General features: G+C 45.1%; 4 protein-coding genes across 5 annotated transcripts; 2 read left to right on the top strand and 2 right to left on the bottom strand.

Annotated features, from left to right (window-relative positions):
- The first annotated feature begins 2782 nt into the window (after window positions 1-2782).
- On the top strand, window positions 2783-54574 carry XDH (xanthine dehydrogenase). 2 transcript variants are annotated; one of them, XM_071421527.1, is made up of 37 exons: window positions 2783-2943; window positions 9944-10001; window positions 12314-12410; window positions 13542-13650; window positions 15118-15244; window positions 16020-16081; window positions 17833-17901; window positions 18706-18774; window positions 19234-19320; window positions 21983-22124; window positions 22707-22799; window positions 23779-23930; window positions 24745-24838; window positions 25646-25755; window positions 28475-28659; window positions 29437-29605; window positions 30051-30140; window positions 30829-30998; window positions 33398-33521; window positions 33911-34030; window positions 35596-35692; window positions 36698-36822; window positions 37242-37375; window positions 38800-38887; window positions 39497-39583; window positions 41416-41607; window positions 42081-42226; window positions 42814-42895; window positions 43466-43561; window positions 44280-44408; window positions 45407-45481; window positions 46328-46380; window positions 47471-47585; window positions 48179-48244; window positions 49806-49994; window positions 50435-50602; window positions 51329-54574. In XM_071421527.1, the coding sequence occupies exons 1-37, from the start codon at window positions 2890-2892 to the stop codon at window positions 51377-51379; spliced, it is 4074 nt and encodes a 1357-aa protein (XP_071277628.1). In that variant the 5' UTR covers window positions 2783-2889; the 3' UTR covers window positions 51380-54574. The 2 variants fall into 2 exon arrangements, with proteins under 2 accessions (XP_071277628.1, XP_071277618.1); XM_071421517.1 differs by lacking the exons at window positions 2783-2943; window positions 9944-10001 and having other exon boundaries at window positions 12331-12410.
- Window positions 54575-55723: 1149 nt separating this feature from the next.
- Window positions 55724-58070, bottom strand: LOC139600214 (carbohydrate sulfotransferase 8-like). The gene is made up of 2 exons (XM_071448248.1): window positions 57971-58070; window positions 55724-56532 (listed from the first exon to the last, which is right to left on the bottom strand). The coding sequence occupies exons 1-2, from the start codon at window positions 58068-58070 to the stop codon at window positions 55724-55726; spliced, it is 909 nt and encodes a 302-aa protein (XP_071304349.1).
- A 22213-nt stretch (window positions 58071-80283) lies between these two features.
- Window positions 80284-110242, bottom strand: EHD3 (EH domain containing 3). Its single transcript, XM_071421502.1, has 6 exons — window positions 109704-110242; window positions 102831-103007; window positions 98047-98144; window positions 84780-85192; window positions 83622-83786; window positions 80284-82300 (listed from the first exon to the last, which is right to left on the bottom strand). Exons 1-6 carry the CDS (start codon window positions 109928-109930, stop codon window positions 81773-81775), a joined length of 1608 nt encoding a protein of 535 aa, XP_071277603.1. The 5' UTR covers window positions 109931-110242; the 3' UTR covers window positions 80284-81772.
- An 8058-nt stretch (window positions 110243-118300) lies between these two features.
- CAPN14 (calpain 14) lies at window positions 118301-139964 on the top strand. Its single transcript, XM_071423174.1, has 20 exons — window positions 118301-118531; window positions 120696-120765; window positions 121703-121821; window positions 122430-122566; window positions 123688-123862; window positions 124551-124616; window positions 125924-126009; window positions 127257-127331; window positions 127964-128127; window positions 128821-128992; window positions 131949-132158; window positions 132694-132730; window positions 133574-133636; window positions 135167-135224; window positions 136916-136980; window positions 137441-137509; window positions 137626-137704; window positions 138813-138929; window positions 139606-139661; window positions 139938-139964. The coding sequence occupies exons 1-20, from the start codon at window positions 118301-118303 to the stop codon at window positions 139962-139964; spliced, it is 2076 nt and encodes a 691-aa protein (XP_071279275.1).
- Window positions 139965-141383: the final 1419 nt, after the last annotated feature.

Here is a 141383-nt window from a genome sequence, read left to right as displayed (position 1 = left end):
TCTCACTTCTGTTTGTTTAAATCTCCTCCTTTATTACCCCTGGCATTGTTTCCTTGTTGTACTTTATCCATTTACCTAATTCTGGCAGTTAACTCCTGGCAGGAATAGTGTTTCCATAAATTTCACTGTATTTATTGAGCTACACATATGATCATCTGCAGAACAGATGATTATTATTATGATTGCAACAGCCAGGTCTGCAGGATTAACCAGTCAGAATGAGCAAAGTCAGCTGCTTTAAAAAAAAATACATATTCTTGACTAATATCAACTGCTTTCTGAGCTCTTCAGTGGGTGAAGGAGACTGCAAGGAATTTTGAACTTCTAAAACATTCCTATCTCAGAGTTATCAATGGGCAAAGGGATGATTTCTAAAATGGGGAAACTGGCTAGACTTTATCTGACTGGTAAGCCAGAATACTTTGTCTAATAACTAATTTTTGTTTGATTGAGGAAACTTTCCTATTTTAGCTCACTTAAGGAAGTTCTGTGTTGAGAGTTGAGGATTTTGTCAGTTGGCTTTTTTTAGCTTTCACTTTCTTTTCTCTGATTTCTTGTAATCATTTGTTCTGTTTCAGAGCATGTGGGATTTCAAGAAATGGACAAGAGATTTCAACAGCACGCACTCTCATGCTCCAGAGTTTAGAACACTAGGAAAATTCCTGTTCTGTATGGCTTGGTTTGCTGCCTTTGAAATGGGTTTAGTAATAGACTATCCCATCAGGGTGATGAGAGAATTTGGTGCTGTGTGATCAGTCACTCTGAGATGAGGTCTGAAGTTTTAAATTACCATGTAATCTATAAATAGAGATCATGATCATGGTTGTACTTATTTTTAGTTTTGTCTTGGGTATATAGTAGGTTGATGGATCAAATCCCTGTGATGGAATATCATAAGGTGCTGTTTACTGATTTAGCAGAAATCAATAGTTTACCTATAATGTTATCACCAAGGTTAGGCAGAAATTTGAGTATGGGCTTCCTTTAAAAAGTGATGGAATGATTGGAAATGTTCTTTAAACCTAAGAACTGCATCATGCATTATGGAACACACAGATTAGGAAACTAAACAAGTTTGATTTTGGTGTTAATGCTGTAATGGCTAGTTGCTTTAAGATTGCTGTAATAACACGTTACTTGTGGTTATGAGTAACAATTGTTATTTGAAATGTTACAAAACTATTAATGAGTAGTAACCTTGTGTACACTAATTTTGAGATTGAAGCTTGCTACGTGAGGGTAGTGCTTGTGTAAATTTTGCACAGAAATCCCAAGCAACAGAGTTTAAGATTACCTGGAAAAAAGGGTTTTTTCTAGTACTCTGATATTGCAAAGTGGGAGGTGCCAGACAATAGGTGTCAGCACTGGCTCAGCTATGCACAACTTCACTGAAAACATAGATTAAGGCAGCTGGTTTTAAGCACAAATTTGCTCTGAACTCTACTTTCAGCAAACTGAAATGCCTATAAAGAAGGCTGAAATGGTGTTTGACACTAGTTATGAAATAGCTTTTCTAGGGTGTAGACTGGGAAACAGAATAGATGAAACAGAAGATAAAAGCTGGTAAAAATAATGTATGTATTGTGTTCACTGTGAAATGTTTCTGTAATACTGAAGGACTATTTTTGAAAATTGTAACTTAATTAGGCTTTGTTATTTTATTAATTATTCAGAGAGGTTCCTGAGAAGAAGACTTTGATATAGTACTTTCCTAGGTATTTAAAAGAAATAATTAAAAAACCTAATAAAAAATAACTGAAACTGAAGAAGGAAAGCAAAATCACAAGAATCAGAATGGAGCAGGCAGGATAAGGTACAGTGCTAGGAAACTTGCATGAGACTTTGGAACTGTGCTGCTTTGTGGTGGAATTTTAAACTGGAAGAAATTGTTTAGATATCTTGTTCATTGAACCAATGCCTGTCACATGGATTCTGCCATCACGTGCATGATTCTGCCAACAGCTTTGGAAGAAATAAACAGGAAGGCTTCATGAAAAATATGTGGTTGTGTAATGGAGAAACCAGAAGAAACCACCACCAGGGAAATGGAAGACAAAAAATCCTTGGTTTTCCACTGTATTTCACTGGCAACATGCACCTAGGAGCCAGGATGTAAGGATTAAGCCAAAACGGGTAAGACTAAAATGCTTTAAGGGCCCAGTGTAAACATTATGGTTTTAGCCCAGCACCTTGAAAGAGGTACTGGATCAGAGTGCCAGCTCTCTAGAACTGCTTTTATGTGGACAAACACATACCTGTTTAAATTATGTCCTCCCAGGCAGAGGGTACTGCAGCTTTAAAACTGCGAGGAAAAGTAGTGAAAGCCTAGCAGCGGATGTGCACATATCAAGGAGTTTTTTAAATAAGCAGGTGCTGTCATTGGGGACCTCTGAGTGGTGAATGCCAGGTGGATGGCTGTGCACAGAACAAGGGAAACAGCTTTTTCTTGTCAATATTTGGTGAGGGATAGCTGGGAGAACGCCCCCTCCCTCCCCTGAAGTTTGCATTGCATTGCAAAACCCGGTGAATTCCCTGCTAGTGGCACCAGCAGTGCCCCAAGCCTGGCAGGATCATCTGAAGGGAATGCAGCTGAATTGTGATCCTCTGCTATATAAAAGGGGGCGGGTCACTCTGCTGCTTCCAGCTCCTCTGCTGTCATCAGGGCTGCAGGAGCACCAACCACAGGCAGCTGGCACGCCTCTCCATTGCCTCTTATATAATATGGGCTCTCACAGGGCACCGGTGTAAAAATCAAGTCAAACATTGTGGAGGCACACTCGGGTCACCTGTGTGTGGTGTGGCTGGTGCTCACTCTGCTCTGGGGAGTAGGGCTGCTCTCACAAGGCTGGTCTGTGGCCCTGTCAGAGTGAAGCTGGGAAGGTGTGCAGGATGGCTCCCAACCAGGCAGGGGATGAACTTGTTTTCTTTGTGAATGGTAAAAAGGTAAGGGAGATTCCAGCTTCCTGTTCAGCTTGCTCCTGGATTGTGGCTTGATCACTTACTTTTCTAGCCATCTTTTTCCTCCTCTTAAGTTTTCTGATGAGAATACATGACTTTTAAGTCATGTATTAAAAGTCATTCCATGACTTTTAAGTATTAAATGGTGACGATTACATGTTGCTTTGCTAAATGACTTTTTCTCTTCTTTGAGTTTACCTTGTGACTTATTCAAAGGGTAACACGATTACATAATATTCCTTTTACATTTTTGATTTGCTGGCAATAATTTATTACAATTGTGATGTAACTACTTTTAAATAAGTGTGCACTGCTGAATACAGGCATTTCTACTAGAAATAATTTCAGTATTTAAAACAGATCTGGAAAATTCAACTCAAATGGAAGCATCCATATATAATTCATCAGTAAGTAATTCTAACATCTGGTTTTTGAAAGGGATTTAGAAAAATGTTTATTCCATTTCCATTTAAGAAGCTAGAAAACTCTTCAGAATGAAAGCCCATTAACTGATACTGATTCCTGGCAATAACCTGAGAAGTGACTGTGTCTCACAGGAGGCTGGGCTGCTCATTGCACGTGATGGACACATTTGAACAGCTTGTCCTAGATCTCCCTTTCCTCAGTTTGGGCTTTGCCTGGCTAGCAATGCCTCTTCAAAGGCTTGTTACAAAAGTCAAAGCTGACTCTTGGACCAACTACCAAGTTAATTCTGTTTCTGAGCTCAGCTCAGTGCTGCCTTCCCCACCTTCCCCTTGCCCTGACACTTGGGCAAGGGAGCTTGTGCCAAAGCACCTTCCTGGGAAGGGAAGGGGCCAGGGTTGCTTATCCATTGGTGTGGAGCCAAGAGTTTGCAAACCTTCCCTGAGCACTGCTTATGGGTGTAAATCAGGTGTTACATTGGGTTTGGGCTGGACAATTAATTTTTAATCCCTTAAGGGGTCACACAATACTCTCAGTTGGTTAAAAAGCTCTGTGCCCTGCCTTACAGACTAGCACAGGATTACTATCCATTTTGCTTTTTTTCCTTTTTCATGGTTGTTTAATGTGGATGACAGTGTAGCTACAATTAGGGGTTTTAGTTATGACTTTGTACCCCAAACTGGATTGGAATTAGAACCTTCTGAGGTACTAGTGGATTTGATGTGGATGCTTTGTTTTATTGATATATTAACAGTTCACTGAAGAACAAATTTTATCTAGTGTGCAGTAAAAGTTAGTCATAGAGTTGTTAAATATAATGCTGATGTAGAGCCCAGGCTTGGTTCTGAGGTTTTATAGAGAAGGATGACAACTAAAGCTTTGCTCACACAGATTAGTAGTGGTTCATATGTGTTAATTGACATATCCGCCATTCATTGTTTCTAGAAAGAGATGAAAACTTGAAGCTCCAAGTTAATTGTAACTAGCTAATTGAGGCTGGTAATTGAAATTGTGGCATAGGATGGTCTGTGAATTTTATCTGAAATTCTGCTATGGTGGGAACAGGTGGCACACCATTAACTTGTTGTCTTCTTGCTCTGTGAGGTTTTTGTAAGATGCTTCCTTCGTGAACCTCAGTTTGTAGAGGGTGAACTTGGAGCTCTCTAGTTCTTGCATTAGGAGGTTGCCACAAATGTGTTGGGCAATCCAGACCCTGATACAAGCCAAGTGCCCTGTCTTATTTGATTTTTTTTTATTTTTTTTTTTCTGTTATACCCTAATCAGAGAGAATTGTAATTCTGTGCCAGATCAGCTGAGGTTCAAAACCAATAGGCCTCTCATGGTAGGTATGAAGAGTTTGTAAACAAATTCCTGCATGCAGTTAACAAGTGGTGTTTCAGCACTGGCTGGTGCTCAGTTATTACAAGAGCACTGCTCAGTGTAAATTGTTAGAAAAGTTCTTCTTCCTGGAGAAAAGTTTTTGCTAACACATGAAAATGTCTATTAGTCAAAGTCCAGAGCTGGCCTTGTGGGACTTTCTTTTATGCACATGGGGTGAGGCAGAGAAGGGGAGAAATGGCAGTCTAGGCCCTGAAGGCCATCAGCAGAAACAACCTGTTTATTTTGGATCTTCTGCTTGTCCTTGCTGTGTCCTGCAGGTAATAAACCTCCTGTGAGTGTGACACTGGCCTTGTTGCATTTCAGCAATTTTTATGGAACTGCTGTTCTTGTTTGCAAAAGCCTGACTGCGTGCATGTGTAAAGGGGTTTATCACAGTGTGATCTTGGCAGCTTGGCTGAAAAAAAAAAAACCACAAAAAAAAAAAACAAACACCAAGGGATGATTAATATTACCAATGGTACCAACTTCTTTGAATGTCAAAGCTCTCTTAGCATCCTTTCCCACTGCCCCATGGAGCAGACAGTTCTAGTAAAGGAACAGGTTTCACTTGCTATGCCCAGAGCCTCCAGTGGCTTTTTCTTTTTTTTTTCTATTCCTTTCTTTGTGTGTCTTGCTAAAGTGGCTCAAGTTACAGCCCTACCAAATGCACATTTAAGAGAGAGAATTGGACTCATGGGGCACTCTGATCTGTGGCAGTGTAGGTGGAGTTTGTTGGGACATTGCTGCACATGAAAGGTGATGTGATGGAAGGAGTGCCAAGGAAGTGCCTGGAAGTGCAATTCTGCTGGAACAGCAGCTAGCAAGAGGGCAAGTGGAAAGGCAGGCATTAATATCTTCTCAATGGTGACCAGTGGCAGGACCTGAGGAAACATCATCCATCAGGGGAGGTTATGGAAAGGTTTTTCACCCAGAGGGTGGTTGGGCACTGGAACAGGCTCCCCAAGGCAGTGGCCACAGCACCAAGTCTGACAGACTTCAGGAAATATTTGGACAATGCTCTCAGGCACTTGTTGGGATTCTTGGAGTGTCCTGTGCAGGCCCAGGAGTTGAGCTTTGATGGTTTTAGTGTGTCTCTTCCAAGTCAGTATATTCTGTGATTCCAAGTTAGAATATGGCTCTATCCATCTGTGATCTTGATTAAATATTCCAGCTGATTCACTGCCAAGAGTGTGGTAACATGGCCAGTGGGAAAGGTTCCTGTTGTGTGAATTCATGACAGCTTGACACTGCAAATGGGCTGCTGACATTCTGTCACTGTACAAAACCACAATGCCAAGAGGTGGTTTGTGAGACAGGGACATGGATTGCAGCAATTTCTCTCTCACCTTAGCCCAGCCTTCACTGGTGTCAAGGAAAAGTCTCCTTGGAGCAGCTGAGCACACTTTCCATTCAGGAGTGTTTATTTCACTGGGCATATAGCTTGGCACACTACTAACTCAAAGTTCTCTTAATAGTCTGCCTAGACTAGAATGCAAATCAGCCTGTTCAATTTAAAGCTAATAGGGGCAATTTTTTTCTCTTGGCTGACAAGTCTGTCTCATGCATATGTAGCATGTAATTTTAGTTTAAACACGTGGAGTCAATATTTCTATTTCTCTTCTGAATGCTAAGGGAGGATCTACGCTGGAAGTGGAAGCCACATTAGACCTCTTACCACTTCCAAAGTCTGTATTTGATTGCTGATGGGACCAGCTAAAATACAGGATTTTTCTGAGCTTTGTGAACCTCTGGGTTCTACATAAACGGAGACTTAGGAGCTTTCAGTTTGCTGGTTTAAAGCAGAACAAAGTGTTTTCATGACCAGTAGCAAATTTATGTTATGTGGTTATATTCAGTTTGTTCGTCTGTGGTCTAATCCTTTTTGCTAATAAATGAATTTGAAATTTATCATTGTCTTCAGGAATAACACATTCCCAAATTTCAAGGTCCTAGGGGACCTTTGCATGTGACTGGTCTGACTTGCTGTGTGGCAATCTGGTTAAAACCTTTCACTTTCTCTTCTTGCAACTTAATCAGTGACCAGGGATTAGTGATTGAATGGGATCTTGTCCTTCAGGAAAGCACCTGCTTCTCATTTATAGACCCCAACTGATGGAAATTTTAGCACATTGTTTGGTAAAATGGGAAAGTTTTTCACTTCCTCTGTCTACCTTGTTCGACTACAGTTCCCTTAAACTGAAAAACCTCTAACTTTCTGGGAATAATGATTTAAATATGATGCTTTGTGTTGTAAAGGCAAAGTTATCTGAATGAGTGAGAGGCAGGTAGGGAATTTGAAAAACAAAATATTTATTGAGATTGAAGCTTTGTACATAAAATTCTGGGGAAGTGACCTCAACATTTTTCTGGACTAGTCCATGCACTCTAAAGGTGTGAAGAACTGCTTCAGAACCTGCTCTGGTGTGGTACTTAAAAGCACAAAGAACTTCAGGGCCAGGCTAGGCTCCCTGCTGAGGTGGATCTGAGTATTTAAAATTCCCAGAATCAGTAGGCAAACAGACGTGTAGTACAAACACAGCAGTACAGAGTAAATTTGTTGAGAGTCATTTGACTGTCTGTGCCATCCTAACATTTTCAACAATGTTTCTTTCTGCATTTGATTAATAATTAAGCTGCCAAATGCAGTAAATCCAGTTCAAAATTTTCAAAATATGGCTGTCAATCTGATACACCTGCCATATGACATTTGATTTAAAAAACCAAAATAAAACAAATTGCCAAACACTAAAAACTTACCAAAAGGGAACTATTTCTTTAACTGCAGTATCTAAGTTGTCTGATCCTACCACCACAGAAGGCAATGGATGGAATTCAGTTTCTTTCTGTACAAGGACACTGGGGGAGGTGAGCAGGAGCTGTGGTACTGAGCTGTGAATTATATTGTACTGGGCATCAGACAAGATGTGTTATCCCCACCCACAGGGCTTTAAAGTATTTTAAGAACAAATCACTGCAGGAGATTGCAACAAACCACTGGAGGAATGATAGGCTGGAGGACAGGCCAGCATCAACAACAGTGAGCAAAAGGCAAGAACAGCAAAAAATTCTTACTCTGTGCCCAGCAAGACTCATCAGCAAGCATCCTCCCACCAGGAATCTGAAGTGAAGAGAAATGATTCCTTGATCTCTGATGTGTGAGATTGGTGTTAATCCAGAATGTTCTCCAAACTCTTACCCATATTCTCTCTCAGATCCTTAGTCTCTGCCAGAATTGCAGATATGCAGCTCCACTGGGGTAGTTTGAAATGGCTGAAGTAGCAATCCAGGGCTGCTGGCTGGAACAGAGTAAGGGATTGTCTGGGACATGGTGGGAGACACTTTCTGATAAAGTTGAGTAAAGCATTGCCTGTGGGGCTTCACATATTCTTACATCACTAAAAGTACATGGAGATATGAGTGGTTAAACAAAAAATGAAGGACTAGGCCTGTCTTCTAGTTCCTGCTTCCTGAAAAGAGGCCAGTGGGCCAAACTTTTAATTGTTTGGTTTGAGTACATGACTGAGCACTTCTTAGGCTCTTTCAAGAAAACCTCTTGAGATGTTTTCTTTGATATGAGCACAGAATAGTCTTTAGCTGTTCTAAAGTTTCTTCTCTGTGTCTGGATATCTTAGAAGCTGCTTTGGAAGGGTTTGCAATGGCCATTGGCACAGACACGAGGAAGAAGCTTAGTGTGACGGTGGGAGTTGCTGGGGCTGGCTCTTTGCCTGTGGAATGGCTCTGAAAGGCCATTTGTCCTCTCACAAGGATGTTTGGAATTTCCTTCTCAAGTCTGTCTGAGAAGGTGCAGCAGAGGGGAGGTATGGGCTTACTCTGAACCAGATGGTCATGGAAGAGCCACTGCATGCTTTTATTTGTTTCTCTGCATCCGGGAGGTGAGGGGACAGGGACACTCTGCTCTGAATAGCAGCAATGGGTGCTGCATGGTCTGCAATATGACATTCCCAAACTAGAATGGACTCTCTTTTTCCTGTAGATCATCCCCAGTGAAGGAGTGAGATGTGCAAAAAGTGACCAGTTGTGTTTTGTAGCAGCAATTTTATCAGTTAATTCTAAAACAGTGAACTCAAACAGGAAGTAGTATGAACCTTGTCTCTTTAGGATAACCACATCATATGTCAAAGGCATAAAACTGGAGCAGGACAGAGGTTGTGAAGGTTTCTTATCAGTGAGAAAAGAAAGTTAAAAAAAATACTTGAACAAATGACCCCTGTTTCAATTTGCCCTTCAAACTGGGAGTGATTAATTTAAATAAATTGTAACCATTGTACTTAGGACTTGCATAAAATAAGAGCCAAGAACATGATTATATTCTGGCACACAGTGAATTTGGAAAAGTTTCTTGACACTGTATTAATAACAGAAAAAGAGGAAGACAAGCCCTGTGGCAGGGGCAGAACTTTGGTTTCTGACCACTAGCAGAGAGTAAAGTAAAATGTTTTATGTCTAATGGATAACATCTAATAGTATGGATTATTAATAGGATGGAGGTGGCTCAAAATATGCAGCAAAAATGTTTCCTTTCTTTGAATTTTGTATTCTCACATTTAGGATGGCTACTACTGTAATACTGATTGATTTAATGTCACAAGGGAGGAAGGAGAAACTTCAGAGAATTTGTACTTCTGGCCATCCTGCTGCACCTGTGTTGTCACATTACAGTTTCCACTGTTAGGGTTTTTTCTCTGCAAAACCTATTACTGATGCTCTTTCTGTCATTCTGTTTATCTGCTCATTTTCTCTCTCTTCCAACAGTAAAAGAAAGGACAGAGTTCAGTTATTCAGGGTCAATAAAGATGAGGCACGTCCTTGGGATGTGTCAGGAACCCAAGATTTTAGTACAAAACATGGGTCTTTCTTTTCTCACTAAGTCTTTCTCTTCTCACTACTAAGTCTGTTTGCCATTTTGGATGAAGGGTTTTTTAGATTTGCCTCAGTGTGCCATGACTGAAAAACTCATGTATGTAATGCATATACTTCCTTCTGACACAATAAATTCAAGGAAACATTGTGTCTGGACACATGACCAACATTGCTGAAATAATCTGTGATTTTTGCTTCCTGCTTTGGAAAAGAAGTTGCAGAAAGACCAAACTTTCCCCTTGCAGCTAACTTATCTGTGTTGTAAAACATTTTGTGTTTATCTATCTTTCCCTTTTTGCAGGTGGTGGAAAAAAATGTGGATCCAGAAACAACCCTGCTGACTTATCTACGGAGAAAATGTATCCAGTGCCAGAAAAAAAACTGCAGAAAGCTTTAAATGCCTACAGCATTTCATAATTGTTTACTGTTCACTTCAGTACTGGGCAGAGCTTTTGCACAGAGTATAAGAGGGAGTGCTTTGCACTGTTTGGTATTTCTTGCTAGCAAAGATTACAGCTGCTATTCCAAACTTAATAACAAATTTTAAATTATATACTTTAAATGATTTATTAATACTTTAAGGAAAAACTTGTAATTTCACAGAATTATAATATGATGGAAAGGAAGCAATAATGAGATGAAAATAAAATTGAAGGAAATGTAAGCTTGTTCCACACAAAGAATAAAAAATTTTCTGGCCAAAACATTGTATTGGCTAGCTAATATCCCATAAATTGATAACCCTGTGCTGTTTATCAGATGGCTCAGGGAGGCAGGCTCGGAGGCAGGGGTTCCCCCCATGTACCATGGGTGTGTTTACATGAGCAGATGCAAGCAGTCACGTTTCACCCCTGCTTGAAACTGGTCACCATGTGAGTCAGAGCAGCTGCAGGAGCTGAGTAGCTATTACTGTCATGATCAGGCTGGCTGCTGCCAGACCAGGCCTGCTTCCATAGGTGGTGTCATTCCATGTTCTCTGAGTTTTGGTCTGGCCAAACTGTTCACAGTTGTGTTGGTGTATCCATACCGTGCTGCTGTGTTCCACTTGTCTGGGAGCTGAAGGAAGGAAGTACAGGGACATGAATCACACTCTTGGAGGTTTCCAGCAGAGCTATCAGCAGCTCTCCTTATCTGAGTATACCTTAGATGGATAAAGGTCAGGAGGAAATGTAAGTGGTGTTACTCTTGTGCCTAGGTGTGCCTGTCTTACTGCCAGAACTTTTATTTCTAAACTGGTAGATAACTAATGTAAATAGCTTTGTAAAGAGAGAATCTGAGCCCTTCAAAGCCTGCTGATCTTCTACATGAGCATTCGTGTTAGGGTCAGACAAATACTTTGAGAAACATATTTTACTGAGGCAGGTTAGCACTGTTGTCAAGAGAAACATTGGATGGCACGGGAAAGCTGTATTTCTGCTCAAGCAGGCACATGATTCTGTGCAAAGCAATGGTGGCTTTAAGGACATGGTTTCATTGTAGACTTGGCAGCCTTAGGTTTGCATCAAAGACGTGGTTTACTGGTGGACTTAGCAGCATTATGTTTATGGTTGGACTTGGTGATCTTAAAGATCTTTTCCAACCTAAATGATTCTATGATTCTCTAGAAACAGTCAGTGCCATACTGCAGTGAAGTCAAGATTGAGTTTCCTCTATCACAGTGTCTATTGCTTTTCCAAAAGCTCTGTGATACAGGGAAAGGCACTGATTATCTCAACTCAGTGTCCATTGCCAATGAAATCAGCTGATTTTTACCCCACCAAAAGTTTCCCAACATTAGCCAATTCTCTTTGCAATAAATAAGTGTCTAATTACCTTCTAATAAGTGAAGGAACCTAAGCAGAAGTGACCCAAGGAATTTTCTCCTGAACTCCCTTTGCAGAACATTTGCTGTAATTCCTGATTTTAAAGCACAGCCATGATCCCAGTAGTCTGTGGAGGAATCTCCTTAGGCTGGACCATACACTCTGTGAGCTCCCAGGTGTCTGGGCAGGGGTTCTGTGCATCTCCATGAGTTTTGGCTCTCAGTGTCTCTCTCCTGTGATTTTATGGGACCCAGGCTCCTGGGCAGTGTGCTTGGCTGGTTTTGTCCCTGTCAACTGTCCAGACATCAGAAATGGGGTAGCCAGACCATGACTTTTGAGCTGCAGGTAGTTTGTGAGCAGTTCAAATGCAGCTCCCAGCCAGTGCTAAACTGTGTAACTTGTAGCCCTGAGTGGCTGCCCTTCCTGGGAGCCTTCTGGGTGGTAGGAGTCACCAGGTGCAGGAAGAAGTCCAGCCCCACCACTGAGAGGTGCTGAAGGAGGATGTCACTGTGTGGCTCAGGGATGTGGCTGCATGCCTGAACAGCTCCTGCTCAGCAATTACCAGTGCTTTATCTCCCTTGTGTCATTTCCTTTTCTGAGTCATGGAGAGTGGGAACTGTTGCAGTTGAGGATATTTTTTTGTTTGTTTCTGAGAGTGTGTTGGAGTGTGGGCTGTGTCTTTATGAGGGGTTTGGGTGTTGATCTCAATAGTCACATGCCGGCTTTTGAAACTTTGCTTGTGTTAAATAATTTAGCAGAAGAAAGGAGTGATTTGCTTCCAGCAGGATCTTGTTGCTCAGCCTTGATTGATGACTTAAGCAAGTTTGTGCCAACTCTTTTTGTGTTTTCCTTAATTCCTGTTCTCTCAGTGGGCCTGTGTGGAACCAAACTAGGCTGTGGAGAAGGTGGATGTGGTGCTTGCACTGTTATGATATCCAAATATGATCCCTTCCGCAAGAAAATCCTGTATCCTTTGCAATCTGAACTCTGCAACAGAGAAATAAAATGGGGACAGATCCAGGTTCCTGACATACCAGATATGGTACTACTTTAAAAAAAAAAGTTATATAATGAATGTTTCTGCCAAAACATAATTTTTCACTTTCAGAATATAAGCTCAGAAGGCTGAGATAAGAAAGTATTTTTCTTCAAGCATTGCACAGTGTTTATAAGGAACTATTTCTTTGTGCCCTGCAATATCTGCACTGACTCTCATATAACTTTTTCCTGTGACAAACCATATAATGATTATTGTGATAAAATCTTTATTGTTATTGTATTATGACAATAATCTCATTTCTGTATGCCAGCAGATATTAACGTTTTTCTCTACTTGTACTGTAACTTTCAGAATTATTTCCTGAGACAAAATTTCCTTCTCTTCTCACTTTAATTGAAAGGGGAAACAATGGACTAGAAACAAAGGGGATGCAAAGAGAGGATGAGACAGTGAGACAGGCCTCAGTTTAGTTTTACTGTGGGGAACAGAAAGCACTGAAATCTTTAGTATATTTGGAATAATGCTTGGAGATACTATAACTTGGATCCTCTCTTAAGAGCATAGCCATAAGCAAGATATCTTTAGGGTCCTCATTCTGTCTTGATAGAAATGATATAAAATAGCTAATTCTTATATGAGTTTTGACAACATTAATCTCTTTTACCTTCAGTCTAGACTTTTCCCTCATGTTTACCATCTACAAACAGCTTTCTAGCTAAAAGACTGAGAACTCCAGGCTCTGGAGTAACTTTGTCAGTGTTCAGCTGCACAACATCTTGGTATTTGTAGTCTGCCCGTGTAAATTGCTTATATGGGTTCTGTATCTTAATGTGCAACAAGGATGTTTAAAGTTGCTATATCTAGGTGATATCCTATGGTGTATGCCTGGATCAAACTGCAAAGGAAATTGATTAGAGTTTTGGATTACTGGGTGCTGCTGTAGGACTTGATTTGTAATTAATTCTTGTATCACATCTACTTAAGTGCTCTTATTGTGTTCACTGCTGTAGCTTCTGAGTACTCTTCACTGCTCCTGTTCCCTTTTTCCTTTGCCGAGCAGCAGTGTCAAATGAAATGACCTTAATGTAGTGTTTTAGCCACCATACTGCCAATGCTTGTCTCTTCCCTGTCTGTGCCCTGCATCACGTGGCTGTAACTACTGTTGAAGGCATAGGAAACACCAAATCCAGGCTGCACCCAGCCCAGGTAAGCTATTAATACTGGTAACTTTAAAACCCTCTATGCGTGTTTTCTTGTGCTAATTAAACTTGTTCCAGAACACTGGGACCTCCACTAAAGCCATGAGGCTGACCCTCCACATGAGCAATCCATACTTGTAGGAATGGCTGAGTGACAGAACCGAACTCCTGAGGCAACGCTAGGGTTCTGTTCTGCCCCTAACAGGTTAACTCATGCTATCCTGGCTGAATTGCCACTGCTTTTGTCCTTGGGCTGCATTTGCATGGCTGTATTTGGTCCACATCCTGGTCTGGGAAGACTGATGTTGCGAGGAAAGCCAATCTAATGACCTGGAGTCAGGAAATCTGGGATAGGTTTGGGCTCTCCTGTGGCCTTCCACAAATGACTTTGGTTTCTGATCTTGCATACTTAGGGACCTTCCCTGCAGTAGTGAAGTAAGTTTTGGTTCAGTGATGTTTCTGGAGTCTGAAAATATTCTTGGTGAGGAGGAGTGACTGGGATGTGCATCCTTGCTCTTCTAGCAAGGTGTTACAGTGCAGCCTTGCCTCTCTTTGTCAGAGACCTGCTGCCTTAAGGTAAACTGTGATTCATCTCAGCTTGCACAGTGGGTTGGACTTGTGCCAGTATCTGAGGGAGTGAACAACGAAGTGAAAAATAAGTTTAATATACATGAATGATGGCAGCCTTTGTATTCTTTTCTCCCCTCCCACCTGAAGATTCTGACAGCTAAATTTTGAAATTCAAAGTCAGGTCTCGGCAGGTAACCCAAAGCTTGCTAGCATGGTAAATCTGAAGAATTCCTGATCTCCTTGGAATCTTCTAGTGGCCCTCAGTCACATTTTGAGTTCAAAGCCAGTGGCAGTCATGTTTTCTGGAAAAATCCCTTTGCCCAGGATTCTTCTCCTGGGAAGCCGAGAAGCCTCACAGAAAAAGGAAAACAATTCTTATCTCGTTTGCTTCTCCTGTGTTTTGCCACTTTGGAATGTGGTTGGAGATTTCTTATCCAACAGGTGATTGTTTCCTTAGTTTTTGATGTGAGTATTTTCACTCACTGGCCAATCACAGCCAAGCTGTGTCAAGACTCTGGAGAGAGTCACAAGTTTTCATTATTATCTTTTACCCTTCTGTAAGTATCCTTTCTGTATTCTTTAGTATAGTATAGTGTAGCATTCTTTACTACAATACAGTATCATAAAATAATAAATTAGCCTTCTATGAACATGGAGTCAAATTCACCATTCCTTCCTGCCCCAGGGCACCCCACAAATACAGTAGAAGCCTAGGTGCAAACTTTTCAAGCTGCTCTCCTCTTTGAAGGCTGTCCATAGATTAATTGACCAGAGAACATCTGATGATAATCTTAACTCCTCTGTGATACTGGGTTTTGCTTTTAACACGAGTGTAATAGAAACAAGCACAACAATGAACTCACCTTGATATTATGGGCTAATTGTGGTTTTTACTTTATCTCAGGAGAGAATTGCAAAGAGCCATGGGTCCCAATGTGGCTTTTGCACTCCAGGCATTGTCATGTCCATGTACACGTTGCTTCGGAACAACCCCGAGCCCCACATGGAGGACATTGAAGATGCTTTCCAAGGTAATATTCACAGCCCTGCAGGGGTGCAACCTGTTTTGCTTTATTTACATTTGCTTCACCCACTTGCATGGAGGTGCACCATTATTTAATGTATTTTGTTAAAAGGAGCTGGTGGTTGTGAGGTTAAGAGTAGCTTTTTCACTTGGAGGCCAGCCAGGTGCTACGAAATGAACGTCATAGTTCATAAGCATGGGCAAGTGGCCTCAGTCTGGGTTAGGAGCCCAAAAGGTGACCTGTCCTTGAGGGGCATGAAAGTGTCCTTGTTTATTCATTGCTGTCATAACAGCCTGCAGAAGTGACAGAGAACATGTCCTCAAGTCAAGGACCGAGACAGCAATGTGCAGTGATAGAGTGGGGCAGAACCCAACTGTGTAAATCCTGTGAGAGTCTACTGTTATTGCTGAGGTTAGAGTCATCACTGTTTCCAGCAGTGATCTGAGAGGAATGATGATGCAGGAGAAAGCAATCTCTGTGTAATTCTTGTAGGAATGGAGACAGACTAGGTGGTATACTGATAAGACTCACACAATTGAGATAAATGAATACTGAATAAAACAGATTGAATTTGTTCTAAATGAATTTCAGTTTAAATTTCAACAAAAAGGAATTGTAGGGTTGTTGCAAGGTTCCTAATGAAATTTCCCCCCTCCCATTTTTTTCATTAGCTGTATCAAGATTTGATAAGCTTTTGTGAGAAACAATAGAATGTTTTAAAAGAAGATAAATTTTTAGCTAAATGACACTAAATCCTTATCCTTTTGCTCTGGCAATGCAGGGAACTTGTGTCGGTGTACAGGCTACAGACCCATTCTGGAAGGATACAGGACATTTGCTAAAGTAAGTGGCTTTAGATGATGTTTTAAAAAAACCTGGAAAGTTGGTAGTCTTTCTCTCTGTTATTGAAACATGCCATGAACTCAAAAGGGGAGGAAGGAAATAAATATGCTCCAACAACCCAGCTCCAACTCTTGACCTCTGTTCATGTGATTCATGTGTTAATAATTCAGATAGAGTAAACCCTTTACTCTCTCCACTTGCTGGGGACACCTAAATAAGATCCACCTCATGGTCCCTTTTTGGATCACAAGAAATCAGACTCTGTAACTCTTTTCTGTCAGTCTCAGAAAAATTCACCCTCTCTGCACAATACAGCTTGCAGCTGATCCTGGTGTGGACAACCTATGAAGGTATGGTGCACTGGCAGGGACATGCTGTGGAGGAATTTGCATTTTTGAGCAGGAAAAGCTCTGGAAAGAAGTTGAAATCACTATTTTATAGCTCTTGCCCAGAATTATTCTGCTGGTTTGGGTGCAGTTTGAAGCTTTGCCATGAGTTTTCTCTAGTCCCTTTGTGCCTGAATGAGTGCTGGAGGCTGTGAAGAGGAGTAGATCATTATGTACTTCAGTGATTGCCAGCCACTCATGGGTCTACACTGATACTGAATATCAAAAGGAAAGAATTTACAGTGATGCCCATTAATTTAATTTTATTATCCAGAACTGCAGTTAACAAATGAGAATACAAGCAGGAGTGAGGTCCAATGCAAATGGTTGATAAACCCAGTTGATAAAAGCCTACTTGGATTTCCAACAGGCTTTCCACAGTGTCTCACCAAAGGATTTTAAAGACATTAGGGGTTAAGAAGGAAGATCTCTGTAGGTATGAAAGATTGGTTAAAAGGCAGTAGAGGAAAAATGGCATATTCTTGCAGTGGAGGGAGGTCACTGTTGTGGAGTTGTGTTGGGACTTGAGGTGGGAAGCAAGGCTGTTGCACCTATCCCTAAATGTGGTTTAAAAGAGTGTAAGTAAGGATATGAGAAAGTAAACTAACAGATATGAAGTTTGGGTAGTTAAGGCAGGAACTGGCTTTGAGGAATTTCTGAAGGATTTTATGAACCTGAGAGACTGGAGAATAGAATGGGATGCAAAACAGAAAACACTGCCATGGCTCTTCCTACACTTGAGTTCTCTGTGCAGTTCTGCTCCTCTCATCTCTAACAGGGTATTGCAGAACAGAAGAGGATTCAGAGAACTGGAACAAGGATCACATCTGTGGCAATCTGATTTCCATACCGAGAAGCACTGAGTGCACTTCAACATGAAAAGGAGATTCCAGGGAAGGGAAGGGACTCTACATAGCACAAACACTGGTTTCTGTTGACCTCTGATAGAGATCAACAGAATTGTGATTAGAGGTGGAATGTGAACAGGCATCTGCTATTTCCTGCCTCTCCCAGTAAAAGATCATTTCAAGAAATGAAATTAATAGGAGTCAGATCAAAAACAAAGGCAGATGGTCTCTGTGGAGTATTGGCTTTGTATTGTATGTGCTTTCAGCCTTCTCTGGGTGTCTCCTCACGGCTCCAGAGCTAACTGTTGAATGGTCAGAGTAGTTCCAAACCAGAACAAGAGGTTTATCAGCACAGTAGGCATGACGCTGCAGGATATTGCCTTCCATTGGCAAGAGAAACACCTCTGTGGTTGGCACCTTCCTTCTGCTTTGGATATTTCTCTCAAAATGGGATCAAACCTACTTAATTTCCTTGGAATCTGCATATTTTTTCTCAGAACGGTTTTTGTTCCCACAGGACATGAATTGCTGTGGCAAAGTTGTCAATGGCACTGGATGCTGCCGTAGTGGGAAGGAAAATACCATGGTAAGCTGAATGTTAAGACTCATAACCTCAATTTTCAATATAGCATTGGAGCTTTGATGTGTTAGTCACCTCTCTGGCTCTGCTGTGGTGCAGATACTCAGAGCTTCTCTGAGCTGTTTTTGTTGTCTATCTCTTGGAAAATGCTGGGAATGTATGTCCCAATGAGCATGAATGGCCATCATGATGTGGGTTTTAAAACAGTGATGTTCCTTCTGAGTCTGCAAGGAGCAGCCCTTCTGTCAAATAGCATGGTGACAACTGTAAGCAGTCTGTTACCAGCTTCTGGTGCACTGAAGTGATACATTTTCTGTGAAAACAGGTCTAAATTCCCCACTCTGAACTTTCCCAAATTTTGCCATCCAGTGATGAATGAAGCAATTTCCTCTCTGTTCCAAAACTGCACAATCGGAATCTTTTGGAATATCTGGAGGGGAAAAAAGTTAATCACGTTGTATGTATCAGTCTAGGTACAAAACAAATGAAGGAATAGAAAGAAGAAATTGGTGCTTAAGGTAGTGTGAGTATAAAATAAACTTAGGAAGCAGAGAATACAATGAAATTCATTACCAGAAATTTCCAGGGTACTTCTGTGGATTGGTTCTTAGGAAACATCCAGTGTTGCATGGAATAGTCCAACAATTAAGACTGCTTGGAGTCCTTTCTTTCAAGGAGTTTATTAATTAAAAATGTGACTGCAAATTTCTAAAATCTGGGGATTGATAAAAGAAGAGGGCCATATTCTGTAAAAGTCGCAATGTTCTGACTATGTTTAAAATAGCTGGAGTGTGCTTTTTTCTTCTTCAGAATGGGGGCTGCTGTGGAGGAAAAGCCAATGGTCCAGGCTGCTGCATGAATGGGAAAGAGGAGAGTGTGGTAAGGTGCCTCTCAACTAGTACTTTTTCCTTTATTTCTGGTGTTTGAAAGTCTTAGATCTGGCTCATTGCATGCCCAATCCTGATGCTTTTATTTTGTCAATATCTATGCAAAGCGATTTAGACTAATTTATATTTTATGGTCAGAAGACCATACCTCAGAAAAGGTGTATTTGACATGATTCAACATGCCAGTGTGAAAGGGATGTCACTTTTGATTGACTAAAACATATTAGTGTGTTCAGGGTTGAGGGTTCTGACAAGACATGCAGGGGAATCAGAAAAATATAACTGGAGGACCTTAAATGCTGAATCAGGTGGCATAATTTTGCTGTGTTTGCCATGTTTTGCTCTATGAAAACGTAACAGGGATTTGAGTTGAAAGAGGAATAATGAGTTATGGTTATATGTGGAGAGCTTTCTCCTCAGTCATTAGCCATTTGCATTTTCTCTGTCACAGACAATGACCTCCTCCAGCCTGTTCAATTCTTCTGAGTTCCAGCCACTGGATCCCACACAGGAGCCAATCTTCCCACCAGAATTAATGGTAAGTTGATTCAGAAAGAAATAGCAGTGATTTGTTGGCTTAGTTGTTCTGCACAAGGTTTGAGTGACTCTGTCCTGAGGAAATGGCAGGGCAAAAATGGCTGCTAATGAATGAAAATGCATGGGCATGAATCCTTCCCTGTTTTATAAAACACAAGGTGTTTGAGCCAGGGTGGCTTAGAAGAAATATGCAGGCCAGGTGCCAGCTGCAGCAGTCTGGCTTTCTTTCTGCTTCTCACCATATGTCTCTCTGCTCTTGGGTTGCCTTCCTTCCCAGTCACTGCCTGTCCGGGGGTGGAACAGTAGCTAAAATCCAAATATCAATTGACTAGGTCAGATGTGAACTTCTGCATCAAATACAGATATATCTGAGCTTGTCTCCCTGTGTTCCCTTTAGAGTGTAGGAAGAGAAGTAGGAACTTGTGGTGGTTTTGTGTGAGAGGCATTCATGGAAGTGATGTAAAGTTTTTAGCTACTGGAAAGTTTGTGTTTTTGTAAAAAAAACATGTTAAAGATGAAAGAAACTCAGGATTTTTTTCTTTCTTTTCTGGTTGATAGAGGTAACAAGGGTTGGGTGGTTTTTGCTACAGGCCTGGACCCTTTTCCCAGGGTGTCTTCCCCCAGTTGGTTTTTGGGTAGGGCAGGAGAGGCCGCAGGGCCAATGTTGGGCCTGGCTGCCATTTCTGACATCTGAGCAGGACCAAGCTGGACCTGCCAGCCCCTAGAGCTGCCCTGGGCCAGGCTGGCTCGGCCAAGATTCCACCACCAATAAATATTCACCCACAACCACCGGGCAGGACAGAGGAGAGGCCATCAGCCCCCCTGGCTGCAGTTCCCACCACAAACTACCAAGCCTGGCCTGGGTCAGGTAATCATCTGCAAGCCCCAAACAAAATATTAAATCTTGCAATGCTTCAGTCCTCCCCTGAGTGAGAGAAGGAACAAAAATGCAGACAATGTAAAGGAATTCACAGAATGACCAGGTTGAAAGAGACCTTAAAGATCATGGAGTCCAACCCAACAGCATGAAGATGCCAAAGTCAATGAAGAAGCAATCCCAGATAGGAGAAATGAGGAGATACCTTTGGTTCTAGGGTAAAATTCCCTTGTAAAGATATGAAAAAACTCTTTTTACCTAAAACACATAAAGGTATAGAGATGAAAGTATTTAAATTGTAGATATTGAGCAAAGGCCTTCATACTAAAGCAAATGTTAAAGTAACTGTAATCCTATGAAAAGTTTAAACAGAGAAAGAGAAAAAAGTAATAAAGATCTTGTGCCCTTAAGAAGAAAATAATTTCAGAAGTAAATAATGAGAACTTTTGCCTTTAAACAACTCATCTTCAAAACAGTACCCCATAAGTTGACATGGCCCATAAACACAACTGTGAGAAAAACTTGTAGAAAATGAGAGGAATTTCATGATTTCAGATTTCTCCAGACAGTTGCTATTTGTAGAGAGAAGCACAAGGAAACTGTTTTCTTGTAGAGAAGTCTCCATAACATTAAAAAAAAAGACAATTTTAGAAGTAGTAAACTGACTGAAATTTTAGTTTTTGTTTCTTTATATTGTCATTGGGAAAGAAAAGATTGTGGGGGGAAGAGAAGTGTCCTAAAGGTATTTTATTCTAATTCCTATTACTCTTTTAGTTACTATTAATAAACTTTCCTTTATACCCTTTTGGTGTTTCAAACCTACTTTACCTTTCTCCTAATCCTATCTCACAACAAAAAATAAATGAGTACACTAATAATTAACAACACTGAACCCATCACTCTCATTAATACATTAACCATAAAATCTCAAATTAAGAAAGCAAAACCACTACAGAATTACAAGGTGTAGCTGAATACATATCTCAAATAGTTGTCTTTTCAAAAAACTCCCCTCACCACAGCAGAGTACAAGTTGGTTGGCTCACCATGACATTAAAAGTTAGGTGAGATGAGTTCCTCTCCATGTTTCATTCCTGTCTTTTTCAGGGATCCTCCCCCTAAGCAATGTGTCCCAGCCAGGAATCTAATCCAGCACATGACACATTTACAGCTTCCTTCACATTTAACAACTGAAATTCAATCATTAATTCTGCTGCTGTGTCATGAACTAGAGCATGAGTGGGTTCTCTTAGACCATAGCTTGAGATAGATTCAGCTTGAGATGGGGCTCCTCTGTTTCTTCTCCAAGATGTTCTCCTGCCCAAGGAGATTTCATGTTGATTTCATGTTTTCTTTAGTCACTGGGTAAAGTAGTTAAAAGGGGAATCAGAACCTGGCCTAGCAGGTTAATTGCACTTCATCTGTGCTAAAGACTGACATTTTTGGATTGAGATGAGAATGGAAAACCCATTGAAGCAACTGGAGCCACGGGCATGTGCCAGAGCCTTGGAGCTTGCTGGCACAGATCTTGCTAGGGAGGTGTGGCAGCAGGATGCACCTGGCAGTAACAGGAAGGGAGAACTTTTGTCAGCAAGAAGAAGACTTCCATCACATCCAGCAGAAGGATGGGGAATGGCAAACTGCCAACCACAGTGGGGATATCCCAGCCCCTTGTCAGTAACTTGGCTGAGATGGAGCCCAGCGTGGCACAGGCATGGGGCAGCATGTGAGCAGGGATTCTTGGCTTGATGTAGGGGCTGAGCTCTGTCTGAATTCCCTTCTGCAGACTCAGAGTAAGAAACAGCAGAAGCAGATGTGTTTCAAAGGCGAGCGTGTGATGTGGATCCAGCCCACAACTCTCGATGAACTGGTGGCTCTCAAATCCCAGTACCCCAATGCCAAACTCGTTGTGGGGAACACAGAAGTGGGTAAGAGAAAGAGCTGATGCTTATTATGAACAGTTGGAAAACCTTCCATTAAGTAATTTGTGAGAACAGTGTAAATGGAAGCCTCTTTCATGTCATTGCTTTTAAAAAGCTATTTATTTTCAGGTTGTATGTAGGAACAGGTTTTCTTCTCAGGTAGATTAATCTCACTGTGAATGTTTTTCTCCATTCTTTTCTGTGTCAGGTGAAAAAAATGCTATTCCAGATCTCTGAGCCTCTGTGCTATTTTGTGGAATTTTGAGAAGAGGGAAGTGACACAGCATGAAATGTCCCCATAATCAAATTAATTCAGTTGTGAAAGCTGCATTTTGAAGGACTTTTCAGTGAGAAAATTCTCAAGACTTGAAATCTTACTGCCTTCTCACACCAAATAGATACTTTTGCAAATATAAGTGCTGAGGAGGATAATTCAGACATATTTAGTAATTCTGTTGTCTTGAGCAATTGGTTCATGAAAGAATTACTAAATGTTATAGGGTTTATTGCATTAATTTTCCTTTCTTGAAGGATTATGTGCAGCAGTTGCCATGTCACACAAGTACCAAACAGTGTCTTTTCCTTAAGGTATTGAGATGAGGTTAAAGAACCTGCTGTATCCAGTGATAATAGCACCAGCATGGATCCCTGAAATGAATGCTGTTCAGCACACTGAAACAGGTGAGCAAAAAAGAGGCAGAGCACCTGTGAGGTGAGTGGGGACTCCATGGAGGAATAAGGAGGGTGTGAAGGAACATCCCCAGATTAAAGATTGTTTTCATTATACCTTTCATAAAAAGTATATGTTACACCTTTCCCATTTTCCCACAGGAAATCAAGTGAGTGATATGTAGAAAAGTGAGCTGGGGACATCCCAGAGAAAAGGAGGTTCAGGGGTGACCTTAACACTTTCTAGAACTCCCTGAAAGGAGGGTGTAGCAAGGTGGGGGTCAGTCTCTTCCCCCAGGTAACAAGTGACAGGACAAGAGGAAACTGCCTCAGGCTCTGCCAGGAGATATTCAGATTGACATCAGGAAGAATTTCTTCACTTGAAAGCGTGGTCTAGCACTGGGCTGGGCTGCCCATGGAGGTAGTGGAGTCACCACCCCTGGAAGTGTTCAAGAAATGACAGGACATGACTTTTGCTCCTGTGGTTTAGCTGATGTGGTGGTATTTAGGCAGAGGCTGGACTCAGTGATCTCTAGAGGTCTTTTCCAACCTTAACAATTCTGTAATTCCATTGCCTTTAGCTTTGTGATGGAAATGGGTCAACCTTACAAATAGAAGTACCTAGGACAATTTAGTGCATGTGGCCCAGTGTCTGGTAGGATATTTAAAGTGTGGAAACTGGAAAGGACTTGGAGTTCACTTCTCAAAGGACAGACTAATACCTAAAGGAGGCCAATATTGTTAATAATACGCTGATGCAAAAGGGTGGTGTGTTACTGTCATGTGGGAGACAGCACCAGCATGAGCTGTGGTTTAAAGGTGAATTTTATTCTGAGGATGTGATGTTTACATGCAGTGCATTCTAAATAGTCTGGTGTTACTGAAGGTCTAATTGAACTCAGTGGCATCTGAGCTTTGCAGACACAGTAACTGTCCTTGTGTACCTCAAAATTTTGGAAACCAACGTTTCTTTTCCTTTGTTTGTGTACAGGGGTCACCATTGGTGCTGCCTGTACCCTGAAGTCAGTCGAGGAGGTGATGAGGAAAGCAGTGGCAGACCTTCCTCCCTACAAAACAGAGATTTTCCAGGCTGTCCTGGAGCAGCTGCGCTGGTTTGCAGGGCCTCAGATCAGGAATGTTGCTGTAAGTGACTCAGGAGCACCAGGGGCTGGAGTTGAAGGCTCAGTCTGAGGAGCTGCCCTGCCTCAAGCAGCGTTGGTGTGCCCTGTGCATCTCACAGGAGAGCATTTGCAAACCTTGGGAAAGAAACCAGCACACAAAAATCAACCCCAGAAAGTGCTGGGGTCTCAGCTGGTGTCTGTGCTGCACTAATGTCACACATGGAAACATGGTAGTTCTTCAGCTTTTCCACTGCTGTTATCACCAACTGGGGGGAACTGCAGTGAGATTTGACTAATTGAACGAAAAAAAGGTATTTAGAGTGCTGGACAAGCTTCAAAGAAGCAGGTGTGTATATATTGCCATGACAACTAGGGCAATCATAGAGTTAATGTATCAGAGCTGGCAAATTTTCCTCAAGTTTTAAAGGGGAAGGTGTGTTCAAACTCCATGTGCTCTAAGAAAAAAATACCAAGCAAGCAGTTAAACCAACCTACCAAACAAGAACTTTTGTTCCACAAGACACTGTGCCATGCATTTGTTTTGCAGCCAAAACCCTTGGGTCCTGGCTGTTACTGAAAATACCCTTTTTAGTTTCATGGATCCTCCCTTAATAGCAGGTACAGTGATTGCACAACAATGCCATAATTCATATGAGGTTTAAGCATGAGGTAGTCTTGATGCATTACCAAAACACTGTTCTAAATCTGTTTCAGGCAAATGTTAATATTGTCTGAGACAGCATCTGATTTTGTGGGGCTTAGGTTTTCCCAATTAATTAAAGACCAAAAAATGCTTAGATTTTGAATAGTTATCTGATGCATCATTTTCACTCTAGGCTATTGGTGGGAATATAATGACAGCAAGCCCAATTTCTGACCTAAATCCTGTGTTAATGGCAAGTGGAAGCAAACTGACTTTGGTATCAAAAGGTAAGTCAGTTACATTTCCCTGTGGCACTGAGGGGACTGGGATAGTCAGCAGCCCTCTGCCATGGGTTGATAGGTCAGGCCACAACTTGAAAGTGGAAATTAACATTATTGGTCTGAATCCTCTGTGTTTTCACACTTTTTGAGGCTAAAGTCCTAAAGCTAGAGCTAAGGTTGGCTTCCTAAAGAATTTTGAACTTCTGTGCCAGATGGAATCTCTGGTACTGTGTATATATTTACAGACACATCCTTGTGAAGAGCTGGTTGAAGATGTGTACTAATGAAAAATAATAGGCATTAAATAGTTTCTGCCACTATCATACTTTAATCCTTCTGGTTTATTCAGATAAAGACTGAAACTTGGGTTGTTTTCGTTTTTTTTTTTTCTAAGAAGAAAGCCAAGTATTTCAGTTTTTATTTGTTCTTAGGAAATTTTTTTTAAATTGTATCCTTGAAGTAAGTGGACTGCCCAGTCAGTGGACTGGGTTTGTGTGCAGGCTAGGGAAAGGAGAAAGAGGGGGATTTAATTAGTATTGGAAACTGGCTCACCTGGAGGCTAAGCTTTAATTAGATAAAGAAGGAGATCTATTTTTATCAGTTCATGTACAAAGAAAACTTAATGTGTAGGCAGAAGCTGTTATAGATTCCGTAAATACCAAAATAAATCTGAGAAAGATTTTCCTGATTTGGTGAAAGAGAGTGGAAAGATGAAATCAGATACCGAGAGTGATTTGTGTGGTTTGAAGGCTTTTCCACACATACTACTGTCATTCTTCATTTTTTCACCACTGATGTCCCTTTGCTCTACAGAGGGCAAAAGGACTGTCACCATGGATGAGAAGTTTTTCACTGGCTACAGGAAGACAATAGTTAAGCCTGAAGAAATACTTCTCTCTGTTGAAATACCCTACAGCAAAAAGGTAAGTTTGTAAGAAAAAACTTCATTGTCTGTGGAGCTAAAATGCTGTTATTTTAGTGTTGTTTTCAAAGTTAGGCATCTTTTTCCACTCCCAAATGCTTATGTAGTCCCAAGTGGACCAGGAAACGAGAATTATTTGGAGAAAATTGAGCAGCACACTTTTCTTCACAAGCAAGAGGAAGCAGGGCTCTATGATAAAGTATGGTAAGCTCAAGAATTTTTCTAGTGCAAGGAAGAGTAATTTCACTTTATTATCTGAAGCTTTTTGAGTGCATTTGGTAATGATGAGAAGTGTCAAAATGATGTTCCCAGAGGCAGAAGTTCTGCTTGAAAAGCAGAACAGAAAAGGTTTTAGCAATTTCTGATGCAGACTGAAGTTAATGTGCCAAAGATTCCTGCTTAATTTCTGTGAGCTTATATGGGAAATGAAATGGGGAAGAGTCAGTATGGATAAAAGGGAAGTTCAGTTTCTGCATTCTTGCAAGATGTCAACCACAAGGACTGGCTATTAGGGCATTTTGGCTATGTAGGCTTCCTATGAGGCTGTAGCAGCATAAACCACAACTGATTCAGTGTCTAAGAAGTAAAACTCTGCTCTTTCCTTTAGGGCTGAGAACATCAGACTGTAATTTTATGCTTGTGAAGGTGTTTACCTTCTTAGGGCTTGTGGCTCCTAGTCAGAAGATGCAAGGACTTGCAGTATGGTGATGCATTTTCTTTATAAATGGAAAACACTGATTTACTTGAAGTGCCATTGTATTATGGGAGAGAACAAGTAAATCCTTTGTCTATCCTCTCAATTTTTTCTATTTAACTACTAAAGGAACAAATTATTTTATTTATGGTGCGTTTTCCATCTATTTCTGGGCAATCCCTCTTTGGTCTTGTGATAAAGGCATCATTTTTTGCCAAAATGAGAAACGTGTTTGAGGTTGCCAATGGAAAGCACTGTATTCCTCCATCCATATGGCAATCTCCTGGCAATTTCACAAAACAAACAAATGTTTACAAGCAGGGGCAGTGGCTTCAGCCCTCTGCAGCTCATTGATCTGAAAAACTAAAATGACTTTTTAACTCTCAACTGCATGGTTTCTTAGCTGATCTTTGCTCACAAAGAAGGAGGCTGAGGTTCTTCAGGGCATGTCTGAAGGTGCTGGCATGTAGCAGGCACAGTTTTCTGCAACTGTGATTTCCTCATGAATGAAAGCAGGGCTGTTGCAGCACACAGCTAGATAGAATTTTTTGGTTTATTTTTGTTTGAAGCTGATGTTATGCCTTGCATTCATGTAACTTGTCACACCAAAGGGAAGACTGGCCAAACAACAGAAAGAATTAACATACTCTGTTGTTTGCCAAGCGACCCAGGCAGACATGTTGATGTGATGGTTCACTTACCTACACTTCAAGGTGATGAGTGCCTTTCCTCCCACAGGACTCTGAATGAAGAAAATTAAGGTGTCCTGTGAGGAGAGAAGGCAATATTGCCCTCTTTTTGCAATCATGTTATTGGAAATCTCGTGATTATGCAGTAAGAGAGGAGGCTGCTTTTTCTCCTCTTTGAAAGCTAATTGTTTTAACAAGCAGAGTGGCAGAATGTCCTCACTGGAAGGATGCTATTGATGCTCCTCTGCTATTATCTGCTGGCTGCTGAGTAATTATTTGGATTCAGGAAATGAAGCACACCCTTCAGTTATATCTCCAGTAACAAGTGCTTGATGCACAAAAGGGGCCTCTTGTGAAACTGTTGTCATTGTCAAGAGGAGAGAAATTTTTCTGTCTGAGAATGAAAGAATTGCTGTCCACTTCAGATTAGAGGTAATTAATGAAGCAGACTGCTGTGCTGTGTGGAGTCACTTGGAGAGAAGAAATTTGTCAGAAGGCTCTCCAGAAGGGCAGTGCAAAGACATCAGATCTGATTCCTCTCTTAGCCTGCAGGGTGCCTGAACAGCAATTTGTCCTCACCTGCAGTACAGGCAGGTACTGAGAGGACTGACCATGCTGTGACTCCAGGGTGTCATTGCATGGTGCATCCTGGTAAAGTGTTAATCTCATATTTACAGCCCCTCTTTATAAGGGAGCTGCTGAGTTTTGGGCACTGCAGTTGCTGGTGCATTTACAAGAATTTCCTCGCTCTGTGGAGACCAGGATGGTAACTGAGAATTCTATTTCCTGTAGCAGATTAAATTTTCTTTTATTCATTATTCTGGTCTACTGAATAGACTGAATTATTAATACTGAATTATTCTGGTCTACTCTAGAACTGAGAGACATTTGTGATTACTGATTTCAGCTCTTGCAGATTTCAAAGGCTTCTGAAGGGAAGGGGTTTAGGATATGGGTTTTACTGATTAGACTTCCAGCTTAGCAGCCTGGGAGGAAGAAAAACTTGTTGAGAAACTGTAATTTTGTTTATGCACAAACAATCTGTCTTGGAAAAATGTGACAGGCACGAGCAGATCTCTGTCAAAGCTTGTTTCTCCCCACAGTCCTAGGCTTGGTAACAACCACTGAACTGATACATTAGAATTAATCACTGAATTATGTGAAAATAAACAGTGCTGCTTGATCAAACATGTCCTGCTTGGCCCTGCACAATGAATCAACCAGATACTGTTGCCTGGGATAGCTCATGCACATACAGATAGGTAAACAGCTTGTCCACATTTACACTCCAAAGCATGCCAAGGTAGAGGATAAAGAAATATTTTCCTGTTTTTCAGGGTGAATACTTCTCAGCTTTCAAGCAGGCTTCCCGTCGTGAGGATGACATTGCTATTGTGACCTGTGGGTTGAGAGTCCTGTTCCAAGATGGCACAAGCAGAGTGGAGGAGATAAAACTAAGCTATGGAGGAATGGCTCCTACCACTGTCCTGGCACTAAAAACTTGCAAGGAGCTCACTGGCAGGTAGGAATTTTTCCTGTGATAAAGATTGTCTCATGGAACAGTGCGAATTTTTACAGGAGCAGTTTAAATATCTAAAACATCCTAAATGCTCTCTAAAAGTAGATCAAAAAAGAAAGGATAGGGGAAGAAGTATAGTTATGCTTCTGCAGCAGTGTTTTGTGTAATACCTTGCTTCCTCCAGTATGCCTTACCCTCAAAGATCCATGCCATTCTCTCATTCAGAGAGACATTTTCTTTCCAGATTCACTCATCAGTTGAAGTGGACAGCAGCTAGATGTTTTCATGACCTACAAAACTGGGTTCATTTCAAACTGGATGGAAAAAATCAAGGTTTTTATCATGCAATAGCTTTGCCATATGTTTAGGGAAGGTAGCATGAGCCCAAGATGACATCAAAGCACACATGTGTGCTATGAACAGATAGAACTGATGGCTGTTGCTTGACAGCTCATGGGAACAGCACGAAGCTCTATCAGGGCCTGTTTAGGTTGGATATCAGGGGAAAAGTTTCTTCACCTAGAGGGTGGTTGGGCACTGGAGCAGGCTCCCCAGGACAGTGGTCACAGCACCAAGCCTGACAGAGTTGAAGAAGCATTTGGACAACAATCTCAGGCACACGGTGTGACCCTTGGGCTGTTCTGTGCAAGGCCAGGAGCTGGACTCCATGATCCTGATGGGCCCCTTCCACTTCAGCATATTCTGTGTCAGATGAGTTAGTCTGGCCTGGTGAATTTAGGTCTGAACAAAGGTCTCTGTGTCCCCTCTGTTCCCTTGCAGAGACTGGAATGAGAAGCTGCTGCAGGATGCCTGTCGCCTGCTGTCGGCTGAGATGGATCTGTCTCCTTCCGCTCCTGGGGGCATGGTGGATTTCCGACGCACCCTCACCCTCAGCTTCTTCTTCAAGTTCTACCTGACAGTCCTTCAGAAACTGAGCAAGAGTGGCACTGTGAGTGCTCCTTGGCAAGGCAGATTTGGGGAAGGAGAACCTCTTTGTACTGCCTTGGTGGGGAAGGCACGGGGAGAGTTCAGATTTGAGCAGAGTCCTGCCTGATAACAAAATCCATGCTGCAATAGCTGCCCTACTGCTTGCATAACAGTGACTTGTACATCTTCCCACTTGCTTCCTCATGGCACTCTCCCCTTGAGGTGGAAGGGTGTAGCTCTGTGGTTCACAGGATGATTCCTGGGCTTCTTCCATTTGCTGCATTACAAGTGGTCTTGTGGCTCTGTGGTTGTTCTTGGCACAGAGCCTGAGCCTCGTTCGCCTTTAACTCCATAGATTATGGATTACCTTAGGTGGGAGATGGAGAATGGTAAATATCCTGAGCTACCAGGGAATGTGAGAAAGGAGTTGGAAGGGAAGGTGATTTTCTTTAATATGTCTCTGGCAGAAAACTATGTGTGAGCCTGTCCCTTCAAACTACATCAGTGCTACAGAGTTGTTTCACAAAGATCCCATTGCAAATGCCCAGCTCTTCCAAGTAAGTAGCAGCTTTCCCAAGTAAGTAGCAGTGTCAGCATGACATAACTGCAGGTTTTTCTGTAGCTCAAACTCTGCTTCTTATCTTCTTGTCTCCCTAAGTATGGTCATCACATAAACTTTGATAATGCCATGCATGTAGCTTGTATTTGGGTCTCAATCCTTTCCTCATTTTCGGATACTATTCTTTCCTATTATTGCCCAAGAGAGCCTAAGCTTTCTTTGTTGCTGAGGGATTTATAAAAATTGCTTTTCTTCCTGTACCCAGCTCTATATCCAAACTGAAATTCCCCTTCTGTTTTCCCCAGTTATAGCCTGCCTTTCTTGGCATCTCTCAGGCTTCACACTCATGTATCTTCTTTCTTATTTCTCTGTTAGTGACCCATTCTCTTCAGCTTTGAGAGTAGAGTCCAGTTTCAGAACTTGAGCTTTCTTACGCAAGATGTGAAATCAAACCCTTCCCTTCCACAGCAATTTCAAAACCCAAACTGCTTTCACTTCATTCCCTACAGCTCCCCTCTGTCTAGCTACACCTTGTGGCACCTTGTTTACCTTCCTTTCACACAGGACTGAGCCCCCATCCCATTCCCCATTCACTAGAATGTCCCACAGTGCTCTTTGCTCTCCCATCAATGCTTCCATCCCCTTCCTCCCAAGCCAGCAGTAGTCAGCCACGTGTTTTACTCCAGGAAGTGCCCAAGGGGCAGGCAGTGGAAGATATGGTGGGCAGGCCTCTGGTGCACTTTTCAGCAGCCAAACAAGCCAGTGGAGAAGCTGTGTATTGTGATGACATCCCTCACCTGGAGAACGAGCTGTACCTGACGCTGGTCACCAGCACCAAGGCCCACGCTAAGATCCTGTAAGTGCTGCTTCTCCCTTCCAAATGTTGGAAGCATCCTGTTCCTGGTGGCTTGGAAAACATCAATCTGTCAGGGTGTGGGTGAGGGAAAGGTTTTGCTTAGGTGGGAACTCCAGTTCTTTGCACATTGTTACGTGGAGGCGAGCTCTGTGTGTGTGTGACAGCTGCCTTGCAAGCTGTCAGTGGGAATGTGAGGGAACCAGAACCAAACTTTGGGCTTTGCTGAAGCACAAAAGCCCTCAGCCTAAGCCCAACTTTTTGTATTTCCCATCTCTTATACTCAGGCATGCAGGATTAAAAAGGAGCAGGGTAGGAGAGCACCACAGAGGTTGGGATGTCATTTTAATCACTAACTGGAGCATGCAGCTTGAAGATTCTCCTTCTATCTGCCTGAAAAATTAGGTTGTAAGATGCAATTCTACCAGCTCTCCTGCTGGTGAGTCAGCTGTGGGCACTGGATTTTGCCTTGCATGGTGCTTGCCTGCACTGGCTCAGATCAAGCCCTCTGCACAAAAGTCATTTGTGAATTGGCTTCAGCTGTGAGGTGTAGCCCTGTTTGTGCTTGGCCATAGCAAGGTGGACAGGTCAGTATTTGGAAGTGCAGCTGTCTCAGAAAACATCTTGTCCATCCAGGGCATGACTGGTACCTAATTTATAACAATAGTGAATAACCAATTCCTAAAGGCCAATCCTGGCAGGTAATGCCATCCACATTCTCATGTGGATTTTAATGCTGTCATATTGCAGGACTGGCTGCCCCCACAAACCCTAATTTTGTTTATGTGGTGGTTCTGCAGGCTTTCATCTGCCCTCAGCTGCTTCGATGTGGGGCACTTTGTGTTCCACTGGCTCGTGTCACCCTCACCAGCCTTTCCATGTGCTGTTCATTCCTTAGACAACACTTCCTGCCTAGTTAGGCTTCCTGTGCAGAGCTTTCCCATTGTGGCATGGGCAGCATGGTGGTCAGGCATGCACAGATGTAGTAATTGGCTCCCAGCTTATGAAAGAAACTGCTCTGTTCATCACAGGTAATTTTTAGGTGTTGCCATGTGCAATGCAGACACTTAAGTGATGTTACTGCCACCGGGGCAGATGGGGAGATAGAGAAGGCATCCCATCCATGCTTGTGACCACAACATGCAGTGTTTTCTAGAAGTTGCTGTACACATTCTCTTGCATTTATGTTGTGTACACATATATCAGGCTGGGAACCTGTAGCACTCTGCAGAGGAAGTAGGAGAATATTTAATCAGGGGACAAAAGTATCAACCTATGGTTTTGGCAGTCAAAATATTGACTCTGGAAACTTCCACTTCATCCTAGTCAGATTTTGAGCACCAAGTGTAAATCAGACTCCAGCTGTCTCTGCATTTGCAACTAAGGGAAGGTGTTAGGGGGTTGTATGTGAGCTACTGCTGCAGAAACACAGGAAAGAGAACTTTCCAAAGAAAAATAGCATTTTGAGTTCCTGCTGTCTAAGGGTTCATGTGGGAAAGTTCATTCATACATTTAATGTCTTTTTTTAAAAGTCTTTGGCTCACTGGGGTGCATTAACAGCTGCTTTCAGGCACAGTTTATATCAAAGTTTTAGGAATCTAAACAAGTTGCTGAAAAAATTGCAGTAATTTACAGAAGGCAATAAATCATTCAGGCAGCAAAATCCAAGCCACAGCACTTTTATTCACAGCTGTTTCTCTGTAAAACCAATGTACAGAATATTGCAAAAGGATCCTGAAAGTCTTTTGTAATATATTTTTACGAAGTTCCCCATGTAAAAATTAAATTATATTGCCCTTTTAAAGTTATTTTGTCACTGAGTTTTAAATCTATATATGATTGAAGCAGACAAGCATTTTGGTTAGATACTTCTTTTGCTGATTACCAAAGAAAGCCTTTAATGAAGGTTTTTGTCTTTTTGAGCATCACTTCTTTTGCATCCTCTTAAAAACCCTGAAGCTTCCTTATGATTGATCCTCAACAATTTCTCCCTGACTCACCCCTGGCAAATGATACATGTCAGCACTAAAATTATCCATATTCTTGCCTTCATGGCAAGAGTCATGGCAGCTAGTGGAGGCACAGCACCGCTAACACCAACTTGTTATCAAAGAATCTTTAGTACGTGTGGCAACTGGATCAAGTTCAGATATGTCTTGGGGAAAAGATGTATGACATAGTCCAAAAAACCAGGGTGCTGATCAGTCTCACAGTCAGGATTAACATTTTCATGTAGATCCCAAATTATTTTAGTCTCATATGTTATGCTGTCACAGTCTCACATGATATTCACATGGCATGGCCAAACTCGAGGAAATCAAGCCTGAATTTGTATTGGAATCTCATAATTGCTTACACAAAGAAAAAATGAGAACTAATACTATCTCTCCTTCTTTCTTTAGTTCTGTAGATGCATCTGAAGCTCAGAGTGTTCCTGGGTTTGTGTGTTTTGTCTCTGCCAAGGATGTTCCTGGCAGTAATGTCACTGGCATCGCTAATGACGAGACTGTCTTTGCTAAGGATGTGGTATGTAGCTAAAACCAGCCCTTTTCAATCGTGCTGCTCAGGATAGAACATTTCTCATACTGTCCACTCAAGTCCTCTGCCTTATACAGAGTTAATTCTAACTGCACTGGGGTCAACAGAAATCTTAGTGCCAAGTTCAATAAGGCCCAAGTCCCTTTGCCCTGTGCCCCTCTCCTCTGTTATCTCCACAGTTCTTCTCTAAGCTGCAGCCCCCTGGGACAGGCTCACTCACTCCAAATTTGCTTGTGATTATTTTCCCTGGGTGCTGATTTTTAATAGACTGGTCTGAACAAACTGCATGAAAGGGATAGATAAAGAGAATGATCACGAGTCTCTTTTCACTGCAAACACACACCCCAAGTGATGGTGGGTCCCAATCTTGCCTGTAGGTCACCTGTGTGGGCCATATCATTGGTGCAGTGCTGGCAGACACACAGGAGCATTCCAGGAGAGCAGCCAAAGCTGTGAAGATTAAGTATGAAGAACTTGAACCTATTGTCACAATTCAGGTAAGATGGCTCAGTTCTGCATCTGCAGTTGGCTTGGGACCCTCTGCTGTCCAGTTCTGTTCTCACAGAAACTGTGGTTACTGAGCCCCACATTTTGTTTGTGTTTGTGGGTGCAACAGGATACTGATAGAAGGAATAATTCGTGTATTTAAATATAAAGAAGGTGCATCTTTGGTGCCCTGCTGATTTAGAGTACATTAACTTTTTCTGTGCTATTTAAAGCTGAAACAAATAAATCAAGTTTGGAGAGATAATATTGTGCTCAACAGAAAATTGTTTAAATAAACAAGGTTACTGTGAGTTACATTCTTACCCACAGAAGCTTGCTTTCAATATTCTCTGGTCTGACCCTGCTGGCTTCATTGATATCCATTCCCCCTTCATTCTCTCATTTATAACAAGCAATAATAAGGTGTGAAAATGTCTTTTCTAGCTTTGTCACTGCACTGCTTCTCTGAGATTTCTGCTCCACAACTAGACCACTTGTCTAGTTTCTAAGCTAATTAAATTAATTTTTGGGAGTTCACTCCCTGCTGTGAACTGTACGGCCACAGTCTTTAAGTGGCTTTTCTCAAAGCTGAAGGAATTAATATCAACAAAGCATGATCATTTCATGCTCTTTTAACTAGAAAATTTGTTGACAAGGTCTCCTTATGAGACAGTAAAAGCAAATGACAATACCTACACAGCATTCATTTCTAGAAATGAGAAAGAAAAATGTATGAAGCCATTTTTAGTGGCAAAATTAGAAACACAGGATTCTAATGAAATGCTTTTAATAGTCAGTATTTCATACCATGTGCTTTGTAATGAGTTTTACATGAAATTATATTCATGTAAATAGAGTCTGTGCACTGTCTCGTGCAGACATTGGTACTGTCATCTGAGGACAGGGATTTTGGGTTGTTTGGGTGATTTGTGGATTAACAAACAATGTGTGAGACCTTTGCCTTTTCTGAGGCTTCTAGTTGTTCATTCACCCAGGGAACATGAGAGTGGAGCCAAAAAACGTGCTGCTGGTTTTTTTGGTTTTTGTTACTTGATATTTGGTGGGGGTTGTTTTCATGATGGAAAGCTTCAGTTTTGGCAAAAGGAAAATGCCTTTGTTAAACTTCCCTTATATACTTCCCTCTATATTAGCTCAGAAGTGAGCTACTTCTGCACTTCTTATCTGAGAGGTTTCATTTTCTCTTTCTCTTTTTATTTCTCTTTTTTTAAATTTTTTTTTTTGCCCTTTCTCCCACCCTATGGGCTACAGACAGGAGTTAATATAAGTTGTAAGTTATAGCTCTGGTGGTTACAGGCCTTGAGGTTCTGGGTCCACAATGTAAAACAAGTTACAAGGACTACCTTAAGATTGTCCAGTTATGGTGGTGTTGGTTGTGAAATTGTTTTGTTGCCAAAAGTTATTTTCTATTGCTTTTAGTCAAGTCCTTGGCTACTACCATAGAAAGTGTCTGATAAGTTCTTGTGCTTTTTATCTTGGATATTTCTTCTTCAGTTAGAGGAAGGTTTGATTTCATTCCACTTAGACAAAAATGTCACTGTGTCTTTCTGTTTCCTAGGAAGCGATTGAGAAAAAATCTTTCTTTAAGGATATAAAGAGGATTAATAAGGGAGATGTGAAGAAAGGATTTGAAGAATCTGATCACATTTTGGAGGGTGAGAATAAGCATTAATAATTCTTTTAAAATAGTATAGTTTGTGACAAAAGAAGTCAGCCTCCTTTTTTTTTTCCCATATGATACTAGAGTAAGGCTTCCAGGACTAAATTAATTTCATATAAAGTTTCAGACTGATATACACAATTTTTTTGTTTCAAACAGACCTGGATGCTGCCAGCTGTGCCCCCAGAAAACACACTTTTTTCAATGAAAGCACACATTTTCCTTGAGCAAATATTCTACGAACTGTTTTTTTCTTTTCTGAAATTTTTCCCTGTCCAGACATAGTCTGGTCTAAATCCTACAGATAGCCAATTTCCTTTAATCTGTTGTATAGCTGTATTTTAGGCAAAGGGGCCACAATGAACAGATCAGGGCCATGGCAGAGAAAGGAGGTTGTTTCTGACATTTAATTGTGAGTAGCATGAGTGGAAATTGTACCCTCAGCACTGCCAGGTAAAATGCCCTGGGAAAGAGCCTCCTGCAGTGATAGAGAACTGATTCCCAGTTAGATCATCTTGAGGCATTTTGGGTTTCTATCTTTGTTCTCCTGTTTCAAAGTCTGTAACCTTGTGTTTTATCTACTCAGCTAGACTATACCTGATTTATTTTTATTCTTATCTCAGTGGTGTTATTGAGGCAGTCTTGAAAGGCACCAAGTGCTGCATCTCCAGAGATGCTGGATCAATGGCATGGTGTACAGACTTTTATTTTTGAAATGCCAGTCACTTGTGTTTTATAATTAAGATTTATAGAAAGTGGAAAGGGAGCATGTATTGAATTTTTATCATGTTTTGTTGTTTTGTTCTTATTTTTTGTTGTTTTTTAAACATTGAACCAGAAGTGTCAATTTTAGAGCTAGAGATATCCAGTGCTGGGCAAATCAAAGGGTTATCACTTAACACATGTACAGCAGGCAGTAGATTGAAGACAACATGTGATGGGTGACATCTTATAACACCAGGGATGCCCTTTCTGTGGGGCATTCATTTCAATTTTCTAGGAGAGATGTACCTTGGTGGTCAGGAGCATTTCTACCTGGAAACTCACTGTACTTTGGCTGTGCCAAAGGGAGAAGATGGTGAGATGGAACTCTTTGTGTCAACCCAAAACCCAATGAAGACACAGGTACTTCTCATTAACCTGGTGCCTAAAAGGCATTTGTTTCCCAGTTCCAGACTAGATGAATGGTTGTTTTATAGTTGCTCTTATTTTATTGTTCCATTAAAAACCACATAGGTTTAGAGTTGAGTATGGGATCTAAAGCCTTTATCCATCCTGCTGGAGCCCTGAACCTCCTTCCAGGTGACAGGGATATTTCTGTTGGCAACACATCTTTGTTAGGAGGGATTACATGCTTAGCCCTTTCTGGGGAGGGTCCCAGCTGCTCAGGAGACACAGAGATCAAATGCTGGGCTTATTGGCTCCAGTTCCATCAAATCCAATATTTGCACTGTTGAAATGGTTTCAGGAAGGCAATGTGTTGGCATTTAGTTCCTAACACCAGCTGAGCTCCCTACATGTCCTGCTGTTTTGTTTCTCTTTAGGAGTTTGCTGCTAATGCACTGGGAGTGCCTTCAAATCGGGTTGTGGTTCGAGTGAAAAGAATGGGAGGAGGATTTGGAGGAAAAGAGACTAGGAGTACTATTTTGACATCTGTAGTGGCTGTTGCAGCCTTCAAGTAAGTTTAGGTGTGGGGGAAGAGGGATTTTTTTTCCTTCAGACTGTCCCAGGCTGCCTCTTTCTGGAGCACCATTTCTGCTGGAGCACTTTTCAATACTCTCCATGTCTTCTTACTGTACAATTTATAGCAAGCTTGGGATTTCCCAAAGGAGGTGTCAAATGGGTTCGTAGATGGTAGGAGGGATTGAACCTGCCCAGAGGGGCTAATTTTATGTAGGAATGGCAGCTTTTAATAGGAAAAGGGGAAAAACCTCCTTATTCTTTACTCTCTGAAAACTCTTGGATCTCAAATTATTTGCCTTTCCCCCTCACTTCACCTCAAACCATTTCAAAATCCAGCACCAGCCATAGGTTTTTTTGTTTAATAGAGGTATGAGAATCTCTTCTTTGTTCAAAACTCTACTACACCAGTCTTGCATCATTATATGTCTGCTCTGCTGCAAACTCCCTCCTGGGATTTTTCCCTAGGAATGGTGGCAGGCCTTGGAACCCACACTTTTCAAAACCCTAAAATCTCAGGGATTTAACCTAGGTTGCAACCATTTGTAAAGAGTAGATTGGAAGTGTGCTCCTGGTTTCTGGAGTTTTGCTGTGGGCTCATGTTTGAGTGTGCAGGTTTTGGGTGGACATGGCCTCTGAGGTGACATTTCTGCCCTGCCCTTCCCAGTTCTGCCCTTGCTGGCAGAGCTGCAGGGATCCTGCAACACAGCAGCAGTTTGATACAACACCTTTGGATGAGGACAGGCAAAATGACACCCTGTTTGTAAATTGACTTTATTTTTTTCTGTTCTGAGCAAACAATCTGCTTTCTCTAATTTATCAGTAATACATTTGCATCCTTTTCTTCTCTTTATCTCTGCCAGCCAAACCACTGTTTGACATCCTGGAGGCCACAAAACAACATATATAACATTTGCTAGGTACTGGTACAACCTGAAGACAGGCACTTGGAAGGCAAAGCTGTTAGAAAATTAAGAATCACTCCTACTCTCCCCTTTGTTTTCCTCCTTGATAATAAATAAGCAAATAAAAACAAGGTCAAATTGAAGGCTAGTTAGTACTTTGCATTATTATATAATTCCTGTGGCATTGTCTTTTTAAAGGCAAAAGAGTGCCTTGAGAAATAGTCTGGAAAACAGTGATTGCTCAGTTATTAGCATCTATCTCTAAAAGAAATTATCCTTTTTTTTTTTAATACAAGAGTCTTTGCAAGAGTTTTCACAAACAAGTCCCAACTTTGGAGATGTTTATTTTTTTTACTCAGTCTTGCCATTTTCTGAAGTGTAAGATATATGAACCAAGAAGTTTACCCTTAACTGTCCACATCCACCCTGGAGTGACAAAGAGAAGAGCCTTGTTCTGCAGGAGAGGAGCTGCATTGTGCATTTCAGGTTTTGCCTAAAAACCCGTGTTCTTTCCCAGAGCTGGCCGTGCAGTGCGGTGCATGCTGGATCGAGATGAGGACATGCTGATCAGTGGTGGGAGGCACCCCTTCCTGGGCAGGTACAAGGTATGCACACACATGAGCAGAGCCCCTGTGCTCTCAGTGCTGTCCCTGAGACATCAGAGAGCACTAAGATATTGTGGAAAAATGCTGCTGTGGTTGGTTCACTGCTGATCTCCCCTGCTGCAGATGGGCCAGGTCAGATGGGCTGTAGCATTTTTCTGTTCAAGTGCTGCAGAATTGGATGGTTCCCTTCTTGTGACCTCAGCATAAATAACTCTGCCTTCCTTGCAACCAAGACTTTGACCCTGCTGACAATCACATTTCTTTTAGAGGTTTGCCCATTCCTGTAAAGCATCCTTTACACAGCAACGTGCTTGGTTAGCTTCCCTTTGCTTCAATCCCCCTCCAACTGCTGCTGGTTTTGAAAGCAAAAGCCTTTTGAAGAAACTGTGGCTGTGGTAAGCAGCCAGCACTTAATTTAGAAGAGTTCTCTGGAGCAAGATTGACACATGCATGAACCCTTTAGTGGGGCTCTCCCTCAGCCTGCCCTGTGCTGCACTGGGGACACTCAGCCCTCTCTGCCTGTGTGAGGTCCATTCAGTTTTTGGAGGCAAGCACAAAACCAGAACATTTTGTTGAAAACTGATTACTGAGGAGACACTCTCTTGACAGGTTGGCTTCATGAAGAATGGGAAAGTCAAGAGTCTGGAGGTGTCATACTACAGCAATGGGGGCAACTCTATAGACCTCTCTCATGGTGTAAGTAAGTTTTTCTGATGGCTAATTAAACAGAAGGTGTGTTTCTGTGCAACCTTCTGCTCTGCCTTCAGAGAGCTGTTGCCTACAGCATTGCTTGCACATGCAGCTCTTTGACATGACTGAAAACAGATTTTGAAGGGCTTTTGGAGCTTCTACAAATGCTGTGACCTGTCTTGGCATGTACCACATGATTCTTATGGATGCTGTAATAAATCATATTGAGCAAAGGGGTCAAGAATGTTTGCTTTGCATTACAGAGGGCTGTGATGGAAAAGTTATTGCACAATGCAAGATGGCTGATAGATCCCCAGCTCTGGGGAAAGATGGTTCCTTGGAGAAAGAAGCATCCCAGTCAATAGGTTGATCAGGGCAAGCTTGTAAAGGACTGGCTAAAGCCAACACTGTGTTCACAAGCAGTAAGGACAAAAAATGGGCCCAAGTTCTGAGTTTGTCTCAAAGAAGTTTTGCACTGATGAGTAAAAAACTCTCCTTTTCTGTCATATGAGTGACCAACTCAATAGCCTAGTGTCACACAGGTTTATTCTAGCTCACTTCCTCCAGTCCACCAAGTCTTTGATAACTTTCTGCAAAAACTGATCCTTTTCAATAGAAAGAACTGCAGGAGCTCTCCACCAGAACCACATTTGATGCTGGCCATGTGGCTGGTGCTGGGCAGAGCAGAATGACAGGCAAGTGTCTGCATAAGCTGAGGGCCTGGTTGAGAGCACATCTGTGTAATTGCCTTTTTGACTGTGTCTGAATCAGGAGACTGGAAAGTGCTCCATGTAGAGATAAGGTTTGGTTGTGTGTAATGTCCTCTCTGTGCTGCTGCTGGAAGGGAAGTCTGGAAACACAAGCCAGAAAGAAGTTCTGGCCCTTTCCAAATGTAGACAATAAGCGGACAAAGATCTCAAATCTTGCAGTTCAGTAGTTACTGAAAATGTTTATTTCATATGTTTGCCCTTCCTGCCATAGCCCAGTGCTGAGTCACTTTTCCAGTATCAGATTACTCAAAATGTGAGAAGTGAAAAAAAAACTCTGTTTCTTCCTGACAGACAATGGCATTTACTAACAGTTTGACTGAGCATGAGCCCAGGGCCAAAAAAGGATTTTCAAGCTCAATCTGTCCCAGAGCCATAGGAGTCAACAGGGAAGTGTGCTTATTGTCCTGTTGTTCAGGAGTGTGGCATTCACATTCTCTGAACAGAGAGAGACATAATTCTCTTTCTTGGGACTTGTTTCCTGGAGAAGCACAGAGAGAAGAAGAGAAAACTATTCTTTTCTCTACTTGCTGCTCCTGTTGTTTTTGCACATGTGGAATGTGTTAGGAAGGTTGTTTACCTGAAGTGATTTGTCAATTGGATTCTGCTGAGGATTGTTTTGTTTCCTTGGCCAATTGGCTCAAAGCTGTGTCCTGGCTGTCTCAGACAGTCATGGGTTTTTCTTTAGTATTCTTTAGTATATTTGTATAGTATAGTATCTCTTTAGTATAGTTTATAATATAGTATTAATGTAATATAGTATATTTTAATAAAGCAATTGTTCAGCCTTCTGAATCAATGGAGTCAGATGCCAATCATTCCCAGACATTGGGGTCGCCCTGCATTCCATACAGGAGGACGCCCCTTGACATTCCATTGCACCTGGGAGGCAGTTCTGGCTGCACCTCAGTGCTCATCCAGCTGTGTTGGCTGCAGCACTGCAGGGTGCTAGAGAAAGTGCTGATTGTTGTAAATTGGCTTCAGAGCTTCTGGTCTGTTTTTGGCACTGGTGAGAAGTCTGACATCCAATTAATGTTAGATGTGTCCACCTCCATTCCTTTTCTTCCCCAGGTAATGGACAGAGCCCTGCTACACTTGGATAACTCCTACAACATCCCCAATGTCAGCAGCGTGGGCATCGTTTGCAAAACCAACTTGCCTTCCAACACAGCTTTCCGTGGCTTTGGAGGGCCCCAGGGAATGATGATTGCTGAGTGCTGGATGAGTGACGTGGCTCGGAAGTGTGGCCTGCCACCTGAGGAGGTACAGACACACTGGCACCTTCCAGGGGGGGTGCTGCCTTTGAACAAGCTCTGAGAACTGCATCAGCCACACAAGATTTTTAAGCATAAGTAATTTTTCTTCAGTTTTGCTCAAACTCTTGTGACAAATACATTCTAGCATGGATTATCTTCTGTGTAATTAAATTCCTTGGTAGCCTCAACTTTGTAACATCTGGTTAAAGGATAGATATTAAAAAGAAGAAAGTCCAAAGGCACCAGGTACCTTAATCTTACTGACAATGTGCTTTAAGTCCCAATCTCTGAAAATTTCCAGACTTAATGTCTTAGTTCATGTTTTCCCATAAACAGATATATGTTTGTTAATGGCTTTGCTCCTTGGCTCTTTGTAGAAAGAGCAAAGAAGTAAAATCAGGAACCAACACACTTTAGATCTCATCCCTCCTTGTCTGAAGCATTAAACTTGGTCTATCCTTTCTGTGTCTTTTTGGGAAGGTGAGGAAACTCAATCTGTACCACGAAGGAGACACTACTCATTTTAACCAAAAGCTGGAGGGATTTACTCTACGAAGATGCTGGGATGAATGTTTGTCCAGCTCTGGTTATCATGCCAGGAAGAAACTGATTGAAGAATTTAACAAGTAGGTGCCCTGGAGCTGTCTTGTCACTGGGTGCACCCATTGCCTACTAACTTCTGAAGTTCTCTTAGCAACTCGAATGATGGGAAGTCACACCTCATATTTACAGGCTGTCTTCAAAATATTTCTCCTTTTGAAATCCCTTTATGCTCACTGCCAGAGGAAAAGTCTATCAGTGAGCTGGTAGCATAAATAGGGCCAGAATCAGACCCAGCATGATGTGATTTTGTAAGTGAACTGTAGCAAAGAAGAGGGGGTCTGTTAAGGCCAGCTAGGATTTTCATATGACTATCAAGGCAATCTTCTTATACTTTCCTCTGCCTCATAGACTTTTTTAGTGGGCTTATATATACAACTGAACAGTTAATAGTATGGACAACTGTTTCTATAATGCATGCAGAAAGCATCTTCAGTTGCAATTTCCTCTTGTTGGAACACACAAAGAAAGCCTTTAATACAAATTGGTGATGAACTCAGTCTTTATCACAGTCAGGTGTTTAATTTCCATTTGATGCACAGTCAGAGGGAAGCACAGTATTGATTTAGGATTAAAAGCTCATGGGTGTGTGAATAATGTTCTTTCCTTGCAGGCAGAACCGCTGGAAAAAGAGAGGGATGAGCATCATTCCTACCAAATTTGGCATCAGTTTCACTGTCCCATTTCTGAACCAGGTCTGTAAATGTCATTTGCCCTTTCACTAGAGAAGCTGGATTTATGCTGCCTCCCCCAGGCCTTCCTCCATTTGTACCAAACTGGAGCTTCTTGAAGAAGTAGTGAATTAGTTAAGAAAGAGCACACATTTTTCAAGCCAAAATGAGCACCACACCAGTTTCCAGTTTATACTGTCCAAAAGACACCACAATATAGCTGCATTTCCATGGTATCGTGTTAGGTCGATATTTCTGCCTTTCTCAATAGCAGAAATATTGCTCCTGTGTTTGAGCTGATTTGATGGACTGTCAGTGGTGTTGGAAAGTTGAGATGAAGGGTGCATCTGTGTTCCACAGGGGCAGGATTGGATTACTTCACCTGCTTTCTGAGCTGAAAATACTGACTGGGGTTTGTTATGTCACTGGAGCATCTAGTGAGTGGGTGAGACTAAAGCAAACTCACCTCAAGTGTAAACAAGTGGCTTTAGTTGCACCAAAGGACAATCTTAGTCTAGTTCTGAATGAATTCTCTCTGTAGCCTGCTAAGTGCTCCACTAGTTAATTTATGATGATTAATGTTCCCTGTTGTAGGCTGGAGCCCTGCTCCACGTGTATACAGATGGCTCTGTGTTACTTACACATGGTGGGACTGAGATGGGTCAAGGACTTCACACCAAAATGATTCAGGTAATAATGAGTTTGGGCTTAACTGAATAAGATGTCTTTTCAGGACAATTACACCCTCCCTACAGCATTGCCTCAGGCACCTTGACATTTCCTCCGTGTGCATGCAGAGAGTAACAAATCAGGACTGATTCCTCTTCATTGTTTGAGCAGCAGTGCTAGATTTCCAAAGTATTATCACAACTGAGTATTAGAATTAGATTCTTCATCATCTTAAATCTCATTATGTAAATAATGCAGGTCATGCTTACAGTTTAACTACTCTGGCAATTTCAGTTCACCTCATAAAGGTACAGTTTCTATCCATTTCATATAAAAAGTAGTTGTATTGAAAATATATATATCTGTACATGCTAGTGCTTTTGTAGTTAAAAAAACTTAAGGGAGCAAAATTCCTTTGGCAGGAAAATGACAGGAAAATCTCATAGGACCTTTGATCTTCGGATTTTTTTTTAACTTCTGAGAGAAGAATTTGGTCTCATAATAGTAAAGTGAATGTCTGTCATTGTGTGTGCTCACACACATTCAGTCTGTGAAATTCAAATATAACAATGTCCTGGCCAGATCTCAGTCACTGGAACAACTCAGTCTGCAGGAAAAATGGAGTTTATGGTGGGAGAGGGTACAGGTTGCAGTGTTGATCCCGGCAGCGCGAGCAATGACTGACAATGCTCATGGATAAGAAGTGCTGCTCACCAATTTGTTTACCTTTGCTTCACAGGTTGCTAGCAGGGCCCTGGGAGTCCCTACCTCCAAGATTTACATCAGTGAGACCAGCACAAACACGGTCCCAAACACCTCCCCGACAGCCGCTTCTGTCAGCGCCGACATCAATGGAATGGCCGTCTATGTACGGCAGCTGAGTTATCTAAAGCACTGGGTTACGAGGGAGGGCTCCAGGGCACGAAAAGCTGCCCTGTATTTATCTCTTGTTGCTTAAGGAAGCCATCAAAAGGCAATTCCAGTGTAAGGATGTCTCATATCTCTACCTGGTATAGCAGTGGCATTAGATTGTGAATTACTGTGGTTTTTTTCAAGTTATTTGAAACTCTCCTCCAGTCCTTTGGTAGTTCTAAAAATAGTGTATTTGGGATTGCTCAGAATGAGCAGAACAAAGCATCCATTTAAAAACCCAGCTTCAAAGTAATTAATTCAGCCTTATCTATAACAAATGTATTTTGCTGCATGTGTTAATAAAAAATGGTTTGAGAGCTGTTCTCCACCAGCTCTAAGTGTTGATCAGCTCAGAGCAAATGTCCTGCTGTAGCAATGGCATGGTCAAGGCTGTCTGCCATGGTGGAGTTACCAATGCATATATATTTGCTGGGTATGTGATTTTTCCATTTTAAAAGAAGAATTTAGTACTGGTCATTCTCAATTTAAAAGACAAGGGGGAGTGAATCCTGTAAAGTATAATAATCAGGCTGTTTTTATTCTCTACACAGCTTATCAGAGTAGGTTATATTTTGGGAAGAAATTTTTTGTTCTTTCAGTGTTAAAGGATCATCTTGTAAGCTATGCTGAGTTGTCCGGTACAGATAAAGTTAATGTATAAATGAGCAGACGTCTTATATTTTGTGTCATCGTCCAGAAAGTTCTGTGCTGAATTTGGGATTCCTTTCTGCTATCAGCACAGCCAATCTCCTTTAAAATCCTTTTCAGGCAACATTTCTTCCTATGTTGCAAGACATCCATTAGTAAACTTTGTTCCTTTTTATGATTTGCCAAAGTCCTAAAGGCAATATTGATTTAAATACAAGGTTCTTTAAAACTCTTAGAGGGCTCTTAATACCATAAGCTGGCAATTCAAATCTTAAAGTATTTCTTCTCACTCTTCTTTTTTTCTAGAATGCATGTCAGACTATCCTAAAAAGACTCGAGCCAATCAAACAGTCTAATCCCAAAGGATCCTGGGAAGACTGGGTAAGCTGTTTGTGTCTGTCATAAGACAAGTGGACATTATGAGAGATTGTTTTAATTGGCAAACCACATGTGCAGGTGTGTCCTCCAGGCCTTCTGCACCTTGCTAGCATAGATTTGAATAAAGACAGTGAAACAAAACCCTGGCACAGACTTCCAAGTAATTAAAACTTACAAGAGGTCATCCCCAAGACATCAGTTATTACCTTAATCCTGAGATTTCTCCAAATTTTGGGGCCTGCCTATGACAAACCTCATCAGACAAAAGTCTTGAGTGGTTATGTTTATCTTTGTAGTCAGGCTACAGTCTTGGACAGGAAAGGACCTTTCCTTTTCCCAAGGAAACCTGATTTTAATGAAGGGATTCTGTAGCATAGACAGCTCTTGTGGAGCTGCCATTCAGCCCCTATAGTGCTCCTTGTCTGCAATATCTCTGTCCCCTCAATGAGAAGAGATGGATGGTCTGTAAGGCTCTGCTCTTCGTCCGAGGAGTTTTGACTTTGGGATTTGGAAGTGAGGGTAGAATTTCCCTCACTAAAGTCAAGATGACCTGTCAATTTAACCTTTGTCCTTGAGGCTAAAAGTCTAACCTGTAGCTGAGAGACAAACAAACACAAGCAGCTCTCATCCTCTGCCAACGATTCGAGTTCTGCCCTTGGCAGCTGCTGATGGGGCTGTTTGGGGAAGCAGCTGCAATCATGATTTGGCAGTGCTGGAGTTGGGTAGTGTGACAGCTGTCTGTCACTGGACATTTGCTGCTTGAGACCTCCTGGAAATGTTTTTGTGCAGTTATTTTGAACGAGCTGGTTGTACATTTCACTGTTTTCAAACTCTTGTTCACGTTTCCAGATTAAAACCGCCTATGAGAGCTGTGTCAGCCTGTCAGCCACGGGGTTTTATAGGTGAGTGAAAATTCACACTGCAGAGGCACTGACTCAAGTGCATGGATTGCATCCAGGGAAATTCTGGGAAGATTTACAGCCCCCAGCCCCCTGTAACTGTTCTAAATTAAAGCTGCATTACCTTTCCTACCTACAAGTGATAAGCTGAGGTTAACAGCCTCTTGGCTGGGGAGAATTGATTCCTGATGGAGCACAGCTCTGAGGGCAAGTAAATCTGGAGTAGATCTGACTTCATTCCAGCTGACCTTGGGCTGAAGAGGCATAAATGAAATCAGAGCTTTGCCTGGGGCTCTGCTCTGTGTCAGCCCTGTGGCCTAGTTTTGCACTAGAACTGCCATGCAGGATAAGAAGGGATAAGGGTTGTCCTTGAGGAAAATCCTGTTTCTTGTGACAGGAGCAGATAGCAGTGTTTCCAGCAGTGTTCTCCCACTTCAGACTCTTGCTGGACCCTGTGTAGTTCTGAAATGAGGCACTTCTCTTAGTCAGCTTTACTGCTGGAGGAAAGCAGAGATCCATCATCTTTAAGGCTGAGGGGTTGAAGTTAATAAATAAGCATAGTGTTGAGAAGAACCTATTTAGGGCTAAAATTACACTATGTGTTAGTTTCTTTTGCATCCCTGTATTTTTTCTCTTAACCAAATGACTTGTCAGCATTTTAATAAACTAGTTTTCAGATAAAATATAAGTAGTCAAATTTGGCATTAACTGTGCTTAAAATCAGTTCTAAGCTTAACAGAGGCTCTGCTTCAGCTTAACTCTGTTCTGAAGTTTAATGACCTTAAAGAAACATTCAACTGCACTCTAAAAGCAAATGATTTTCCACTGGATTGGTAGATAATAGTCATCACAAACCCTGAGATTTATGGGCAAAGAAAGATGGCTAAAACAGTTTGATAGTTTCAATCAGGTTTTAGAATACAGAGTAGATTGAGCAGATTTCTCTTTATAGTTGTTTACACTTTTAATTTCTGCATGGACTTGACAGAAGGAATGAAACAAAAGTGAATAAGGATTTTGATAAGTAGCAATGTAATTGTATTTGGGTTTTTTTCATGAAATTAAATGTGGTTTTGTTTCTCTTTGTATCAAGAATTCCTGAAGTTGGCTACAACTTTGAAAAGAACGAAGGGAAACCATTCTCCTACTTCAGCTACGGAGTTGCCTGCTCTGAGGTTGAGATAGATTGCCTGACAGGGGACCACAAGGTGAGGGATCAGCAGTGAAACAGAACAAATACTGGGTGTCAGCCCATTCCTGGCTCTGTCATTGGTCTGGTGTGACCTTCAGGAAATTTCTTAACTCCTCTGTTCCACAGTGCAGCAATCCGTAAAGTGTAATAAAACAATAATTATCTACCCTGTGGGGATTTGGGGCTTAATGAATGATTGCAAAAGTTATTGGATTTGCTTGAGTAAGAGATAGCAGCACTGTGCTGGCACAAAAGTACAGAAACATCCTGGAATTGAGTTAATCATTAAAAATAACACTGACGACTTCTGGAAAGAAAGAAAGAAAAAAAATGAAATCAGGATCTGACCTAGTTGGTTATGCTGAGCCACAGGCCACTGATACCAGCATCTTGGAATTAATGTTAACTGGGTCCACTGGACCTCTGGGGAAAACTACAGTGAGTTCCTTTCAATTACTTTTGGGGTGAACTCAGATTAAAAATCAGTATGAGAAGTTCAGCTGAGATATGATTATGTGGGATAGTATTGGGATACTCTTCCTCACATGAGACCATGGTGGACCAGTTCCAGGGATCTGTGCTGATTTACCCTTTATTCCTGTTTTTTAGAACATTCGCACAGACATTGTTATGGATGTTGGTACCAGTCTGAACCCAGCCATAGATATAGGACAGGTAAGTGAAAAGTATTGCTGTTTCCATCATGTTAAGGCAATCACACTGCTCTCAGGCTTTGCTGTTTGTTATCCCTCTCCAGGATGGGCCTTTGCAAACACACCCTTTTTAACTTGGCACAGAATTACACAGGGAAATATTCTGGTAGGGTTTGGGGATTTTTGCCTTGGATAATAAGACTACAGGATATTGTTCATTTACCGCCCCACTGATGTTTTTTTTCAGGCTAAATCCCACACCTGATATTTATATTCCTATCTGTCAATATTAAATTTATTTAATTTAGTGAAAACTCTCCTGACTAAAGAGTTAGGGTGGCAGATTCTGTCCTCCAGCTGCTGCTGTGTAGAATTCTCAATAGGAAGTTGAACCAGTCACTTATCTTGCAAAGTCCTTGGGCAGGCACAAGATTACTTCAAAATTTTGTGCAGTAATAACCACACTATCTCTTAGCAGATAAAGGTAATAAAACAGGGTTGTTTGACAGACCAAGAGATGAATTGTTAGATGTGTACTTATCTAGCCATCTTAGCTCCCTGGCTAACTCTAGATGTTGATATGGTCTAACTCCAATGAAACTGCTGCAGGATTTGGGATGACAGGAGAGCATAAATTGCAAAGCTCTGCTACAGCTAAAATGAAATTTCCTTGAAAGTGACATTTTTTCTGAAAGAGATTTTTTTTTTTTTTGGAAGTGTCCAAGAGGAGAGAGGGATTTTGTGTCTTTGCAGCCTGTTGCTTTAGGTTTGGGAGTTGAGAGATGGGCTAAATGGAGCCTGTCAAAGGGGTCTTCAATTCCTGTGTCCTTCCACAAATTGCTGCAGAGGATCTGGGGGGCACAGGAGAGAAAGGATGTGCCATGAGTGCAGGAATACAAGTACACAGAGATGGGTCAATGGATGCTTGTGTCTGCTCTGGCTGTTAGATACCTCAGTGGGCACAGAGAGCAGAGCTGTTTTGTGCAGTGTTGTTCAAGCACATCCTCTTCTCATAATCTTTTTTCTCCTAAAATTTACAGTAGGAAAAATATGCAAAGTTTTTTAGTACTTAAATGGATATGGGAGTGTTTTTGCGGGTGTCTGTGCTGCTGACCTGATAATACACAGCACTTGGGAAAGCATTTATACTGAATTAGAAAGCATTAAATAGTTTGTCTTTAGATGTTTCATCTTCAGTCCTTTTAGTCTACTTGTCCTTTGATATATCAGTGAATTCTACGCATTCAATGTTCACCTGCCTGGGAAGAAATCAATATTTTATCATTGATTTTATTTTTTTTTCCTGTTGCTTCATCAGAAAATTCCTGTCCTGTGTTTACTGAAAATCTGTGTATTTGTAAATTGCTTCACCTGCCAGGGAAATGCAGCCACATTTATGTGGGAACACAGGAATTGTGCAAAGATTGTACCCAGCAGAAGGGACAAGGGTTTTAGAGATAAAAAGTGGGATCTGAGTCAGGTGGGAAGGGTTGAAAACCCTGGTGGATGTCATCACTGTTTGTCCTTGTGCAGGGAAGAACAACAACAACAGGGCCTGTAACCTTGTTTGGATGTGTTTGTAGATAGAAGGAGCCTTTGTCCAGGGCATTGGGCTCTTCACCATGGAGGAGCTGCGTTACTCTCCTGAAGGGAACTTGTACACTCGAGGGCCTGGCATGTACAAAATCCCAGCATTTGGAGACATCCCAACAGAATTCAACGTGTCCCTTCTCCGTGACTGCCCCAACAGCAAGGCAGTTTACTCCTCCAAGGTATGCCTGGGAGGTCTGTGGGCCTCTTACTGCCCCATAACAGTCTGAAGCTGAGTGGGGTAAAGTCATGATACTGTGAGTCTAAACAGTTCCTCTCATCATGCTGTGGTTACTCTGAGGTCAGGATGTTTTTCTGTTTCTTATCAGAAATGTGTGTAGTATCCTTTCTAGTTAGGAAGAACTGAAGTAACCTGCACATTGCTGCCCTGATTGTCCATTAGAGAGAACTGAAGTGGCTTTTCTGTGTGATAAAGCTTGTATTTTCTTCCTGTTTCTTCTTTAAATGGACTGAGGGTTGATTTAGTTTAGTCTTTCCTCACTGATCCCACCTGGCACACTGGAGGCTGATTTTAGCATCATGTTTCATCACTGAGCACATCTGGTAGACTGAGGCTCCCATCTGGAAGGCAAAGCCTCACTCTTGCTTGTGCTCTGTCTAGGCTGTGGGAGAGCCACCCCTGTTCCTGTCTGCCTCAGTGTTTTATGCCATTAAAGATGCCATCTACTCAGCGAGGAAGGACTCTGGCCTGACAGAGTCATTCAGGCTGGACAGCCCTGCCACCCCAGAGAGGATCCGCAATGCCTGTGTGGACATCTTCACCAAAATGGTAACAGCTCCTGCTCTCCAGTCTGCTCCCTGGCCAGCCTGACCACGGGCAGTGGGCCTGGAAGTCACAGGGGCCCAGGGCTGGGATTAGGGCAGCATGGGGAGGCTGTGTCCCTGCTCCAGCAGATTCATGGGTTTTGTTTCATGGGTATTATCCTTCATTCGACATGCTATCAGCTGAGAGCCAAATCCCCAGGCCAGCGCTGTTAGGGCTCCCACTGCAGGAAGGGCTATACAGTATCCCTGAAGTTCAGTCCATTCCATTCTCCAAGTGTTGTGTGTGGGACACTGGCTGCTTGTCCTGATGCTCCTGACTGTCACCTCTCAGAGAATCATCACATATGGTGAGGGCCACAGTGTGATTTAGTGGTGTCCCTCAGCAAAGGAGGGGGAGAAAAGTGAAAATTGTTCCTTCAAATACTCCCTTCTTCTGAATGTTATGGCCACAGGAGTCTCCTCAGAGCTGTGGACTTGCTCTGAAGGAGTGCAGGAGTTATCCCTGTCGTTGGTTTCTCTTGGGCTGCTCTGTCATGGTGTTGTCACAGGGCTCAACTATCAGGCCCCTAACAGAAGTGCCATGAGAGTGACATCTCTGTGTTTGGAAAAACTGGGATAGCAGCTCCTATCTTCACAAAGTCCCCCACCCGAAAAGCAGCACGGTGGGACATGCTGAACACTGGACAGGATCCTCATTTGTTGCTAATTCAAATATTTTTTGTCTTTGCAGTGCCCTTCTGCTGAGCCAGGGACCTTTAAGCCATGGTGTGTGCGTGTGTAGGAGGAAAGTTTGAGGAGCAAACTCTGCTGAAACTGAGCTTACATCAGAGGAACCACAAGGCAGTAGGACTATAATGGAGAAGAAAAACCAACCTGTGTTCATGTGGCTCACCCACTGATTCATGGAGCTTTCACATTTAATTGTCCAATCATTATTTTCTCTATGAGAGGAAATTGCTGCCAGATTATAGCTGTGATGTAAATTCAAATGAAGACTTAAGTTGAAGGTGATGTTATCCAGGTGTAATTGAAAAATCTTACAGATTTCCTATAAAATTGCTGCAAGGATGCTTCTTACCAGCCAATGTGAAATAGCAGAGTGGTTGTTTCTTGTTTTTCCTGCTGTGGGGAAAAGATGTATCACCTTGTGATGCTATGCCAAGGACTGAAATGTGTTGATCCCAGACATAGTCCTCTAGCTGAGATGAGGGAAGGTCTAAGAGGTGCTGAGGGCTGGACCCTGCTGTGTCCCCTCTGCACACAAAGCCAGCTGTATCCTAGAGGAAGATGAGCAGGACTTTTGGTGTTGGCTAATGAAGATGGTCTTACCTGTGTAACAAAAGTGTTTCAGAGGAAAAGGTTAAAATGTGACCAACAACTGATTTACCCCAAGTTCAATGACTGCTGCTTTGTCTGCACCTGGGCTTTAATGAGATTTTAGTTCAAGTGCTACCTTGTCTTCTCTGATTAAAGATAAAAACTAAATATACCAAGAGTACTTCCAGCAAGATGCTGCTTTGTTTGACACAGATTTTTCCCATCCCACACCTCCACTTCTCTCCCCATCCTTCAAATAGGAAAGGACATCAGAGACCTTGGAGTAACAAAGGAACTTGCTCATCGATGCTCCCAAGGTAATTTACACCAGCAAGGGGCACGAGGAGGTTGGGCACAGCTGGGGATTAGCTGGCTCTGGGTGCCCTCTAGGGCCAATCCCTTGCTGTCATGGCCTTGCCTTCTTTCAGGAGATTTCTTAGTTTTGCTGAATGTAAGAGAATGGATACATTTTGCTATAGGGAGTGCTTGTCTGAAAAATGTGCTGGCTGTGTGGTGACCTGGTGTCATCTGGATTGAATATATTTTTCATGTTGGATTTAGTGCTGGGCATCCCTCCTTGACAGGTTTTGTCACTGTCAGATTCAACACTGGAGCACCATGTTATCTCTAGATGGTGTCAGCCACATACTGTGCCTGCTTACCATTTGCAAACTTCTGTTTTTCTGGTCTACTGCTTTATGAAAATGTCCTTTTGCTCTTTTTGCACTCCCAGGGCCATCAGAAAAGAGGTGCAAGAGGATGTAACTCCTTATAGAAAATTTTGCTCACATACAAACTTCTTAAAATTGGCCTTCATCTTAGGACTTGACAATGTATGCTCAGTGTGAAATATTTTTTTAAGCACTCCAGGGTATATTGCTTGGAAAGGTGTAGCTTTATTTCTCAACTCAAAATATTATGGATCTACCATCTAGAAAAAGGGAATTTGTACCTGTGAATTGCAGGAAGTATTTTGTGCCTGTTGGGCTTGTTATGTAATTGTTTTATTAATTGAAATATGATAATTGGAGTTTCTTAAGCTCTGAGGTACTGGGCAAGAACACATTTTTGTTTTCTTCTGAAAGCTGGTAATATGTAAAAAACCTCTTAGAGAAGAGGATGTGATAGTTCATGTGCAAGAACAGCTATTGGAGCCTGTGTTTCCACATTCTTGGGTGTCCAGGGAGGGATGCAAAATACTAAGTCTGTAAGGTAGATTGGTATCAGCTGTTTCTGTGAATTCCACCTCGTGGGATTGCTGGACATACTCCTTCAGACCAGGATGAGAAGAAATACAAAGGTGTTGTGTGTTAAAGCAGAGCATGGAGACACAGGCAGAGTGGATATCAAGGAGCTCCCAGTGTCATCCCAGGGGGAAAACTGCCAGTGTGCACAATAGGCCTGCTGCTTGAGATGGTCCTGGGAGATGTTGGGATGTCACTAGCAGGCTGAATAATAAGTGCTCTCTCTCTCCCTGGTTTTGGAGTTTTCATCATTTCAGGATGGGTTTGCGAGTGTCTGACAGAGTCACAGTGACTGCCTGGTCAGGTGGATTTTTTTTTAAATTAGATGTGTCAAGTCTCTGGTTTGCTATTTGCTTTGTGAGTTAATTGGAAGTGCATTTGCCAAGTTCTGTGTACACGCAGTGGTCAGAGCAGGCTGTTCAGAGCAGACCTGTGGAACCAGTTTTGCTGCAGCATCAGTGAGCCACTCTTTCCCAGGCAGCAGCCCTGGCCCTCCTGATACCCTCACCCAGCTGATGGAGAGAGGAAACACTTGCCTTTTGGGGTGCACTGGAATTGAATGCAAATTAAATCAAACACCTGGGGGTGGCAATGGTATAAAATCAGGGTTGCAAAGTAATGACAGCAACTGATTGTGAAGGTGTAGGGAAAAGGGAAGCTTGAAGCCTAACAGGAATTTACAGAAGGATCATTGTGCTACCTGCCTGTGCTGTGGGACTCTAAGGAAGATGAAGCTGAGGTTTTCATGTCACTGCTCAATGTCTGAACATTTCATACATTGTTTTCATGGAACTAAGTGCCTGGCACCTTAGGAAAGGACTGGGACCCCCTGGGGAGGGCTGACAGGAAAAGAAGGTCCCTGAGGTGTGCTCTGCACTACAAAGCTGTGGGGAGCAGCTCTCCTGCCCTGAGTGCACACCCCTGTCCCCTGCCAGGTGCTGTGTCCCATCTCCTCACACTACAATCTCACTGTGTGGGGTTTCAGTTAACTGTCACTGGAGGGAAAGCTACTCATGAAGAGAAAAATGTTCCTTTTCTAGTACTTTCCAGTGAAATAAAGCGTGGATGCAAGACTCTAATTTAATGGCATATAATTGGAAATTTGCTGCTTTTCTTCCTGCAGAAGTCTATTTCAGAAGAGGAACTATGCCATCTTGCTAGACTGTAAAGTACTGCGCACAATAATGGCACTTAAATAGTAATTACTGCAGCTGGAGAGTGTGTGGGAGTGTGAAAGGAGCCCAGCTGATCTGATGTTTTAATGCTATTAATTGCAGGGCCTTCTGTGAGAGAGGGAGGCCAAGATTTTGGTAATTGTTTTAGGTGAGTTCTAATCAACAGTTTTCACTAACATTCTTTAATGAGCACTGTCAAAACGCTACCATGAATGTACGTGGAATTCTCTGTGAATGTCACAACACGGCAAAATAAAGCTGCTAAATACTCTGGAAAAAAAAAATATGCTATGGTCAGAGTCTGGCAGGATTTGAAATCTAGACAACTCATCCTTGGTGTTTGCTTGACAAAGATGGACCTTTCCCAGGGCCTGTGAGTCAGATCAGCTCGGTGACCAAAGCAGGCAGAGGGCGCGTCATTGCTCTGGGCTGCCCAGCTGGATGGAGGAGCTGTGAGCCAGCTGGAGAGACTGGGCCTCTGTCTGGCCACGCTGGCACCGTGTCCAAAAGAAAGCAGAGCCAGTCCTTGTGCTTCTCTGCCAGCAGCAGCCTGTAGTAGCCACATCCTGTTTTCCATTGCAGCACAGTGATGCATTCTGATGCTTCTCCACAGGGCCCACCAGCTGCTGACACAAGGTGGGAGGCAGTCTGTCTGGTGCTGTGCCTGGTACCTGGTCCACGCTGGCACTTCCTTGTCTCAGGGCTAGTGCACCAAGCTGAATGCTGGCCTTGGCCCATTGGAGTCAGCCCTGGAAGGAGGGGAGCCAAACTCAAAACCTGTGAATGGAGGTTGGGTCCCAATCCCAAGGCCCACTTAAGCCCACACACATAGAAGATGAGGCTGTAAAACAGGAACAGTTCACACAGAACAGAAGAGGCCAAATGATGGGCTGGGCTTGACCTTCCCTGAGCATGAAAAGATTGGGAATATTGCCAGTGGTTCCCCAGCAGGTGACATGCTCCTATGGGAGCTCTTCTGTATCTGAGTGGGAAGATTTGTCAGGAAGAAGCCATTGCCAAACCTCTTGGAGCCCAGAAAAGGAAATATCAGCACAGGCACAGCGTGTGTGATGCTACAGTGGTTTGCAGCAGGTCCAACCCACCCTACCCCAAACTGCTGGGTTTATCCCATCACAGTTCAATTCATGCAGTTTTCCAAGTCCAGTGCCACAAGTTTCCCTAGTGCCTGCTCTTGTTGCATTTAAACATGATTCAACCACGTTGATCCCCTGTCCCTGGCAGTGGTGTGTCTCAGCTCTCTGCTGAGTCTTTTGGACTGTGACATGGAAAACTTTACTGCAAGCAGCTGTGAAGCAAAAGCCTGTCAGTATCTTGAAGCACTTGCTTTTGGTTTAATGCTCCCTGAAACAGTTCCTCCCTCCATGCAGGCTATTTCTGCCAGGTCTCTGCAGTGCTGTGATGGTCTGACAGGAAACTGCTGGGAAATGGGAAAGCAGCGAGGTCCCCGCGGTAGAAATGAGAGAGCCGCTGCTTCTGTTGGGCAGACAGCTCGCTGAACATCTGCTCTGCCAGCCACCTGTAGGTCCACTGCACCTGGCTGTCGGTGAGCTCGGGGAGGAGGCTGCCTGCAGGCAGCCCAGCCCGGCGCAGCAGGTGTCCCAGCTCCTGCCTGAGGAAGCCAAACATCACCACGTAGTCGTACTGCACGAGGCAGGGCTGGCACAGGCTGACCAGCGGTTCCCAAGCTTCATGCACCTCTCTGCTGTCTAGCACCTCCTGGACGAAGCTGCTGAAGGATGGGCTGATGCCCATGCCTTGCAGGAAGGTGGCGATCAGCCTGTGGAAAGGGTCCCTGACAAAGAGCACTTTGGTGTAGGACCCCAGCATGGCCTTTCTCTCCGTCTGGTTGAACTCGCTCAGCCGCGTCTCCTTAGCCTGCAGCCGGCGGTAGGGGAGCGGCACTGGCAGCGTCACATTTTCCTCCTCTAGCTTCTCCAAAAGCTGATGCCATTCCTCCACACCTGCTGATGGCACTTGGCAGTACAGGAGGTCCAGCTTGGTGTTCACCCTCAGGCTCGGGAGCAGGGAGGCTCTCTCATCCTGACTGCTCGGCAGCGCGGTGACTTTGCCTGCTCGGCTGCAGAAAGCTCTCAGCCTCCTCTTCCTGAGCTGCTGGACGTGAAGGAAGGTGTCCAGTGTCAAAGTGAAGCCCTCCTCTGCCTTGGGGGCCAGGTCACCTGGGAAACAGCATTTGGAGATGGGGGTGAGGAAAGAACACAGTGCCCTGAGTCAGACCCTGAGCACACAGTGCTGTTGCAGTTATTCCAATGTGGAAAGGATTCAGCGTGGATGAAGTGGGTAGGAGAGGGGAGACCAGCCCTGTCTGGCAAAGAGCTTGGCTTTGCTGGGAAATGGGTTTGTGACCTCATGAACATGTGAGATTATGGACACCCAGACCCCCCTTTCCCCAAATCACCATGCCTGAGGACGGCTCTAAACCACAGACTTATTCCGCAGGTCCAGTTCTCCACTAAATCATATTTTTTGCTTTTAACTCTTTGCTTGCAGCTGAACATTACAGAGGTGTGTTTACCAAAGAGTCAAAAATATTTTGAGAGACCAGGCAGTAGTAAATTGGTTTGTAGCTACAAATACATGATGTCCTGCAAACACTTTTGCATCTGTTAATAGGTTAAGATCAGCTACCAAGTATATGTGAGTAAGGGATTATTCTGAATGGCTCGGGGTGAATTAGGGACCCAAATGACATCATTTCTTGCATCACTTCCATATGTAAATTTTTTCTCTTGTAGATAAAAAGGCAAAAGTAAATAAAAGGCAAAAAGCAAAGAGAAGTGAGATGACAACAAAGCAAATATAAAAGGCATAAGCAAATACAAAGATTCTATGAGAACGAGTTTAATTTCTCAAATTTCAGCTTTGCTTTTTTGTCTTCTTATTTTTGATGTGAAAAGGCCAGAGTGGGTTTGAATGTGGAAGATTAATGCCTGCCTTGTTAGTTTATTTTCTTTAGCCAGCAGCACATCTGCCTCATCTGCTCAGTGCAGGCATCTGGCAGCCCTGGGGAGACAGTTCAATGGTTTGTTCTGGGTCCTTGGAAAGTTAAATATTTGAGGAGGCTCTTGTACAGAGCAGCACAGGTAAAAGCAGAGAAGCACAGTTAAAATCAGGCACGGGACATCAGGAACACAGTGATGCCTGAAGCTATCCCGAGCTGCTCTTTGACTCACCCAGCCCCAGAATGACAATGTCTGCAAAATCAAGGGATGACTTTGCCCTGGAATGATGGGAACTGGAGGGGAAGGATGCATTTTTAAGGCAAGAAATGCAATAATCACCAATGCCCCTATTCCCTCCTGCCCTCCCAGCCGCATTTCACAACAAAACAATGAAAGTTTTCATAACAAAAGTTCTGGGAGTTCCCTCCAGCAGCCTGACACCTGTTTTCCCCACTGCACCTGAAATCAATGACCCCACTAAGAACATAAAGCTGCAGGGCCCCACAGCAAGGGGGGGGCCTCAAACACTATGCCAAGGGCGTTTTCTGTCCTGTAGGCATTTGCCACCTGGACCCTCTGGAAGAAGCTCCAGGGCATGTCCCCCAGGGCACAGAAAGGCTGCCGGACGTGCAAAACCCGGGTGGCCAGGCCTTACCTCCGTGCCTGAGGGCCGGGCTCTGGAGCAGCAGCCTCCAGCCGAGGAAGGCGGCGATGGCCAGCGCGGCCGAGAGGCCGAGGCGGGGAAGGAAGCGCATTTCTGGGGTGCGCTGGGTGCCGAGCGCTGTGAGCAGCTCGGGACACGAGGGAAGGGTGTCGGGAACCTCGTGTGTTTATTTAAACACACCCAGCCGGAGCTGGGTTAAAGTACTGTTTGGGTGGCAGAGGGAAATGGCCTGAGGCACAGCAGGTGCCGCCTGCCTGCGCTCACAGCGTGTGAGATTTTTGAGGCAGAATCTGCCTTGTTATTCAGAGTCTGTGCCATGCCAGGTGGCACTGGTGTGAGGAACAGGCCTTGCATCCCCACGCTGTGCAGGCAAAGATGTCCCTGATGCCCTGACACTCCCAATTGTCGCTGCTTTTGGCGCCGAGGGAGGGAGGCACCACTCGGGAACGGTGCTGTGGGGAGCAGCCGGGACTGGGAATGGGGCAGAGCAAGCGAAGGCTGGGCCACGGCTCCTGCCTCGGTGCTGCTGGGGCTCTTTTAAGCCAGCAGCTGTGGCAGGGGAGGTGACAGGGCACAGCCAGTGTCATGTGGCAGGTTGACGATGAGCCACGGACTGGAAGTGCTGAACTGTTTGTGTCCTTCTGCTATTTACGGCGGGCAGTGCAGCGGCCTCATGATACAAAACAAGGGGGTGAGCTCCCATGCCGGCAGCGAGACGCGCTGCTCCCTCCTTTCGTCCAGGAGCCACCCTGTGGGATGGAAACCCTCCTGCCAGGAGCTCTTGAGGGCTGTGCCCCGGGAGGATTTGCTCTCCTCCATGGCTTTCCCAGCAGAGGGTGCTCTGTGTCCGATGAAGCCCTGCCCTGCCCTGCCCGCCGCTGGCGGAGGCGAGGGACGGGGGCTCTGCCCGCCTGTCCCTGCTGCGGCTTCGCGGATCAACCTCACAGCTGCCCTGGCCACGTTTGTGCCTTTTCCTGCCTTTCTGCAGCGAGGAGGAGATGTTTCCTCCAGGTCTTGTGGCCAGACCCTGCTGCAGGCGTCCCTGCAGCGAAATCTGGGAGAATCCTGGTACAGCCAGAGCTGGGGATGTTCGGGGTGGGTGTGAATGGCCGTAATTTGATTATACATTTCGGCAGGGACTGTCCCAACCACAACCCCAGCGAGCAGCTGCAAAGGGTAGGGAGAAATGCAGCTGATTTCTGTTTTACAGTCATAAAGTGAAAGCAAAGAGACATTCTCTGTCGGGGGGGCAGAAAGAAATAGTGGAAAACCCCCTTTTGCTTTGCATTGCAAGGAAACTGAACTTCCCAAGTGACATCGGGGTTTCATCTCTCCTTCTCTCCTTGCTCTAACTTGTATCTGCCATTTAAGTGGTAGTTTTTAATTTTGTTTGTTTGTTTTCTTGCAGATTTTTATTGATTTTTTGGTTTTTGGGGGTTTTTTGGGCTGAAAAGTTTTCTCAAGTGTCTGTAGACACTGAAACTCACTGCTGGGCTTCCCCTGTGTGCCTTCCATTCACGACTTAGCAACAGCCAGCAAGGCTGAGACTGCAATTCTTGAGCTGAAAGGCTTCCTGCTGTACGCTTGGAGGGAGCCAGCAGCCTTTTTGGGCACAGAGGCTGAGTCAGGTGTGGCAATGCATTCACATCCTACTATTTAATGCAATTGCACAAGGGAATTAGGGAATTCATGCGAAGCTTCCCGTAATTTAGGAAAACCCTCACTGCCATGAATGTGAGAAAAAGCCATTTTCTTTCTCTTTACACCAGCAGTAGGATTGCCTGAATAAGGATTTCCAGATTTTTTCCCACCAGTGTCTTGAACAACATTGCCTTGGGCTCCCTTTTTCTCCTCACAGGACGCACACCCTTCAGAGATATAGGTTAATAAACATCCTCCTCTTCAGCCTTCCCACATTCCTCCCACTTCCAAATTTTGCAAAGTATTGTTTTGTGTGACCATGACCCGTGGGCACTGATGTGAGGGTTCCCCCCCTTGTTCCTCCTCATGCCTGCCTTGTGGGAATGTGAACTTTGCAAAGTGATGGCCTGCCTCGTTTGGCAAGGGATGTTTTTACACTGCGAGGAAAGGAAGAGCGGAGAGGAAACCTTCTTATCCTTCTTCTTGTTTGGAAACTTGCATATGACATCTGTGTTTTGCAAGCAAATTCGGGCCAGTCTCTCAGCAGAAATGTGGGAGCAGTTGGAGAAGGAGCAAAGTTCCCAGCTCCCAGAGCACCATGTGACATGGAAAGTCTCTGGGCTTTGGGAAGGATGGCCCTGAGAGCAGGGCTGCCAGGCTGCTGGCTGGAGATGCATTGCTCTGAGTGGACTAGGATTCCTTGAAATCAACCCAAAAAGTCAAGGGTGGGAGTGGGTATTTGTGAATAAACTGGGGTTTCTGCAAGTGGCCTCTTTTCCGTCATATCTCTGTGTTCCCAGAGCTCCTCTCTGTGCCTGTGGAGAACCTTGGCTGCCCAGCTTGCTTTGAGGGTGGGGCACACACCCCATCCCCTACCCACAGGGCTATCTTACTCTCAGGGATGAGGTTCAACACTTCAGTGCATGAGCTGGAGCCCGTGTGTAAGGATCAGCTCCTTCAGTCTTATGGTCATTTCCAAATTTGGCCAACTCTGCTGCTTCCTGGTGGGATTTGGGATTTTCTTCACTCTAGCTCTTGCCAGGTGTGGGTGAGCCAATCTGCCCAGCACCCTGAGTCCATCTCCATCTCCTCCAGTGCTTGCATTCAGCACTGCCACTGTTAGCAGTGGATTTGGAAGGTGGGCATTTGTCCTGGTGCATTGGACAGGGAGCCCCAGGCTGGCTTTGGGCAGGCAGGGAGAAGCCAAAGGCCTCAGGGACTGCCCCACGCAGCAGCATCCTGGGACTGAGCAGCACTGGACCAGAAATAGTTATGCAATGTGGAAAGGAAGGGAAAGCAAGTTCCCATTGCACCCAAGGAGTGGAGCAGGTAGGACAATGTTTGGAGTGGTTGTACAACTCTGGCGCTTCCTGTTTTCCTGCGGGCAGGAGCTGTGATTGTCACTTCTTATTCAGCTCCTCATCCTGGGAGGAAGACAGCATCGGGCTGTCCAGGGGCAGCAGGATGTTTATGTGGCAGGCTGAGTCAAGGTGCTGCTTTTAATACACCCCAGAGCAGAGTCATTGGGGGAAATGTACATTTTAGATTTCTTCTTTTTTTTTTTTTTTTTTTTTTAAAGGCTCATGAACATCCAAAGTGCTTTGCAATTGCCATCGAGCTGTGTGGCTGAGCGCCAGCTGAGTGTCATTGTTTTCTAAGGCTATTACACAAGGATTTTACAGGGTGCCATGAACTACTGGTAATTTAGGGAGGATTCATCTAATTAGTGATGCTGTATTGAGAGGCTTTGCTTAATTACTCCATAAGCTGTTAAAGTTTGCATTGTCTCAGCCAGGCCTCCATCAACCAGAGCTCCTAGCGGTGGTGGGGAGAGGATGAGGCAGCCATGCAGCCTCTGCCATCTGCCCATCCAGAGGAGCCCTCTCTCCCTGCTTTATTAAGGATAAGGGCATTTCCCTGGGAGGGGGGACCAAGGGACTCAATATTTAAAAAAATATGGGGATTGCAGCCATATCTCTCTGCAGTAGTAGATGGGAATCCCATGGGGAAAAGTAGCTTGTGTCTGGATCTATGTATGCAGGGGAAGAATGCTCATGGGACTAGTGGCCATCACATCCATCCCATCCCCTGCCACGGGACCAGCAGCCATGCATGCCATTCCCTCCATCCCATCCCCTGCCATGGGACCAGCAGCCATCCATGCCACTGCCTCCATCCCATCCCCTGCCATGGGACCAGCAGCCATCCATCCCATTCCCTCCATCCCATCCCCTGCCATGGAACCAGCAGCCATCCATCCCATTCCCTCCATCCCATCCCCTGCCATGGAACCAGCAGCCATCCATGCCATTCCCTCCATCCCATCCCCTGCCATGGGACCAGCAGCCATCCATCCCATTCCCTCCATCCCATCCCCTGCCATGGGACCAGCAGCCATCCATCCCATTCCCTCCATCCCATCCCCTGCCATGGGACCAGCAGCCATCCATCCCACTGCCTCCATCCCATCCCCTGCCATGGGACCAGCAGCCATCGCCCGTCCCAGCATCTCCTCATGGAGCTTTGTGGTGCCACCTGAACAGCACAGGATCTTTTACCACTGAGTGTTTTCCCAACCACATCTTAGCCTTGCTTTGTGTCCCAAACTCCTCCTGGCCTTCCTCTCTCTTTAGTGCTGCACAGGATAAACCCAAAGTGCTCCCAGACAAACCAGGCAGTGCCTGTGCATGTATGGTATTTTGGAAAATCTAGTCCTTCAGCTTCTCTTTCTCATTTGTTTTTTAATGTGAATTTTGTTTCATGCAGACAGCTCTGATCTTTGGACTGTTCTTCCCTTTGGGACCCAAGTAGGAGAGAGATCCTGAAAGAGCCCTCAGGAGCCACTTATCCACCCCACCAACATGGGGACAAAGCCTCTGCTTGGCCCTGAACTTCACAGAGGTGGGAGAATTTTTACTTGAGTGGCCTCAGCTGCATTGCTGGGGGCAGCACAGAGGAGATTGGGGTCTGAAACATCCCAAAATCTCCTGAAAAAGAGCTGGTGGTGGTGAAAAACAAGATGGTGGGAAGAAACCCTCTGTTGTAAAACAACACTCACTGGAGCCAGACTTTGATCTCCTGCTGTGGTCCCTGATGGGAAGGGGAGGTGTGGGCTGGGATGAGATGGGCAAAGGAAGAGGCGATCTCCTGGGATTTGGGGTTGTGTCTCCTATGTGTCCTCTTTTCCTGAGCCACAACCCTCTCACTGCAAAATGGCTTCCCCAGGCTTCACACGCTGTGCCTGCCCTGTTTTGTGAGAGAGAAACACTTTTGCTTTGTTTAGAGCAGCATTTTCCCCTTTCTGTGTCATTTCTTGTGCTGCTGCCTGATTAGGTGAGGAAAGCTCTCACCTGTGTCTGTTGCTGGGCATGGGGGAATGGATTCTCAGGCAGCTTTTGACCCCAAACTGGCATTTTGCTGATGCTGCTGAAAGCTGAATTTGTCTGAGAGTGCACCCAGACATCTGCCCACTGTTCCTGGCCTCTCCCAAGGGAGTGCTGACCCATGGCACTGCAGGCTATCATGTTTTCTTGGTTGCTGGTTGTTTCCATTATTCATACAGCAACTCTTTAAATATTCAGAGATCTCTTGACTGGTTTTTCAGTGACTTGTGGAGGAGGCGGCATGGCTGGCTGGGGCCACCTCCACACCTGGTTTAGTAGGATGCTATTTCTGATGAGCGATGTTTTCGGGAACTCTGGAGCCTACGGCCCTGACTCCAGACCAGAAGTGGCAGGGGGAAAAGGATTTAAGGTCTGTTTGTTTTACTTTTTTGTCCAGACAATAAGCCAGCAAATACTCCCAGAATGTTTATATTTGGATAAGGCCGCTCGTGTCCTGTGAAAGGAAAATGACACATCTACTACTTCTCCTGGGGAGAAACGGTGTGGGACAAATGGACTCCTGGAGGGGCTGCCAGAAGCCTCTTGATGCCACTTCTGGGATGTGTGGGATGGCATTGGCACTGTGGTCCAGATGGGGAGAGCATGGCAGGGGCACAAATGCCTGTTTTTTCTCTGTTGGTGGCATTAGTTTGGGGCCAGATGCACAGAAGGGCAGAGCTTGGTCCCCTGTGCCAGCCCCACGTTGCTGCCTCCTTCTCTCCCCCTGGGATGTGGGGCTGTGGACACTGGCAGGTGGCCTCATCAGGCTTCCCATCCAACAAGTTGTTTTTGGAGCCTGTGGGGTGTGAACCACAAACTGGAATTCAGTTTTCCTGTTTTTCCCAGGAGCTCAACCCCTCCTGGCATGGCACTGCATGGGGGAAAGACATGGGACATCCAGGTTTGGCTGCAGGGCTTTGGGCTGGCTCTGCTCAGCTCCCACCACCCCTAGCCAGGACATCAGGGGCCTGACCCCCCCCAGGACACCCAGCTGGTCGTGCCTGTGTGCCCCCATCTGTTCTGGCTCTCTCACAGCTTCCTGCAATGACTGGGATTTAGCAGCTGCAAACAGGACTGTCAGCAACTCCTGGACAGAGCCAGTGAGGATCAGTGTGCAGCCCCATCCTGGCACTGGCAGAGCCCCCTGCCTCACCATGAGCCTTGTCTGAGCATGGGATTCACTTGGGGTACACCACACACCCCTGCCTCACCATGAGCCTTGTCTGAGCACGGGATTCATTTGGGGTACACCACACACCCCTGCCTCACCATGAGCCTTCTCTGAGCACAGGATTCATTTGGGGTACACCACACACCCCTGCCTCACCATGAGCCTTGTCTGAGCACAGGATTCATTTGGGGTACACCACACACAGCGTCCCCCTTGTCCTGAGGTTGGGTCTTATGGATTTTGGAGCCTCTTGCCATTGTGCAGCTGCAAGGAGCTGAGGAATGCTCTGCCCTCATCTCCTCCAATCCAACCCTCTCCTGCAAACCAAACGCATACCTGAGGTGTTTTCACAGGAGATGAGCAGCCCATCATGGCCCATTATCACAACATGAAGGTTCCAAAAACTACCCCATAACAGTTTTCTCCTTTTCTTTTAATTTGTTAAACCACTCCCTTGCAGAAAGCACCACCTGCTTGCCCCATAGGGAAAAGTCAGGCAGGGGGAAGAATAAGTGAACTCGAGGCACTATGGCCCTGCAACAGGTCAGGTCAGGGAAGAGGAATTTTCTTGGCTCACAGAGCCTTGGCAGCTCCTGGGGCAGGTGCTGTGAGAAAGTGCCAGGAACTCACAGCTCCACTGCAGTCTGTTAACTCCAGCTGGGTCCAACACCCCCTTTCTTGATGTCAAAATTGGTCAGAATTTTTTTTTTCATTTTCTCAGGGTTATTTTTTACCTAAAAGTGAAGAAAAGAGAAACTTTTCTTCCTATTTTTTTCCCCAGAGCTTTTGGAAGAAGTAAGAGGGGAAGTGACTTTTCTCCTTCATTCAAAGTTGGTAAATGCAGCCAAAACTTGCCTTCTCCTCCTCCAATTATTTTACTTCTATTAGTAAATCTTGCCTGTCTGTACATTGGGCATTTCTGCATTTATTTTCATTCTGTGGAAATAACCAGTCCCCAGCCTCTCCTCTCTGATCTTTGTCTCCCCGTACATGCTGAGGTTCATTTGATTTAAAAATTTCCAAACAGGCTGGAGACAAGAGAAGCAGCTTTTTGTCACCTGCAGCACCACGTTTCTGCAGAACAAAAACATGATGCAATGAATGAAAAGGCCTGGAAACACTGAAAAACCACTGGAGAAGAAAAAAATTGGAAATGAGCAAACCCCCATCATGTCACACACAGCCACAATTAAAGAAGCAGCAGATCTGGGAGTTTTGGTCTGAAAAAGCCCAAAGGATTTCAGTTCTGCTTCCTTGTCCAAGGCTTAAAATGCAGCAGCTGTTAAAAGTCATGCTCTGGTGCTCCACCTGCCCCGAGTGCTGAATTCAAAAGCAGGCAATGAAACCCTGAGCTGACAGGCCAGGAAAGCCATGGAATGGAGGAGCAGGGACCTCTGTGCCTGAAGGAAGGACCCAGGAGGGGTGAACACCTCTTTCACCCCAGCAGCCTTCTGACTCTACGAGCCTTCATCTTGCCCTACACCAACTTCCTGGGAATGCAAGGTGTGGGGAAAAATTGCATTTTGGGAGCCCTTTGGAAACAGATTTCAGCTGCACCATTGCTAACTCTTACCTAAGACCTGGCAGCAGGTTTTGCCTTTGGGAGCTTCTGACCCCAGCTGGTTGTTGCACCCTGGTTGAGCATCCTCTGCTCATTCTCCTGATGGAGATGAAGAAGGAGACAAAGCTGAACGATGGAGAGGTGGCTCCCTGGGGTAAAACACCCCTCAGGCAGGCATCCACCACTTGCTTCAGGCCTCTGAGGGAGGGCAGTTCAGCAGGGAAGAGGTGGGAAGGTTCTGTAGAATCCATGCCATGTGGATGTGACCCTTAGGGACATGGCTTAGTGGTGGCCTTGGCAGTGGCAGATTAATTGTGGGATTCAATGATCTTAGAGGACTTTTTCAACATAGATGATTCAACAATACTTTCACCAGCTGCTGAGTGCTGGGATCAGTGTGTGTGGGAGTGGTGCCCCAGCCCATGGGGTTTAACTGGAGCAGAACACTGAAATGCCCCCGAGGCCTGGCTCTTGGGTACTCCTGAGGCTTTTTTTGGAGTCTTGGCTGGTGGTTTGGTGTTGCTCCAGCACATTCCCACTCTCTTACTGCATCTCCAGCAGCCCCTTTGCAGAAGACCATGCTGGTGTCCCCGGAGAGCTGCCAGTGCCAGCTGCCTCTATAAATACCCCTGGTATAAATTCAGAGCTCTGTCCCTGGCAGGCTCAGTCTTGCCTCTGATCACAGCATTGTAGGGTGCTGGGCTGGAAACTCACAGCCTGTAGAGCCCTGCCACAGGAGAAACAGCTCTTAATGCCTTGTTAGAAAGCTTACATTTCCCTTTTCCGTTGATTAATAAGAGTGATGCAGTGGTGGTTCTCTGCTGCTTCAACATTTCCATTCCCTTGGTCTTATATAAGTCAAATATTTCAACTTTTGTACCAGGACAAATCATTTTTAGAAAGCCAACTAAGGCCTGTGTGCATGCCAGAGTGCTGCAGCTCCATGGCAATGAGCCTGGGAGCTGGGCTGAGATGTCCATGTGTGGGTCAGACCTGTGGTTGCACTTTCCCTGTTTCATGGAGGAGTCAGCATAAAGCTTCCCATGGCTGCAGAACGCATCTCAGGCAGCTCTTGCCCCCTGCCCCAGGCAATGGCAGCAGGGCTATTTCTCAGGCTGACCTAAAGGGACATTTCTTTACAGCCCAGACTGATTCTCTGAATCTTTCCAGATTTTACATGGTGAGGTCCCCTGGGAAGATCCCCACTGGATCCAAACCCCTGGGAGGAGGAGGGAAGCCTCTCTAGCCTGTGCCTCTCAGGCAGCTCCTGCAATGTCAAAGGGTGCCTTGGGGATGGGCTGCAGCCAGAGCTGCTTTCAGCCCTGACAGCCACATTTTTGACATCCACTGCCCCACTGAGAATCAAGATTTATTCTTAAAAGGAAAAAAACATGCACTTTTCTTCTTTGCAAGGAAAACTCTCACTCCCTTTTGCTCCCTTGCCAACAGGAACGGCTTGCTGGGGGCTGAGGGAAACTTCTGCTCAGCACCAGGCAAATGCATGAATTCCTTTCCATGTTCCTCTTGGCACATCTCCTTTTAGCACTTGAGGACTTTTTCCTCTGGTCACAGAGAAAAGCAGGCAAGGAGAAAATAAGAGCCGGCGGGCAGCAGAGCCCTTGCCAGTGCTCTTGCTTTCCTAGGGACCCTGGTGGCTTTGGAAAAAGGTTTTGGTGCGTGTATCCCCCCAGGGCAGACCCAGCTGAGAAGGGTGATGCCTTTGCATTGGAAGAGAGTGGCAATTACTGGCATTGGGGCTCGAAACAGCCTGTCCTGACATCTCCACGCTGCAGAGGAGGGGAGCAGCCCCTCCAGGCGGGTCCACACGTGCTGCTCCTCCCTGCAGCTCCGTGGGTGTGCTGGGGAATGCGGGAGCTGTGGCGTGAGGGAGTGGGAAGGGTGGGAGGAATGACTGTTCCGTGCTTATATTTATCTCTCGGTTGATGACCAGGCTCACAAAGCAGGATACGCCTCCCCGGAGCCCGGCAAACTGACAAAAATCTACCTGGGAAGGATGCAAACCCCAAACACCCCCCCCCCCCCCACTACTAAAAATATGCAGGCAAATAGAGATTTTCCAAAACAGAGTTCCGGAATGCTAAACTTGGTGGTGATTCATGGAAGGAGGGGGGCACAGCCGCTTTATTTTTTTATTTTTTTGCCCTGAAGGCGAGCAGGAACAATGTAAATGCCGAATGTTATCCGAGCCGCCCCCTCTGCCGGGCTGCTTTGAAGCGCCCATCCACAGCCCGGTAGGCACCGGCTTCCCAAGAAGGCAAAATTCCTGCCGCAAAAACAGGAATCCCTTATCGGGCAGCAGGAAATCCTATTTTTACATGAAGTTCAGAATAAAAATAAAAGGGAAATACATGCTCGGTGGGTATGCAGGCTATAATTAAACCTGGGGCTTCTCCTCTGATGGCTGGCTCCTGCCACTGCCTGGGTTGAGAATCTGGTGGTGAACAAGAAGGATCCTGCTGTCCCTGGCTGCTCTCAGTGGGATCTGCTCTGCTCTGTGGCTTTTCTCCTCTCAGTGAGCTCTATGAGTGTGGCTTAAATGAATCACACCTTGGATCAGCGCTGTGGCCAAGGCCTGTGCCGTGGGCAAGCGGGAAGAGGCTCCTTTGCCTCTTCTTCATCTGGCTCCTTAACATTTCTGAGCCAAATCCTTCAGTTTCTGACTGCCCTGTCAGCTCCACTGCCCTGTGCCCAGCCCAGGCCTTTCTCTGACCAAAATTCCTGCATCCAGGTGGTACCACAAGATGCATCATGAGGCTCTGTCTTGACTGAGTTTCCAGCTTTGGGTCCGCTCCCCCAGAGGGGATGAACTGGCGCATCTGGTCTGGATTTGAGCATTGCTTTCCAAAGTTCTCTGGGATCTGTAGTAATGAAACAAGCCCTAAGCCACAATCCCCAAACCTCTTCCTTTCCTGCAGCCCAACACTGACGAGTGACTGCCAAAAATAGCGCTGTGGCTGTGTGTTTTCATTACCACTGTGATTTGTACAACAAATGCAGCCCATTTGCAGCCACAGCTTTTGTTCTTCGACATCTCAGGCCTTTGCCAGCTGAAGCCACTCTCAGGGCTTTCCTCTGGGCTGCACCAGCTTCACCAGCTCTGTGGCACAGGGTGGCACTGACACAAATGCCACAGGGACTGAGAAGGTGGCTCTGATGGCACTTGGTCAGCATTTCTGTAAGGCAGCTCATTTCAGAGTTTCCTGTGCTGGACCTCGGACCAAAAGGCTTCCAAAGAGCAATTAAACTGGATCCAGAAAAGTCACTGGGTGAAATGCATCATGAGGTGCAGACTTCTTGGCTGACCACACTGACCTTTTATGTATGTGTGTGTATATGCATATATATATATATGTGTGTGTGTGTGTGTGTGTGTTTGTGTTCAAACTACCTCCTGTCTGCTTTTTTTTTCTTGCAGCACTCTAAGCCTTTGGCTGCAAAATATATTGTAAAAGGTTGTTTGCTTGGAATAAGTATTTGAGAGCATCTTCAATCTCCTTCAGGAAAGTAAATATTGAGCAGAGCAGCCTGAGTTAGCCAGACAGCTGCAGGTGCTTTAGCAGGGTGTTGGCTTCTCAGGTGCACAGGAGTTTGAGAGCAGAATTTCTCTCACCTGAACTGGTCCCCTCCTAATTAGTGAAATTACTGGAAGGTTTGAAAGGTGGATAGAGAATGGTGGTGCTGGGTGGCTGCTGAGAGCCAAGGAGGAACAGCCCCTGGAGAACAGGTAGGAAAACTGGGGAAGAAGGAGGGTGAATGAAGAGAAAGCATTTGGTGATGGTTTTGGATACTCTGGAGTACCTGGAGCTAGAGGGAGCTGCCTGAGTTGTCTCAGCTGTCATGTCATTTTTAGAGGATGGCTTTTTGGGTTTGGGAGAAGGTAGAGTTGCAGCATTCACCACTGCTCCTGTTTGTGGCCGGCCTGGACAGTTGCATGTCTTGAAATTTAATGTTGCAGCATTGTTTGCTTTTCTTCTCATGTGCTGAAAGGGCTTTATGTGGAGAGCCCTTCTCAGCCTTGCCAGCTAGTGTGGGCAAGCAATTGAATAGTTTTGGGCAGCCCTGTGTGTGAATGCATGCATGTGGCTTGCATGCAGTGGGAAGTGAATGTCTGAAAGCCCCCCAGAAATGCAGGTCTGGGATCTCTGCTCTGTTGTGTAAGTGCTGTTTAACACTTCTGCTGTTTACTGTAAGATGAAGTGGTGAAATTTGCCTTAAAAGAGAAGTGATGTGAAATGGTGCCCAGTCTGATCTGGAAGAAAACAATGGCTTCTGTTCCTACACAGGGTGTAATCTAGTTTGAGCTTCACCATGTGAAATTATCTTGCTTATTCGTAGAAGGTTTTGTGCTGTAAAACATCACCTTGCTGGTTTGCCCCTTTGCAATCACTGTAAAAACTGCCCAGGCTGCTCCTGTTATTGAGGAGGCTGGGGGGGCTCTAGCCTGGCCCTTGTCCTTCCTGGGGTTAGGGCCCACATAGCAGAGGACAAATAGAGCATTTGTAGTTATTTTTATTTCATTTTCTGCAGTTCCCCTTTCAAATGAGAGGTGATTTTAGGGGATTAAATGTTAAAATCCTGTGTGCTGCTGTGGTGCTCCTGGGGGATATCTTGTATCCATATTTGATGTTGTATCAAGCCTGTGCAATGATTTTTCTCTTATCTCTGAAAAAGAGAGGCATGTGGGGCCAGTGAAAATAAAGGTATCTGTGAACACCTTTGGGTTGGGATGGGGAGGGGGATGTGTGTGCCAAAAGCCCTTGGGTGAGAGGCTCCCTGAGTAAGGACAGCAGGAAGGGGTAAAGGAGAGGTATTCCTTTATTTGATACAGTCTGTTTGTCCCAGGTATTGAACATAAGGTCTGAGCCCAGAAATTGGGAACAGCAGGTCCAGGGAGGTGCCCTGAGGTGAGGAAAGGACTGGGCTTCCCATGGAGGCCTCCAGGAGCCCTGGGCTGCTGCCAGCACAAGGTGTCAGGAGAGCTCACTGGGGACTTTGGGGTTCCAGGTGCAGACCTGTGAGGTGACATAGGGCAGGCTGGCCCTGAGCAGAGCCAGCTGCCCTTCTGGTCACTCTCCTCAGGCATGCACAGGTGCCCAGAGGTGACAGGGGTCGTGCCACCACAGTAAGAGGGGTAAATGCAGAGCTTGTGTCCCTGAAGATTTTGGGGTTTTTTTTTTTGCCTGTGAGTGTTGCCAGAGTGCAAAATGCAGAACTTGAGAGGCGAGAGTGCAGGGCAGGACTAAAGGTGGGCCGCAAGGCCAGTCCATCCTCCTGAGGCAGGGAAGGACTCCATGTGCTTCTCTCACCTGCTGTCTCAGCTGGTGCACTTGAGTTTCTTGAACCTGGTCCCCATTTCACATTCAGCAAAAAAGAACAAATTTTGCAACAGAACACGTTTAAGGGAGGAGGGAGGGGGGGAAAGAAAAACTGTCAGTCCTTCCTTTCTGAGATGTTTTGAGAGTCAAATTTTTATCAGAGGGAAAAAAACCCAACCCAAAACTCAAAACAGGAAACTCTTATCAGCTTGCCAGGAAGCTCTATTGCTTTGTGGAAGTGTTGCCCTACGGTCATTGCTACTTTCAGTAGCTGTTTGTGAGTAATTTATGGCTTTGAGATGGGCGTCAATCTTCCATGCAAGCAGGGGAGAGGCCCTAAAGCTGGAAGGAGTAGTGGTAGGAATAGAGGGTGGAGGGGAAATACCAAGGAACAGGATTTGTATTATCTCACTACATATATTTACAACGATAAGATTTTCATTGTCTTCAATAGTAAATTATGATCCTGTTTTTGTTCTGTATTTGGATCAGGAAAAAGCAAACCTGTGTCTTCAAAAAATGCACAGGCCTAGTGTTCAGTGCCTGTTATTCAGCAGAAGTAATCGAGGGACTTGGGATGATACACAACTTCTTGGCAGGGGAATTTCTAAATTATTGCCTTATGGAGTTCTGTGTGCTTGAGTTCTAAATGTGTGCAGATGTCTTTGTGTAAATCATATAAAAATTTATCTAAAACCTATTAAAACCTGTCAGAGGGGGTTGCTTGCTTCTCTTCTGTGTCCCAGTTTTGGTGTGCCCATCTTCACCAGAGAGCACTTGTTCATGTCCAGAATAATTCCTTTAAAAACAGTGTTCCTGCAAAGTGTCTTTGGATTTAAAAAAAAGAAAAGCAGTGTTAGGCAATGTGTCTGAAAACTCTCTGTGTGTGCAGAGAGATCAGGAGCTCCTATTCCAAACCTGCCAGGTAGCAGTATTGACCAGTTCTGGCTCCTGGCCCAGTGTTTATTTTTGTTTTGCCTTTTTGTGCCCTGGTGTGTCTATCCTAGTGCATTATGGATTGCTGTCACTCCTGCAGTCACCCAGCACAATGGGGATCTTTCCAGCAGAGGCATTTTGCATCCCCCAAGCTGTGTGGAACAGGCATGATGTGGAGAAGGAAGTGCAATGCTGTGCCAGGTTATCGCGTTTGTCACGTTGGCTGCTGGCTAAAGTGCTTGTTTATCTCTTAGTTTGTGCTGGCAAATCTCTTTTGCTTAAAAATAAGCATTAAACTTTTGTCTGGAAAACTGGGCTTCCTGGGCCATGAAGAGAAAAGATGATTTCAAAGTGCATAACCCATGACCAAATTCTTAAAGGCATTTTGGCAGCAGGCCTGTGCAGAGGAGCTGGGATGTGTCCTGGGTAAGTTCACTGTGCACCACCAGGATGCAGAGCTCATTTCCATGGGCCCTAGCCTTGCATTTAGAAACACATCATGGTGTGACCAGGCTTTGGGAGTATGGGGATAATGCTTTTTTGGGGGAGCAATGCATTTCTTGGCATGTCTTGGGCTGCCTTGTGGCTGGAGGAGTCCCAGTGAAACCAACATCAGGGAGGTGAATCATCTCTGTGCTTCTATCTCATCACTCTGAAACCTGCCTCTGCCCATTGGCTTTTGGGCTGGTATCCCTCTCTTAAACAGATCTTTTAAATACAAAGATTCCTCCTTTTTTTTTCCTCCCTCCAGTTTTTAAATGATGGCCTTAAACACAGAGCACTCTGTGTCCTGCTCTTCTGGGAAATGGGGTTGTTCCCTGATGGCTGGAAGTCTTTGGCCAAGCATTGTTGATACACAAAAGTACAGCATCCTGACTGCAGTGGTGTGTGAACCCATTTTTCTCCTTTAATATGCACTTATCTTTATAATAGGGCATTGGAAAACATTCCTCTGAAACCCAGGAACCAGTGGCCTTTCTTACTCATTGGACTACATTCAGTGTTTGCACTAGCACTTCATTAGGAAATAGATAGCTATTTGCTGGGGCTGTAGCAAAAATCACTTTTCCTCTCCTTGTATCTTATCTGCTCTTCCTGGACAAAAGTCAAGAGCCTCTTTCCCCTCACCCCTTCCCTCTTGGGTGTACAATTGAATACAAATGATCCAAGGAGTATGATATGCCAGGTATTTTGCACGCTCATCTCTGGGGAGCTGATAACAGCAGCCCATCTCTCTGGAAAGCTCAGCCTCTTGGCTGCTCACTCCTGCTGGAGTCAGCAGCTTCTTGCAGGGCCAGGAGGTACTCACCTCCCTCATCCTTCCAGCAAAGGACTTTGAGGCAGGCAATGAGGTTGCAACTGATGCCTTGAAGTGCCTCAAGAATAATTAATGCTGTAAGAATAATTAATGCTGTAAGCTCAGTGACACGTTTGGTGGCAGAATTGCAAACCTCCAACCAGCATGGTAGGGTCCTTGAAAGACATTTCCTTAGCTAGAGGGGGGGAAATGAGCTGCTTCTGACCAGCTCTGGAGATGGTGGGAAGCCAGGTATGAAGATGCTCTGAACTTCCTCTTTCCCAGGGGGTCTCCCAGTGGCTCAGGTGAGCACACCAGCCCTGTATTGCCCCAGCTTTGGCAGCCTTTCCATGAAAATCACAGTTCTGACATTCCCATGGCCGTGAGAAGCTGGCTGAGTAAATTCCCTTTGGGGATGAGGGAAAGGGCTGGGGTGGCGTGTGCCTCTCGGGCTGTGACGATGGCCCGCGGCTCTCGCAGCACTGCACCAGCTTTTGTTCCCCTCTGTCCTCCTGAAAGGAAGTGGAGAAAGGCAGCCAGGCTGCCTTTATTTCTGTGAAATGGAGTGAAAGGAGTGAGGCAACCCATCGGAAGCAGATCATTAGGAATATTAGTGACCTTATGTGATCCCTCCAGGGCTGGGAGAGGCGCAGGCGGGAAGGACATCGTGTCCTTGTTTGTCACGGTCGCAGTCTATCATCCATGCTCTGCAGGGCTTGTTTGTCTCCCTTGAGAAGGAGACATCCATGTTTCCTGCTGTGGGAGAGCAGCTTCTCCAGAAGGGTTGGACAGGCCCTCCACAGAGGCACAGCCAGATTTCAGTGAGCTCTACTTGCACCAGCCTGCTCTGGCTGTATGGACAGGTCAGGTTCCTTGGCCAACTTCTAGCAGGTTTCCCGTGTATTCCAGTCCCACCTCTCAACCCTTGGGACCCTCTTTGTGCCTTTGTCAGCTTCTGTTGAGGGCTGTGCTGGGAAGTCACCTCTTGTTGGGACCTTGCATGGACAGGCTTTTCCATAGAACATGCAATGGCACTCCTGCCTGTCTAGCAAGGCTTTTGGGATGTCATCATAAGCACTTTTCTTCCCCCGTCCCACAGAAAATGGGCTGGATGAAGATTTGCACTTCCCCAAACCCCATGTGGAAGAGGAAGGACAGAGAGTGACCTTGAGAACCAGAATGTCTGAGAAAAGCCACAACCAAAGCCCAAAACTGCTCCTTCCAGGTTCTCAAGAGAGATGGGAAACTCTGTGTCTGTACTGAAATACTACCAAGCCTGAGATGATGTTGTGCTTCTGGGGTTTGACTCAGCTGTGTAGAGGATGGAGGGGGAGGAAAAAGCTGTTCAAGCATAAGCTTTGCCACTTCATAGGCTGCATGTGGTCTCTTTTCTGTGCTGTTCTGCTGAAGGGCTGTGCTTGAAGCTTGGCAGAGGCCTCTGTCCTCACAGATATGGGGAGCAGAGGCTGGGAAAATACTGCAGGGAAAGGGCTGGAGCAATTCAACCAGCAGAGCTTAAAGGAAAGTATTGCTGCCATACCTCAGTGCCTCATCAGTCTCCATTCTCCTCTTCTTACAGGGGGGAAGACCCCAAACCCCTGGCAAAAGCCCAGCACCATGAAGGCCCCGTGGTTGCACAGACACCTTTGGCACTGTCAGATCCACGGGCCTTGGTTTGGTTGCTGTGGGCCCGGGTGTTTGAGGTGTTCAGTCCCTTGTGTTGCACAGCATTGCTGCACCTGGTGGCTGCAGCTGGGAAGGCAGAGCACTTGTTAGAGAGCTGATTGCTCTGTGTGCCATGTTCTGTGTGCCATGTTCTGCCTGCCTTGGGCTGAGGCAGGTTTGAACCAGGCCTTAAAAACCAGGTCCCAATGTGTCATTATGGCTTTGAACCTCATGGGTTTTTTGATTAATGCTTTTTATTAAAACATGTGAGACTTGGGGTTGACATTCACTGCTTGCATGACCTTTTTTTAAAAAGATCTCTGCTCCTTGCAGAGATGCAAGACTTATCTGGGCAGTAAAACTTCATTCCTGATTGTTCTCCCAGTCACTGGATTTTCTATGGTCCCTGAGCAGCCTATATAGCTCTAGACTAGCATTAAATGGCAATCAGTAGATCCCCTCCTTTCCCTTTCCAAGGCTGCTTAATTTCAGGAGGAAGAGTGAAGCCTTGCTGAGCTGAGCAGGAAGAGGAGCTTTAGGTGTGCTTTGCTATCTTGTGCTGGTGGCTGCTGGTGGGACCTGGGAAAAATGCCACCAGTTCTTTTTATAGTTTGCAAGCTGTATTTCTTGGCAGAGAAGATGATCATTGGTCTGTTTTTATTCCTTTGGCATGATGAGTCATCAAAGGTGATATCAATTAGAGAACTAATCTCCCTTGGTGGCAAATGGTGCAAGTTCTCTGGTTTGCCAAGGGTTTGTTCCATGCTAGAACTGGATTGAGGGGTGCTAGTTAATGGGTATGGAAACTTAAGCTGCTTATCACCTTTCTGTGCATGCAAAATAATTGATATTCCCAACTGGGCAGATGAAGGAACTGTTTACTGAGGGACTGGATATTGAAACTCTAACTGGGGAACAATTCTGCTTCAGAAAACTTAACTGTGAGCTGCCAGCTTGGACTGCAGCTACACTGCAGTTCTGACACAACTGGAGATGCCTGTGCTGTGGGACGTGGAAGCTTTAAAGATGGTAGGATGCAGAGAATTCCTTCTAGCCTGTTGTGCGTAAGAGCCGAAATGAGGGATGTGGGACTCCAGGGACTCTCCAAAATGCAGTTCATTCCATCCAAGAGGTTCCAGCAGCCCAGGGTGGTGGGTGACAGAGCCTGTGCCTACAGCTGTCAGCTCCAGCTGCAGGCAGGCCTGGAGACCCTGAGTTGAGGTTACAATGCATTATAGACTTTTCTTTGCTGAGCATCTTCATACAGTAGAACCAATCTATGCCTCAACTATTATCTATAGCCCATCATAACCACTATAATTACCATATTCATGCTACTGTTCTCCAATCACTAAAAGTTAGTACATTACAGTTTAAGCTAGAAGTTGTTTTTCAGTTTTCTTGCAGTGGAAAATTCTGAGACCTTTTTTCTACTTGCAGCATTTGCTGCCTTGTTTGCCTGTGCTCTCTTTCTGCTTGGTAAAAACATCTTCTTGTTTGAGGTGGGTTTATCCTTTGCTCTAAGTCATAAAAACCCCTTCTAACTAACACACCCTTTGCCTTCTTGGTTATCCACTAAGACTGGCTCAGCAGTTCTTTTCTGCTATATCAAAACTTGCTTCCATCTCTATTCCTTCATCAGACTCTACATTTAAAAATCTTTCTGCCAAGCATACATATCTGTGAGACTTTCTTGTCAAACTTTCATCCTTCACAACAGTTCTGAATGCCTTAAATGTGGTGGGCAGACAGGCAGCAAACTCTTCATTTTGATACCTTTCCCCTGTCTTTAGATGGAAGTGGAAACTGCCTTGAAAACTGATGATTGAAGGAGGTCAGAAAATGGCCGGAGAGCTTTCCCTGGGAGCCGTGCTTCCTACTGATCTCTGTGCTGCCATCACCTTATAAGGAGCTCCTGGGAGCCTCATCTTGCTGATAAATGTGTGGGGTGCTGGGTGAGAGCTGTTCAGAGAGCAGCGTTTGGCATTTCCCTGCAGGGAGCTCGTGCGGCGTGAGGAGAGGAATTCCACGCGCACGCCCTTGGTTTGCGCAACGGCCCGGGCGAGGAGGGCGATCCAACCAGCCCAAGGCCTATAAATATCTCCCAGTTCACATCTTGTGCAGGCACTAAGGAGGCCTCACTGATGGCTGTTTACAGCACACAGCAGCAGATGGAGGGGAGCCCGTTTCAAACCCAGCAACTCGTGCGGTGTTTGACAGCGAAGGGCTCGGCGGAATGGGCACGCTGTGCCGTGGAGGACATGGGCTGTACTCAGCAGGGATTTCTCTCCCTTCAGGCACCCAGGGATTGTTTCCAAGGCCTGCTTTAAATACTGGATTTGTTACTCTATCAGCAGTGCCCGGAGGAGCTGGAAAGCTTAGGCAGGGATTGACTTGCCTGCACTAGCCTTGAACTTCTTCGCGTGTTGAGGTTCCAAACTAAGCCTTGTTAACTAAGCCTTGGTTTTCCCCCACTCTTGGACAGACTAGGAAGAGGAGGGAAAGGCTCATAAGCACAAGGAAGGAAAGGGAAAGAGCAGAAGATAATAGATGCTATGCTATGTTATGAAAACTCCACAGAAATAACTTGGATGTTACCAGTCAAGCTGCTCCTTGGAGTAATTCAGTGCTGTTCTCCATGAGTGTCCCTACCCATGTGTCAGGCTTTGAGACTTGAGGAATTCTGCATCTAGGAAGGGCTTAAATAGTCTGTTGTGTCCCCTGATTTACCAAAGCCTGAATGTGGAGCCACAGCTTCTCTCTATAATAAATTCTATAATAAAAGAAATGAGATAAACAATAGCAGAGGTGGAAACTATCAATGATGCAAGAAGTGTAGGGTGATCTGAGGTGATCTTCTAGAGGAGCCTCCATGGTTCCAGCTGTGCTTGTAGGAACACTGTCCCTCTCAGTAAGGTCAAACAGCTCATAACTTTTGACCACATGACAGCAGCCTTTGGTCAGTGAGCAAAGGATTAAGGGGAGCAACTTAACAGTTTCCAGACTTAAATCTGAATTTCATTGTTGTATGAAGTTTGTGTTGGAACTTAAGGTGATGGAAAAGCTGATTCTGACCTTTTCTGTTTGATTAAACGTCTCTCTGAACTTCAGCGTGCTGGCTAAATTCCAGCTCCCAGAAGTAATTGCCTTTTGCCAAGCTACTCACCTCCTGTGAAGCCTTATTCAGGGAACTTGGTGTAATTATTATCCTTCCCTTCAAATAAATGGTTGAATAGCACTGTTGATCTAATCTGCCTGTCATGTTCCACTGTAGAGAGAATTTCATTTTCAAAAAACTCATATATTAGCCCATAAAGTGTGTAGGTACAGATGTTTCTGCTCTAGATCCTTCCCAGAGAGAAGACCAAATGCAGTTCCTACTTAGAGGGGTAAAAAAGGGCCTTTTTGTTCTTCTGACCTTGTGAGAACTTCTGTGTGAGGATGGGTAGAGAAGGACATGAGAGGATCAGAGAAGTGAGTGGTAGTGGTAGGTTCACATGATAAAATCCCCCACCCACAGACAGCAAATGAATTGGTTCCTCTGTATAACCTCCTGGGGAAATCTTGTTAGGTAATTGAGAAGTGCTCTGGGAAAAAGGAAGCACTGTTGGACACAGATAACTGCCTTGGAGTGTGGCTCTGTGAGCTGGCAGGAGCATGCAGTGCCTGGAGTCCTGGTGGGCTTGGGAAATCCCATCCTTCCACAGATGTGGGAAACAATACAGGTGGCTGGGATTGCCCAGGGAGTCCTGAGTCGGAAGGGAAAAGGAAGAAAAAGGGGGTGTGTGCATTTGCAGCTGCTATCTGGGAAGGGGATGGATAAATACATGCACTTTCTCATGGCCATAGTGGAGCTACAGGATTCCATGCATTTCAATATGGAGAACTGGGTGTTTCAGGTTTGATGTGGTTCTTTGGTGTTTTAGTGGGATTTTGTTTGATGTTGTTTTGTTTTTTATTTTAATTTCCTGAAGAGCCTAGCAGAAGTGAAATGTGCTGGTCAGATGAAGTTATCTGACTGAAGAGGGCTGTTCATAACCTGCCTCTCTGGGCACACAGCCCCCCTGCAGCTGCCCTGTTCCCTCTGTAGCAAGATCCCTGGTGCAACCCCATTAAGTAACAGTGCGTTTCTGAGCGCAGTGCTGGTGTTTTTTCCTCTCTCCCACCACGAGTGGGGAAGCTGTGCTCTAACAGTGCCAGGTGGTTCCTGAGGGGTGCTGCAATCAAACCCCTCTGCACTTGACCTGCGTGGGCAGAGCTCTGTGCTGCTGCCCTGCTGGCCCCTCTGGGTGAATCCTGCAGGAGCATCCTGGAGAGGCTGGCACAGGGATGAGAGGAGCACAGTGCAGAGCAGGCAGGAGTGTGGAATGTGCTGGCATGCCCCAGCCATGGCGTGGGGGTAACTGCTGCTGCCTGCCTGAGCACCTTGCTGGAGTGTACAGGGAAGAACAGACTGCCAAGACCTCACCTTCTCCCACCCCCTTAGAGAGAACCAGTGATGTTCTGCTTTTTAAGGAGCTAGGTTTCAGCATGACGTGCCTGGCACAAGCAATGTGCTGTGTGAGTGGCCATCAGACAGTTGTGCATGCACAGAGGCAGGGCTGATTCAACTGGGGGTTACTGGGCAGCTGAACTGGCATGACACAGTTTGCTGGCTTTTCCCTCAATTTGCATTTATCGCTTTTGCTCTCCACCCTACGATTTCCTCTCATCCCTCTCTCATCCTGTACAGATGCTAAATGGAAACTTTGCCAACTCCTATAGCTCATACCCTCTGTCCAGATGCTTTCCCAGGACTATCCTAAGTGATCTCCCTGCCTTACTGCCTCTCACTGTCCCACTCTGGGGATAGCTATCACTGTCATGAACATCCACAGAAAAGAAAGAATAAAGAAGAAATAGAATTAGTCAGTAAGACTTAAAGAGATTTTTTGCATCCATTCCAGATCTTGATAAATTCATAGCATTCTCATCTGTGACTGGCAGGAAGGAACTCTTTCAATATATTCTTTTTTCTACTGAAATGTGGTGGTTACCTCTCCCCTGTATTGAACAAGGTGGATCACAGGTACAATTCCTCTTGCTTTGGCAAGTATGGAGGTTGTGATTAGACTGCCAAGAGAGAAAGTTGTTGCAGATGTCACCCAGTCATTCAGCAGTGCACACCCGAGTCCAGCTGGGCTGATCTGTACATGCACTTTTGGAAATGTGCATAAGCATAATCTCCTCCCTTTGCTGCACTTACAAATAAGCTTTTTTTTTTTTTTTCTTTTCAGCTGCATTTCATTTTGCTGTAAAAAGAAGTAGACAGATCTGGCCTTTCTTTTTTAATAATGTCTTAGGACCAGGGTACAAAAGAGGTTAATGCATTAATTTTTAAGACAAGTGATAAATGTACTGCAATAAGCACATCCTACATACACAGAATATATTTCTCTATATAATATGAACACAAGAGATATAAAATAAGTTATACTTATCTTGGTTTTTCATCACAGTAGGAGCTCAGCTTATATAAAGTGACAACAGGATTGGAACAACACGCTGCTCCAAAGCAACAACAAAAACCAGAAGTGCGCGCGCACGTTTGTGTCGAGGCAGTGAAACAAGAAATGGAGGCAATTCTGCTAAAATCAGGTCTTGGAAACAAAAATTTCATAGAGCATAAAAGAAGTGGGGAAGGTCTCTTGGCTCAGGGTAGAAGTTCTGGAGGGGATCAAGTGTAAGTGTGTGGTGAGGAGAGCGTGTGAAGGCCGACATCCTGGCTGGGTTTGTGGAGGCACAGAGCAGAGCAAGCTCTGCCCAGCGCCCCTGAGTGCTCTGCCCTTGTGATGGATCCAGTGTGGGTTTGTGTCTGTACAGTGAGGATGGGGCCTTGTGGCATTCACTGTGCACGATGAGAGCAAACACGAATCACTTCACAGGAATCACAGACACCACCACTGTTCAAAGAGCAAACAGGACCCACTGGCTGTGAAATGCTGGGTGAGCCTGGAAGCAGCGCTCCTCCCTTCCAACCCACCTCGTGTCCACCTCTAGGGCCCCCTCCCTTGCCTCCCTTGGAGTGTGGTTCTCTTGGCTGGGCCTGCAGAACAAATCTCCCCTGGGGACTGAATGGGAGGGGGTGATGATTGGGAACTCTGAGTGCCTGCCCCACAGTGAACAATGAGGAACTCCAGCTGCCCAGTTCAGAACTCTTTCAGATTTTATTGATGTATTTTTCTTTAAGGACAGGGGAATGTTTGTAAAACTTGCATCTTAACGGTGAAACAAGGTTCCTAAAGTTCTTAACTCCGGGGTTTAGTATCTAGTATTTTAGTGTGGGCTTATGTTAATTAGGAAATGCTCTTTATTTTGGCCAATAGCTTGAAGACCTTGTGGTTTCTCTTAGTCTCCTGAATTTTGCAAGACCCATTAAAAGGCAGAAGGTGCAGCCAAAGCTCAGGAGTGATACTGGCAGTTAGCAGATTTCTATTAGTGCCTATTCCACTCTCCAAAAATGCAGCCCTGTTCAGGTTTTCTTCTACTCTCGCTTAACAGAGTCTCCTACTTGGCAACATCCTTTCTTTACCTTCATATTTACAGACTACACATTAGAAAGCAGGGACAGTACACTGGAAGAGTTAATTGCATATCATGAAGGATTGGACTCTTTTGTTCTGCTTTAGATTTTGTTCTTCATACAGCAAAGTAGGTACAAATCCAAACGTGATCTCACATCTGAAGGTATAATTTAAGTAAACATGTTGTTCTGGATCTTTTATTTTCCCCTTCCCTTTCCCCACTCCCCTAGACCCTTTCTTTCACTCTGTTATTTTCCTTTTGGACGGAGGGAGGAGATGGGAAGGGAGCTCATTTGGCAGCTCATGACCCTCCAACTTGACTTTAATGAGATGATTCGCCAAGGCAAACTCCTCATCATCCAGCATGCCATCTTTGTCGATGTCAGCCAGTTTCCAGATCTTGCCCAGCACGGTGTTGGGCAGCTTGGACCTTACCATCTCCTTCTTGGCGTTGGCACCAGTTATTTTGCCGTCGACGGGCGAGAGCGTGTAGAAGATCTCGTCGTACATGGGCTTGTCCCTGGCCACCACCCACTCGGCGTCGTCGATCCCCTCCCCGGCGCCCTCTCCGTAGCCGTGCCCGAAGGGGCCGTGCAAGGTGCCCTCGAAGGCTCCTCCCTTCACCATCTGGGTCGGCCGCTGGGACTCCTCCTGGCGGACCAGCACCATCAGCTGCGCGATGTCGTTGGCCAGCATGTCTTCCACGGTCTCCAGCAGCTTGCTCTTCAGAGGCTGGAACTTGCTGAAATCCTGGGCTTGCAGCTGATCCTTAAAAATGGGACAGCACAGCAAGAGGTGAGTGACACGGAGGAGTGATGGTGTACAGGGGGATGCCTGCCTGCTACTGCAGAGGAGTGGGGAGTTTGGCGTTCCTTCCTCTGACAGCCCTGCTTTCAGCGTGGCATGGGGTCTCCCTGGCTGGCCTTGCTCTGACTTTAGTCAAGTCCTACAGAAAATGACCAAATAGCTCAAGGCAAACTGGTTGTGTGCTCTTGCTACCTCCTCCAGCCAGTGCTCTATGTTCCCTCCCCGTTCTGCGCTGTGGGAAGGAGATGCCACCTGGCAAAAGACCACTGCACTCATCACTATGCAGTGCAGCTTTCAGATTTCATCAAGACAGCAGCACATCTCTAAGAGGTGGCGAGCAGGTCTTTACAGCATGGCTCAGATTCTGTAATTTTACAGCTAAGCAAAAGGGCTTTGAGTAGGGCCTGCAGAGAACTCTCTTCTAGCTGCAGAAAGACCTACAGCTTTATCTTTCACCCTCTACTCGTTAAATCCACACTATTCACCCCAACTGAATTCGTACAGTTTGTTTTTTTAACACACATTTTAACAAACAGTGAAGGGGATCTCCTATACTCCACAGGTATCATTCCCAACAATTTAGGGAGAATATATTTTCAAAAATAGGCAAATGCTGTTTTCCATAGGTAACTAGTAGCAACCTCAAGAGCTAGAACTCAGAACGGGTTTTTGCTTGGACTGAAGCCACACAGCAATGCAGCAGTGTCCAGCATTGCTTGAATGTACAATACAAGGCTCTGATCCAAGGTCCTTTGAAGTTTTTGACTTGTGTGAACCCTGGGCCAGGTCTCTGGTCTGCAGAACAAAAAGTCTGCTTCTCTGCTTAAAATAGGAAAGGGGCTTAAAGTTTTTACACCTTCCTTTCCCTCCTTCTAGTAACAAAGAGTTAAGTAGAAGACAAATATAGCTCTTGAGGAATGTGCCATATGTAGCCCTTTCAGGACACAGCTTTCCTTTTGTTATAAACTGCTTAGGCCTTAAAAATCTGCAAATGCAACCTGGAATTAAAAATAAAGAAAAACAGAAGAAATCATTCGCTGTAAAGTGCTATTCAGGCAAAAATATGAGAAATGAATGTGAAGCTGTAATGCTCCACATGAGCTCTATGTGTAAGAAGTGCTCATGCCCAAATATAGCCTGCACATATTTTAAGGCACATTTCAACATTACAGCAGGCTTTTCCCACAGGTGGCAACAATCAAAGCCTGCATGGCTCTGTTGTATTCCCTGCAGTTACTCCAGTGCTCTTTCCCTGGATGTTTGCCAGGATGCCACTGCTTACCTGCATCTTTCTCAGGTTAGGGAAGTCTCCTGGTGAGATCTGATGCTCCCGTTCAATCCGGGCATAAATATCTCCCAAGTTGTTAACAAGCTCCTTCTTTTTATTGTCTTTCCCAAACATTGAGGGCATTTCCTTCTTTAGGGAACTGATGATGTAGGCATGGACCTGAAGGGAATTAAATTATATGGAATGAAGGCAAATGTTAAATAGCACATCAGAAAATTCTTCTCAGCAGAGTATCTGTGCCCAGGGCTTGCCTCCATCTTGGTCCCACCCCGAAGAGCAAGCTCAGCTCCTCAGCTTGCCTGGACCTATGGATTGTTATTCCAGTGCTCAATGCTCAGCTGTGTGCTCTGTCTGTGCTGAGACAAGGCAAAAACAAGTGTAGTCCTGAGCATACAGACAGTGACATTCATATGCACTTTCTGGAGGGAGTGGTGGGGTTTTTTTTCTTCCACTGGGCATGGCCTTCAAGGGAACAGTCCCTTCCCAGTCCAAACATACAGGTTCAGTGTTTTAGTATGAATACCAGTCCTTAACTTGTGCAACATTGTGGCTTTTTTTTCCAATGGTGAACCAAGCATTCTTTCTTGAAATGAAGACCCTTGCACTGAAAGCTTTTGAGGGATCTTTTGATCTCTTTTCTCAATTGATGTGGGTTTTTTCCTGTATTTTTAAGAGCTTCTTTCAGTTCATTTCAAATACTCAGGGATACTACAGGCTTATTTATCATTTGTGTGAGTCTCCACCTCCTGTGCATCCATCTTAGTCAGGTATCTCTCTTGGCTAAGAAAGTTTTAAGCAAAAGACTTAGAGCTTATCAATTCCCTTGGTGTATGGTTCTGATATACTGAATTGGTTCTAATTCTCAAGTTGCTACCAGAGAGCAACTGCTTTCCAGATCCCTTCAAGTGCTACCTGCTTGATCTGTAGTTACCTTCCTCACTCTGGCCCACCATGACTGACACACCAAACAAAGGCGTTTTCTTCCCATGTTGGCATAGGGCTCATAATGCTGGGCCTGAGTTAAATGGGATGGAAAAAGAGTAGGATCCACCAGCTCTGCAAGCTGAACTGCCCAAAACCACCTCTCCATAGGCTGCCTGCTGCAGACAGCCCACACCGAACGCAGCCTGGGGCTTCTATGCCAACACCTACCTTGGCCAGGCGCGCTCGCTTGATGAGATCGTTGAGCTTCCTGAGGGCTGCATTGCGGGGCAGGCTCTGGATGTCCCTGAACAGGTCCTGCTCCTCCGCCTCAAACAGCTTGCGGTTGTCGGGGATGAGCAGGGGGTGGGACCAGAAGGAGCCGATGTAGACTCGGATGACCTCGGGAGTGTTGACGATCTTCCCCAGGGACCACATGAGGGCACCGTACACCCGCATCAGCTGCTGAGTCTCTATCTGGTCGGCCTTGTTGAGAACAACTCTCATCTTGTCCTCGTGGTTCTTCAGGGCCTTGATGACCTCAGAGAATTCATCAGAGATGTCCAGCTTGTGAGCATCAAAGAGGAGAATGATGCGGTCGACCCGCTCTGCGAACCACTCCAGTACAGCAGCGAAGTCATAACCTGCAAGGGGGGAAGGAAGAGCAGAGATGCAGCAGATGTGGGAGTTGAGAGCCTCCCTGCTGTACTCCAACTATCTCTGCACCTAACTGAGGGTAAGCTTGCAAGGAAGCGGCCTTCCCAGTAGAGCAGGTAGCTTGATAAGGAGATGAGGCACTGTCCATACAGTTAAGGACAGGTCTTGTCCTCCCCACATGAAGAGATCACCCAAAGAAGTCTTGAACTTGTGCTCCAGATCTTCATTCAAATGCACATCAAGGAGCAACTGCTGTATTCAAACTTACTACAGAAGTCTTGTACATAGCACAAGAGAGGTTTAATTTGTGAATGACTGGCCATCAGCATAGCCCACACAGAAAGCTGGGTCACTGCAATACTCGTAGCCAGACTGGTTTGAGATGCCTATCTCCACTGCTTAATAAATCCCAGGTCTTGTTGTGCAAGACTAACTTTATCCCATCCAATTCAGAACCCAGCATGCAAATAACCCTCCCTAGCAGAGTAACCATCCTGCCATACCTGCTGCATGTGCACAAAGCCAAATGATTTGTGCTCCCTTAGCCAAGAGCCTGACACTCAGCAGAGACAGCATTGTTGTGAACACCAGAGGCAGGCACAGGCCAGGGACAGTGGGTTCAAATTTCACCTGCCTCAGGACTAAACATAATGGGTTCAGTGTCGGACTGGGTCCACCTCTAAGCAGTTCAGGGCATGATAAATAGTGTGTGGAGAAGTCCCTAAAACAATAGTAATGTCAGCAACAAAATTACCTTTTTTCCTAGCTCTGTGGTGGTTTTTTATTGTGCCTTAAAGTCTTGGTGAGAGACTGGTTGGTTCTGTCCCCCTGCTTTGTCAGGTTCTCCAATGCTGTGCAGTATTTGGGGTTATCTGAGTCACCAGAGTGCTGCGCTTTGTTAAGGGAAATCAGGACAGAGCAAATGCTATTTGCATTCAAATCCTTTAATATACTATTTTAATCTTGGCTTTCATGAATAAATTCATGATAATTAGTTTGGTGCTTTTTCCTCCTGCTCCCCTTTCTTTTTCTTCCTTTTTTTCCTTCTGTCCCCTCTAAAACCTAGAGGGCAACCAGTGCATCCCAATCGTTAGACTGGAACTACAGAGGGGAGGATAGCTGAGCTCTGATCTTGCTTTTTCATGCTGGACTTTTCTTCCCTATGACTAATCAAACTGGAGTGAAATCCTGCCTCTCATGTCAGGAGTAAAGCCTGTGTGAACCTTCTCTTCAGCTGGATAAATTGGTATTAACTTTTTGCCACTGAGAACTTCAAAGTCTTATTCCTGGGCATAAGTGTTCTGCTTTGGTCAATTACAGTTTGCTGCTTACAGGAAAAGGGGATGGCAGAGTGTGGGCATGTGAGGGGTGTGTGAGGTGTGGACACTCAGTCCTGCTCTCTTCCATGGGATCTACAGAGATCTCAAATGAAAGACAGATGTTTGTCCCACCAGTGTCCTTCTGCTCGCTGGGACATGAGTGTCTCCTCTCACAAGAGCAAGCAATGCTGGGCCCTGGCTCTTTGCTCAGCTATGTTTGATACTGAGAACTTCAGAGAATTCAGAATCAGTGTTAGCTTTGACAAAGACCTGCTGAGCATTCAATATATTGCATATATATTATACTGATATACTGATTAGCTGCATATCTTGCTCAGTCTGTGTGTCTGACCTCAAACACAGTCACAAGTCAGTTTTTTAAAATTGAAATAAACTTGATCCTGCTCGCTTTCAGATGCTAACGGCCTTTTTTAACTTTAGGTGCTAACCTCAGCTTTTTAACCTCAGCTGCTCTGGCTGCAGGGAGCTCTGCTCCACTGCTCTAATGGTGCAAAGATCAGGGTGCTGACTCCTTCCTAACCTCTGCTGGGGCAGTGGCAGCAGGACAAAGTCAATGCTGATACCTCACTTCGCTCAGCCTGGGTCCAGGCTGTCAGCTGTCCCCCTGCAAGCTGATCAAAGGCTGTGCAAACAGGGACCTCCCATGCCCCCTCAAACCTTGCTAAACAGAGATATACAGACTTTATGTTCACTTCTGCCAGGGCTGGAAGTCTTCTGGCATGGCAGGACAGTTTGTTCTTCATACGCAGAGCTACACAGCTTGCTTTTTCATCATGGGAGCAGTGAGTCAGGGTGACTTTATTTGGAGATGTTTGTGCATTTAACCTTGTAAAATCTCATGGACTGGGATGTTTTCTTGTCAAGCTGCCACATGTTTGAATTGTACCATAGCTACTTTGTCCAGTCTTTTTCTTGGGAGAATCAGATGGAAAACAGTCATGGTCTCTAGGCTACCTTGTAATGCTACAGTGATGTCCTGCCACAGATCATGTGGATGGCTTCCCTCTGATAGTAGAGGAACAGTCACTGTTACACTCTCTGTTGTTTTAATAGGGGCTGGAATGAGTTAGGGAAAGTGTCTCCACCTGACACTCAGTCCACCTTGCAGGGATTTAGTAAAAGTGGGAACTGATTATTTAAAAGAAGGGAGATATAGAAAAAAAAATGTGTAATTGTAGTTTTGGTATTAACTGAGGACTTGGGAGACTGACCTTAGCCTGGGTCTCAAGGTTTGTCCAAAAGTATCTTTAGGTGCTTAGCTCTCATGATTTTTATCCTATATCAAGCCTGCATCCACTGTGACACTTAGAAGGTATCTATTTACTGAGCATCTCTTTCCTATTAACAAAAATAAATGTTGCTCTACCCAGCAAGAAAAGGAAATTAATATCTGCTCAGACCCTTTGTGTGTTACTGTAGCAGCTGGGAATACACAATGAGTCCTGAGTGTCCCTGTGGACTTCATTAAATGTCCAGATTGATTAGCAGACTTTCTTTCCTAGCCTCTTTGCTGGTTCAGAGATATTCTCTGGACAGCTGTCCTGCATATCTCTATTAAAAAAGAGAACAAAGCCCTGGAGAGTAACACTTGCTGTTGACTGCTCTGAGACATCACCATGGATGTAGTTTACATCCCGTGCTGGGACAAAAGCCCAACCCACACCCTCCCCTTGTGTGTCCCTCTGGCTCTGGGGAGCTTCTCCTGTTGGTGCCCAGCTGAGCAAGAAACAAGTCTGGTGTGTGCAGTGCTACTGATCACAGCTGCACTCCTCTGTATGGGGGTGCCTGGCAGGACAAACGAGGTGTAAGTGTAGGGATTCTGTTCTTAGGTGATGGAGGGAAAGAGGGGAAATTATCCTGAGTGCTGTGAAGTTCCTTAACAAACAGCATGACGTGGGACAGAGCTCTGTTTACAGCTATCTACAAAGAGTCACTGACTGTGGTGGTGCTTTCATACACAGTGCCTAGAGGATTGCTACAGATGTGATTCATGGGGTTGACTTTGTAGTCTTGCTTTTAGTGTATAATAGGTTGTTACTAAAGCATTTGGATAGCAGGGTGAGAGTGTAAATGGCTAAAGGCAAGCTATTAATAAAGGTGTTTATTTAAAAAGAAGGTCTTAGATTAGTATTTTAACATTTAGTTTGGAGCTTTCATTTTTGGAAGGCTTTTCAATGCCACAGAGAACTCAGGGCATTTTGCCTGGCTCTAGCCAGAGCTGGAGGTGTTCAAAACCTGAAAACATGAGGCTCATTCTGTAACTAAACTTAAGCATTATAGCCTCACTTTGGATTCCTCCTTCCTGCCCCTTTGTCATTCCACAGATGCACTGGGCCTGCCTCTTTCTTCTGGCAGTTTATTACTGTGTGAGCTTAGACCAAGAACTGATCTTCATCTGCAGTCAAATTAGGAGTTTTCCTGGTGTCCCTTGCTCCTTCCACTGCAAATGCATTATGTCTCCTTGTGTTGTAGGGTGTTGCTAAGGCCTCTCACAAAGCAGGCAGGCACCATCTCAGCTCTGGCAGTGTTTCAGGGGTGGGTGATGCTGTCCATGGAACTCAGCAGGGTTTTATTGTGAACTTACGGGGTGGCTGGGAAGCCATCTGCTTGCCAAAGCTGCATTAATGCAGCAAACCCATTATTACAGGGATGTTCAGACAGAACTGTAAAGGGAAGAATTTGCTGTTCAGTAATTCCTGTCTGTTGTGCTTGCATCCCTGTTGAAAAATATGCTGCATATTTAAACATTCTCTAACATCGCTGCTGCAGCTTCCTTCACAACCTCCAGATAAGGTGAACGTGAAGAGAAAACGAATCCAAATCATACAGCAGTAGGAGGACAAGATGAACATGATAACAATTTTATTCCATCAGATGGTTTTTTTAATGGGACAGGTTTCCTTCTGACAGCATGAAAAGGACTCAACAGACTTAACACAAAGCTGACAAGTCAGCAGGACTGTCAGTGGGTTCAGCCTGCAGAGAAAATTACATTCTTGCAGACACCTTGCCACCTAGACTCCATAAGGCAGGCTGGCCTAATGAATTCCTGTCTGTGCAGCACTGGAATACCTGGCACCATGCATTTCAGCAAGAGCTGGCAGGATTATGCAATTACATTCTGTCAAGTCAGATCAGGCATGATACAGTCTTTATGCTGACTGTGAGGAGATGGATGATACCTGACCCAGCACAAAATCTGCCTGGCTGTAAGATTCTAAAGCCAATTTGAACCAGCAAGGAGTGGGCATGCACTGGTTCAGCATTTCTCACCGTGCAGCTACACTGGTTGTTGGTTTAGGTTTGTTTAGTTTGTGCTATTTTTTTTACTGGTAGCAAGCATACTAGTGATTTCCTGCCTTGTGGAACCATCGCCACAGGTCCTGTGGTAGTGGAGTTCATGGAAACATGAGATCAAGAAGTGCTGAAAACCCTAAAGCTGCTGCTCTGCTAAAAGCAGCAGCACAGTTTACAGGAGTAATAACAGCAAGCTGTGAAATATCTGGTGCAATTTACTTCTTTCCTGCTGAATTTTAGTCACTGGGAGCTTCATTCTCATCTTTCTAAAGCTGGTGTTATCTAGAGATGAAAGATTTACCAGAGAGTTTTATGGCAGTGTCCCTATTTGTCAAGTAGGGGGACTGGCTCTGATTGTCTGAGGACAACATCCCAAGGTGACACTCTGAACACTGACTGCCTAGAGAGGGAACAGGGAATGAAATGAATGCTGATTCCAGGGAGCTTATGACTGAAATTTTTCTAATTGAGTAATAGAGCTTTGAGGCTTAGTCTAACTGGCCACAGAGACGTCCTCCCTGAGAGCCCTTCAGAGTCCAGGGAAGAAGACTTGTGTCATTGCAGAACAAGCAGGCAGCCCACACTGGAGGGGGAGAATGTGCCAGGAGGGGCAGGTGTTACCCAAATGTGACAGATGGCTGTGAGCAAGGAGAAGGAAGGTCACACCATGGTCAGAGGAGGAAGATGAGGGGAGGGAGGGAGGGAGGGGGAAGTTACACATCCCTTTGAGGACACACAAAGTGGGAGTGGGAAGCTGGGTTGGGTGGCAGTTGTGGTGTCCTAGAGAGAGAAGGGTGCTGGGTAAGAGTATCAGAGAGGAAACAGCTGGCACTGGGTGGGAGAACAGTGATTTGAGCAAGTTTCTCTCAAGGTGAGGAGCTGGGGGTGCCAGCAAGGAGAGGACAGAAGGGATGATGGAAAGCAAGGCATGGGTACTGGATACACCTCACTGCAGCTCATCCTCAAACACCTCTGTAAGAAGCTGCCATGTTCCTCTCTGGAAGTGGCTGCCTCCCAAGGGAATATAAAGAGATTCCTGTAATGCATCTCTGTGGGTGTGTTGGGAAGTACACAGAAGGCCTTTGGGATGAAAAGATTTCTTTAAATGTCGCATGCCCTAATTTTTAGACAGGCCCCAGCTTGCCAATCACTTCTGCCTGTGCCTGTACTCAAAGAAATAATCTGTCCTGGAGCTGCTGATTCAGAGCACTGGGAGCTACATCCTCCTGCCAGTGCTCCACATTTCCTCCTCTTTTGTACCAAGAACTAATGGAAACATGAAATACGTTTTGGAGGCTTTAAGGTTTCCAAAGCAAAGGCAAAAAGACTCAAAGCACAGCAGGTCTCTGTTCTCAGCTAGCAACAATGCTAACATTAACATTAACCAGTACCTGGAGTGCCAGACTGTGTGGCTTTTTGCTTTCATGTTGTTTACTGCAAGGGCTTTGGGGTGGGGAAGAGACTGGGAGCCTGATGGGGCTCTGGCTTTATGTCACTGGAGAGTCAGTGAAACCTCACCAGGCACATTCAAATCAGGTGGAGCAAAACTCAGGAGAGCATTGTCCAGAGCCCCTGTTTAGCTCCTGTGTACACACAGCCAGAACTTGCCCCATCCTCAAGTTTTTATCTTTGCCACTTGTGACAGATGGGCCTGAGCGTTACCTGGTACTTGGGCCAATTCTAAAAACTAAATTCTAAATCAGTTTCTAGACAGGTTTTGAGACCTCAGAAGGCATCTGAATACAGGCCAAGTTTTCCAAAGAAGTCAGCGCATAGCAGCGTTGATGTGTAGCTGGGATTCCCAGGAACTTTTTTTTTTACCATAGCATCCAAACACAGACTGAATTCTCCTGTATTCATACTTTAAATTTCAGGAGAAATCATGCTTGAAAAGCTGGCCTGAAATGGCCACCAGTGACTGACAGCTCCCAGGGACCAGGAAACACATTCCTTCTCCATTGCTGCTCAGGATGCTGAAAGAATGCACGATGGGCATAAATAATGCAAATTGATGAGATGCTGATGGCATGACCATCTTTCCTCTATGTAATAGATACTTGGAATATTTCTGGAGTGCACAGTGCACAGCAAATGGACAAGCTGCACAGCTGTTCTAAAACTCAGACTTGTTTAGTAACACAAATGAAATGCTTGCTGTATGTTAACAGGAATAGAAAAAAGCACAACCCTTTCCATATGTGCAGCCATTTAATCTTGTTCTTTGGTGCTGCTTTTTTTTTGCTCTTCCAGTTCTGCAACTGCAAAATATATCAGTATTTCCAACCCTAATCATGGAGACAGTCCCTCTCCCCCCTAGTACCAAGCAAAATATTGGTTTGACTTTCTCCCCAAATATAATCTTGACCTTCTGTTTCCATACTGCTTTCAGGTCAGAAGAGTTAGGCTCGTGGCTTCACATATTTCTAGAAATAAAAATGAGAACCGTGCAGTTCATTTTCTGCTCATTTTTGTGTTGTTTTTTAAGAGGAAGTGCAGAACAGTGTGCCTGTAAGAGCTGAGCATTTCAGTGGAACAGCATGTGTTAAGTGAGACTATGATAAAATCAGGCAGGTTGGCAGAGCAGCTGTAATGGAGGTGAACTGGAAAGTCAAAACTAAGCAGTGCACTTTCACCCTCCCAGGCAGAGTGAAATACAGAATATAAGCAAACATCACCAGTGGGGAGTATTTTAGCAAATATTTGAAATGCCTCCTTTTGGAGGCTTTCAGGGTGGATGCCTTTAGTTTGTATCATGCTGTTGCTAGCACACGTGACAAAGCTCCTCAGAAAAAATATTTTTTTGTTGCCATTGTACCCTAAACAGCATTGCATGAAGTGGGAGAACATCAATTCCCTTGGTGTTTGCCTTTCCCTTCCAAGCATGGCTATTTGAGACACAGCCAGGCTGAGAGCTCTGCACTGCCCAAGATTTGCTATTGGCATTTTTCTTCTTGCTGTCAGACTGGTGAGTGATTAAGTGTCCCTGGTGCTGAAGCTGCTGCTCATTTGGGAATTCTGCTTTCCCAGGAGAAGGGTGAGGCTGGTGAGTGTAGGGTTTTTTCCCTTGGTTATGGGATGCTTAGGCTGCACTGAAGCCAGCAGGATGGAACTGAGTGGAAGGCTGGGAAAATACTGGAATAGTGTATACTGGAAAGCAAGCCAATGAGGAATGACACTGCCAGTCCTTACCTCCTGGCATGGACCTTGTGGTCACTGCTAGCACAGGAAAGGGAGAAGGCAGCACACAGAGAGTGAGCATGAAGTGATCAGGATATATCCAGGAAGTACTGCCCCAAAAGAGGGATCAAACACGGCCTGGCCAAGGTGCCACTGATGTTGGCAGACATCTGCTCAGCTCAGGGCAGATGTGGGCTGAGACAGATGGGCAGCAGAGCGTGCAAGGCTCAGCCCCCAGGGATGGCACTGCCACTGAAGCACACGAGTTCTTGTTGCCAGGTGGCTCCATTAGCAGGGCAGACTCACAGGGTGATGAATTATGAGGAAGTCCTCACTCCTGTCCTGGCTCTGCATGACCTATCTGTGGTCCTCCCCTCTGTCCTCATTTATTTCAGTCATCCCCTCCTCATTTTCCCTCCCAGCAGGCTGGCCTGAGCTCATTATGTGACACCAGAACACTGCTTTGCAGGTGGATGGCATTTGTATCATTATCAAATTGTCAAAGCAGACAAGACTGTGCTGCTTTGGCCCAAACACCTCCCTCATGGGCACCTCTGCAGCCTCAGGCTCCCCTAGAAACAAATAACAAAAAGGACAAAGCAAGGAGCAAGGCAATGCAATCATTAGTTCTTTAAATGTGGACACAGATTCATGCCTCAGACTGTAAAAAAGATCAGAAATGGCTGCCTTCCAGGCAAGGATGATACAGAAGCAGTGAAGGACAGGATGCTTTGGGCCAGGACATCCTGGAAACACTTCCCACAAAGCCTGTAGATGACACCTGTGCATCCCAGGGAGTCTGGCTACCACACCTGTGACACTGTGGGTGCCCACCACAAAGCAGTGCACGAGTCAGGAGCTCGGGAGGTCAAATCAGTGCAGCAGCTCCTGGGCTACACATTTTATGAGGGTCTGAGAGCAGCAGCTGCTGTGTCAGTGCTGGGGATGTCCCTGCATGTCAAAGGGATGTGCACTTCAGCTCTGACAGACTCACCACCCTCAAGTGCTTGATAGGCCTAAACCTGCAGCTCTGCTTCTGGAAGGCAGTTTCCCAGTTTCCCAGCCTTCCTGGGCTGCTCTGTAGGGGAAGGGGGCTCTTTATGGTCATGCAGTCCTGGGAGAGAGCCAGTGCAGAGCTCTGTTTCCTGGGATTATACAGCATTCCTTGCAGCACAGCTTGGTAGCAAAGCCCTGCTGCTGGCACCAGCACCCTGTGCTCGTGCACACACTGCCTGATCTGTCACCTTTAACAGCAACAGGGCAGGGAATTTAATTCAGACTTGAGTGCAGACAAGTGAAATGCTTCCAAACCTGGACTTGGCCCCTGAATCAATCCTTTAAACCCTGTTCCCTTGCTCCTGCTCTTTGAAACATGGATGCAGTAACAGGAACAGCTACTGCTTTGAAATTCAGGGGTATAAGGTGGCTCTCATGGATTGCTGAACTCTGCTAAGCTGACACTGTATAGATTAACTAATGCTCCTGACGTCTAATGGGGAGGGAGATGGACTTGTCATGTTCCCACTGAGAGGAATTTCCTATTTTTAGAAATGCTGCTGGTTCTCATAGGATGGGCAGGCTGGGAAAGCCTGCCTCATCTTTTACATCTTTACTTTCCCCCTCAAATTTATGATAGAATGCTGCTTCACTATCTACTCTCTTCCCTGACACTGCATCCCAGGTACCCCAGTCTGAGGGTTTTAGAACCTACTGCTAGCAGTGGGGGGAAGAAAAGCATTCCTGGTCCAAGCAGTTAGGAAACTTCAAAGTCTCTTGGAAAACCTCTGTAAGACTCCCTCAGGTATTGCTTCATTCCCAAGTGAAATCTGAGCAGGCTGGGAAGGTACAGAAGGAGCAGAATTTTGTTGTGTCAGCATTTTTAGCCCTGTCTTGTTTTCTGCCTAGCCCATGTTACTGCTCTATCTGCCTCCAAAACCAGCTTGCTCATGAGGTCAGCTTGGCTGGTAAGCTTGGTGGCAAAGGTGTCAGCCTCACCATTTTTTCCTATTCCTCTTCCATGGGAGCTGGGAGGTGACTACTCCCTTTCAAACACCTTGAGATAAGCTCAAGCCAATGCCTGGCAGCAGCCCTTCCTAAACACAGGCACCTCAGCACTCTTCTGGCTCTTCCTGCTACCTGGAGACAGAAATTGCTGGAGTTTCCCAGCCTCAATAAAGCCATATTGACCTAAACCAGGTGAAGATCTTGTCCTGTATCTATTGCAAGGTCATCTGACCTGGCCCATGTGAGCACTTCCAGTTTGTCCTGATGTAAATGGTGACAAAGCAAGGTCCCACCTACACTGTACTTTTAACTGTTGTGATTAGATCAGTGACAGCCCCCTTGCCTGGCTGGACACAGAGAAGAGCAAATTCCTGGGATGGCAGGATGATCAGGAGATGGCTGATCCACCTGGAGTTTTCTCCTGGCTAGAGGGTTGAGTGACCACACACTGTAGTCACAGGGCCAACGTGCCAATTTTCTGCCCTAAGTGCACTAAGTTGCACTGGGGGCAGAGAAGCTGCCCAGGAAGAACCTGCTCCACATGCTGAGACAGGCCTCCAGTTCTGCAAACATGTACAGCATGCAGCAATGTACAGAACTGGGACTCCCCTTTAGCCTCCTCAGCTGTTTCCAAATGTTTGCAGAGGCATTAGTGGCTTGGGTTAAAGTACACCAGTGACTTTTGTAACAGTGCACAGCTGTGTTATAAGCATGTTCTGGCATTGCTGCCATTTATTACAGTAGCTGCAAATTGTTCAGGTTAGAAAAGATCTTTAAGATCATTGAATCCAGCTGTAAACCTAGCACTGGTCTCAACCCATAGATCTGTCTCATGCATTCAGATCCCTCTAGAGATTCCTCTTCCAGCCCTCCAGCACACCAACACGGCAGCCCAGAATGGTGGCATCTTCACACTGGCTAAGGGTGCTCTCACTCCTCTTGTCCAGATTGATTAAGATATTAAACATGACTGGCCCCAGTCTGAGCCCTGGGCAACACCACCTGTGACTGGCTTCCAGCTGGATTTAACTCTTCTCTCACCACTCCTGGCCTGGCCACCCAGCCACTTTTTCACCCAGGGAAAGGTGCACCCATCCAAGCCATGAGCAGCCAGTTCCTCCAGGAGAATGTGAAGAAAACAGGGTCCTAGGCTTTACTAAAGTTTAGGTAGGCAATATCCCCAGCCTTCCCCTATCCAGGAAATAGCCCCAAGGTCACACTGACAGGATCTAGAATGGGACACCAAGACCCACTGGAAAGCTGACAGAGAAATTTTTGCAGAAGGAGCAGCGAGAAGTGCCAGTGTATTCTGCAGGAGGGTATTTTTAGTTCTGTAAACAGCTGAAAAGTAGGAAAATCTTGCAATACGTGTTGGCATTTGAACTAATGAGGAGATTTGGAAAAGGGGCATGAAATGGCTTTTTTTTGACTCACCTATACCTTCTTTTTAGTTTATTTTTAATAACAAAAATACTTCCTCCTAAGCAAGTTTCTTTCACTGTGATAGTTCCACAGGAGAATTGGTTGCTCTCAGTGGCATTTTTTGACTGGAAAATGTCTACACCACATAATACAATTTTTTTTTTAATACTTTCTGCTGAGGGGAGGAATGCTTGCACAGCATATTTTTCAACTTTCTCATGAAGGCTGGCACACCTTGGAATTTCTGATCCCCTAGCAGTGCAGAGACCCACACTGAAAAAGGTTAATGTGAGGGGATTTCTGTGAACTGTAGCTGTGCTTTATTGACACTTCTTTGCTAGCTAAGGTTCCTGTGGTGGAAAATCCCAGCAAGACAAACAAGACCTGGCTCTGTGCAAGGTGGCTGCTCAATTAAAAGAAAAAAAGGAAGTTTCCAAGAAAAATTTCAATGCAAAAGTGTAATAGAACTTGGAAAATCATGAGTCATCTGAAATCTTATGGGGCAGAACGTGGAAATATGGGAAAGGCCTCAGCACTTTGGGGTGGAGCCTGTGCTGCTGAAATTCAGCTGTGCACTGTTAATAGGCAGTGTGCATGAGAACTGATGTCAAACCTGAATGCTGAGATTACTGCTCTTGGCTTTCTTCCAGTGAAAAGGTGCATAGCTCCCAGCTTTATCTAAGGAACCTTCCAGAAATGCAAGCTAGGCCACCATCACCTCACAGAGCAAGAAGGTGACCACAGAGGTCAGGTTTAAAGATATTGCCACGGGTGGGTCTGAGTGACCTCAGGAGTTCACTGAGAGACTCCCTGCTATTCATCAGCTCCAGTTACAGGGGTCTGTAGTGACAGGACAAGGGGGAATGGCTTTAAACTGAAAAAGGGTAGGCTTATATTGGGTATTGAGGAGGAATTCTTTACTGTGAGGGTGGTGAGGAACTGGCACAGCTTGTCCCAAGAAGTTGTGGATGCCCCATCCCTGGAAGTGTTCAAGGCCAGGCTGGACAAGGCTTTGAGCAACCTGGTCTAGTGGAAGGTGTGGCACACCTTCCTATCCATGGCAGGGGTTGGAACTAGAGGATCTCTAATATCCCTTCAAACCCAAATTACTCTAGGATTTTATGATTTAGTGTCCACAGGCTTTCCAGATTCCCTACTGTAATGAAGAACTTGAGTGCCAATGGTTCTTAAACCCAACCCAGTCTTGCACAAGATTTAGGGAGCCTGGCCAGTGCAAGAAGCCAGGCAGATTACAATGGGGGCCTTGGCCATGGATCATCACTGAGGCACTGAAAGCAACTGGTTCTGCAAAGCAGATGGGCATCACTTGACTCTGATAGAAATCTCTGCTGTGGGGTAATACTGGACTGTGACACAGGTACTGCTGAGCTTGTCAGCAGCCTTCCCTGAGAAGATCTCTAAATTCTCTGCAGGAGATTAACCGTGTCCCTTTGGTCTCCATTTGCACAGAAATGCTGTAGCTCTGAGAGCCTCCCACCACTGCTTTTATCAACAGCTTGTCTAGTTTGAAGTGAAAATCATATAGAGTTCCTTTGGTTTTCATTACTGTCATTTAGAAGAGAACTGAACTTGGGACTTACCTCTGCTAATTCTCTGCTTTTCTCCAGAAAGGATTCCTGGAGTATCGATGACGCTGATGCTCTCTAATACAGGGTTAGGTAGCTGGGCACAGACAAACCTGTGAAGAATATATAGAAAATAAATGTGTTTAAAAAAATAAAAAGTGCAAAACACAGTCATGATGTGCTGCACATCACAGGCAGCATGGGACAAGTCAGACTCTGATTTCTCAAGTCTTTGGCTGGAGCTTAGAGCTACTGTTATTTAAAGAAATGAGAAAGAAACTAGAACTAAACACTTTTTTCTGTTTTGCTGCCTCTGGAACACAGGTCTCAGTCATGACCTATGACAGGTTGTTTTAGATAGGCCCCCAAGTTGTGAATTATGAAAATATTTGGGTTTTGGTTTATGTGCTGTTTAGATTTTAACAAGAACTGGTATTTGTTTTTCTTTGGTTAAACATTCCCCTGAAGACTTCTGAACTCAAGTGAACTGAAATAACTTGCTTTAAAAAAAAATCAGCAATTCTGTAGGACTTCTGTTCTCTTTCAAATCAGTCTTAAAAAGACAAAATGTGTGCTATTATTGCAGCATGGAAGTAGTAAGGCATAGACAGCATGAGATCTCAAGAGGTTGCTCAGTCTAACCTCTTGCCTCAAGGCAGGATCAGTCAGGTTATTTGTGTAAAGTGTTCTTCAAATCCATAACAATGCAGACTCACCAACATTTGCTGTGAGTCTACTCCATTACTTAATAACCTTTACAGTAAATCCTCTTTTTTAATGTCTAATCTAAATTTCATATGCTCAGTTACAAACAGAATTGATGTGGAAAATGACTTACTTTTCCCCTCTTGTCACAACGCACACTATTGCCACCCTGCTCCCCTCAGTCTTTCCTCTACAGAAATCAATTTGGTGGTTATTTATTTCTTTTTCCTGTCTCTTCCAGTTCTCTCTAGCTGCCTTTCTAGCTCACTTCTAAATCCCTGAAGACCCTTGCAGCCTTCCTTTGGGTCCTCTCAAACTGCTCCACATATTTCTTCTCCGGGCATGGTGCCATAAGCTGACATACTCCAGCCATGGCTCACCCTGCTGGTGGTGAGCACAGTGCATGGATTGCTCCTTATCTCCTAGACTTGACAGTCTGTTTATACATCTCACTGACATGTTTGCTTTTTTAACAGCAGTATGACACTGTTAGCTCACATTCACTTTGTAATTCACTGCTCCCCCCTCTGCAGCTCCATTTCTGTGTAATTGCTCTTTAGCTGGTTGTTCCCCATCCTGTATCTCTATGCAAATCACTGCCTAAGAAGAGTCACTTGTGCTTTGTGGGCTGCAGCTCATCTATTTCAGTTGCTAGTAACAGCAAAGGACACTAAAAGCCTATCTGCTTTCCTGGTAGCATTTCATGGATAGCCTTTTTGGGATGGCACTCCAGGCAGCTCTGAGTGTGTGTGTGTGTACATATGCATATTAATAGGGTGGTGTGACATCCAGGCACAAAAACCATGTTACAGTGGGAGGAGGCAGAACCACAGAGCATGGGGGTTGGTACAAGGACCACTCAGTGCAGTCAGGGCAGAGGCAGCCCTGCATGCTCTGATGAGTGTCTGGCTCTGCAGGAGCCCCTGCACCTCTCAGTTCCTCCAGGCTATGCCACAACCCAATTGTTCCACTTGTCTGACCCCAAGAAGATTCTGATAAGAGTGAACCCTCATGGGTTAAAGAGTGTCTCCTCCCCTAAGCTGTCAGCTATTTCAGACCACATATTACAGCTTCCCACATCCCCAGCTTGGCAGGTGGCAACAGGGAGCATTTCTGAATGTGTAATAACTCACATCAAAGAGGGGGGGATTGGCTTGATTATCCTGTTGAGTGCCAGGCACAGCAGCAGAGAACAAAAGGCTCAGGAGGTCATGTTATTCCCTTGTCCTGCCAACCCAGGTTTGCTCTTCATTGTTGCAGCCCTGAGTATTCCTTGTGCTGTAACATTAAATGGGGCAGGGGGATTTTCCACCAGTTTCTCTAGGAAAAGTACTCCACAGGAGATTTCAGATATAAGGTCAGAGGCCAGCATGAGTGAGTGCATTCTGGCTCTTTTGGCAGAGTTAAGGCTGCTGCCCTCCTGTTGTCCCAGCAGAACTGCAGGACCTCAGGGAGCTCGACCTAATTCTGTTTGGGGCCATCTGAAGGGAAGAGTGCTGTGCCAAACCAGAGTTTCACCACCTCTACAGGCAGAGCAGAGCATAGGGCTAAAGGAACAACATGTTATCTACCTCTCCAGCTGTTCACAACACTAAATCAGGACTGACTCCACCTTAGTTTCCCAAAAGAGACTTTGGGGATGGGGGAATTCCTGCAACCTGGTGAATGTGATACAAAAGTAATGATCGAGATTCCTGAATTTGCTCCAGGCCCTTGGTGCCAAACAAGTCTTCCTGATAACAAGGTGCAACTTTTCATCTCTCAGGAATCTTCCCAGAGGTGGGGGTTGGCCAGCAGAGCTAGAGAAAGGAAAACAAACCCTTCTCTCAATGCCCAGGAACAACCTGGGGCAAGAAGAGCAGACAAGAGACAGGACTGTGCAGACCTGCTATCCTCATGTCAGCCCTGGGCAGCCCCATGTCCCAGGCATGGGCATCTCCTGGGAATGAAGGGAGGGAAGTTACAGGCTCTGAGCAGCACAATTTGTTTGTCTCCCAGCCAAATCCTGACTGTACCAGTCTTCCCTTGCTTCCTGGAAAGCAGCAGATCCCAGTCTCTGCGGGGGGAGGGAGTTCCCAGCTAAGGGTGGATGCTCACTCCTGGAGCAGCAGGCTCTCACCCCACAGGACACAGTGCTGTGGGCTGCCACCTCTCAGCCAAGGCCAGCTTGGCCTGTGTGAACGCTACTGCCTCGTGCTGCTCTGCTCCTTTCCACTGATGCTCACAGTCAAGTGTTACCTTTAACCATCCCTGGGCAAAGCAGACTTCCCCATGGCCAATTTTATCTCAGTTTAGAGGTGTGGCCCCTGCAGATTAGCTCCCTTCTGCAAATTTCTTGCTCACAGCCTCGTAGCTGAGGTCAGGGCCTAGGCATATATACAGCAGCAGTGAGGTATGTGCAAGGCAGAGACAGCTCTGCTTGTCCCTAGCCCAGAAGCCAGGCCCACTGCAGAAGTAACTGTGGGTGGCTTGATCTGGCCCAGTGGGTGCACCAGGACTCAAATCTGCTAAATTTCTGGCCCTCTGAGTCAACTCTTGCATGTGTTTAATTTCCTAATTAGCAGGGCATTGGCATCTTAGCATGTCTCCTCTGTCAGTTTAGAAATCATTACCCCCTCTTTCTTCATGGCAGCAAGATAAAGATGTCATTAGCTGTGGCTGCTCCCTGCATTGCTAGAAGGACTGCACTTATGCTGCTGCTGAGGCACTGCTGTGTCCCTCTGCCCTGCTGCCTGCTCAGGCACAGGCTTGACTCCTTCCTCAGGAGAAGGAGGAGTGAAGGAGCATAACAGGAGCACAGCATGATGCAGTGAACTGGGTTAATGCATGCAGAGATCCCTTGCTGTACCAGGAGCAAATTGCATTCAGGACAAATCCATCAGGCTAGTTCAGAAGTGTTGGCTTTTTTGCCCCCCATGCCTGGCCTAATGTTCCTTCTCTGCAGAGAACTGTCTGCCAGCTGTGGCTGTTCTTGGCTATTAGCAGAGTTGTTCTGAATTATGTCCTCTTTACCCACAATCTCTGCACTCCAGGCAAGAGGCCTGCTATTCTCTTAGGGCAAATGAGTGTTCTGCCCTGATGCAGGGAGTGGGCAGTCACCTGACCTGTTGGTCAGCTGCAGATGTTCTGAGCCCTACGACACAACAAAAACTTCTCAAAGTCTCTCTGGTGCAGGACCACGTTGATGTATTTGAATGCTGCTCCTGTGCAGTGATCAGATACTGCCTCCTGTCACCCTGAGGTTTTCCACACAGCAGTGATTCCAGCTAGGTCCCTCCCCTGCCAGCCAGTTCCTCCCCGTGCTTCTCTGCAGGGTTTCCCTGCCTGGCTGCAGCCTACCCCAGCACTCCTGTGGTCAGTGCTGGTAGGAGATGCTGCACCCTCTGGACAGTCATCCTCTAAGCTTGGGAGATTGAACAGGAGCCAGAGCCCAGCCCAGCTTTCCTGGCTGTTTGGCTGAGCAGCTGCCATGTTTCCAATGTCTCCCAGTGTCAAGGGAAGGCGTGGATGATGGGTGTAGTCAGTTTGTTGCCTTCTGCAGTTTGAGCACAGTTTGTGCTCATCTAGGATATGGGTGTGTGCTGCTGGCTTCCTGTGAGGCCTAGATCCAAAAACCTCCCCATGGTTGGGCTGGGTCTAGGGGATGGAAAGGTTAAATTCCTCATGTCACAGAGGCACTGTCCAAACACCCTGCTACTCTTTTCTACAGGAAACACATTAGAGTGGTCATCAATTTGCAACTGAGGTTGTATGTGTAAGGCATAGGAATTTTTGATTACAAATGGAAGAAGCTAGAAATACTGAAGCAGGGGATAACATGTAATGAAGATATTTACCTCTAGTCTCCTATAGGATAAGCTTAGGCTGTGATGTCATTTTTGTTTTGTTTGTTCAAGTAAAATGAAGGTTTGTCACACTTGAATTTATCAGCCCTTCAGCAACTGACTTATGTGCATCTGGTAGGACTGGACTGGCTTTGCATCAGCCATGTGGATGGGAGGAAAAGAAGTGCCTTCTCCCTTTACATTACTTGCTATGCTGCTCATTAGGTTCTAACTTTACTCTGCAGAACGAGAGAGTTCCCGAGTACTGACCTGTTCAAAAAGGCATTGCCAAAGGCGTTGAGTTTCCTGAACGGTTTTTTGGGATCCACCACCAACGCATTCCCAGGAACGATTCCTTCCACATCTCCTTGCATAACTGCTATAAAGGAGTCAGTTGTAGGCTCTGGTCCAATCCTCATCCCTGGGAAATCCTGCTCCAGCAGGTACCTGTAAGTGAAAAAACAGGGTGTGGGCATGAGCCATGGGCTGCAAAGTCCTAAATGAGTTGTACTAAAGATTGCAGTGCAATTATGAAGCTCAAGAGCATGGATCCTTCCGAGACTATTTTTAGCACTGTCACTCAATTGTTTGATAAATGTCTTGGTGGCTTTTCTACTAAGGATCTCAACACTGAAAGCTCATTTAAGGTGGACTAAGAAATTAAGATGATTATAGCTGCTGGGAAGAGATTCTCATCATGTTGCATCATTTTGTGTACTTCAATCCTCAAGCCATTTGGAGCAGACTTAGCACAGCAAAGTAAAAACAGCAGTTCACTGCAATCACAGAGTTAATCCTACTACACACTACTGTTAAACCACTACACTCCTGAAACCCTACTGGCTCTTGGTGCCAATATCAATTACTTGGCTGCTGCTCGTTTCAGCAGACTCAAACAACTGATGTGATTAGCCACCAGTCCAAATCAGTTGCTTAAATGCTACCTTCCCCTGCACTTGACTGAAGTCTCAGTCTCTGTCCTTGTGTGCTTCTGAAATGCAGCCACAGGCCTGCACTACAAACTGCTCAAGCATTTTGAGCACTACACCTGAGTGGGGGAGTAAATTCCAAGCTGTGTATCGAGCTAGATAGCACACTAAGTACAGCATCCCTTATTATTAACTCCTGAAGGTAGTTTGGCAAATCTCAGGAAAAGACAGTCCCCCATGGGGTTGTAGGGCTTTGACTAGGCCCTGGCAGCACATCCCAACTGAGCCTGCCAAATTCAGGGTGGGTCACTGGTGTGTGCATGGGACAGTTCCCTTTGGCTCATGAAGGTGCCAAATGCCATCACTGAGGCCAGGCCTGTGTTAGTGTGTGTAGAAAACCACCTGCTGATGCTGGGCTGAAAACTAAGACCATTATGTGCATGGGGCTTACAGAAGGAAGCTAGAACTGGTCTAGCCCTCAGTATGGGATGGTGTCAGAAGTGACAAGGAATAAGCTCTGGCTAATTACATGAATTAAATGACTACCAGACTATGGAAGTTAGTATTAATAATGTGTTGCTTGTTGCCAGAGGGTAACTGGCACTCCCTCTTCCATTGCTTTGACCTAACCCTCAGTAGGTAGAAAGATTATTTCAGAATTGCTGTGATGTTAGATTGTGGGGATGTGGAAAGGAAATATTTTTCATGATTGAGACCGATATGTCTAAGCACCAGAATTGGTTCACTCAGGTGAGTCTTAGGTGAGAGAAATTCCTGTGTGAGGGACTATAGGGCCATTGGCATGAAGGCTTGTGGTAACTTTTTAGGGGTTCCTGCTTTCACTGTCATTTTAACATAGATAATCGCTATCCAGTGTTTAAGGAGCAACAACAAAAAATTGTGCCGGCCATTTATTGATACCATGTCAGCCAATGTGTCTTCAGTTCCCAACAGGCAAGGCCAAATCAAATGGATCTAGAGGTAAAACAACCAAATGTATACTCAGGACAAATCACTGATATTTATTTGGCTTGGTACAACAAGATATACTTACTGCAACAAGAATACCTCCACAAATTATATCCATAATTCACTTAGGAGATGACCACACCTTCTTTACTGGTGCATTATCATGTATTTTCTTTTATCTTTTGTCCAAAGTGATTTCCAAGGCCTAAGCTCACCAGAAGGCCACCAGAAGTGACTCTTCTTAACTGCAGAACTCAGAGATGCAACAGCAGCTGTTGAGCAGCTCTTAAAAGACCTGAAATAATCCAGGAAGAGAGCATCCCTCTGACCTCCTATCCTAGGGTGGATATATCCTATTTACCTAAACATTATGAAGGGTTTTCTCAAACTTTCCTATAAAAGTGGCTCATTACTTGAGGAAAGCAGACTGCAGGTAGTCCTGGTGTGTGCCCCCTCTCTGGCTGGTGATCACAATGCCCTTCCTGGCAGCCACAGCAAATCCTCTCTAGCTTGAAGCACCTGGGAACAAGGAGGGGTTACTTCTCACCCACCAAGGGCTCTGTATGCTATCATCTGAATGTTCTTGGTTCAATTCCCTGGGAGGCTCTTTACACTATTTGCTAGGTTAGAAGCCACTTGGTCAGACTTTGGCAACTGAGCTTGTGCCTCCTTGATGGCAATTCATTAGTCCCTGATGGACATTGCTGTCAAGACAGTGGCTTCATACAGATAGAAATTCACTGAATCCATAGAAATAAATCTTTGCATTCTCCCCACGCAAATACTAGAGAGAAAAGAAATAGGCAGCATTAACAGATGTCAAATATAACAAGTGAAGGGTTTTTGAGAAAGGTCCCTTACTCCCCATGTCAGGTTGCAGCCTTGCTGTAAAAACCACCTTCTTTCTTTTTTAGAGGCTTGAAATGCACGTGTAACATGACAACTTTTGAGCAGAAGTGAAAATTAGTTGAGGGGGGGAGTTGTTTGTTATTTATAGACAAAGCTTCCCAGAAAAACTAACCAAAAGTCCTGTGTGGAATAGCAACTCCTCCAGACAGACTGTTTGAAAGAATTTTATCACAGCTCCACTCAGCTAACGTTTCAAAGCATTTCTGTGTTTATTTCTTGTGTAAAAAAACACAAAACAAAAAAATCCCAACAAAAGCACAAAAGAAGTAGCCACACACCAATGTGACTGACTTATGTGCAACAAGTGGTAGGAAACCAGAGAGATGAGGATTTGTACTGCCCACTATCACAGCATCTATTTTAAGTGAGGCCCCTCTGGGAGATTTGGGTACATTGGGCAGCAGGGTGTCAGCAGCATAAGAATCTCATTGTGCAAAGGACAAACACAAGGGGTTGTATTGACACTGCCTGATGGGGGGAAGGCACTTCTGCTCAGCAGTGACACAGCCTGCCCTGGCTACCAGAGGCAAGACAGAGAACACATGCAGTTGTCACATTTGTGGGGATTTCTGGGAGAGAAGAGCAAACAACAGCTGTGGAAAACACCAAGCACCAGCAATCTCCTCTGCCAGTGCTGCACGCCTTAAGCTGAGGTGCTGAACACCTTCAAAGGCCTGGGGGAGTGACTCCCAGCCAGGTTAGGGATGTCTGTGGAGTAGGGGAATAGGTTTTTTATGACCAATCTGCTTTTTAGAGCAGTGTCTGGGGTCGGTGTGTGGCTGGAAGCATCGTGCTGCCCGCCTGCTCCGGGAAGGGCCAGGGCAGGAAAGCTGTATTAGTGTCAGCCCAGCTGGGGATGCCTTTCCCAGGTGGATTTGGGGATGGGTGAGGAAGGGGAGGCCGGGCTCCCCGGGCAGGAGTGCCGCAGGATGTGGGGGAAGGGGCTGCCTGCCTGCCCGTGATGAGTCATGCAGGAGCCCTGCAGGACGCCGCGAGTGTGGCAGCAGAGGTGATGCCGAGCGGAACGGGAAGGAGGGCAGAGCAGCAGGAAATGGTGACAGAAAACTGCCCCGTGCAGGCACAGATGAAAGGATCAGGGCTGCACGGGGAGGTCACAGCAGAGCTCTGTGTGCAGCCTGTGACAAACGGCGTGGAGGGGCCAGGACGTGTAAATGATTAGCTGTAGGAGGAAGGGGTGGCTACAGCAGAAAAGCAAGCTATGTTGACAGTTAGTAGGGCTCTAGCAGGCTTGTTTATTTTATTAGCAGGATGGCTGGACTTGAGCCAGGATTATTTTTAGAAATGACCAAGGAATCTAAGTTAATTAGGAGAGCAATGTTCTGTCCTGTACTCCCACTCTCTTACAGGAAACATAAGAAGCAGTAACATTATAAAGGCAGGCTCCAGTGAGATCCTGCAGTGGCTGTCACATATTCCCAGGTAGAGGTGTTGCCTTGCCCTAACCAGCAGTGACTTTCAGCCCCCAACCCTGTGGAAAAGCATCAGCCAAATGTATGCTGAGGAGAGAAATGGGAGTGAGCACAAAGAGATGATACAGCAGGAAGCAGGAATGGAAAAGCTGCATTGCAAAGCAATGCAACACCTTTCACGTAGCACAGAAAGGCTCAGCTCTGTGTCCCTGCAAGGAGAAGAGGGAACAGCCTGGTTCCACTGGAAACAAGCCATGCTCTGGTCTTGCTTCACTGGCTTTGACCCACACAACTCACCTCCCTCTTCCCTGGCTCAGCCTCTAGGAATGTTTCTCACTGCTGACCTTGACTGCCTTTTTTCTGCCATCAGCTCCTGACAAGAGAGCAGCCTCACTGCAAGATGCTACAGCTTAGGTGCTTCAGAGCCTTGCATTTCTTCCTTGTTTCACCTCAGATTCCTCAGAACAAGGAAAGAGGTTTGGAAGACAGACATTCCTTAGGTAGGTGACTAAGGGTCTTTTTTTTTGGTTAGGTGTCCTGGGATCCAGGTAAAGTGGGGCTGAGTTCATTCCACATGATTGTTTACTGGCATTAAGTCATCTCCCAAAATTGCATGGCAGTACAAGCAGGATGCAATTTAAGAGTGGAATTGATACATAAGGATAACCCTAATTATCCTGACAAGATTGTGGACGGAATGTCCAGAGGCTGTTCCTTGCTTCACTCTATTGCTAAGCCATAATGGTTGTCAACCCTCCCACTTCCTCCCCCCAGCCCCCTTTAACTCCTCCCTGCTCTCAGCTTTAGCTCCCACTTGCCTTCCCACAATGACTCTGGATGCTAATCTGGTGCTTATCCCAGCTCTCTAATGAGCAGTGCCTGCAAGCTCATGCTGGAAGCCTGTCACGAGCAACACGAGGTTTCCCGGCCTTTGTCTGGGAGCACACTGGAGTAAGAGGCTCTCACACTACTCTCAGAGACCCTGGGGTTCTACCAAAGTTCTCAACTTTCACCTTCTTGGGCACTATTTTAAACACAAGACTCTGCCTTTCTGGAAGGCCCATTTGGCACCCCAGTGAAACAGAAGCTGCCAAAGCTCCTGGTCACTTTTCCTTGACCATCGTCTCTGTAGGCTGATCCCAGCCCTGTGCCCAGAGAAAACTGGGAGAAGAGTACACAGGCATGAGTGAAAAGCAGTTGTCAGAGGCTCACATCCACTTGCTGGCTGCAAAAAGGTTGTTGCTGCCATGCCACATGAGCAAAGACTCAATCTTCTTGTACCTGGAACGTGCTCTAGGCACCCAAAGTTCCTGCAAAAGGAGCTGAGGCTTGCAGAAGAAGGACTCCACTGAGCAGAGAGGGGCAAAGGCAGGAAGTCTCTGCTAAGAGCATGCTGGTGAGACTGCAGGGAAACACTGAGGCTGACAACCCAGAGAAAAGAATTAGGAAGAGATGCTTCAGTGAGACAGCCTTACCAGGAATTCAGCAATTCCTCCTGTTCAGGCTCTGAGTGTCTGTAACCCAGAGGAGAGAAAAAGCTTTCCAAACAGGTTTGGTATCAGAACAAAGATCTGGGGTGGAACCAGGCATTTGTGCTATCCTCTCTATTTTTCAGAAGAGTAACTCCCTTTGCAAACATGTGCAAAATGCTTCTTTGGGTCTTCTGCACCCTTCACCTGACCTGCCCATATGAGAAAAGCCTTTTACCTCTTAAACTTTGTTTGCCAGGTACATGCCAAGGTAGCAGAAATGCATTCTGTTCTTGGCTCCTGACCAGGAAATTTAGCAGCAGGAATATTACAGCACATTGAAAAAAAAAAGCCCCTGCATTTCTCAAGGTCATTCCTTTAGAGGTACAGTCAATTTGATTCACCTCTCCTACTCTCTGCAGTTCCCTCCTTCACCAAGAAATACTGGTAGAACAAAGGGCTGGCTGCCTGTGGCTAGCGTCCAGATTTACACTGGGGTAATTCCACAGATTTCAACACAGCCACACCAGAAAAAGGCTGGAATTTAACGCTTAGCTTATGAATCACATAGGAAACACGGACAGCGCAGCTTCAGCTATGATCCCAAGGGAGAGGCTGCTGCAAGTTGAACTAGCAGCATGGCTGAACACAGATCCCTGCAACCAAGTCCAGCCGGAAAAGTTTAACCCTTTCTCTGCGACAGTTTCACATCATCGAACTGAAAGAGCTGCTGGCAGCTGCTCTTTCTTTACAGTTCGAAAGGAACTCGCTGCTCCCAGCATCTCGGCCGAGCAGGAGGACACAGTTAAAACAGGGCTCTCCTTCTGGAGCCCTGAGGAGGGGCAGGTCTCTCTGCGCACAGGCACACACATGCTCCTCTCAGTGGGATCTGAGCGCTGTCTCTGGGACAGTGCAGAAAAAGACAGACAGACGCAAGCGTGTAACAGCAACAGCAACGCCTGCAAACCGAAGCATCCCTTTTAAAGCTGCCTCACCCCTCAAAAGCTGCAGCAAATTGAAAAGAATCGCTATCTCAAGGGTCAAGCCGGGCAGTGCAAGCACGGAATGCCCCGCGCATTCCCAAAGGCTTCCCAAAGCTTTGCACTTTGAGCGGCCAGGAGGGCCCCGGTGACTCACGCACAGCTCCGCACTCCTGCCCTGCCTGCACTCCTCAGCCCTGCCCTGGGCTACCCTTTGCCACGTCGGTGTTTCATGGGACATCTTACACCACCCTGTGCTCGCGAAGGGATGCTCTGCTTTCGAGTGGAGTGAAAATGAAAATGAAAAGCTTCAATGGAAAGCTGTTGAGGGGACGCGAAGGGGGTAACAGAAGGGGGATTGAGCCACAGCACGGGCAGCAGTTCTGCCCCACCCCAGTGCCCAGGCGTCGAGGGTGCAGGCATGGCTGGGAGGGGGCAGCAGGCAGCGGGCTTTTACCTGATGAAGGTGGTCTTCCCGGTGGAGTACTGCCCCACGAGCAGCACCATGGGCTTGTTGTCGAAGTCGGCATCCTCCAGGGCGGGCGAGTGGAACTCGTGGAACTTGTAGTGTTCTTCCAGCGGCAGCAGCTTGGTCTTGTAAAGCTTCTTCAGGCCGTCGCTGACCGTTTGGAACACCTCCGGGTCCTTCCGCCGACGGTCGTCGGTGCCCAGCCAGCTGAACATCTTGTGGCCTCCTGACGCCAGCTCCGCGACGACCACCGGGGCTGGGCTGGGCTGGCTGCGAGCGCGGGCTAGCCGCGCATCCCCCTCGGGCCGGGCGGGCCTCACTCCGCTCCGGCGCCCACCCGCAAGGGCCGTCCGCCCTCACGCCACCTGCGCCGGCGATTTCAGCCAGAAAGCGCTCCCCGCGGGAGGCTGAAGGAGCGGCTCGTCCGCGCAGCCCCGGCCCAGCGGCACCGGCGGGCGCCGCCTCCCTTCACGCCGCCGGCTCCCGGCGTGGGCATGGCGCGGAGGCCCGGCCCTCCAGGAAGGGGGCGGGCGCCGGAAGCTGGCCGTTCCTGGCGGGCGCCGCCCGTTCTTCCCGGCGGGTGAAGCCGCGCCGGGCGGCGCCATGTTGGGCAGCGGGAGGGGCCGGGTCCCGCCGCGCCCCCTGGGGGCCGTTGGAGGGAGTTTCAGCCCGGCCGCCATTTTATTTCTTTGCTCGCCTCGCTGCGAAATAGGCCTTAAAACATCTACTGAAATGATCCGTGCGAGTGCAAATCTGAGAGGCGGCCGGCTGTTCCTGAGCACTGCCGGCCTCATCGGGGTCTCCATCCTCTCACAGAACGGGTCTCTTGAAAGAGACCACAGTGGTGGTCCAAGCTCCCTGCTCAAGCAGGGTCATCCCAGAGCGTGTGGCGCAAGATTTCCATAAGATGGTTGTGGGAATACTCCAGTGAGGGAAGCTCTGCAGCCCTTTTGGGCAGTATGTTTCGTGTGTGGTCATCAGCACAATAAAGAAGTTCTTCCTTATACTCAGGTAGAATTTCCTGTGTGTAAGTTTCCTGCCCGTTGCCTCTTGTCCTATTGCTGGCACCGCTATGAAGAGCCTGGCTCCATCCCCTTCAGATATCTAAAGGGGATATCTAGATATCTAAATAGATATAAAGAATATCTTGATATCTAAAGCCCCACTTTAGATATTTACACATGTTCATGAGGTGCTTTTAGTTGTATCTTGGACTGTGCTTTCCCCAGCCCAGTGATTGGGCTGCACTGCTGCCCCTCACTTTGAGGGCTCACGGCTCTGACGGTGCTTGGAAAAGTTCTCCATCTAAGTAGGTGAGACGGGCAAATTATCTGCTGTCCCAAATTCTTTATTCCTCCAGCAATGAGGGATGACAGGACAGCCACACAGGTTTTCCAGGAGTAGCCTGAGGATCAGAAGTCCTTGGGGCTGGCCATCAGCTCCACTGCCAGGCTCTCCTCATCTCCACTGCGCAGCTGGGATAAAGCAGGATTTTATTTCTTTTTTCCTAAAATATCTCCTAAAGGCTTTTTCACTTTAGTCCATCCCATGGGTCCGAAGAATGTGGCAAGAGGCAGTTTTGGAAGCAGTCCTGCCATGTGGCAGTTCCTGCCCTTTCCCAGCCATTTCAGCCGGGAGGAGCCCAGATCTTGCATAAGCAGAGGCAGTTCTGCATTAAATCTTTTTTTTTTTTTTTCTCTATTTTTTTTCTCTACAGGAGAAGGGGACACATGGAGACTGTGTGGCCCTGTGTGCCTGAACAATGCTCCAGGTCCATTTTTATACCTTGTACTGCAGGAGAAGACACTTTCCTTGTTCTCATTGTGTGATCCTAGGCACTCATATGCTGACCCAGGAGGTGCAAGCAATGACTCCAGGGATCAGTTTTCTTTTTCTGGAAGAACATAGCAAGCTGACTGTATTTTCTGAAGATCAGACTTTTCTGCTTTCCTGCCAATGCCTAGAGCTGAAAGTGGAACTGATGTTTTGAAAGCTCCTTAAGACAAATTTCCCTCATTTCTTTAGTTTTATAAATAGAGGCTTTTGGCTTTAAGAATTTGATGATTCCTTTCCAGTGAAAACTCCTGAAAATGAAAGGCCCCATAGAATTCAACATGTTTTGGCAAGAATTACTCATTTTGTAGGAAAAGACTCGCTTTCATCTTCTAGATAGTTCTGCCATTTAAGGGCTGTGCTCCTCTGATGGCGCTCTGGCATTTCTACAGCTATATATGGAATCTCTTTGGTGCTTGCTTGTGTTATCCTCAGAGCTGAGCAAAGGCCAGGCCAGGAAGCCTTTGATTGTAAATCTCCCCAGGCCACCTTGGTGCCCTTCCTGAATGCAGCAAATGGGGAGAAAAGCAAAATTTCTGTTGTGTAGGCTGCGGGAGCTGACTGCCACAGGTATGGCAGAAGCACAGTTGTTCCCCATTTACAAGGTGAGGATATTAATCATTAAACTTCACAAGTCATAAATATGCATATCTGATGGCTAAATGGCCAAAAAAAAAAAAAAAAAAAAACAACCCAAAACTTTGCCTTGGCTGAGGAGAGTCCCTTTCCTGTGGATTCATTAACTCTGGGGCAGATCACAACAAAACATGACAGTCTTTATAGACTTTCTGTAGGTATCTCACAAGCATTGCACATTTTTGTTTATTTTTCAGTCTGTTTTCTTAGCCATTTGAGACTGACTTTCTCAACAACTATCTTTACCTTGAGGTACAGAGCTTGCCAAAAACAAAGGGAAGTAAAAATTAGGAAAGGAAATTTACAGTATAATTAGGTTTTTCTTTCTGCCAGAATCAAACTGAAAGTTTTAATCTGTTTCTATTAATTATTCCTTTTCATTTCTTAAACAGAGGTTTTCTGTTGGATAGATTGGCCTTAGTGGTGCAATCTTCAATAAGTTGTTGGGGTTTTTTTAGTAATTTACATTTTTAAAATGTAGAAACTCTCCCTTGACAGCCCTGCACAGAAGCCACTCTACTGCAGTGCTCAGAACATATTGGTGGAGTCTGCTACTGTCCTCTACTACAGAATTTCTCTTTATCTTTAAAGATATGATGGATTTAACTTTTAGTTCTGTAATTTCTCAGTCGTGTCCCTGCTTTTGGTTGCAGGGCTTGCAGTCACTTAGCTGGATGCTTGCCTTGACCAGGAGAGAGGGGCTTGCTGGAAAAGCTTCACTTCCACTTTGATGAAAGTCAGTGAGGCTGAAGTAAGTCATGAAGTATTTGCACACAGAATGAAACCTGGGGTTTTGGGGGGGAAAACACAATGTTGTAAAACGGAAACTTGTGAAATGGTGACAAATATGTTTGCTTATCTGCAGCCTTAGGTTGGACAGGTTTACTTCCTACAAAAGATCATCTGAGGATGGGGACGTTGTAGTCACAGAATCTGAAAAGATGTGGTGACTCAGACAGTTTCAAGAAGCTTGTGGGAGCAGTGTAGCTCAGTAAAATTAACTTCCTGCCAGCACAGTTACTGCCACTGTTTGTCCATTACCAAGTGTGAAACCCGAGGAGACAGTGTCAAAAGTTCAGGTGCTGATGGGTTCAACAGGGAATAACCAGGGTTGTGGGAAAGGAAAGAAGGGAGAGGAAGGCACAGCAGGTCCCTAGAATTAAACTAAATATACTAATTTGATAAGTAAGGGAGGGAGAGTTTCCTCTGCTTCAGCTGGATCAAAATTCCCAACTGCCTGCTGGTGCCATATTGCCTGTGTGGAGACATAAAATTGTCTCCAGCGTAGTCTGTTCCTTTCCTCGCTCATTGCTTTGCCTTTGCAGCTCAGAAAACTGCTGCCCTCCTCTCCTGGCCTCACTGCTCCTTCATATTCCTCTGACATATTTCTCATTACCTTCTCCTACCATTTTTCAGGTCTCTTGCTACACACTCACAAAGACACAGTCCTTTTCTCCACCCTCCCTATACTGCTTTTAGCCCCTCATTGCCTGAGGTGGAACAAGGTGCTGGTATCCAGAAGTGCCACCAAAAATGGGGAATGTGGGGCTGGATAATGTACATCCAGTGAGTGGGAATCATTCTTGCTTCCAGAGAGCTCCCTCCTTAGACCTGTTTGGCAAAGAAAGCTGCTTGTATTGCACACAGGGGACCTGACTGATGGGATGTCTGTAACAGTGCTGGAAAGAAAAATCCTCTGAGCCCTCAGCTATCCTTGCAGTGCAGAAGCTTTGTCTATAACTCTTGAATGATTTTGTCTGTCTCTATCATAGGACGTACACCTCCATCAAACTTACATAAATGTTCTTTGTAGAAATTTATATGATTAACTGATTGACAAAGTGTCATGTCCCTGTCTGTTCTGAGAAAATATAGGGGCTTTGAGATTATATCCTCTCTGAACTTTTTCTTACCTGAAAGCAGAAATCCTGTCAAAATGTATTAAGACACAGTTGAACACATCTTCCTGTTCTACCTTGCCAGTGCTTTATGGGGAGATGTGGAGTTTTGTGCTTTGAATAATCAAGTGACAAACTAAACAAGGAAACTGCTGTCCACTGAAGCAATGGGTGAGTCAAAAGGTAGCCTGCATGATGGGCTGACCTGTTCTTTCATGTCTTCCGTGGAATATTTTGCATTGAGATCTCCAGAATTTTCTGTCATTGCTCAATATGTTTTTTTTTCCCCACCTCCTGCTTCTACCACGGTGTTTGATAGGTTGGGACAGGCTCTTGGGGTTACGTATGCAAGCCATATATATATATATACCTGCACATAAATACACAGGGAGAGATAACAAATATACTATTTATGAGCAGCAGGCATCACTGCCAGCTGTCCTTTGCTGTGAGAACACACCTGGAGAAGGTAGGACATCAAATGTCAAGTGCTATGTAGAGGGATTTGGTGCTGGCATTTAGCAGTTATCTCTGGCTAGCACAGAATTAGGATTTTCCAGGGGTTTGAAGGGAGGGTAACCACGTTAAGATGAAGGCGTCCTCTGGGATCAGATGGGGGTATTAGTTACACAATGCAGCAGCTGCTGCTGTGCTGTTCTCTGGAGGTGTTGAAGGGAAAGGCAAAAGTTTGTATCAGCAAACGTGGGGAGGGTGGGTGTGATGTAAAGCAGCTAGATGAGCCACATCAGCTGCCCTGCATGTCACAGCTCCAGCTCTTCTGCCTGCCAAGTGGTTGGCAACACAGGCTGGTGTTTTAGCTAACCCAGTTTTTGTGCACCCTTGTTCTCTCACTTTTGCTGTTAAGAGTTGGTTTGGCTCATACTTGATCACTAAGTATACTGCAGAGATCAGAAATTTCATCTGTCATTAGGGGGAGTTCTGGGTAATCTGAATATCTAATGATTTGGATGCTTATGAATAGGATGTTGTAACCTTAAGTGCTAATGCACAGATCTTGGGTAAATGGGATTTTCATATTGCCACTGATTTTGATGTAGCTAGGAAAATTTCCACAGCAAAAGGATAGATATTCTTATATCTCATCCAGAGTCTTTAAAAGTGAGTCTTTGGTCAGAGAGGTATTACTTGAAGTTCTGAAAGCCATCCAGGCATTTTTGATACAGACTTTTTGTTAAGATCAGTGGCAGCAGGTTCACTGTTTGACCTTGAAAATCTCAGCACCAGAAGGTGCTCATCAACTTTTAGGTCAATAATCTAAGCACAGGAAATGCAGGGAAAGGTCATCCACCTGTCTGTATATTCATTCATTTAGTGCTTCATTAGTTCAGTGCTTCTTTTCAGGATATTTCTGTTTGCTTTAAAAGCCCACAGGAAGAGCAGGAGTCAGCCTTGAGGTTTTTTTTCTGAAATACAGCACTCTGTTTAATCAAAGACTAGAGGTTGTACCTGCGAGTGATGTTTTTATACTGTTTGTTTAGAGACTAATAAAGATTAACAAAGCCTAATAGACTCACACTATCATTTTGACTAATGACTACTAATTTCTGTAGCTAACATTCTGCTGTATTACATGAATGGTTGTAAAAATGGCCCTGCCTCGTTTGTTCTGCTCACCCTAAAATTTATTATTTTGCATGCAAACATTTACTACTCTGTTCTACACAATCAGGAGCAGCTCCTCAGTCCAGATTTGGATTGTCTTTGTTAAATCAGAAGAGCTGACCTCTGTCATCCCCAGGTTTAGTCCTCAAATTGCCCACTGTCCAAGTGTTGCCTGAGGTAAATCCTCTCATAGAATAAGAGGCTCTCAGAGAATTAATTCACGGTCCAGTTACTTTTACAAAAAGTGAAGGATTTGCCGTGGATTCTTCAGCTTCTCATTTCAAGACTTACAGATGAGGCATTTAAGATCTTGAGAAAGCTCAGGGGACATCACAGGATGCTAATGCAGAGAAAGGACTTAGATCAGATGGTAAATATGCTAACTAGGGGAGTGTGCAAAGAATAGAGAATCAAATCCATTTAACCTACTGGCTCATGGCTTCCCTCTAAAGCTTTTAACCTCTGTCTGCCACACTTGGCTGCTTTCCCTTAGAAATTTTAATTGCTGGAAGAGACATGCACACACTCTGCTCCACCTGTGCAGGAGGATTGATTCAGTCTGGCTCGGTACCATTGCTGAGTGGAGCACAGGAATATACAGCTGTCTCTGGTGCCTGCTCATAAACAGGGTTGTGGCCAGACAGAGGTTAAACACAAGGTGGAACACTTGCTGTCTGAGAAGTGACTGTTCATGACACGTAAAATGCTTCATTGCATCTTTTGTTTGAAGATTTCCAGGTAATTTGGAAAAGAGTTTAAAACAACACACAGTCAGGTTCAGCTGGGAGGTTTTCAAAACATACAAATTAACATCATTGACTCAACACACACTGTTACAGTCAGGGGTGCTGGTTGAATGTCTTGAAAATATTTATTGATTTAAACCTTCATTTTTGAAAGCATTGGTTTTTTCATACTATCTTTGGGTTTCGAGGCCTGTATATGACATTCAATTATTTTTCAAATAAGTGCTAGAGTGAAGTGAGAACTGGTGAAAAGTTAAAATAGTTTTATCAGGCACTGTGAGTACTCTGCACACCCAAAAACCAAGTCTCAAATATTTGTTCTTCATCTGTAGCTCAAAGTGTGCCAATTGTTCTCCACTTCTTTTCCTGGGGAGCAGCAGAATGAGAAATTTTTCTTCATACATGTTTTGTCTCCCTATGTAAAGTTCAGCTGGTCTCCAGGCTGTTTTCTTCCTTTGTTTTTCTCTTAAATCTATCTCTGTCTGTTGCTCGTGTTATTGCAGCCGTGAAGGCCAGTGGCTGTAAAAAGGGAGGGTTTGGAGGGAGAGACAGCATTTTTCATCTGGACAAAAAGTAAGCAAGTTGTTAGGCACTCAAATTCTTTTTCAGCTCTGAAATGTCTACAATACAGCCGAAAATTGAATTTTCATTTCCAGCGTTATCTTCTGAAGATTTTTCTCTTGGTTGCCCTTGAGGGTCAAGCTTTGTGGATCACTTGTAGAGTGGGTTTATAACAAATGAGGGCTCTGTGTGGTTGAACAGTACAATGTGTGGTTGTTTGTTTTCTCACAGGGACTGCTGCTGACCTTGAGCTTTGATGAGAGTAACAATCAACTGGTGCCTAACTGAGACCAGCATCCTCGGGTGCCTGGGGCAAGGATTTTGAGTCCCAAAGAGCTTCCTGTGTGGGGGAGCTTTCCAAATACTGTATCCTTATGGCATGTGAACCATTTCTTTAACTTTGCATCCTGGTTAGTGTTTTTCACTGTACTAACTTATTCTAGTCACCTTGTTAGCACTGATTTGCCTACTGAGATTTTAGTCGTTATTTCTTCCAGCAAGGGGTGGTGCAAATCTTTAACATAGTTGCTAATATTAAAAAAAGACCTAGGACATCGCTCTCTGGTGTTTTTTAGTGGGGGGATGAGAAACATCTGTCTTGAATGTTACAAGGAAAAAAATACCTCAGCATGCAATTTCATGTGTGAATCTGTGATGTTCAGCAAGATGGAATGTGAACTCTTGGGGAAGATCATATCATTCTCCAAAATGAGGCAAAAAGGGCAAAATAACTATCATAGGAGTGTGAGTCGTGGCTTTCTGAAACATAATGTATTCCATCTTTCTGTTAGCCTTTGTTTTATCTTGCTTTTTTTTTTGGGTAGGGGGAGGGGAAATAACTTCATGCCAGAAAGTGATTGAATTAAGACTGTCATTCATGTTGCAACACGTTGTGAAAATATCCTAGAGAGCCTAAACTAGTCAAGAGAAAGACATAGAATAGCCACGTGTATGGCTTCAAAGCTCTGCTAAAAGTCAGTGGGGTCACTTGTTTTGATTTCACTCCGATCTACAGCGATGTTAAAGCCTTGAAAATGCAGTGGTAAGTGCTCAGTTAGAATTGGGTGAGCCCCCACTGCTCCTGAGAATGCTACTGTTCCTACCCACCCCTGCTGACTAAGAAGAAAATTTTAAAAGTCAGGATTAAATTTACTTTTTATACTTACTTTAACTGTCAGGAATTCTTCTGAAAAGACACGCCTCATCCGAGAAAACCAAGAGTTTCCAGCAGATCCCTCCAGAATCCTCACTGGAAGAAAATTATCCTGGTGTTATTGGAGACATCAGCATGCCTTTCCTGCTGTGCTTGAAAAAAAAGAAGCCACCTGTGCCTTTAGGCAGGAGCATCTTTCAAAAACACACCCCTCCCATCCAGCAGAACTACCAGGCTTTGCTGGAGTCGTGCTTGAAGAACAAATGCTTGTTCACAGATGACACCTTCCCTGCTCACATCAGCTCCATTGGAACAGGAGCACTGCTAAAGAAACTGCCCCGAAATTTACACTGGAAGAGGCCACACGTAAGTGACTTTCAGTGAGCACTGAAACTGTGTAAGAGAATGATTACAGATGATAGCCAGCAAATAGTTTTAGCATTGAACAGCCTACTCTTGGACTTTAATTTAGGTGTACTTTAATGTCTCTGGGGATTACATTTACTGCATCAGGTATCGTTTTGGAAGCTGGGGTACATGGAGTCTCATACTTGCCTTTGAAGCATTTGTTGCCCAAAATCATGACCAGCTTTGTTCATTTGTTCATCCAGTAACACTTGGAGCAGGCAGGGAGAGGAGGCAAAGGGAGCAGGGAGAGTTGGTTTCCTTGGAGCTCACAGCTACAGGGATCTCACTGTGATTCTGTGGTGACAGATGAGATCCTTCTCCCCACAGTTCAAGATCATGACCTTTTAGAAGATTTCTGAGTTTCTAGACAGTTCTTAGCCATGACCCCTCTCTCCCATGGACTGTTATAATGCTGGAGGCTGCTGCTTTCCCAGACAGGGCAAGTGCCTTATCCTCTTGTTGGGCTAGTTTGTTTTTCCCTGCTTAACTGTTTAGTCTATTGTACTTGGAGTAATCTTTCCTCAGCTCTCAAGGCTGAGCTTCTATCACAACAGTGACTGAGCATCAGTCTGTGAGTTGGTTTTGGTTTTGGGGCCTTTGTTTTCTACTTGTGCTCACATTTCCAAGGCCTTTGCTGGCATTCCAGGCTGAAACTGAACATCACAACAAGAGACACCCAGGGGCAAGGGCTGGTCACAGAGCACCTTCTCATAACAAAAGGGTAGATAACAAGTGTGGGAGGCCAGGACAGGGGCCTGGCACAGTTAGATAAGGCCTGTTATTAGCAATGCCAGTTCTGCTCTTACTGAGCCACTGAGCAAAGTATTGACAATCAGATCCTCCTGAAAGCAATGTACAGAACTATGTATTCAGAATTTCAGAAGTCCTTTTTCTATAGGGAATTCTGCCAGGTAATATCAGATAGCATCTCCCAGCTAAGTTATTTTCTGCCTGTCATATTTTGTGAGATTTAAACAATTTCCCAGAAGGATTGAGTTTCTGCAAAAAAAAAGAAAAAAGGTCAGCATGAGTCCTGGCCTCTACAAAGCCTTTCAAGTGTCTCCCCATCCCTCAGCTATTGGAATGGCCTTGAAACTTCCTCTGTCTCTCAGTGGACTATTCTGCTGCTCTGCTATGATTGTTGGGGTGTCCTGTGAAAGTCCAGGAGTTGGACTTGATGATCCTGATGGGTCCCTTCCAACTCAGCATGTTCTGTGATTCTGTGAGTCTAAAACTGCCTTGTGAAGAAGGCTGCTGTTTGCTCTGGATGCCAAACTTTCTGAGCAAAGACTCTCTGAGGATGGATGCTGTGCATCCTTCAGTCCCTGTGCTGCAGAGGAGATGCTGAGATTGTGCCATTCAGCCTGCAGGCTTGTAGCTTGCTGCATCTATGAGTGATGGCCTGCAAACTGAGCACCCAAATTCACCAAGGGCAGGGCTTGGTGTCTAATTACTGTGACTGCCTTCTGAGGGAAGCTGTTTCTTTGCTGCTGCCTGCAGGGGATGCCAACAGTGTGAAACTTAGCTTGAGCAATTTCTGGATCATTCGAGTAAAATATAATTTTGACACTTAGGTTATTAATTTAACCCCAGAGGCACTTGTGAAGGGGAAAAAAATCACCACACCATTATCACTCTCTGTACAATTATTCACAGACCTATTCTTGTCACAGCAACAGGAATTCTGCAGCAGCCATCAGTCTGTAGCTCAATTGTCAGTCAAGCTGTGGAGATGTCAGCCAGCTTGGGTGAAAGTTTGATTCTCTGCCCTCATAACCTCTTTTGGCTGGCACTTGTGTGGAGGAGCAGGACTGGCAGCTTTGAAGGGTTGTCTTCTCAGCATGGTGACCATGGAAAGCCATGGTGATGCATCTGAGCACCAGTGACTTTGGCTGGAGACCAAATTCAACATAGACCAAGCACAAATGTGTGCCCAGGCTGGTGTCAGGTTAGCCAGAGCACATAACAATAGATTTATACCTGAGCCAGAACAATGTCTGCTGGAACAAAGGACTCTCAGTATTTTAAAAGCTTTAACTTTCAAGCTAAATCAGCTCATGTTACTGGCTTAACTCTCTCCTCCTTTTTTTCTTTTCTTTCCTTTTCATTTTGTGCTTCCCAGGCTTTGCACAAAAGTCCTGTATTTTATGCTGCACACAGAAAGCAGCCTGATCTCTGCCAAGGATTGGTGGGTAAGGAGACTCCTTTGTATAAATATCTAAGTATTCTTACACAAGACAACATTTTGCATGGAAGTTTGAATGCATAAAACTTGGCATGGAAATAGAAGGTATCCATCTCCTATCTCCACTTGGCACAGTGTGGATGAAGCAATCATTTACTGGCATAGGCTCAGTAAATAAGCTGGCAAGCTTTGAGGTGGGATTTGAGGCATGAGAGGTGTCTCCACAAGCTGAAATCACCATTGTGTGTTGCTTCTGCCCCTGCTAATAGGAAGTGTTCCTGTACTCTCACTGGTCTGTGGTGTTGCTGCCTGACAATTGAACAGAAACCACAGAAGGGCTTTATATTTGTACCTAATGCTCAGTGTGAGTGTGTTCTCTTCTCAGCCTTGCTGTTAGAAAAATAATTTTATGCCTGTGTTGTCTAAAATAAAAGACTATATTGCCATCTGAAAAACAGGTAGAGGTGGGATGGGACTAAATTAGTTTTTAAGTGCTTTATGTCCTTAAAACCAAAGTTTGCTAAGTACAGTCTTGCATGTGAGATCCACTGGAAATTATTTTCCTTTCTGAAAAGCTAATGTTTTCAAAGAAAAATGGAAAAGTTTTTTTTTTTTTAATAGTGTGCCTTTATAGAGCACAGAAAAAACCCATGCAATGTCAGTAAAACACAGAATGTTTCCATTGACAGTTATCGCTTGCTAAATTTCTTATTTAACCAAACAGTACCCAAATGAAAAGATCATGAGAGAGCAATTATAAACCAATCACAGTTTGGTTAAGTAAAGAACATGCCTGGATCATCTAATTTTGTGTGTATGATTTGTTAGAATTGTAAAGACATCAGCACAACAGCTCTTCTGCTGGGATCTTGGTGGTGCTGCTGAACTTGGCTGAGAGCTCTCACTTTTCAGCCAAGTGCATGTGTCCGTTTGTCTTGGCGCAGAGAACTGCTGGTTCCTGGCGGCCCTGGAAGCCCTGACATTCCACCAGGACATCTTGGCTGCAGTTGTGCCACAGAACCAGAGCTTTGAGAGGAAATACGCGGGCATTTTCCACTTCCAGGTACAGCTGCTCCCCCAGATTGCAGGAGCTCCTCAGATATCCTCTGCTGTGTTTTGTGTCACACCCTTGGAGAATTTGTATATGTGGTTCCCTTTGGCCAGGGGCAAGTGGCCAGAGGGTATCCCAGGCTGGAGAGGAGCCCATCACCCCTCCCACAAAGTAGCACAGGCAGTGAATCAACTGCAAGCCACTGAGGAAACACCTCTGCTTGGCTGCTCTCTCCAGCTGTGTCCTACCCATATTTTAATGCCAACAAAACCCTTTCTCAAGAGTGGCAACAGTCAGCAGGACCTGAGCACATCAGCTCCAATCTTCTACCCCTTTGCCCACCTCTTGGTACAGCTCTGCTACCTTGCAGTTAGGAATTCCTTCCCCACAAGTCCACCTGTGGCTGATTTCCCCGCTGACTCGTTTTACACCTGATAGATGCTTTGTTTACTCCTCTGGCTGGGTGGGGCTGAGGAACTGGCTCTGGGGGTGAGTCAGCACGTCCCACTGACCCACAGCAGCCTGCTCTGTACCCACAGCTAGGCTATCTTGCCTTTCCTGTTGTTTCAAGGGGAGGTCCCTTCCAAGGGAAACATCAGCTCATTCCTTTCCCCTGACAGTTCTGGCACTTCGGGGAATGGATTGACGTGGTGGTTGATGATCTCCTGCCGGTGAATGAGGCCGGGGAGCTGCTCTTTGTTTCCTCAGTCTATAAGAATGTGTTTTGGGGAGCCCTTCTGGAGAAGGCATATGCTAAGTAAGTGACTCATTTCAAGTTATGCAAATAGTCTCTCTGAAATATGTTGGTTGGTGCCTACGCAGTTTGTTCTTGTTTATAAATGCATCTCCTAGGCCTTGCTACATTTGGAGTGTAGTAGATGGCTCTCATCTATCTATTATTACACATAAAAGCTGCCATTGCAGTAGCTGTTATCAAACCAGGCCCTTGAGTTTAAATCCAAGGGTTTAGGTGAGAAAACAACCCTATTGTGGGGGGGTGTCCTCTGAGTGTTATCATTGTTTGCAGTGTATTGGCTGATCCCTTCCTTGTAAATACCACAGAGGAGTGGAACACCATAGATAGACATTTTCAAATGTGAATGATTTCCAAAGCCTCCTTTAATGTATTATCAATGTGAGAAACCTCCAAGGATTTTCATTTTGGAGGACTGCTGAAGCACTGCACTTTGTTTTGGCAAATATTTTTGCTCTCAGGTCCTCAAAGCTGAGGCATGTCACAAGGCATGGTGAGAGCAGGGGCTTCCCTCCAGGGTGTTTTGCCTACAGTGGTAGTATCAGCACAAAGAAGAAAGCAGCATGGCCTAACTGATGGAGTTTGTTAATATTTGGCTGAAATAATCTTTGCAGAGCAGGGAAAAATGCTCTAGTTAACATTGAGAGAAAGATCACCCAAAGGTGAGAATGTTCAGTTATTTTCATTTGGTGTTAGTGTTATAATGAAAAGACTGGGCCAAGTTGCACTGGAGTGATAAAGAAAATCAGATTAGAGACTGAGCTCTCAGGACAGTGTCTCTCAAGGCACTATATCTTAGCTACAGCTCAGAGCCTGGTGATAAATTCAGGCAACATTCTCTGAGGCAGAGTTATCAAAGAATCGTGATGGGCATGTTCTCATTACAGTGCAGTCAGGGATGACAGCTAGTGAAGAGTCCCTTTCAGACTATGGCCAATCTTGGAGGCAATTTTGTAGATACTTCTCTTCCCAAATGCCAAAAATTCCCTTAAAATGAAACATGAGTTACAGCCTTCCTTTTGCTTTTTGCACACTTTTTAAAAAATATTTTCATTGGCAACCTGTTCTCAACCTGTCACCTGTGATGATAACCTAGAGAATATATTGTTGTCTTTTTTTGCTAGACTCTATGGCTCCTATGAAGATCTGCAGATTGGGCAAGTTTCAGAAGCCTTGGTGGATTTCACAGGGGGTGTCAATACAAGGATCAAGCTTGCAGAAGCTCCTCCTGATCTGTGGGATATACTGACAAGAGCCACCTACAGCAGATCTCTCATGGGCTGTCAGACACACTTAGGGGTGAGGCTTGGAGTGACATCAAATGGCTTTACAGCTAAAAACCTTTCCAGACCCCTTTCCCTCTGCTCAGCTGGTCATTGTGACTCAAAATGTATCAAATCTGCCCTATGTGGCTTTCTGTAGAAGTCACATTCTCCATGTTAAACTTTGCTCGTGGATTGATTCCATGATGCTCTCAGCTCCCTGTTGTTATGTTTAGGAACTGGTTTGTCTATCAAAGAAATTCTATTAAATAGGGACCTACTGCATTTTCCCCTTTTTGTTAAATAAATTTTCCATTTTTACAGGTGGTGCAGTGAGACACATAAGGAATAAAGTTATAGCTAAGGTAGAGACATGGGTGGTTCAGAACATGAATTGAAGTCTTGGCTTCCAAGCTTTATGCTACCACCTCAGCTGTTGGGAAACTGCTTTGCTGAAAATCAAAACCTAACCTCCTGGACTTCCTTAAAGTGACATGGTGTCTAGCTGAAGACCCACAATTTAGGAAGGGCCATTAACAATCAACCTTCCAATTCCAAGCATACTGAAAAATCTGGCTCTTAGGAGGTTCCATTTTATTTATTTATTTTCAGTTCTCCTGTTACTTTGAAAGTCATTGCTTACAGGTCTCTGGCACTGGTATAAGTATGCTGTATGAATAAGGATAAAATAAAATGTTTCTTTTCCTTCTGTTTCTTGTATACAGACAACAAAGGTCCTGAAGAATGGGCTTGTTGCTGGCCATGCCTACACAGTAACTGGTATTAGAAAGGTAAGACCAGCCCAAATGTCCTGGGCCCAGGTTCATTTGGATATTAGCAATTTTTATTGCATTCAAGCATTGACCAGAGCAACTATAATATCTCCTCTCCAATACTCTTTTCTTAGTCTAAGGCTACAAGAGACTGTGGGCTTTGTTAAGATTGACATTTTAAGTGTGTCCATTTTAATTTGGAGGCCTTGATGTAAAGGACAGTTGTTATAGATCAGTGTATCTCTAAGGGTGGGAATGATTCATAGGGCTCTGCTGACACCATCACCTAGAAATGCATCTCAGCTGTTAAGAATGAAAGGACTTGCCTTTGGGGCTGCTGGGAGGATGTGCTGAAACTTGGGGTAAAAAGTCTTCCTCTGAAGCCAGTGGAGAGGCCATAGAGAAGTAAGGATGTAGAGGCCAAAATATGAGAAACTGCAGATAGAAATGAGTCAGGGGTGTGGAGTAAGGGAACTGACCTGTGCTCCTGTGCAGACAGTGCAGGGGGACCCCACTAATCTGCAGAAGTACTGTTGGAGTCCCCTTAGCATATTTGTCCAGAGGTAAGGGACTTGAAATAATACATCCCAAAGAGTAGGAGCTTCTTCCTCCTGAATTGGTGGATGACTGTCTTGTCCAGCCTCAAGAGGAGGTTGACAAGGATGGCAAAGACTGTGTGGGGCTTTGGACATCTTGGTGAAAGCATGTTCAGTGCCTGTAGCAAGAGATACTAGGAAGGGCAGAAGAGATGAGCTGGGTGAGGCACATCTGTGTCTCCCACAGGAGGAGTTTATGTGTGGAGTTTTTCAACAACCTGTCTGTCAGTCTGGCTCTTCTGATGAGATGAAGAGCCAGGCAACCTTAAGGGATTGACCAAGCATGTGGAAACAGTGTGAAGTCAGCTGTTCTGCAGGGTGCTGTCAGCAAAGCCCCAAACTGGGGCTCTCCTCCCACCACTTCAGGAAGCATTAATCTGTGTGGACACCCATGGGGGCTGCATTGTGCTGTGCCATTGCACTGGGGTAGGACTCGGTTTTCACACAAGTACAAAATGAGCAGATGCTGGAAAGGAAGAGGAATTTACAGTCAAGCCTTTAGATTAGGAATCTGTCATGTCTCTGGTTTCAGTTTAGAATGTAAGATGAAGCACATTAATCTCTTTGTTGCTGGCATTTAGAGTTGCATGTTCAGAGATTTTTATCATCATATTTGCTGGCATCTATGAGAACAAGAAAATTGTTGTGAATATCTGACATAGTACAATGATATAAACCAGATGAGAACTGCTGAGACCTTGGTAAGCACAGTGTTACTGTTTTCTGCAGGTGACCTGTCAAGATGGACCAGAAAACCTAGTGAGACTGAGAAATCCATGGGGAAAAATTGAGTGGAAAGGAGACTGGAGTGACAGGTGAGTTTACAAAAGGAAAGGTGTGACACTGAGCAAAGGAAAGGTTTCTTGGAGGAAAGATGCTGCCATCTTCAGGCATGAATTAATGTTGAGGGCAGCAGTAAGATAACACTTGCACAGACCTTCTGGTGTCAAAGCAATGATTCCATAGATTTATATGTCTCCAACAGACAGTGCTGCTGTAGCTGGCTTCACTTCACACATGCAGCCTCAATCAGATCAGTTCTACTTCTCATTTCACTAATGCCAGAGGAAACATAATATGAGCATGAGATGCTGTCCACCTTGCTGTGATGTGGAGAGCATGCAAAGGGACACATAGCTGTGCAGGAGGCTCTAAAAAACCCCCATGTTTCAGGACACAGTTATTTATCAACTGTGCCCTGGAAAAAATCTTCCACAGGCTGCAAGGTGTTAGAATTGGATAAATAGGAAGGAGTTCTCTGTCCTGGCTGCTCAGGTAAATACAGTTGGGCATGAGATCAGAGGAGGTAGTGAGGTAAATGGGCTCCATATTTGCACCTACCTGATTTTTTTTTCTTTTAATTTGGACCCATGAAAGACAGTGCTTTGCATTCTAGACCATGGGCCACAGTAAACTTGTGTCCTGTTCCTCTTTGAAGTGGAGCATGTGTCTTGCTTCCAAGCTTCACTTCATTCCCTGCACAGGCTGTTTGCTGAGGCTCAGGGCATAGAAAGGAGGGAAGAGTAGAGAGGTCATTGGGAATGTGAATGGCTTTCACCTTGTCTGCAGAGCAGTAACTTCTCTGATGCATGTCTGTCACATAATGACAACACACCAGCTGTTCTGTTGAAGAGCATAATGAGCAACATACTGCAGGCCTGCCTTTGAAATGACTCCCAGCTGCCTCTTGTGCTGTCCTAGTCATTCATTCATTATGCCAAACACTCTTCCTATTATGTCTCCTTTAACAGAAAATTAACCAACAAAGCAGGTCTAGATTTTTATATTTTAAGTACTTGGAAGCTGTTTGTTCAAGTGAAGGGAGTGGCTGATGGAAATGGAACATTTTTGGCTTTTACTGCAGAAAACTGGACCCATTTAGCTACATCTCATGGGACCCAGGATGGTCGTGGAGAGTCTCATGTGGCTGAAGGCATAGTGGGGGATAAGCATGGAGATATGTAAAAACAGGGATTTGGCCTCTTTTTATAGAGGAAGGTCATGTCCTCTGCCTTGAATCTGTGGCCACATTTGGTTAGTGGCCTCATGTTTTTCCCCTTAGCTCTTACAAGTGGGAGCTGCTGAGCCCGAAGGAGAAGATTTTACTGAGGAAAAAGAAGGATGATGGAGAGTTCTGGTAATGGCACAGTCTTGCTTCTCCCCTCTCTGCCAGCAGCCCTGGGGCTGCACCTGGAGCTGCACATTGCCCCTTAGGCCAAGGCTTAGGTGGTGAGCTTTAGCCCGTGCTCCTCTCTGCTTGATGCTGTGAGAAGCAGTGGCTGTGCTGACACGGAATGCACTGCTCTTCATGCAGGAGTGAGGGAGAATCAGGGCACTGCTAGGTCACCTGGGGCTGCTGGAGATAAAGGGCAGCCCCAGGAGCTTTTGTCCTGCCTTTTTTGTTGTTTTCTTTCTTTCCTTCGGGAAGCTCCTGTTTGCCGGTTTGTCTGCGTTTCTCCACAGCTTTTACCACGAGGTGGCAATGTTGCCGCCCCTGTAATTTCATTGCGCTCCCTTTGCTGGCGAAATGATTTCATTCTCTGTTTCTCCTATCCTTTGCTGAAGTTTTAGCCGTGCATTAGCTACTCCTAGAGGCTGCTGTGGAAGCAGACGCTTTCTTCTTTACTGCCTAATAAAATATGAGCATTACCATATGTAACACAGAATGGTGTGGCTCCGAAGTTCCCCGCTCCCTTTTCTTTCCATTTTATGAGCCATATGGACTAAACTAAACTGCTGACAAGATGTCTCTTGGCACTCTTTTCCCAGGATGTCTCTGCGAGATTTTAAGATTCATTTTATAGATCTGGTGATCTGTAAATTAACTCCAGACCTGATGAGCCAGGAAGATGGGAAAAAGTGGATGTACTCCTTGAAGAGTGGGAGATGGGTTAAAGGAAGTACAGCAGGAGGAAGTCTGGGATTCTATAACGGTGAGGGGTGCTCTTTTGGATAACTCTGGCTTTTGGATGCTCTGCTGACTCAGTTACCAGCTCCTTATAACCTCTTAACATAAAATTGATGACAGAAGCATGCACTTCCTGTTTATGCCTCCACACAAACATCAGAAATTAGCAGCTGAAGGACTTTGACTGGCTTCTGCTATCACAGAAGATGCACTGCTTGCAAACATAGGGCAGTGGGCTGATTATAGCATGAAATAAGCTTTAGGATCCCAGGATCAATTGCCAGCACTGATCTGCTCTAGGGCATTAAACTTGTCTCTTAAAATTTGCATCCTCAGCACCTCCAGGGAGTGTGTTTTAAGTAAAGTGAATAAAATAGTCAGAGGCTCAGCTCTTCTGGAAGCAGAGCAGGTGGAGTCTAAAGTCAGCTAGCCTATACACCAGGGGTGAGAGAGGAATGGTGATACATTTATAAACAAAATGAGCTCTTAGTTGCATGTAGGCAGAAGTGTAGTTCCTTGTTCATGGGTCTTTCTCCTGTCTTAGACAGTAATTGCACTGCTAAACTTGTAAGCTGCACCTTAAAATCAAATTCCTGTGGGGTGTGGAGATCCAGACAGCCTGTGACCTATTCAGTCCAGTGCCAGGCATCATGTGGGAGGCTGGCAATCAATTTTGTGATGGAGAATGACATCAAAATGTTTTTCTTGTTTTACTTAGGCAACTTTTGGATGAACCCTCAGTACTGGCTGAATGTGCTGCCAGTTGAAGACGGCAAGAAAAGCCCAAGCACGTGCAGTGTGGTCATATCCCTCATGCAGAAACACAGCACCAAACACCGGAACCGAGCCCCTCACCTTTTCATTGGATTCTCACTCTATAAGGTGCAAAGAATTCCTTTGCTTTTCTTGCTCTCACCAAACAGGAGAATTTCCAGCCCCCGTAGATCATAGTGCTCTGCAGGCCAAGAGTTTTTGTGGCGTGCAGGGTGATCTCTGCTCTTTCCTCCTGCCTGTGCCCAGTCTCCTCACACATCAGGGCTAGGTTCCCTGGGGCTCTGTGCCCTGCTTGCTGCCTCTCCAGCATGCTGTGTGTCACCCTGCAGAGCAGTGAGAAGTGCCTTTTGCTTCAAAGCACATTGGGATTTATTTTGCTGCCTCTGAGGGTATGTGCAATAGCTGGAAGAGGGTGCCTGGAGTCCCCTTACTTTAGGGTAGGAAGAGCTCTGCCCTCAGGTTATTTCCAACCATGGTAAAATTGTGCCTAAAAATTGTTCCTAGTATGATGTGGCAGCTGCTCATGTGTGCATACTGCTAGCTCCCCATGTGCCCAGAGGTGAGTGGATATCACTAGGAGTGAGAGTTTCCTACCTTCAATTTTCTGCTTATCTGAGTACCTTGAGGGCCATTCTTCTCCCTTGAGCAGAGCCACAGGTCTTGTTGCTGCTGTAAGCTTGCACAGTTATGGAGAGGTGACTGTGGGGAGGGATTTTTGGGTGGAGGGGCTGAGGTTTCTGAAGGCAGAGACCCCATATAGATGTTTGTAGCTGCTCTGCTTCCCAGGAATGACTTGGCTGTGTTTGGTGAGGCACAGAGGTCCTGACTGACAGATGCTGTTTCTTTTCTTCCTGCAGGTGGGCCTACAGGTGAGTCCCTTGTCACCACTGCTGGCTGTTGTCTGGGGGACCTGGGCTGGCACAGCTGTTAAGACAATGCTGAATGTGGTGTGTTTGCCTTTGTTCCTGGGCTGACAGCAAGTGCCAGTACTGGAATTCAGTGAGGCACAGCAAGGCAGAACCATCCTCTGACTCTAGGGAAAAGCAGCCGTATCAGGAGAGCTCATTGGCCTTGAGAGTGGGCATTAGTGTTTTGGGAGTCAGAGCTGCCTTTCTGCTGCCTTCCAGTCTTGGCATGAGGTGGGAAAAGAGCCTGTGCCCCATGGGAGTCAAAGATCTCCTGGGGAGTTCATGTTCCTGGCTGGCTGATGGTACAGGTGTTTTCAGCTTCTTCAGGTCAGCTGCATTTCTTGCATTTTCTTTATCCAAGAGCCTTTGGGACCTGAGAAAGGGCCCTGGAACTTAAATCCTGATTAAGTCCTGATTTTGGCCCTGACCTCGGAGGGCTATTTAAAACAGGGAAAGATTTAGCTCATATTGTCTTTAAAGGGCATATCTTCCACTCTGTTACTACTCAAATGAGAGTACACCTCTTAAATGAGAACTTGGGCTGGCAAAGAACTAGTTTGGGTACATTATATGGGCAGCACAATTGTGTTCTTAGTTATTGTAGACCCAGCATGGTAACCATGAGGTAAGATGCCACTCCTTCCTAACTTAAATATCTTGGGCACTATCAGGGTTACCTTCAAGGTAAACTTTCTGGCAGAGGAGGTCTGAGTGTGGCCCCAGGACAGTGCTCTGCCACACCTGAGTGGGAATGGTGGCAGCCAGGACTTCAATTTCAGGTTTGTAGTGGTTGCCAAGATCAATACAGAGAGATGGCAAGCTGAGAGCATCTGAGGTATTGGAACTGCTGTCAAGAGAGTATTGACTGGAATATAAAAACTTTGAATTTAACATAAGGGGCATGAGGAGGAGTAACCCTGAACCCTTCATAAGAAAGATTGCCCTATTAGTAAGAAAAATACTGGCAAAGGAAGAGGAATGGCATCTCCCCATGAGGCTGCAGAGTAAAATGGTTAAATGTTTTGAGGAACAGCCAAGATCAGAAGGTGACAGTAGTTTTAGCTAGCAGGATTATTTATTGGGCTTGTGTACTGGGCACTCAGTGGCATTAAAATTAGTTTCATGTTGCCTGGATCAACACTTTATCCATCATCCTGTGGCAGAAAAGGGCCTGCAGAGCAAAGAGTGCCAGACAGATCAAGGACACTTGCATGAAGTCAGGATGAGGGCTTAGGTTGCTCATGCAGTATGCTCAGACCACAGGTGTTCTAAAAAATCCTCTGCTACCAGATCCCTTGTGCAAAGGACAAGCTGGGCACAAAGTGTGTTGTCCCTGTGGGAGAAGAGGTGTTCTGGCTAGTGAAGGGCAGCCTCTAGAGCAGTTCCTGCCTGCAGCCATTTTGGCCCATGTGGCAAAGACTTTTGCAGAAGCCACATTGACAGGAACAGCTTCTCATGCCCAGTTCTTGCTGCTGTTCCTTACAAGTAGTGTGAGGGTTTTTTGTAAGTTGCAGGAAGCCCAGTCTTTTGCCATATTAGTATTGGGCAAGTGTGGCATTCACATTCTCTGAAAAAATTTCTTCGCCCAGGATTTTTCTCCTGGGAAGCTGAGAGGCCTCAGAGAAAAAGGAAAACAATTCTTATCTCATTTGCTTCTCCTGTATTTTGCTTATGTAGAATGTGTTTGGAGATTGTTTACCCACAGGTGATTGTTTCATTGGACTCTGATGTGAGTTGTTTTAACTCTCTGGCCAATTAGGGCCAAGCTGTGTCAACACTCTGGAAAGAGTCACGAGTTTTTATTATTATCTTTTTAACATTGAGTAAGTATCTTTTCTGTATTCTTTAGTATAGTGTAGTATTCTTTAATATGATATAGTACCATAAAGTAATAAATTAGCCTTCTGAGAACATGGAGTCAGGTGCATCGTTCCTGCCTTGGTCAGGGCATTCCCTGTGAATATGATAGGCAAGGGTGCTGCATAGTGAGAAGCACCATGACCTGGGAAGAGACTGAGTCCTCTGGGCTCTGCTACCTGCTTGTGCTGTAAAACAGGCTGAGACGTGAAGGCAGGCTGGCTGTGCTCTGCCTGTGAGTCTTCCACACCTTTTGTCCACGTGTTCAGCTGCAGCAGAACACGCTTCTCTTACCTTTCTTCCCTGAGCAGTACCAGGAGAGCAACAGAAAGCTGCCCCCAAGTTTCTTCACCCGACATCAGCCTGTGAACAAGCACCAGGTTTTCCTTGATGAGCGGGAAGTGACTCATGACTTCCACCTGGAGCCTTGTGTCTACATCATTGTCCCCTCCACCCTGGAGCCTCAGCAGGAGTCTGAGTTCATCCTGCGTGTCTTCTCCAGGAAGCACGTCCTTCGGTGAGATGCTGCAGCACCTAATTCCTTGGGAAAGTCTGGTCTCTCTACTCTAATGGGGGCAGCATAAAGACTTAACTCTGCAAAAAGCACCATAGTCTCTTTCAGAGAAGCTGGCTCTGGATTTCTCCTGCCATAGGATTCTCAGTGGTTGAAGCACTGGTCTTGGCCTTATCCTTTCAAAAAAGGCTGAGATAGGCCCACACAATCCTTGCAGCATGGACATGTTTGAGACTGTGAGAATGATAAGAGCTCTTTAGCTTTTTAGCTCCATTAGTTTGCCAGGAACTCCCTGCTGGCAGTGCTAGGATGGTTGGTTGTACAGAAATGGGTGCTTTGCATACTTCAGATGCCAGCAGCTTTTGGGGTCCTCTGTGGATATGAGGCCTTGCTTTAGTGCAGCTGTAATACCAGAGAATAAAACACATGGCAAGAGCAGGTTGGGGCCCCATCCAGGGAGGAGGAATGACACCTGTGCTGAGACAAACACACAACTCCGAGATCTGTCCTTAATGTGTCTGCTTTTTTACATCTCCAGGGAAATGGGTGGGAACACGAGCTTCACCCTCTCTAAGGTGAGTGGGTGTGTGGGGAGTGGGGGCTCTGTGGTTCAATCTGCAGCTCTGAATGTTGAGGTTTTAGTGTTGCTCTGCCCTAGAGGAGAGGCTGAGTGAGAATGTCAGTGCTTGTGTTGCAGCACTTGAAAGCACAGCTTGGGTTTACAGACAGAATCCTTTGGATCAAGGGGACAGATGCAGTCAAATGTGGGGGACAGGCAAAACTTTAGACAGCTTAGTTGCCCTTTTTGCAGACATCCTTTAATGACACCATTTTGCTTGCTCTAAAGTCTTTCCTGCTCATGGCTTTTTGGAGACTCATGGTCCGTTCTTGCACTTCTCCCCATCCCTTTCAGGCCTTAAACATTTTGAGGACATGATGGGACCTTAGCTCTACTATTCCCATGCAATGGCCTAAAGGTTATTTTCAAAAGAACTGGTCTCAGTGGCAGTGCATGCACATCTGCACATCTTGTGCTAGGAAATTTATGGCATAGTCTGTTCCCCTGGCATAACCAGGGCCTTTCCTGGCTTCATCTCCTCTGTTGGGCTGTATAAAGGAGAACAGAGACTCTTCTCTCACAGAGTGAGCCCCATGCTTTGCACAGCTTGGGGTGGGGTGAGAGGAATGTTTCTCCCCACTAAATGTTATCTGAGTATTTCTCTCCAAGAAATAGCAATTTTGTCATGTAGGGAGGTATCTTAGCAGTGGGCTGTATTAGTGATGTAACACTGATTGCAGAGGTGGGCAGAGGGTGGAAGGGGCAGGGAATGGAATGCCATGCTGGGAAAGCATCTTTAATAATTTGGTTGACAATATTTTTCTTCTGCAAGTTAATGATTTTTTTTTATACCTTCAAGGAAATTGTTGATAGGTATGAAGGCAAGATTTGGGAGGATTTCTTCACAAAGCATTTTGAACAGGTAAGTGCTTGCATGAGTAAACTCCTCTGTGAAAGTAAAAGCATGTGGATGTGTGGGGAGCAGAGAGGGGCTATGGAGAGGAGGTTGGACTCTGTGTGCAGTGGTGACTCCAGACTGCAAATTTGCCTGTGAAGCTTAGCAATGTGATGGCATTGAGACAGGCACACTTCTCTGCACAACAGGGTGTCAGTGCCTGGAACTTTATGTGAGTGTGGCAGTATCAAGGGGCTCAAAAGGCATTAGGAAACTGATGGGCAGAAAGTCCATGAACAAATGCTAAAGGACTGAGCAGGGATGTACGCTCTGAGATCACTTTTCCAACAGGGAAACAGCAGAATGGACTACAGAAGCTGACCAGGCTCACATGCTCTCCCTAAGCATGAATTCCTGTTGCCTGTATTGGGGACCAAGTGATGGGCTGTGTGGCTCCATCCTATCCTTTGGGGAAAGCTGTCTCTTAGAGAACACCCCTGAAATATTGAACCTTGTCTCACACATACTTCATCACAGCTGGATGGCAACTAACCTGCTCTGAGATGTGAAATAGATATTGGGTATCCCATCATGTTTTCCCCCTAACTTTCCTAGTGAAATATGATCCTTACTGTGAAAGATTCTTTTTAGTGATTTCTCTGGCTTGATTTGGGATGGAGCTGAGCATCAGGGATCCCACTGACTGTGGTGAGGGATGTAAATGTTTCACCTTTCAGAAAAGGTCACTGTGTTTATTTAGCATCATACCCTGCATTTGGCAAACACAATTTCACAAAAACAGATTTGGACTTTTAATAGGAATATCTTGAGGGAAGCTGTTACTAAAACAAGGAATGCTTTCACTTTTTGCCCCTTGTTTAAGATTTTGAGAATGGTGTGGCTTTGATGTGCTAGAAGTTGCCATATACTGTGAGGTGCTGGTCCTTTGCTGTCAGGATGTCCAAGTACACACAGAGCACCTACTGCCATTTCTGAAGGCTTTGCCCTGGCATCTCTCAATGATCTGAAAGCAGGCTTTTATTTTTGAAGAGTGACATTTAAAAAAATCCTCCAAGCAAACGATTGTCACAGCCTTTAAAAGATTTATGAACTTTAGTATGACAAGGGGGAGGGGGAGTCTCTACTTTGAAAAGTTTGGGGAGAAGTATTCCAAAGTTTCAGGTTGTTTGTTTGTTTGTTTGTTTGTTTATAAAAGATAAAATGGGAATGTTTGAAGCAGATCTCTTGACAGTGTGCTTGATGGGACAGATGGCACCAGGGCTGAAAGGCCTGCATCCTCACTCAGTGGAAATCTGTACTACTGCACTGATCTGTGTGGAGCCCTGAGAACTTAGCCCAGAGCACACTGCAGCTCCTGCAGCCTCAGGATCTTGTCATATTCAAAGGGAGTCTTTTCTATTGATTTTCACAGTGGCTGGAGTGGGGCCAGAAAAGCAGAGAATGAAGATGGGGCATGCTGGGAAAACAAAAGATGGAGAAAAGTGATTTAATACTTAGGAAAAAAAAAAAAAACTAAAATTCTCTTCCATATCACAGAATCCTGAAATAAATGCTGTTCAGCTCCAGAGGATCTTGAATAATATATCTTGGAGAAGTAAGTGCTGAGAAATAATGTTTCTGTAAAATAAGCTCTCTCAGAGAAAAGCCTCAGCTGTTGTATCTATTGCTTGAATTCTGGGAAGAGAAACTGGCTTCAATCTGACTGAACTGACTTTTCTGATGCCATGTTAGATTTCCAGAGCAAAAGGATTTGCTGGGGTGTGAATCAATATGGCAGAAATGTTATAAGCAGAGCTAATCTAGTTTGAATTTCAACAACTGAAATAATGAGGGAGGAGAGCAAGCACGGATGCAGATTTTTAATTTGGCCTCCAAACCCAGCTTGACCTCAGCTTTGATTCTGAAACTGAATCTCATTTCAGCCTGTGCCACTGCTGAGTCTCAGCAGCACCAAAGTAGAAGATGTGGAAATCCTGGTCTGTAGGAGTTGGTGTGGTGGAGGAGAGTCTTGCCTTTACTTTCATGTGCTTGGTGCATGCATAGGGCTGCCCCTTGCTCTGTGTTTGGGGGACAGGATGAGGTGCAGGTGGCCTCTGGAAGCCATGCCTGTGAGAGCCAGGTGAGCCCTGAGCTGGTCCCTCTCACGTGTGGCATCACTCTGCTGGGGGCAGCCCAAAGCACTCCCCAGGTTTGTAATTTGGGAACAAATAACACTACCTGGGCAGCAGTGAGGCACTGCAGTGGCTGTTCTCTCTGGACAGTGACAATGAAATTACACATATAATGATGAATCCAGATTTTTTACCTGGTTTCTTCACTGGTAACAATCAATATGCAACATAGAAAATGCTCTGTCCAGCTATTACAGGCAGCAAAGAAGATGATCCAAAGAGTGATGTGATGCCTTTTTCACTTTAACTGAATTTGATATTACTCTCTTTTCTGCAAAAGTGGGCAAAGATAGTTCTTCTGTCTTTGTAAACTGACCCACCAGGCACTGTCTTATCTGTGAGAAAGCAATATTGAACAGGGAATCTTTACTTTTAATAAATTATTGATTTTAAGAATTATTTTCAAATCTTTACAGTACTTGGTTCATATTTACTAAACAGGGCTATTACAATTTAAAAATTATTAGAGCATCCTGACTTCCTGCAGAGAAGGGATTGGTGAGTTATGATTCTGTCCCTTACTCAGTGAAAGGGGCAGACCAACTGTAATCATGATTTTCAGTGAGATTAGAGCCTATTTCTGTTATTCTTCATGTAAGTTATATATGAACCAGGAATGCTAAACTTTGAGGCAGCATCATGTTTTCAGCAGTGCCTGTACTTTTAATTATATTAACAGAGCTGGCAGCGTGTCTGTGAAAGAGAGGGAGAGAGAGATGCTTAGTACAAGGGTTTCAATTAATCTGCAGTGCTGTTCCCCAAAGCTCTTCAGGTCAAGTGACTTTCCTCAAGGTCATGCAGTAAATTCTGTTTGGGATTAGAGCTTTGGATGTCCTTTTCCTTCCATTTTCTCTAATAGCTGGAGATAGTGTACCATATTTCATTCTATATTACATGCCTGCAGGGAGCTCATATTGGATTTTCTGAGACTAGTAGAATCCATCCTGTTGCCTCATATTTTTATCATCATAAATGATACATCTTCTCAAGTGGGTGTAAAGTTTCACAAAGGCTTTGGGGCCTGAGCCCTCTCAGGTAAGGGGGGATTTTGTGAGTCCATTTTTCTGAGGGATGTCCAATGACTCCCCAAACCAATTTTTTTTTTTCTCTCCAGATTTCCAGAGTTTTCACCTGAATTTCAGTCTGGATTCTTGCCAGGGAATCTTGGCACTCCTGGATGTATCCTTGCCATGAGTGATACTTCTGACTCATATAATACTTTACCAGAGCATTATTTCTTAGGCCAGACTGGGTGTTACTGTGATTTCTTTACCACCAGGACATGGCCCTGCTTATTGAACTTCTCACCCTCCATAATAACAGTTCAGCTGTGACAGAATGGAGCTGCTTTGGGAAAGGGTTGATTCCTGCTGCTTCTAAAATCAGCAGCTAGGTTTCCTTTGACTTTAGTGGGATGAGGATCAAGTCTATAAATAGGCACATGGGCTAAGAAATCATTATTCTCATATTATAATTGCGTGGGTGTTATAGTGGCTGCAATTTTTTGGGTTGTTTGGGGTTTTGGTTGTTGGGGTTTTTGGGTTGTTTGGCTTTTTTTTTTTTCTTTTTTCATTTTTTAATATATGTAATGGGTGCTTTCTAATGTTTGAGATGTTTTGACCTTAATGCTCCCACTAAGCTGAATGCCACTGGCACACTGAGTATCCAGGAATTCAGAGTCCTGTGGAAGAGGCTGCTTTTCTATTTGGTATGGCAGTAATTTCTATGCCCCCTTTCAATATTTCCCTGCTCACAATCCCTTTGGTGTCCCCTGCTGGGTTTTGGGTGGTTTGGTTTGTTTACAAGTACTCCCTCACCCCACAGGAAGTTTTCCACAAGAGAGACACCAAGAGATCAGGAAAGCTTGACCTTGTGGAACTGCACGCAGCTGTACGGGAGACAGGTGAGCCCACAGCATATTTTGGCAAGTCTCATCTTCTTGCTGAAGAAAAAGCACAGGGCTGGGAAACATCTTGATAACTGTGTGTAGAGCTCAGGAGGAGTGGAAAACATTATAGTTTGCATGGCCTTGGCTATGTCATCTTCCTTCTTTAGCTGGGTCAACACGTCTGAAAATTATTTTGCCATGTGACAGGCTGCCCACTCTTTTCTCAGTGTGGTCTCACACTGAGAGTTGTCTGAAACAGAAGTGTCTGCCTATTTCAGATCCAATTTTTAAATCCCTTCCTGTGTGTTGCTAATTGAGTTTTAAAAGATTGTTTGGGGTTGTGGGGATGCAGGAGGCCAGATCTAGCTCCTATTAAATTGCTGCTTCTGCTGAAAACGACAGCTCAGGGACCAAAACTGGAAGTGTGATACTTGCACAGAGGCTAGATTGTTGCTAGACTTCACTAATGCTGAGTCTAGTGTCTGAGGCTTGATCCAGAAATGGAAGATGATCCATATGGGTCCAAATACTGGACCGAGCTCTGCTGCTATTACTGGGCGTTGTGTGGGGGCTGGAGCTCAGTCTTGTAGCTTCCTTTGCATGTTTACACCTTAAATATCATTCCTCTTTTTGGTGCATGTTCACCCAGTTCATCTGAGTCAGTGAAAGCACCGTGAGAAACCTGGGCAGACCTCTGCTAAAGCAAACTAAAATCCCAGGCCATGAATAGAGAATGCTTTTGTTCCTTGCAAATGCTGCTGCTGCTTGACATTGGGATTGATGCTTTCTGTATGAGCTTCCTCTGGATTTTCTTTTTCATCTCCTTTCCTACCCTCTTGGGAATATTGCTCTTAAACCCAGCTGCTGCTATTACCCTCATATCCCATGAGCAAAAGAGGCCTATTTGTATTTTATTTCAACTCTGCAAGGACTGTAAGTATAGGGGAGCAGACCCGAACCATTTCAAATTTGGATATCTTCATGTAGAGATCTCATTTGGGCTGGCTAATATTTGATTATCTTAGGCCAGGCTTGAAAAACAAAGCTGTTAGAGAAGAGATGAAGACCATTCAGTTGTGCCATCTCATTCTGTGTTCCTTTTTTTCCCCCCCATTTTATGTAGGCATTTCACTCAGCAATGAAGTCTGTAATTTGATGGCAATCAGATATGGTGACCCTGAGTTACAGATCAGTTTTGAGAGCTTTGTTTGCTTCATGCTTCGAGTGGAGATCATGGGAGGTGAGGCTGGTGCTGCTCCGTGTCTGGCCAGGCAAGCTGGGCTGCCAGCTGAGCCATGGCCCCTCTGATGCTGTTCCCACTGGCAGTGGCAAGGGGGAAAATTGCAGGACTGGATTTCTGAATAAAGCAAGAGTAATCAGTTTAAAGCAAGGGACAGATACAGAGGAAGCCAAGCTCTCTCTTTACCTCCCCAGCAGTCCCTTCCTACAGACATCCAAACTGTACACATCAGTGATTCAGCTCTCTGCACATTTGCACGGGCCTTCTGTAGGAAGAGGAAATTACAGACAAAAACTACTTGTTTTCCATGAACACAACCTTGAAATACACCTTCTCCAGGAAGAAGAAAGCTTTGAAATATGTCTTTGGTGGACTGCAGTTTGATGATGAGAGAGCTGATACTCAGACCATGCTGCAGACACTTAGCACATGTCCCATAATTGTAGTGGGTAAGGTTGGGACCACCAGCATTTTGGGGTTTTACAGATGGATGAGCAGACAGTAACATGCCTGACTTTGTTCAGCTGCTCCCAGTGTTCCAGCCTTCAGGGATCTCCCAGGGACAGAACAGAGAAGCTCTGCTCTTGACAATAGCCTACAAACTCTGCCTTTGGGGTTTTTCCTGAGGCAGTGCCTTGGCTGTCAAGTTAACGCTCCTCATTTGCTTCTTTTGCAGAGGCCTTTCGCAACTTAACCCAAGATGGCAAAGGGATTTACCTCCGGGAGTCTGAGGTAAAGCCCACCCCCTGACTGGCAGCTGAAGATCCCTTTGTTGCATGTGGCACTGCATGGGTTATTCTGTAGCCTTAGAAAAGGTATCCTTAACTGACCAGGGCAGGTTACAAACAAGGAGGTTCAGGCTTCTAAGTTTTCTGCTTTATTATGGCTTCTGTTTCTTCTGGAGGTAGAATATCTTCAATGCCCCATAGTCCAGTCTCAGTGTGAATATGGTAGGGCTTTCACATGGATGGATGGATAATTTCAACCCCCTTTCCATATTATTTTCAGTGGATGATGATGACACTTTATTCCTGAAGCAATGCTGTACAGGAGGAGACAACCAGACCTGTACCAGGATGAGGAAGGCTGCCTTGTTTCAACTTTTTACTTCATATGAAAAGTCTTCCTCAAGCAGACTTAACATGATAACCACAGACTTGGTGAACTGAAGTTTTACTGATTAATGTATTTATTTTGAGTCCTATTTCACTTCAGACAACCCTACTGAGGAGAGACCATTGGATGCCAGTTACCACAAGTGCACAGTGTGACACCCTGGAGCGTGGTGGCTGAGTTGTTGGGGCCACCCACTTCATGCTGATGTAATGCTGCTGTTATAGGCACACATTGTGGCAGTGCCAGAGGCTGTGCAGCTCTTGAATCTGTGAGGGAAAAGGCCCTGTCCTGAGTAACTTGTCACCTGATGGAGGGATCACAGATCTGTAGCTGCTAGGCCCATGATAGAGAGCTGGAATCTGTGGGCTTCTGAGAAAGAAGGGGTGAAGACTCACACTCTTCCCTAGCCCTTACTTGGAAAGGTGATTTGCAAGTGTTCAAACCATCTCTTTTGCTTTTATAAATTGACATAGCTCTATTGAAATGGCCCTAATTTGATTTGACCAAATGATGAGCTGAGCCTCCAGTTGTTTGTTGTATGATGATTGTATTTATTTGATGATTGTATTTATTTCAGAAAGGCAGTGAGTTTTCTCTGCAGATTGAAAAGCACAGTACAGTGAAAAGTAAACTGATCCCATCTTAAGAGACTGGCAGGGAATGAAGATTCTCAGTAGGGTGATACAGGAGCTGTCTGATAAAATATTTGGATATTTATTTTCTATAGGGTGAGCGTGTGTGTGCGTGTGTACTTCTAAAGGATGCAGGTAAATGTAGGCTGTAGTTAATTAAATAGTACAACCCAGGTGTGTGGCTGTGAGCAGTGTTAGAGAGCATGGTATAAGAGGGACTATTCACATCAAAATCCATGTGAGAGTTACTTGATGCATCTGTCTGTAGGATCCTTTTCCACTTTCTTACCATTGATTTATTTGGGCTGGAAATTTCCATGCTAAGTGACTGTTACAGGTTGCTGCTTTGATTTTTTTTTTCTTTTTTTTTCCTTTTTTTTGCATTCCTGCAGACAGCTCAATTGAGGCTCTTTTACAGTGCACAGCCTAGTCTGAGTCTGGGTGCTAAATGAAACAGAGCTCCAATGGGAATGAACATATAATGAAAGATCACACTCTAATACCTTTGTAGGAAGGAGTTATATTAAGCTTGCCTAGGCAGCCTTCCCTCTGGCTTTTGGTGACTTTTTAGGTGCTTAATCTCATAAATATTTTTTCAGAGTGCATGTGATATTCAGGAATGGGGTGGACTGTGAGTAAGAAAGTAAACTTGGGCATGACTGAGCTCAGGGATGTGCTTACCACTTCACTGAGGCCTGAGCAATAG

The sequence above is a fragment of the Agelaius tricolor genome, unplaced genomic scaffold (genome assembly GCF_023055355.1).
Source record: "Agelaius tricolor isolate 1412-34295 unplaced genomic scaffold, bAgeTri1.0.p SCAF_1, whole genome shotgun sequence".
Lineage (NCBI taxonomy): Eukaryota > Metazoa > Chordata > Aves > Passeriformes > Icteridae > Agelaius > Agelaius tricolor.
Note: the sequence above shows the minus strand (reverse complement) of the source record. Positions and strands in the feature narration are given on the sequence as shown.

Bases quoted from the DNA above. Each gene is read 5' to 3' on its own strand.
- XDH (XM_071421527.1), top strand. From the start codon at position 2,890: ATGGCTCCCAACCAGGCAGGGGATGAACTTGTTTTCTTTGTGAATGGT. The intron at 12,411-13,541 runs GTATCCTTTGCA...GTAGTGTTTTAG, and splicing joins CCCTTCCGCAAGAAAATCCT to CCACCATACTGCCAATGCTT. The intron at 13,651-15,117 runs GTAAGCTATTAA...ACTTTATCTCAG, and splicing joins CCAGGCTGCACCCAGCCCAG to GAGAGAATTGCAAAGAGCCA.
- LOC139600214 (XM_071448248.1), bottom strand. From the start codon at position 58,070: ATGCGCTTCCTTCCCCGCCTCGGCCTCTCGGCCGCGCTGGCCATCGCC. The intron at 56,533-57,970 runs GTAAGGCCTGGC...GCTGTTTCCCAG, and splicing joins CCCGGCCCTCAGGCACGGAG to GTGACCTGGCCCCCAAGGCA.
- EHD3 (XM_071421502.1), bottom strand. From the start codon at position 109,930: ATGTTCAGCTGGCTGGGCACCGACGACCGTCGGCGGAAGGACCCGGAG. The intron at 98,145-102,830 runs GTCAGTACTCGG...TATTCTTCACAG, and splicing joins GGCAATGCCTTTTTGAACAG to GTTTGTCTGTGCCCAGCTAC. The intron at 85,193-98,046 runs GTAAGTCCCAAG...CCCCCCTTGCAG, and splicing joins AAAGCAGAGAATTAGCAGAG to GTTATGACTTCGCTGCTGTA.
- CAPN14 (XM_071423174.1), top strand. From the start codon at position 118,301: ATGCCTTTCCTGCTGTGCTTGAAAAAAAAGAAGCCACCTGTGCCTTTA. The intron at 120,766-121,702 runs GTAAGGAGACTC...GTCTTGGCGCAG, and splicing joins TCTCTGCCAAGGATTGGTGG to AGAACTGCTGGTTCCTGGCG. The intron at 133,637-135,166 runs GTAAGTGCTTGC...TCCATATCACAG, and splicing joins TCACAAAGCATTTTGAACAG to AATCCTGAAATAAATGCTGT.